We start from the raw sequence: 144179 nt of genomic DNA, 5'->3' as shown, positions 1-144179 counted from the left end.
AAGTACCTCCATATTTTTTGCACCTATTTCGACATCCAACCCGATTTATTTGATAATGAACAAATACTATACTATCTATTAATATTCGTACGTTTTTTTATCATAATTAAAATATGTGCAAATGATATAAAGCATACTCTAATGATAGCATTTTTTTTATCACGAATCTAATTACATAGTTTTCATAATTGTTTTTACGATACTTTTATGCCAAATGAAATATATAAAAATTACACTTTTATGCCAAATAGAAATTATAACCATCATTTGAATATGATATAGAAAATTATACTCCGTATCATATTATCATACTATGAAGATAATAATACAAAACTCTTAAGAGACTCTTTTTTGGTTTGATGTCAAAATTCCAAAGATGCCTCATATTTATAATCATAGGATTACCCCACCTTATGCTAATCTTTCGATGTGGGATAATTATATTATTTATACATAGTATAATCACCAGACTTTTTAATTTTTCAATGTGTGACAAATAACATACTAAGAAGTACGTCATCTTTAATATGTGCAAATCATATAAAATCTATACTCTAATGATAGCATTTTCCATCACGAATCTAATTATATTATTTTCATAATTTTTTTAACGATAATTTTTTTGCCAAATGAAATGTAAACTTTTTTATACAAAAATTGGAAACTTCACTTGAATATAACATAGGAAATATTTATTATAGCAATTAAAAGATTCTCCACTTTATTTTTTATATCAAAAATAATACTTTCCTAAATTAATTTTTGATGATGTGGACGCTCTAATATATGTAATGTCTCAACTTTGTGAGAAATGTTGAACTGATAAGTTGTTATACGATGTGTGACAAATAGTGAGTAGCGACTATATATCTGCTAATCGTTTGATTAATTAATCATGTGCTAAAACTATGCTTTAAAACATATATCAGCATGCTTTATTTAATATTTTGAAAGTTGGAATATTTTTAATCATTTTATATTAGTATAATTTTCTTTAAATAATAAATTTTAATAAAATTTCCCATCAACGGGTAGGGTTACGGGTCGGGTCGGGTCTTGACCCTAAATGTGCGGGTCATTTTCGGGTTCACATTTTTTCGGGTCGGGTTCGGACGGGTTATTTTCGGGGGGGTTTCGGTCGGTTTTTCGGGTCGGGTCATCTTTTGACAAGTCTAGTGATAGGTGAGGAGGGAGTTGCGGCAGGTTGGGGACAAGAGGGTGATCGTCGGCGAGCTGGAGTTCGAAGTATGGTTGCTGGCGAGATGGACATTGAAGGGTGGAGCTGGTGCCAGTAATGGTGCAAGTGGAGGTGGTGTTTGTCGATGTTGGTGATAGGTGGTAGTGATCGTGGTAGAGTGGTGGATGTTGGCAGTGAGGATGAGCCTGCTAAGGTAATGGGGAAAGGGTATCCCATAACTTGGGGGGGGGGGGGGGGGGTGTTGAGATTTGGAGGGTATGGGAAGGAATGAAGATGGGAAAGGAAATCAAAAAATGGTGAAACAAACTACAACTAAGGGAATGGGGGAGGGGGATTCCCTTTTGCTTTCCTGTAAACACCAAACCAAACGTCCCCTAAGTTTGTCCCATTCGGCAGTAGCAAAGCAAGAAAGCATCTGAAGGCTAATAAGAAATTTTGGCAGGCCACCTTTGTGGACACAAGATGCTGCTGCTAATAATAAACAATTTCCTACACACTTCCCTAAACTTCATATTTCACTATGAAGTCTCTTTCCGAAGCAGTGAAAAAGTATCCCGAACAAAGTCCAGCAAGTAAGAATGATCATATATTCAAATATTCAATAAAAGATTAAATTGCATTCATTCTATTAAAAACTGCAAGTATGGCTAGGGAGAGGGTATTGTGGAGAGAGAATTCATGTTGAAGACTTAGTTTGAGTTTTAGATATTTACTTATCTTTTATCATTTTAAGATTTTTTTTCTTCTTAATGACATACTCGTTTGGATTTACAAACCCAATTTGCCGCTTTAAGTTCAGTTTTCTCATTTTTCTTACTTTGCTTTATTTTATACACACACTTGTTTCATTATTATTTATCTATTTTCTTTTACTTTGTTTATTTACCTTTGACCGTATTGGTGGATTCAAACCTAAAAAGGATTCGGATGATGATTCATGTTAGCCGACCCCAAACTATTTTGGGACTAAGGCTTTTTTGTTGTTGTTGTTGTTGTTGGTTCTATTAAAAACTACAAGATAATGGAAGCTGAGGATATTCACAAGTATGGTCCGGTTTACAAGATTTCTACTTAATTTCATTCTCTTACTACATGATATGAGACATGTCATTTCAAAAAGATAAAATGACAAAGTACGATATAGCTATTCGGACATCTTGAAAAACGTCAAGGATTTAGAACAATACTATCACACCAATTCCGGTGAAAATACATAAAACTACAAAAAATCACGTGTAATAAAAAATTACTGATGGCCTATCCTACAAAAAATAATAAGATGAAAATTATTTTAAATTTCTTTAATATAGGTAGTTCGAATGGACATATCTAATAACTGTACTAGCTTTGTAAGGAAATGATTTTTGTTTTTGATAAACAAATCCATATGATGAGAACATTGATGGTTTTAAAAGTTGTCTTAGAAAACTAGAAGGGAAAAGGGAAGAACAAATAAAGAAGAGGAATCATAGATGCTTTAAGCAACTGCATATTCACATACCGTAAGAAACAGTGGCATAGGGTAGACGGACAATATGTTTCAATCTCTGGCTGAACATGTAGTAGCCCTAAAAAGACAGAATCTGTGCTTAATGATAAGTTAGATGTCAAAGTAATTGCAAAATAGTTATCACAACAACCATTCAGAAAGACAAGCAACACATACTAAACTTTTTTAACAATTCACACTGGCCAGTAAGGCAACGCAGAAAGATAAAAATGGCTTACGTTGGTAAGAAGTGCTAAGATGTCCGGAATTAAAATAACTAATTACTCAATTGCTCTAGTTCGTGATAAAATCAACTTCACGAGCTAAAAATAAGTTTACATCATGGTGTAATGCTTATGAGCAAAGAAAACTAGATTAAATCTTTAAACAAATTTACAGTATGATTTACTTTTAAAATGTATATAGATGATCCGTTGATGTACATGATGTAACTGGTCTTTTATCTTGGCACCCTTAACCTTTCCCAAATATAATTAGAATAAAATGCCAAAAATTAGGCTTACCAAAAATATAGATTAGTAATACATAATACTACCTTCATTTATTAGGCATACAAGTACATTCAAGAAAAGTATAGTTAGGAAAGATGCCTGCAGTCGAATCTTCTGTACTTGGTAGACCAGATACTGCTGAAAGATTCCTGGAGGAGATAGTAAATAAATCTGTCATACTAGAGCGATCGAAGCTGAAACATTTTCTCTGATAAATGATTAAACAAGCTCACACACAGGAACACACAAAACAGATAAATATCTAAGAAAACAGCAATTAGTTTAACCTATTTTCACAAACCAACATAAACAGACAATTTTACATTCCTACTGATATCATAAAAAAAACAGCTTGACTCGCATTAATTGAATCCTGTGCCTCAACATCCATAAAATTAGCATCTATGTATGCTTTTACTAAGCATCTTATGCAGCACCAAAAACTGGCACCTTTGCACAAAAATCAGAAATAGAAATAGTATACTTCCTTAGTTTCAGAAACTAAGGAAAAAAATTCAGAAGCCATATGACGCAACAGAACAAAACTAATACAGAAAATAGTAATAAGCATTTGATGTCATAATAAACCGACTTGGCCAAATTTTTTATATTCTGTCTCTACCTGAATCCCAAAAACACTCACTCACAATAGCATCTCACACAAAGTATCATTTCCTATGAAATGACAACACTATTTTCTATAAAACTACTTTTTTCTAGACATGTAAACATATTATTGAGAGACCAGGACGTAAGGCTAAGGCGAAAAAGAAGAAAATACAACTACATAACAAGTGATCTTTAAAATCACAATTTTGTGTTATATCAACATTCTAAGGGGAAAAAAGACTGTTTCTGATAAGTGATAAGGAAGCCTCTCCTAACTCCTAAGAATAAGACAATTTCCCACATGACTACTAGGACTTTCTTTTGGCATATTCGATTATCTAGATTAAAAATATTACTATCGTCTTCACCGGGACCAACAACAACATTGAAATGTACTAAGAATCACTGAGAGCCATCATGAATAACTTCTACGGTAAGACCCTGTTCTTTTGGACTGAAACTTTCTGCACTGAATTAAATAGAACTGAATTTAACTTATAGGACCTGAACTAAATAGAACATATAGGATCAGAACTAAACTAAACTAAACTGAACCGAAATTAAGTCCTAAAGAACAGGGCCTAACTCTTCATTTTGGCTTAATATAACAGATGAATCAACTGTGATAGAATTTACATTTCAACTAACTGGCAGACATATATCCAAACATAAGAACCTATCAGTCTACCACCCATGCGTGACAACAATCTACACTTTCCTTTTAACACAGCAGGATGTCTTCAAAACAGTTATTAGTATTTGGATTTATATAATCAAGGACAATCCCAGTTGGTGGTGTCTATGAAGGTCTAGGGTCATTAGCGAATACAATGACATAATCCCAGTGCATCACGGGATCCAGCTTAAGGTAAAGTAAAGGAGGCCGGATGTACGCAACCTTACTTCTTTTTTAAGTCTTTGTTAACAAAATAGAGGCTGTTTCCAGCAGGGTCAATTAGCAAACACTTCAAATTTTCAAACTTTTAAATTATCAATGCAAACAAAAATACAATTGGAGATACTTGTCCTTGTCACACTTTTGCTCCTTTTCATCAAGACCACTACAAAACTGAACTGGCTTCCAAACTTTAGCAAATCCAGCAAAATCGAATAACCGAACATTCTCATACAAAGGGACAGAAATCATTACAGTGTCCTAAGACAGTGCATGAATGACCAAGCTAGTTTATGTCCTTTATTGAGATCTTACATAGCAAAAGCCATTCTTTTGCACATAATTGTATATGTATTCCTCCCAACTGCTTCTGCAGAAGATAAATCTCTCTGAAGAGTAATCTTATGTAGATATCATCAGTCAACAAACAAAAATCTGCGCCCCTTAACCAGGTTTCTAAATTCAACCAATGTATAGACATGAAGACGCCTATGTCATAAGAGATTGCATGTTTTGCACATGAACTTGGAATTTAAAAGAGCTAGTACCAAAGTTGTCATATCCCAGTGCAGTCACCAGTTCTTTTCATAGCTTCATTCAAACATCAATTCCAACCTAAAGCACTTAAGAGAGATTGGATTCGTGTTTTCAATCATCGAATCAGAAATGATGCATAATGAGCAACTTTTGGCAAGAAGCCACCCCTGGATTTTGACTATCTCAACATAACTTAGAACTTTTGACTCATAAAATTCCAATCTCTTCAAGCCCTACAGGGAAATTCTATCTCATGAAATTCTGCTACGATATTTTACATCACCCAAATCACCAGATATTTTGTCCAAAATGTTCAGTTTTCTGAGAAGACTGAAGGTGCTTCATACCAGAAGCACTAGCGGTTTGACGCATTGCTGCTCTACATGAACCTACCGGTTCGTCCAAATGTACGGCAATAAGTCGCAATATTCTCTAGCTAAAGTCCAGGTAGCTGCAATGGTTGATAAATTTATCAACATAAACAAGAAAGGCTCAATAGGAATAGGTCGTTATTACATAAATTAGCCCCATGCTCTAATGCCTTTCGATAGAAGGTTTGGCATTTGACCCAGTTAGTTTTTAATCCTTCATTAATCCCATCCTAAACCAAATTTTACTTAGAAGGTGCCAAGAGAAAACCAAATGAGAAGTCGGCAAATATTTGTTCAACAAAAATTACCATTTGTCTGAATAAATATTGGTTAAATTTCTAACTTCTCATGATAATTAAAAAAATAGATTCCAAAGAAAGGAAACAATGCAGAGACAATTACCACAGTGATTGATTGTTGCTGATACAAAAGTCTCATAATAAATCCAGTTTAAGAGCGTAATGAATCCAAATTCAATACAACAAAAGAGCCCTAATCACCCAAAATGATTTGGGATCGGCTAACATGAATTGTCCTTTGAAACCGTAAATGAGCATTGAGCGGTAGCAGAAATAAATTAAAATGATAGAGACAGAACAGGGAAAAAAAGAAAGAGAAACATGATAGATAGTCAATCTAACAGTCATCAAACGAGAAAAATTCTTTTTCTTTTATTTTTAAACAGAAATCCCCATTTAGATGAACATATTCAAAGTTAATCGAATGCAACATTTTGTGTCCATGTATGAGAGGGGTATATTTGAAAGAACCTGTGATTATTAAAAGGATAACATTGCAGCTGCAAAGCAATTGTGAGATCCATGGTTGAAGAGCTTGAAAAATCCATGGAGCTGCTATCCCAACTGTGGCATAACCTGCCTACACATTGAGCATAACATTAAGATTTCACTAAATGATATCTCACAGTGAAAAGGAAAACATATACACTGTCTCCAAAAACAGAAATGCAAGTAGGCACGTAGCGCTCAATGTCTTACTCCCGTTCCCCTTTCTGGGGTTAGTTTCATAGAAGTCTATCTTGTCTACAATTACGTATTTACGTGCATAAGGATATCTTTAAATACATATTTATTTCACGCAGCTAGTTTTTACAAGAAAATCTAATTTACTTAACTCGTATACTGGATCAAAGCATTAGTTTTAGACAAGAAGCTGACGAAAATATGAATGTAAGATGCCTTAAAAAAACATTATCTTAAATCACTAGAAAATTCAAATTTTGGTTTAGTACATTCTTCCCTGTACCCGTTCGAAATTTGAATAGACGAAAATTTTCAAACACACATAAGTGGTTGGGGTTTTGATTTTACATATAAAGAGACAGTTAACTTGCCAATAGAAAGCAGTAGAATATACTCCCATATATCTTTGTGGGCTTCCGATGTGCAGCTAGTGGAGCATCGTTAAGTATATCCAGAAACCTTCACGGAAAAAGAAATCAATGTCACACAAAGAAATAAACTAGTGAGACAGCTTAGAGGACAGCAATTGCTCAGAATATGAAATATTGTGATGTGAGAACAAATCTTGCAAGACCAAGAAGATACACGTCATGTAATCCTAGATTGTTGCTCCAATTTGGACACAAGAGCATATTGGACACATCAATTTTAACCAAAAAAATGATATTGTCTTAACATAACATTTTGGTATCAAAGGCAGTGTCGTGTCAATACAAGGACGTGCAACCACAGTGAAATGGCGAATTAACATAGCGTAGAATGGTAAATAGACAAGGAGTTATGTAGCTCTTTACACTTGAAGCAATTTAAACCAATAAGAGGCACCGATTTGGAAAAGAAAAAAACAAGTAAAAAAGTTTGTGGCAAGCTACGGAACAAGTACACAAGAGAATCGGTTAAAAAGTTTCAGAAGATAAATCAAACATCATTTTCATAAGCGCGGGACACAATATTCATGTGGAAAAGATACAAAAATGTAACGCAAATTGTGTAATCAACTAATCAAGTAATCATTATTCTTTGTATTATTTATTCCATCATGTATTTATATTTATCAAGTGAGTATGTAATCATAAGAAATCCTTATTTTATTCACATGAGTTGCATAACATTCACTCGCATGAACCAACCAAATACAAGCAACAAAATGGATGATCAATCACCATGCAATACATTGCCAAACAAAATATTATGAAGAAATTAGCTTGTCTGAATGTCTAACACATAATCCCTTAAAGGAGAGTCGACTTGTTTTTTGTACTGACACTACTCCTAAGTTCAGAATTAACAAACATATCATTGATTAGCTGCAAATGAAGCTAGTTTTTACAGCATTGCTATAAACTACGGTCATCAATCATCATCTACCAATTAAAAGAAGTTGTTCACACACACATCACATTTTAGACTAACAAGTGAGTGGCGCGATCTTAACAAATAATATTATAGGCATCAACGACTCGAATCTTATACTATGAAACATGAAGTTTACAGGAGGCTGGGCTTGAATCTTATACTCGAATTACTAGGAATCTATAATAGCTAACAACGCAACCAGGAGCTAGAAGCAACCTAAGTTTCCACAAAGCGATTTGATAAGATAATTCGATTCTACCACTCAATCACATTACTCAAACTCTAGTTAATAGACTGCTTGGTCTGCTTCCATATAATCGGTAACACGAAAAATGACGTTAATATGCCGAATCATACATTCAGACAGCATTTCGTAATGAATATTAAACAATCAAAACAAAAATTATCATTAAAATCGACAATTTTATATAGTTCTAAAAGGAACGAAGCTAATCACGGTGAATCAAATGGAACAGTAGGATCAAGTAAATTGGAAATGATCAATCAAATTGACTGAAGTAGAGAGAGAGAGAGAACTACAGGTTTTCTTCGGCGATGTTAATCTGCGAGGAATTCCGCGGGTTCGCCATGATTGTTATCGGAGTTTCTGAGTTCTGCTGTTTGAATTGACGGTTTTTTGTTCTGAAATCATTCCCCGCTGAATATATTTATTTTGCAATCGACGAATATTATGCCGATGCTTTTTGTTCTTGGGTTGAGGTGAAAAATAGTGGGCCATAATCCCAAATTTTGGAGCTGAGTTTTTTTTTTTTTTTTTTTTTGTTTTTGTTTTGTTTTTTTTTTATAAGCTAAAGAAACTAGATTGATAGAAAATCAACCTATATCATCCTTACGGATAAAAGCCATAAAAGACTCTTGTTAGACAAGAAAGTCATTTTATAAAGCCCAAAAAGAATTAAAAGAATAATATAAAAAAAAACTTAATAGTCATCTTAAACTTGAATAGAGTAACCGAAAAAAATTCTATTTGGAAAACAGATCTAGGGAAGGGGTGTTCAAAAATCAAAACAGGTTCGAACTAAACCGGCTCAAGAAACCGCTTAACCGATTTAAAGGCTCGCCAGAAAAACGAACCAAGCGAAAGCGAAATCAGAAGTGAATATTTATTTCCGCGTACCCAATTGAAGCAAACCTAGAATTTCCCCCATTTTCAAGCAAATAAACTGTTTTTCCTTTAGCAATTAACAAGTGCAAACAAATGGAGCACAAATCAGCCAAATTACTGCACTATCTAACTGCAAGGAACAAACACCAAACAACAAATGATGCACAAACGCTATAATTAAATCTGCCAATTTGCTATTGTACCTTTATTTGCAAATAAAGACAACAGCCTCGCAACACTGTGTATCATCTTTGTTTATCAATCTCAAAATTTCTCCCTTTTAATAAAAAATCTGAAAACTTGCTATTAACAAATCCAACTTTTAATATCAATTTTGCGATGGGCACTTCCAAAAAAGATGTATGCAACGTAGCAAACAAAAAATCAAAGGAGGTAGCCCAGAGTAAATTGAACCAGCATACCCTTTGATTCTCGAATTGGTGTACTTATATTCTAATATCAACAATGATTTGGTACAATCAAACAAATTGAAGGTAAATTCTTGAAAAATTGCTTTTTAATTCTTGATTTAAACTTTCTTTAACTAAGACATGTGACTAAAAAGAACTCCCCTAGACTAAAATGGGGAGTAAATTAAAGTCTAGTCTTCATCCTTGGTACACATCAATCTTGAAATTCAAAGACACAGGCGAATACCCTGACAACCTCGATGCTCGGGGAAAGCGAGCATTACGGATGCTCTCAACCCAGTTCGTCGAGGCTAATGGAGGGCAACTATACAAAAAAAACCGCGCAAAGTGTCTTATTGCGATGTATTGATCAAAAGACAGCCGACAAAGTCATGAAGGAGGTTCATGACGGGGAATGTGGACCCCACATGAATGCTCACATGTTGACTCGTAAGATCATGAGACTTGGTTATTACTGGACCACAATGGAAGCAGATTGCCGACATTATGTTCGACATTGCCACAATTGCCAGATATTTGCAAATGTACAGCATGTACCACCCTCTATGCTATATACCATGACATCACCTTGGCATTTTTCAACCTGGGGGATTGACATTATCGGAAAGGTCAACCCTTCTGGGTCAGGAGGACATTGTTTTATTTTGGTCGCAATCGACTACTTCACGAAGTGGGTAGAAGACAAGTCTTATAAAGTGCTAAAAGCAAAGCAAGTAGCACAGTTCATTCAAAATGAGATCATTTGTCGATATGGGACACCCCACGAACTCATCAGTGATAACGGGACCCATTTCCAAGCTGAAACGGAGGTTATACTAGAAAAATATAAAATCAAGCACCATAAGTCATCACCATACAGGCCACAGATAAATGGGGCTGTAGAAGCTGCCAATAAACACTTACAACCATTTTGAGGAAAATGTCTGATAACTATAAAGATTGGCCATTGAAGATAGCCTTTGCCTTGTGGGGATATAGAACTTCAATCAGAACAACCACGGTGGCAACCCCGTACTACCTGGTTTATGGGATGGAGGCAGTTCAGCCCATAGAACTAGAGGTACTATCCCTAAGGATATTACTTGAGAGCCAAGTTCCTGAAGCAGATTGGGTCCAAGCTAGATATGACTCTTTGGTTTTACTGGATAAACGACGCTTGAACGCGTTGTATCAGGTTCAACTCTATCAGAAAAGGATAGAAAAGGCTTTTAATAAGAAGGTGAAACCTAGAAAAATCAAAGAAGGAGATTTGGTGTTGAAATCGGTTCGTGCACTAATGCCAGTAGACCCGAGGGGTAAATTTAAACCAAATTGGGCAGGCCCGTATTTGGTGAAAAGAATTCTGACAGGAGGAGCGGTTCGGCTAACTGATCTAGATGGAAACGACTTTTCGAATCCTACAAATCTAGACCAGTTGAAAAAATAGTATCCCTAAAGACCTCGTTCTCAAATGTTATGAAATAAAATTCGGATTCCATTTGTATTTGAGTCTAGTTTCAAAGTTTGACATTCGTTGTCTCTGTATTATGAATTATGAACTACTAACCCGGTTTGATTCTGTTGAAAAGCATATACGTAGGCAACTCTTTAAAAGAGTACAACCGAAACAATGTAATTCTAAATGCAAAATTGGGAATTTCTAATAAATAATATTTCCTTTATTTATTTCAATAATTCCGGGCGAAGCCCATAGTGTCTAAACCATCTAATAATAATAAAATATAATATAATGGCTACCTATCCCTCATATAGCCGAGTCATGTAAACCATCACGAGACTAAGTCTCACCCATCTTCACTTTAGCCCGTTTCTTTGGAGGAACTGCACTTTTTTCACGCGGGCCCAGTCTGTCTTTTGCACTTGGTCGGGGACCCAACCTCTCAGCCAGTGTCGGCCCATCATCGGCCTTTACCCCCAATCTTTTCCAAACGCTTGAGACCTTAGGATCATCTTTAGTGTAACACCCGCGAATTTTCCATTTTGACATTTATAATTTAATTAACCATTCTACTGTCTTATTTATATATTAAATTATTTAATTTCATTAATTTCATTTTTAAGCATGATTTTTATAAATATTATATTTTTAAAGCTTAGCTTATACAAAAATAAATATTTTGGTCGGATAATAATAATAATAATAATAATAATAATAATAATAATAATAATAATAATAATAATAATAATAATAATAATAATAATAATAATAATAATAATAATAATAATAATAATAATAATAATATTTTCCGTCTTGAGTTGTAGTGGGCTTGAGACGTAATTTCTAGTGTATATCAACTCAATCTTGCATTTTGGGCCTAGTATGACTATTGGGCTCACATACTACTCCTTCCTCCTCATAAGAATCATGAAGGAAACCCTAACCACTTCTTCTTCCTCAAAATTTCAGCACACCATATTCAACAACAAACACCATTGTTACAATCTCTCTTACAAATCTTCAAAACACCATAACTTGCTCAATTCTTATCCGAATCAAGTGATTTTCGCGTCTATCTCTTCCTCTCATCGCCCTCCATCTTTATAGGTAAGAAAAGAACCGACTTTCCTCCATAGATAGGGCTGTCGACCCATTTTACTCATGGTACCCTTTTTCTAGTTTCGATTCTTAGTCTTAATTTGTGTTTTCTTATGTTTAGGAGAAAGATTAGTTGACCCGGAAGTGAATTCTTGCATGTGAGACGATTCCATTAGAGATTGAGAGCTAAAAAGGTAACGGTGATGGGTTACTCGGCATTATGTCAATTTTATGTGTTTATATGTTGTAGTTTACTCTTGTGTGTGTTAAAGTATGAATCTTTACATGTTTCACATGTTCATTGTTGGATAAATTGGTGTGTGAAACCGTCTTATGGCTGTTTGAGGGATTCCTAGTCTTTTGTCACATGTTTGTTCAATTGGATTAAATGGGTTGTTTACATATGTTAATTAGAGAAAAATCCGTCTTAATCATGCTTAGTTGACATGTTTAATTATGTCATGAGATTATTTATTGGATTAATATTGTAAATGATGAAGTTGGTAGTATGGTTGTTTTGAAATATGTCTTAAATGGTGATTTAGTATGTGGGTATGTTGAGATCTAAGCTTTTGAATGAAAAAGATGGAATCTTTATGTTGAGTTTACCTTATTAAATCTTATTCATGAACATGGAGTAATTTATGAATGTTGTATGTTGTGGATTCTTGTTTTTAATTGTATAATTGATACTTGGAGGTTGATTATGTGTCCAACAATGATGTTGAAGCAACTTTGGGTAAAATTGGTGGTGTGTTGGTTGAATTTCTTCATTATAATGGTGTTATTTAAATTCTGGTGCAAATGAGCCGAAGCTCATCCTTGACAGAATTTTCGGGAAGTGACATTTTAAATGCTGTAAAGTTTGAGCTTCAGCTCATTGTGGACAACATTCATTTTAAGGTTGTTTTCTTATCAAGTGATCATCTACTTGGTTAAGTTAAGTGTTTTTATACGTTATTTTGCACGATTTACTTCATATGCTTCTTACTCTTTGTTCCAATGCTCATAAATGGTGCGGGTTTGGTCCCCACCCGGCTGGGAGTTCTCTTATGGTTTCTCTTCACTTATAACTTCTATTAATCATTTATTTAATTATGCATCCTTCTTATGATTGGTAAATGGTCAATTTAGGATTTGTTTATGTTATGATAATGCGAATTATTGTTGTTCTCTTTTGGACCCAAATGTGACGATTTACATTGTGTGACGACTTGACATTCCTTATTTATTTACCCTTGCGGACCTTGGGTCACGGTTAGGTGTCATTGTATCCGAGTTGGGTTATCCTTCCGCCTCTTCGGACCTTGGGGTACGGTTAGGTACCATGGTTCCGATTCGGGGTTACTCGACCTTGGGGCACGGTTAGGTGTCATGGATCGAGTCTTGGATGCGGATAGGTCACCGCATGTCAAATCGGGTGTCGCCCATCCCGAGAGTCTGGCCAGATTTAGACTATGACCGTATTATGATCGTCGTCCTACCAGGAGGTTGGAGTCTAGGGGTTTGTCTCGTGAGTCCATACTACGTAAATGTCTTGCTTGATTATGGTCATTGGCGTGTCCTTATATACGAGAGTTCACGTCTCCTATGATTGTTTGTGAGAGTCTTGGTCTTATCGGATACTGAAGGTGAGATGCAAGCCTCTAGTTGCGATATGATCGCCGGGATCGATGTTCCCATCCGTTCTTATGGTGAGATGCAAGCCATAAGTATGAATGCGACATTGGTAGGCACGTCCTGTGCAATGTTTGTTAAGAGATTTTCAAAGTAATGGCTATGGTTTCCATCCATGTATTTCCCTATTTAATTGATCCGTTATTTATCTTCTTCATATGATTCGATGCCTATCTCATGATGAATGCAATATGCCTATCTCACTATGATTATCGTTTATATCCCCTTGTTCATTATTATTCAAGTATGATGCATGATCAATATGTTTAATTAAGTTCTTGCTTACTTGTATTTTGACATATTGTGGGTGGGAGAACCCGAGTTACTCCCCACTTTGATCGTGGCGTTCATGTTTACATGAATGACAGGTTTGTGATGCAGATTATGGGGAAGACGTGTGAGCTAGCGAGAACGTTGACCCTTGGACCTTAGTTATCGTTTTCTTAGACTCACCTATCTTTCGACTTGTGCTTATTCGTGGGATATCTTTTTCTCAACGCACTTCGTTTCTAATTGTAAAACTTAATTACCTTACTTTTCATTTCCGTTTGAGCACTTATGGAGGTTTTCTCGCTTTAAACTTTTAAAGGTTTTAAAAATCTCGTATTTTCCGCTTAGATTTATTAGTTCTCTTTGATGCCCTATCGAGGGGTGTCACAGTTGGTATCAGAGCATATGTTGCTCCCGACGCACACACGTGTACCCCGAATTTAAATGTGAACTTCACCTTGAATAATGAATGAGAGATGGTAGAATTAAGGACCTAAGTTGGTAGTCTCTTGGTGCATGCTATTTGTTAGGTGCTAACATGATCGATTTAATTGGTGTCTTGAGAAGATGGTGCGACCAACCAAGGTGGAGAATACTATCATGGAAGCTCTCACTCAAATTCTTCGGAATCAACGGAATGCTAATGCTCAAGTTAATCCTCGCCCTAACCGCCGTGGTAACAGGCCATTTGTGCCCTCATCTTCGTCATCTTCTAGCAAGAAGAAGTTGGTGCCGAGAGTCCAAGGACAAAGAGTACAAGACCATGGAGGACAAGAGCCAATAGTGCAAGAGCCGAAAGGACAAGTCCCTACATCTACTAATAGGCTTAAGAAGAACCGCAAGTGCTTCAAGTGTAGGCAAGCTTATCACCCCGGGATTGGATGCTATGATACGCCCTTGAAGTGTTACCATTGCGAGAAGCCCGGACATCTCATCAAGGATTGCCCGAGAAGAAGACTACCCCTCCTCCTCCCCCTCTTGGAGTCATTCTTGTCGAGAATCAAGTCGGAACCGCCGTTCCCCCCGACACCGCTATGGGTGTGTTTTCCATTCTTCCTTTCCTCACTTTTATCCCGTGATGTTCACCCTTCCCTTCTAAACTCTCTTTTGCTTAACCTTGGAAACTGGTTTAGTACTCACCCGACCTATCCTTCGTTTTTGTTCTCCTTCCATAACATCTTGCTTATGGATCTCTTTCCCTTGAAGGATGTCTTTACCGTCTTGAAGATACCTCCCTCTCTTCGAGTGCCTTGTCATATTCCCTTGTCTTTGTGCTTCTATACCTTTCGCAACTCTTATGCCATATCTTGGGAGTTGTCTTTGTACATTTTCTCCTTATAAGACCTCTCATGTACACCTTCATCTTTGCCTCATGGAATGTTAACCTTGATCGAATAAGTTGGCTTTTGAGGAGATTGTTTGTGTCTGACCCTTAACCCTGGTTTTGAGAGGTTGTGATGTTGGAAAGACTTAGGTAGTATGATGAGACATACTTAGTGATTCTTATACCTAGTTCCTTGACAAGGTGAGTGTGATTGTTTAGTAAGATTTTTTTGTGTTGACAAGTGTGAGTTGCATTTGTTACTGAGGTTATAGAACTTAGCTTTGTTGCTTATGCTTGGGATTTGAAAGGCTTGGGAAGTGTAGTGAGACGTGTCTTAGGATACTAGTGTTGGAGCTTGTGTCCTCCACAAATTAGTGTGATAACATTTATAAATCTCTTATAGGTTCACAAGGGTATAATTCGTATTTTAATCAGTTGATTAACGATTACCTAATAACGGTTGGCTTGCTAGAAAGTTTGACGTTATTATCATACTGATGACGGTGATCAACTGGTCCCTAAAAGTCACACCTAAAGGATGTGTTTGAGAGATGTGGTTATGGAAATGTAATCACATTGATGCCTTATATGACTAAACAGTTAGTCAACGTGTTGATGAGACGATTATTTAATGCCGATTAAATAGTATTAGCTGAGACGAATTAACTGTCAATTCGTAAATTGAATATAATATGTTATATTTAATTAATGTATATAATGTTAGCTTAAATGAATTAAGATGTTAATTCGTAATTAAATGTAACCAGTTATATTTAATTAACAAATTATAAATATGCAATATTTATAGTTAAGTATATATTATACGATATTGTCACAGACCGGCATTAATAAATCCACTGCAAGCTGTTGTGAGTAGACTTATTAATACGGAATTAAACAAATGACAATTTATATATAATACATTTTATACATTTTGCATACTACCAAAATAAGAAGATTTAATCTCCTTATTTTTGGTAGGTAGATAAAACCGAAAAAAAGAGAGAAAATAATCTCTTATTTCGGTTAGGGTTAGCCGAAAATAGGAGAAAAATTATCTCCCCCTATTCTCACTTATTTCGGTTATAATAAGTGGGAGGAGATCATTTTTCTTTACCCTAATTTTCTAACCTAGCCTCTCATCAAAAATACAAAACGATAAACCCTAAATAATTTACAGAAATTCGGGGATCGATTATAGCAAGAAGAAAAGGGCATATCTCATACCATCTTGGGTGCAACTGATAGGTGAATATCATTGCGATATTGTTCTTAGGCCTATTTTGCTAGGACCGAAGGTTGATTTCATAATCTCTCTATTTTGTTTATGTAATTTTCATTTATGACTAGTAATCATCTTTATAAATTCGTTATAATCCTTAATAATAAGGGAAGTATACAGATTATTTCCCACAAGTGGTATCAGAGCCAGGTTACGATTTTATTTTTGATGATTTTCATAAATTGAATTAAACAAAATTGTTTGAATCGAAAAAAAAAAAAAAAACGAACGGCTGAATTTTTTTTTTTGCCGAATTGAAATTTTTTTTTCAGCCGGTTTTTGTTCTTGCTTTTGATGATTTATTTCCATTTTGATTTTTCATATTGTTGTTTTAATCAGTTAGAATGATTATATGAAGAATTGGTAGATGTTTGATTTAATGCAGATTAAGTTAAAATGTAAATGGGAATCGTCATAATGATGATATAAAAATTTGTTTTTGCTATATAGTTTTTGGAATATACGGTTAATCATGTTTCATTAATTCATATGCTAATCGTGTTCTAATAGCAACTATAAACGATTTTCTTCATCTAAATTATTTTTGCCGCAAGAACAAATTAGGGTTGTTGTTGTTTTTTTTCAACCGAGAGCATAAAATTTTTTAAAAAAAAAAAGTTTCTGTTTTTTGTTTCGTTTTTTTTTTTTTTCTGTTTTGCCGAGAAAATAAAAAAAAAACGCTGTTTTGATTCGGTTTTGCTGAAATACCGAAAAGAAAAGAAAAAAAAGGAAGCGGTTGTTTGTTCATGCCGAGAGCAATTTTTGAAGAAATTTTTTTTCTGTTTTTTTTTTCATTGTTGTTTTTGGCCAATATTGATTAATTATTGTAAAGAAGTTCACAATTTTGAGATACCTAATTATTTTAAAGAAGTTTAAAATAATGTTGGATTAAATTCATATTACAAGTTTAATGTGAATTAAGATTGAAATTAATGTGATCAATTGAGGAATTGTCACTTAATTTGATAATTTAAATAGGTGGTTTGGATAAATTAATCATCATAATTAAGGAATTATGTCTTGCATGTTTAATTTATTTAGTTGATGCATTTTTTTGTTGAATGAATCGTTGAATGGTTTAATTTACGTTTTTTTTTCAATCGGTTGTAAATAGTAATACCTAGTGTGGCCTTAGTCAATTATGTTTTCGTAATGAAGGAAACATAATTTTTATGTAATTTTGAGATCTCGAATCTCCTTTATTTTTCTTTAGTTTTTGGGTTTTGAAATTAGAATGTAAATAGGTTTCTTTTGTAATTTTATTTATTGTAATTTCAAAGAAGACTAAAGATGGAGATTGGAGCTCACTCCCGCTACATGGACCAAGATGGAACATCAAGACAAGCTTCTCGGGTCCAAGGATGGATTCCAAAATTGTATTTTATGTTCATTTTGGTAGATAGGCCACACTAGGACTTTGTTTTGTTTTACGTTTTACCGTTCTTATTGCTTTTCATTCACATGCTAGTTAGTGCATCATTTTCCGCCTAAACCAAACCATCTACTACTACTACTACTACTAAAATGCATGAAAATTGACTCATATAGGTTGTATGTTAGTTTTCATGGACATACAAATGTCACACTTTTTATTAAGCCATCACCATAGTTTATTCATTCACGCATGCTAGATATTAGTTCACTTAAAATGAATTAAAATTAAGTTGATGGGATCTTCCTCTAAAACGGAAATTGAGACTAGTTTTTATAAGGGCAAACAACTATGAATCCCTTCTTCATCGGTAGGCATAATATGACCCCTTCTACGTTGGGTAAGTAGTTTGTGTTGACTTAGTTTACCTCAACACCATAGTCCGAAGAGTTTCTCGTGATTATGATGGACTAAAGATAGAATTTACAGAAATTTATCGACCAAGAATTCTAACAGTAGAACTAGCTAAACAGTTGGCTTATCAATTTACAGAAAATTGAGTCTTGGGATCATTTATATAATTCTTGAGGGAGGTCAATTGTATAAATGCTTGAGTCTTCGCGTTATGACACTAGTTCATTAGACTTAAAATCATAACGATGCACATGCTTATTATTTTATTCTTCTTTTCGCAGTGTAGAACACGTTTATTTTGATAATACTGTTACAACAAATGGCTGGAAATAACGAAATCCCAATGCCAAGTGCCACACTTGGACGCGAGTCCTGGCTGAAAATTTTCATGGACCAAATGAATCAGTTCACACGTCTGAAAAATGATGGGTCCAATTTTGCGGACTGGGAGGCATCATTGCGGAATGCTGCCATTGCTGACGGTAAGCTCAAATACTTAACTGAGCCAATACCGGTTAGACCAGGCCCCAATGCAGGAGTAAACGAGTCACTTGCTTATAGTGACTTCGTTATGGAAGCGGGTGCGATAAAGAACGTACTCATCTTTGCAATGGAAATCAATTTGCAGAGACGCTTCATTGCCCAAGGTGCAAACAAGATTTTCACCACGCTCACTAACGAGTTCTCAAAAGCACCGAGAATCGTTACTTATGAGCATACCTGTCGCTTCTTTGATGCGAAACTCCAGAAGGGCCAACCGGTTAGCCCACACATTCTTCACATGATTGAGAATGTCGAGAAGTTGGAGGCACTTGATTGCAAAATCAGTGCTTAGTACCTGACCTAAAAATGGATGAAACTGAATGGTGGACTTGAGGATGTAGGATTGACTAAGTAAGACGAGTTTGTGATTGGCTTTCGTAGTCGCTTTGGATATGAGGGTTTGATAATGTATACGTTACCATATGAGAAATGCTAATTGTGGGATTATTAGTTAGTCTAAGTGAGTGATCTTGATTACTAATTGAGGTATGATATGAGAGTGAGACTAAGCTACATTGTGGATTGGTGATGTGATTTGATATTAGTTGGCTCTTAGAGTTCTTGAGTTGAGAAAGACTTAGTATTGAGAAGTATTTGTTAACCCTATGGTTTTATAAACTTTGAGGTTGTATTGAGTACTTGAGATGATGGGATGATGTATAGATGAGTGTAGTTTTGCTTTTGGGAATCCGTAATAAGTAAAAGGATAGAAGGACTCGAGATCTTATTGATTTTTCAAACTTGGGTGGTTATGCATCTTCCTCAAAAGAGTGTGTAGTAGAGTGAACTTTTATGAAAGGATTTTTAGGTTGACTTGTTACGACCTTACCTCATGTGAGAACCTTGTGGAATAGTTGAGAAACCTTTTCTAGGATTTTAGAGCTTGGAATAAGGATCCTTGATTGAGGATTTTACCCCTTTGAGGAACTCACAGTTGACACTAGTTGGATATGAGCATAGCTTTGTTGGAAACCTTGACCTTGATCTTGTGGAAGTTGTTTGGGGATGTTTGAGGATTTGGAGTGATGAGATCACACTTATAGTGGAGTACCATGTTTCAGGGATTAACTTAAGATGAAGTAACATAAGTGATATGAGGAAACCCTTGAGAGTGTTGTAGTCATAAGTTGGTTGTTAGGAAGTTTTCAGAACCATTTGGATGATGTTGTTATTTGAGGTTTGATTATCTGGCGTTTTCTTGTTGCCTAATTTCTCTTTCTCCTTGATCATAAGCGTTACCGTTCATACCTCTCCTTCTCGCTTCATCATGCTCCTCCTTTAAGTTTGGTACTCGTAACCTGTGGAGCTCTATGTTTGACATCCTTGTTGACCCTACTTCAATTCTTACCCCAGGGAGTTCATCATAGCCCCTTTTGTTGGTTAAGTGTGAATCCTCTACGCTCGTACTTTGTTTTTATGATATCTAAGTTCTTTTCATTTCGTACAACTTCTAAACTTTCAAGCTACCACTTGGATTCGTTGTTAAAAATTTATGTTACTCTTACAAATCTTACCTACTTTAAAAAATTGAAAATGAAATTTGATCCAGCTTCCTATTTGTTCTTTGAGTATGGACTTATTTATCATGATTTTGAATTGCTAAACCCGAGATTTCTTTAAATTTTAAACAATTTCTGTTAACCTTGATCTATTTATGATTTCTTTATCAAAGTTTGATGTTATCTTTTCGTAAACTTGACTCCTTTTTGAGTTTAAAAGTGAAACCTTTATCTCCATTTTGGCTTTTGCAAAAGAAAATTTGAGTGGATTATCTTTTTCTTTTGATTTTGACGTTGATCGGATGTTAGAACTCGTTATTAGAGACGTTTAATAACTTGTTCTATGCTTGTCGGCGAGAGATTTTTGCTTTAAATCTGTCTTTGACTTGGAAAGTTAGCGTTCTTGTGTGCACGACAAGAGCAATTTCGTTCCATGAATGAGACTTACACTTTTGAAAACTCTTCATTAATGTTTTTGAAAGCATTTTGATTTTTGATTTATACCAATGATTTACCTTTCGAACTGGTTCTGTTGGAAAATTCTATTTGAAACTTTTGAAAGAATCTTAATTCTTACGATTAGTAACCTTTCAAATGTTTTTGGTTACCGATTCCAAATTCCAGTTTTATTTTATTTAGCCTTTCGTTTCTACCTTCAAGTTTCGAGGACGAAACTTTTTAAAAGATGGGGTGATTGTAACACCCGCGAATTTTCCATTTTGACATTTATAATTTAATTAATCATTCTACTGTCTTATTTATATATTAAATTATTTAATTTTATTAATTTCATTTTTAAGCATGATTTTTATAAATATTATATTTTTAAAGCTTAGCTTATACAAAAATAAATATTTTGGTCGGATAATAATAATAATAATAATAATAATAATAATAATAATAATAATAATAATAATAATAATAATAATATTTTCCGTCTTGAGTTGTAGTGGGCTTGAGACGTAATTTCTAGTGTATATCGACTCAATCTTGCATTTTGGGCCTAGTATGACTATTGGGCTCACATACTAGTCCTTCCTCCTCATAAGAATCATGAAGGAAACCCTAACCACTTCTTCTTCCTCAAAATTTCAGCACACCATATTCAACAACAAACACCATTGTTACAATCTCTCTTACAAATCTTCAAAACACCATAACTTGCTCAATTCTTATCCGAATCAAGTGATTTTCGCGTCTATCTCTTCCTCTCATCGCCCTCCATCTTTATAGGTAAAAAAAGAACCGACTTTCCTACATATGTAGGGTTGTCGACCCATTTTACTCATGGTACCCTTTTTCTAGTTTCGATTCTTAGTCTTAATTTGTGTTTTCTTATGTTTAGGAGAAAGATTAGTTGACCCGGAAGTGGATTCTTGCATGTGAGACGATTCCATTAGAGATTGAGAGCTAAAAAGGTAACGGTGATGGGTTACTCGGCATTATGGGTAATACCCCGTATTTTATATAATATAATCAATTAAACGGATATTATTATATATTAATTATTATGTATTTTATATTACTAATTATATCGGGTTAATTGTTGAGTCGATAATTACGCTAAGCTATCGTAAGTTAATTGAGACGGGTTTTATATAGAATTCGAAATGTGAGCTAACCATTTGAGCTGGCCCAATAACTGTTCAGCCCAATTAGCCCTAAGCCCATTTAAACCCTAACCCTAATCCTAAACCCTAACCCTAACCCTAAACCTAAGAGTACCTCCCTCAACCCGCCTCCCTCTTTGCACACTCCCTCAGCCGCCTCCCTCACTTCATCAACATCAAACATCAAACCTCACGCTTAAAGAGAGAGAGAGAGAGAGCCTGGGTGGTGACGGCGCAGCAAGGAAGGCCTTAGGCCGTTTGTCGACGTCCGTGGGCAACCCTGGTGGCGGCTGTGGCGGCGGGAAAGGTAAGAGTTCAACCCTTCCTCTGTTTTCGCATTTTCGCAGTTTTTGGGTGTTGTTTCGTGGCTTAGGGAGGTGTTGCTGGTGGTTGTTAGCAGGGTAAGGGAGTAGGGTGATAAGGGTCGATTGGGGTGGTGGTTGTTGAGGTGGTTTTAGGCGGTAGTGGTGGCTGTGAAGGGCGGCATCGACAAGGGGGTAGGAACGGGTTTTAAATTGGTTTTCAGGTGGGTTTTAGATGGTTAGGTTTGGGTGGTGCCAACGTCGACTAGGGGGAGGTCGACAAGGTGGTGCCAGGGTAGTGAGAACCTCCGTGTGTCAGGCAAGGCCACGGTGGTGGTGGGGCACATGGGGAGTCGTGTCTGGGCCGTGAGTGCGGGTAAAATCAGAAGGAGTCAAGGGGGTTTTGTGGGGTTGTGGTCTGCGTCAGGTGGTGTTGGTGACCGTGGTCAGACTCACCGGCCCGAGTCGACCACGGTGGTGAGGGCCAGTGGGGTCCGGGCGGTTGGGGACCACGGTGGCGTGGCGGCGCCACCGCTTGGTGGTCGCATCCGGTCATGGGTAAGGGTATTTGGGGCCGAGTTGAAATGGGTTACAAAGCTTTGTTTTCAAGTTCGTAATTTGAGTCGGGACGATAACCATCGTGATAGTTGGTAAACGTGTTTAATATTAGTGCATAAGTCGGGTTTTGTTATTTATAAAATAAAGGGTTAATATTATTATTAGTGAAAAAATTAATTGTCGTCACGAGATTACTTTTATTAATGATTGATTCGGTTCCTTAATCGTATAATTCGTTTAATCTTTATTTATCATATTAGTTATTTAACTTAAATTCCCGAGTCTTTTAAAATAATTCAAGTCGGGTTTTGAGTCGGGTTTGTTAAAAGAGAAAAGTTACTATATCGGGAAAGTTTCCATTTTAAGAAATTCTACTTTAGTAACCTTCTATTTTGGGAAGTTGGGTCAAATACTAATCGGGTTATTTTAGTTATCAGTTGGGCATAAGTTTGGTGTCGGGATTGTATTTCGGGAAAGCTTCTATTTTGGGAGATTTCTATATTTAGTAGTTAGTAATTATAAATATTATAATTGTTTTAGGTGACGGATTCGTGAAGGATCGATAATCAAATTCGTTGCTATATGTTCAATCGCTTGAATCGCTTAATTGGATTTCTTTGGCACTTTGAGGTAGGGAAATACACTTGACCTATTATCGTTGTTGTTGAATTGTGTTGACTTGATTCGTGGTTGTTGATTTACGTCATGATTCATATACGGGAAGGTGATTGACTGAATTGATCGTGTTGAGTTTGTTATCACAACATTCGGTAGCTGGCATGTTTTCATTCATTAATATACATATTGTGTTGCATTATTACTGTTGAGCATTTCATATGCATTGGAGTTGGAGGATGGCGTAGGAGTGACGATGTTGAGATACGATGTGAGTTGCGATAAGGCCCAGGCGGGTTCTGCAGGACTTGCCCTGGTGTCCTCAGCTGCGAGCTGGCAGATCGGCTACGGTCGATATATATATAGTCTACCGGGGATCAGTATGGCTGGGTTGTCCGGGGTATGAGATATGAGATATGAGTTGAGATGGAGATGGAGGTGACGGAGGAGCATGCATATCATATTTTGTTGTTTTATTGTTTCCCTACTCAACCTCGTGGTTGACCCTGTGTATTCGTGAACACCTGTGATGACCCAAATATTGGCGAGCAGACTTGACAGGTTTAAGAGATAGGACGGGAGCTTGGTGGGCGTGAGACACTGGATCAGAAGACTTAGTAGCTAGATCATCATCTAGAAGACTTTCACTTTTATTTATGTTAGTTCTTGTAATTTGATTGAAAAGAGATTTTGTAATAATTAAGTTAAAGTAATTATATAATTTTGCCTTGGAGTTTAATTTGTTATTCACTACCTCGGGAAACCGAGATGGTAACAGTCCGGTTTATTAGGGAATGTCTTGCTAAAGGCTCCTTTATAAACCGGGGTGTTACAAAGTGGTATCAGAGCGAACGATCCTCAGGCCTAAACCAATGAGCCCAATGAACCTAGGATGTGTCTAATTAAAATGAACCCCGGGATAGAACTGTTAGGAGCACACTAAGGTAAGGTATGAGTTAGGGGCCCCCTCACACCAAACCAGCGGCCCTCTCAGTTTGACCCGGAAACCCTGAGTGTATATGAGAGAAAGGGTAGAAAAGTTGCTTGAGGTTGAACATGAAATTCAAATATCGTTGCCTAAGTATTAACTGATTGATACAATGATTATTGCATAATCGAGTTGATGTATACCTTGAGACCCATATATTCTAACCATTCTGCAGGACAACGCTACGGTAAGTATTTTGTATAAATGATGACGTGATCATATAATGTCGTGGAAATGAGAAATAAAATTTCGAGTTTAGGTTAATAATCAATGAAGTGTTGTGCTAGTCGTGAGCATGAAAATAATTGCGAGTCGATGATGGTTACCTAGGTGGATGTTGAATGATGTGCTGATAGTACTATTATGTCTAGTAATATGCGGTTATGTGATCCCAAAGCCATGCTAGTATAGTCTTGTGATAGTAATTAGAAACACTGTTGAATTGCATGTTTATAGTCATAGCAATCGTGATTTAGATGTACGGAGTAGATCGAGATTCGAAGGGATTCTATGGGATAGATGTTTACGTAAGTACAGTGTGAGATTTAAGTTAGGATGAGTTAGTATCGATAGTATGGTTGTAAGAGTTTGAAACATAGAAAATGAACGACTTAGTGCTGAAACGCGTTTTGTTTGATTTTACTCTTTAATTGACCTTACTGCCATTTCTTTTCTGTTTATTGCCTATGGATGAAAATTTTATGAGAAATCGCCTTGGGAGTTAGTGTTCATTTGGCGTTGGTTTCATGCTTATAGGATATACGGATTAGGAGTAATAAATATTTTAGTGGGCTGTGGTCAGGAAGTTTCTGTGCAGTGATGTTTGACCAACGATTTTGTAAAAATCCTCATTTAAATTGTATTAATAATTTTCGCATAATTCCAACTCCATCGATCGTAAAATTCGTATATGTTTTCAAATTGATAAGCCACGAAAAATCTTGATGTCTCTATATTAAAAAAATTAGTTTTGCAAACTGACCCAAGTTTTGGACCAATTGCTGTCACATGTTTGTTTGGACCAACTGAGTTGTAAAATCCTTTAAAAATGGAATTCTTGTACTTTAGACCTAATTCTTTTTCCCCTGTGTTTTTAACTCTCCGTATTTTTATAAAAATAATATGAATCAAGTTGTAATCGAACGGTTATTTATTCGTGGTCTTTGAAAGTTACAACGTGAATCATGACTTGTAAAATGTGTGTTCTAGGTTGAGTTTTCATACAGTTGTTTGATTAATTCATGAGCTTTAGTAATGTGAATTTATAATGTCCTTATATGATGATAGTAGCATGCATGATCGGTAGTTGTGTATCTTAACAAGTGATAAAATTAAAGTCTAGTTGATAACATTGTTGGCATGATAGTATGAGTGAAATTGAATAGCTTAAATTGATTCTTAATCGAGAGTGAAATATTTTATACGAGTCCAGTTGTTGCATATTTTATGTATGTTTGGCATGTTGTATATCTCTAGTATGTTCATCATATTTTCATAGTGGTCGGATATATATAAATATAAAACTATATTGTCATATCTTGGTAAAGTTGATGGCGTTAAATGTTAATTTAGTTGTGCTAATATACTCGCATGAATAATTATAATAATTATGTTTAAATGTTTACACATGGATGGTAGTAATGAGTATGTCTAAATGTTCACACATGTAGAATGTCATCTGAGTTCTAATGCTTTTTTTTTTGTGAGTCGGTATGGCTATAGTTATACTTATAACTTTCATTTCATTAAACTATTTCAGTTAAACCTATACCTATAACATGATAATAAACAGTGTTATTGTTTTTATTGAATATGTTCGTTATTACATTGTCATAAAATGCTAAAGTGATTCTTGCAATTGTATGGGTGTGATATAAAGGAAACTGTTTGATATAACACGACAGTTGGCATATCTATATTCTCGAGTCGTTACTATCAATTATATTATAATAAAGATTGTTATGATAACTATGTTGACAATTATAATAGGATAACCCTTTGATGATTCACATGATATGCATTGGTTTAAATGATAGTCGTCATAGTTACGTTTAATTGAGCCTACGAGTTGCCTAATTATTCAAACCGTACAAATCAGAGAAGTTGTTCAAGTTGCTAATCTTTTATCATAGCTAGTGTTCTACAAAGTATATGATGGCAAATGTATATGTCTAAGTTATTTATACGATATCTTTTGTTTTGCTGAAAATGAGTATACTAAGTTTCTAGACACAATTGAAAAATATGATTGCTAAAATGTGAAACATATGTGGGATATGAAAGTGATGTTGTTGTTGTCATAGGTCATATGTAGTTACTTTTATTGGGAAATATGTTTTCAGAATTGATATCGTGCAAACAATTTTTATAATTTGAAATATGAATTATGAGTATGTTGTTGATTTTACTCTCGCTCTTTCATGGTCTATAATTGATCATCAAATTTGTTTAGTTGTGAAACCGTGTAAACCTTGGTTCCTTCTTGTTGTTCTTTAGTTTGATGTTGTGTTTTTAAGTTAAGCATGAGCTAGTAATAAATGTTACTTGTTGACAATCAGTTAATTCCATAATAAAACCTTGTTTCAACCTTAATGTTAATGCGCAATCTTTTATCATGTGTTCTTTCCTGTCACATGTGGTTGATAATGATTTTGTTGCATATATATATGAAAATTGAAAAGAGGTTACGAGGACGTAACCATGTTTCTAGTCGGGTAGGATTGTAAAATCTTAATGTTTATATTGCACTTGTTTGTAGATGGTAGTTTTGATCAAGTAGATGTTTCGTTGTGGGGTACCTATGCAAATGAGTTCTATATGTTTTGTTCCTATGTCTGTTAGTTGGTTGATGTGTAAAAGGAGAGTGTAGTTAAACTACTGGTAATGAGTTATGAGTTAGCCTATGAGCTGAGTTATGTTTACGGTCCAGTGTGACCATGGTGATTGAGTTATTTGAGTTTGAGATCGGAATTTAGATGGAAGATTACGGTGTTCTCAGGTAATTATTTAGTGGTTATACATTTGTGTTCTCAGTTAGTTATTAGTTATAGTTAGTTGGGTTAAGTGAAGATGAGTTAAACTTCGGGACGAAGTTTATTTTTAGGAGGGCAGAATGTAACATTTCGTGTTTGTTATGTTAATTGATGTGTCAAAAGTGTGTGTTAACCGTGTAAGAAATGCGTGACGTCCGTATGTACGATATACAATACCCTTATGAGGTTTGAGTACGGGAGCGAACTTCGGGACGAAGTTCATTTTAAGGGGGGAAGACTGTAATACCCCGTATTTTATATAATATAATCAATTAAACGGATATTATTATATATTAATTATTATGTATTTTATATTACTAATTATATCGGGTTAATTGTTGAGTCGATAATTACGCTAAGCTATCGTAAGTTAATTGAGACGGGTTTTATATAGAATTCGAAATGTGAGCTAACCATTTGAGCTGGCCCAATAACTGTTCAGCCCAATTAGCCCTAAGCCCATTTAAACCCTAACCCTAATCCTAAACCCTAACCCTAACCCTAAACCTAAGAGTACCTCCCTCAACCCGCCTCCCTCTTTGCACACTCCCTCAGCCGCCTCCCTCACTTCATCAACATCAAACATCAAACCTCACGCTTAGAGAGAGAGAGAGAGATAGAGCCTGGGTGGTGACGGCGCAGCAAGGAAGGCCTTAGGCCGTTTGTCGACGTCCGTGGGCAACCCTGGTGGCGGCTGTGGCGGCGGAAAAGGTAAGAGCTCAACCCTTCCTCTGTTTTCGCATTTCTGCCGAGTTTTTGGGTGTTGTTTCGTGGCTTAGGGAGGTGTTGCTGGTGGTTGTTAGCAGGGTAAGGGAGTAGGGTGATAAGGGTCGATTGGGGTGGTGGTTGTTGAGGTGGTTTTAGGCGGTAGTGGTGGCTGTGAAGGGCGGCATCGACAAGGGGGTAGGAACGGGTTTTAAATTGGTTTTCAGGCGGGTTTTAGATGGTTAGGTTTGGGTGGTGCCAACGTCGACTAGGGGGAGGTCGACAAGGTGGTGCCAGGGTAGTGAGAACCTCCGTGTGTCAGGCAAGGCCACGGTGGTGGTGGGGCACATGGGGAGTCGTGTCTGGGCCGTGAGTGCGGGTAAAATCAGAAGGAGTCAAGGGGGTTTTGTGGGGTTGTGGTCTGCGTCAGGTGGTGTTGGTGACCGTGGTCAGACTCACCGGCCTGAGTCGACCACGGTGGTGAGGGCCAGTGGGGTCCAGGGCAGTTGGGGGACCACGGTGGCAGTGGCGGCGGCCACTGCTGGTGGCTGCATCCGGTCATGGGTAAGGGTATTTGGGGCCGAGTTGAAATGGGTTACAAAGCTTTGTTTTCAAGTTCGTAATTTGAGTCGGGACGATAACCATCGTGATAGTTGGTAAACGTGTTTAATATTAGTGCATAAGTCGGGTTTTGTTATTTATAAAATAAAGGGTTAATATTATTATTAGTGAACAAATTAATTGTCGTCACGAGATTACTTTTATTAATGATTGATTCGGTTCCTTAATCGTATAATTCGTTTAATCTTTATTTATCATATTAGTTATTTAACTTAAATTCCCGAGTCTTTTAAAATAATTCAAGTCAGGTTTTGAGTCGGGTTTGTTAAAAGAGAAAAGTTACTATATCGGGAAAGTTTCCATTTTAAGAAATTCTACTTTAGTAACCTTCTATTTTGGGAAGTTGGGTCAAGCACTAATCAGGTTATTTTAGTTATCAGTTGGGCATAAGTTTGGTGTCGGGATTGTATTTCGGGAAAGCTTCTATTTTGGGAGATTTCTATATTTAGTAGTTAGTAATTATAAATATTATAATTGTTTTAGGTGACGGATTCGTGAAGGATGGATAATCAAATTCGTTGCTATATGTTCTGGACTGCTTGAACTGCTTAATTGGATTTGTTGGCACTTTGAGGTAGGGAAATACACTTGACCTATTATCGTTGTTGTTGAATTGTGTTGACTTGATTCGTGGTTGTTGATTTACGTCATGATTCATATACGGGAAGGTGATTGACTGAATTGATCGTGTTGAGTTTTTTATCACAACATTCGGTAGCTGGCATGTTTTCATTCATTAATATACATATTGTGTTGCATTATTACTGTTGAGCATTTCATATGCATTGGAGTTGGAGGATGGCGTAGGAGTGACGATGTTGAGATACGATGTGAGTTGTGATAAGGCCCAGGCGGGTTCTGCAGGACTTGCCCTGGTGTCCTCAGCTGCGAGCTGGCAGATCGGCTACGGTTGATATATATATAGTCTACCGGGGATCGGTATGGCTGGGTTGTCTGGGGTATGAGATATGAGATATGAGTTGAGATGGAGATGGAGGTGACGGAGGAGCATGCATATCATATTTTGTTGTTTTATCGTTTCCCTACTCAACCTCGTGGTTGACCCTGTGTATTCGTGAACACCTGTGATGACCCAAATATTGGCGAGCAGACTTGACAGGTTTAAGAGATAGGACGGGAGCTTGGTGGGCGTGAGACACTGGATCAGAAGACTTAGTAGCTAGATCATCATCTAGAAGACTTTCACTTTTATTTATGTTAGTTCTTGTAATTTGATTGAAAAGAGATTTTGTAATAATTAAGTTAAAGTAATTATATAATTTTGCCTTGGAGTTTAATTTGTTATTCACTACCTCGGGAAACCGAGATGGTAGCAGTCCGGTTTATTAGGGAATGTCTTGCTAAAGGCTCCTTTATAAACCGGGGTGTTACATTATGTCAATTTTATGTGTTTATATGTTGTAGTTTACTCTTGTGTGTGTTAAAGTATGAATCTTTACATGTTTCACATGTTCATTGTTGGATAAATTGGTGTGTGAAACCGTCTTATGGCTGTTTGAGGGATTCCTAGTCTTTTGTCACATGTTTGTTCAATTGGATTAAATGGGTTGTTTACATATGTTAATTAGAGAAAACTCCGTCTTAATCATGCTTAGTTGACATGTTTAATTATGTCATGAGATTATTTATTGGATTAATATTGTAAATGATGAAGTTGGTAGTATGGTTATTTTGAAATATGTCTTAAATGGTGATTTATTATGTGGGTATGTTGAGATCTAAGCTTTTGAATGAAAAAGATGGAATCTTTATGTTGAGTTTACCTTATTAAATCTTATTCATGAACATGGAGTAATTTATGAATGTTGTATGTTGTGGATTCTTGTTTTTAATTGTATAATTGATACTTGGAGGTTGATTATGTGTCCAACAATGATGTTGAAGCAACTTTGGGTAAAATTGGTGGTGTGTTGGTTGAATTTCTTCATTATAATGGTGTTATTTAAATTCTGGTGCAAATGAGCCGAAGCTCATCCTTGACAGAATTTTCGGGAAGTGACATTTTAAATGTTGTAAAGTTTGAGCTTCAGCTCATTGTGGACAACATTCATTTTAAGGTTGTTTTCTTATCAAGTGATCATCTACTTGGTTAAGTTAAGTGTTTTTATACGTTATTTTGCACGATTTACTTCATATGCTTCTTACTCTTTGTTCCAATGCTCATAAATGGTGCGGGTTTGGTCCCCACCCGGCTAGGAGTTCTCTTATGGTTTCTCTTCACTTATAACTTCTATTAATCATTTATTTAATTATGCATCCTTCTTATGATTGGTAAATGGTCAATTTAGGATTTGTTTATGTTATGATAATGCGAATTATTGTTGTTCTCTTTTGGACCCAAATGTGACGATTTACGTTGTGTGACGACTTGACATTCCTTATTTATTTATCCTTGCGGACCTTGGGTCACGGTTAGGTGCCATTGTTTCCGAGTTGGGTTATCCTTCCGCCTCTTCGGACCTTGAGGTACGGTTAGGTACCATGGTTCCGATTCGGGGTTACTCGACCTTGGGGCACGGTTAGGTGTCATGGATCGAGTCTTGGATGCGGATAGGTCACCGCATGTCGAATCGGGTGTCGCCCATCCCGAGAGTCTGGCCAGATTTAGACTAGGACCGTATTATGATCGTCGTCCTACCAGGAGGTTGGAGTCTAGGGGTTTGTCTCGTGAGTCCATACTACGTAAATGTCTTGCTTGATTATGGTCATTGGCGTGTCCTTATATGCGAGAGTTCACGTCTCCTATGATTATTTGTGAGAGTCTTGGTCCTATCGGATACTGAAGGTGAGATGCAAGCCTCTAGTTGCGATATGATCGCTGGTTCTCCATGCCGAGGGGACTGGATGTGAGTACGCGGATTTGTCTCCCGGCTGGCTGGTTTGCCTAGCCGAGACCCAAGTGACAAGCCGACAGGCTGCGTCGGTTAGGCTGTCAGATATGTTGAATTGCTGTGGATATCTTTGACCTTGCTCAATATGTTGACTCGGTCAGCGGGTGCAGAATATGCCCCATCAATACTTTTTACCATTACAATTACACTTATTTATATAGTATTGAAATAACACTTTTGGTTGTTAGAATTACACTTTTCGTTGTTAGAATTACAGTTTTTACCATTACACTTTATTTGTTGTTAGAATTACAGTTTCTGTTATTAGAATTATACTTTTTAGCATTACAGTTACACTTATTTATATAGTACTGAAATTACACTTTTGCTTTTTAAAATTATATTTTTGTCTGCTAGAATTATACTTGTTAATATTACAGTGAACTTCTTTATATAGTCTGGTTGAAGTGACACTTTCTTTCCATAAAGTGTTTTTTTTTGTATCTAGAATTACACTTTTAAATTTACTAAGAGTCACTATTGTTCAACTGCAGTTGAAGTTAACGTGCAGGATTCGCCCGTAAAGTCACTCGAGTTTACATGCACTGTATATCCCACTGCAGAGTTAGATGAAGCTTTTCGTTGTGCTTCGGTTCAAGAGAAAGGGGAGCCTGAGACTGGCGAGGTTGCGGCAGCTGTAGGTGCAGGGGCAACGCATGTGGAGATCCCTGTCCCAGAACCGTACGTGCCCTATAGTCATCTAAGCTACCATCCATTTTTACTTCACTCGTTCGAGGTCTTACCCTGCATAGAGCACGTCATTGAGAACCTTGGTTGTTCGATAGACTGCGGTGCACCTTCTCCTGATTAGAAGATCGTCACGTTTGTATCGGAATGGAGTAACCATGCCCTTGACCCAGTGTTCAGTAGGAGGAAAATGTGATTGATTATGTGTTTAATGAATCAGATGCGTTTGACAAATTGTGAGTAATTGATGCATTTTGTTCTTATAAATGGTTATGTATATATTGAGATTGTTTTTCTAATTAAATATTGATTTTGTAGGGAACATTTGGTAACATTTAACGAGTTTTGGTTCATAACCCGGGAAGACATTGTCACTCTGAGGCCCACGCAGCAAATTATGACCAGTGTAATTGATGGTTGGTGCCTACTTCTCAACCATATCATGAAGCCTACAGCTGTATCCCGTTGTCTCTTCGGCATGAGTCACACAGTAAGTTATTCTACTGTTAATTAAATTTGTGTTGCAGGGTAATTCCTACATTATGGTTGGGAACAATTTTGTGTTAGAATATAATTACACTTTTCTCTACAAAAATTACACTTTTGTGTGTGATGAAATGACAGTCTTTCTGTGTTACAGTTACATTCTCTTTACATATTGCTGAAATTACACATTTTCGTTATTAAAATTACACTTTTTGTTGTTTTTTTTCGATAAAATGTAAGAATTATATTAAGGATCGGGTAACCAATACATCGGTTTTGGATCGAAATGGGCCTAGCCCATCTAGCAATCCTTACACAACCTCATCAGACAAACAAAACCAAAACAACACGGCCTCAACAAAAACCTAATAGCAACAAAATCAGACGCCGTCTCCTCTACTTTCCCCCTTTCATCAACCTTCAGATTCTTACACCCAAATCAACTTTCAATCTTTCAAATCCTTTGATCTCAGAACCGTTTAATGAAAACCAATTGCTCTAATCCATCGCCCATCTCCATCTGATGTTTGAGGACGAAGACCAGAAAATCTTGTTCTTAATTCCTTAATCATCAGCTGTATCACTCTCTCCGGTCTCAAAATCCTTGCCTCAAATTTGCAGGAGTTCCTCTGATGCCAAACCTGATAGATGCATGCATTCACAACCGAGTTAATGAGACTTTTTGTTGTTAGAATTACAGTTTTTATCATTACATTTATATATTGTTGAAATTACACTTTTGGTTATTAAAATTACACTTTTTGTTGTTAGAATTACACTTTTCATCATTACAGTTGTATATTTCTGAAATTACACTTTTGGTTGTTAGAATTACACTTTTTGTGCTTAGAATTACACTTTTTATCATTACAGTTATATAGCTACTAATGTCATTAAAATTGCACTTTTGGTTGTTAGAATTACACTTTTGGTATTTATCAACCTTTTCTGACAACATCATCTTTCTTATCGCAACATTAGGACTGGGCGCGGTATATTTGGAAGGACAAGAAGAAAGGAAAAGTGTTGAATAAAGATGAAGATGTTTTCGGTTTTGGGACAGTTGGTGATATGGTGAGTTCTTCACCATTTCAAACTTGACTCGAATATGGTGAGTTCTTCATATTTCAAGATAGGGCATGTGTAGCATTATTCTGTACAATGTTTGGCTAAACATTACATATATATGTTGAGATCTTTCTCCTGTATTATCCGGTGATGGTGATCATTAATTTGTGTGTGCATTAACTTCTTAACCGAGCAAATTGAGTACCTTGACAACCGTAAGTATGATGAAGACTTTGAAAAGCTGCCTTATGGTGGGATTGCACTTATTACGGTAATTTTGCTATAAAGTACTCAATTTTGAGAAATCATTTTTTTCTAAAGAACTGTCTACCTAACACACACACACACACACACATGTATATGCATATATCAGGTTGCGTTAAAGGGGAAGTATTTGGTGAGTAAAGGTCTGTCTAAAGGCTCAAAGGTCGCTGATTTTAAGCTCATTAACATTCAATTCAGTTGGCAAAAAGTTGGTTATTCGAGAAATGACTGTGGTGTTTATATGATGCTTACAATGATGTTTTATTTTGGGAACCTGTTTGAATGTGGCCTTGGGAAGCCCGTGAATATGAACCTGTTTCGTGCTGAGATTGCGGCAACCCTTGTCCTATGTGACATTAACAAGGAAAGGGAAGATGTATTACGCCGTGTTGATGCTTTCAAAGAGGTTGCTTCTCATCCACTGACTATCAACTTGGATGCCAACAAGAGAAAAACAGTTGCTGATATCGGGGCTAGCAAAGCAGCAAGCATGTCGTGCTTGAGATCAAGAGCCCGCCGGTAGTTACGCTTTGTTAGTATGCGGCCACCTTCTGGCCAAAAACTATCTGCCGTAAAGAGCCACCCTCGTGGGAAGGGGGATGGGTTGGGTTGTTCACTTGATTGGCGTAGTGGTGGTGCCAAGACTCAAGTGGTGTCCAAGCTGCTCCGGAACAACCAAAGTTTGATAAAGGATATTAAAACGTTCGAAAGCACGTTGTCGACTCATCGCTTGGTGGATGACCAAAATTTCGATGATGGGTCGGTTTTCATGAATTTCACCTAGTTTTGATTTAATTGTTAAAATTACACTTTTGATTTTTAAAATTACACTTTCTGTTGTTAGAATTACGATTTTTGTTAATAGAATTACACTTTTTACCATTACGAGTTACACTTATTTATATAGTCGAAATTACACATTTGATTGTTAAAATTATACTTTTGTGTAATAGAATTATACTTTTTAATATTACTGTTATACTTATTTATATAGTGTGGTTGAAGTTACAACCAAAGTTTGATAAAGGATATTTTGTGGGCCAGTTTGGTGGATGTCCAAAATTTCGATGATGGGTCTGTTTTCATGAATTTCACCTCGTAAATGACGCTATCTGAAAATGTCAATTTTTCACTCAGTTTTGTTTTATGTTATTACGTTCGCAGTGAGCAATTAGTTTGGTACACTAGGCACGCTCAACTACAGCTGAAGGACCTAATGTCTATGGCCCCTGATAGACCAATGTCGTGGAATGTGATCGAGTGTTGGTCGATATTGCTGAACCAGTTAGAGAAGGAGGAATACGGTAAAGAGGCAAGGATGGCATTTCTCGGTATCAGGCACATGGTAATTAAAGTTACTCTTATATAGTTTTATTTATACGTGCTTTAGTCATTCAACTTTTGTGATACAGTTACGCTTTATAAAGTTACCCTGTAGTTACACATTTCTGGAGTTAAAGTTATACTTTTTTGTGATACAGTTACACTTTATAAGCAGTCAGTTTTTCTTATTAGAGTTATACTTTCACTTAAAGTTGTTATTTATAGTTCATGGTCACTGTTTGCTTGTTTAGGAGATGTTGCTTGTATTGTTGGGTACTTTTGAGCAGCAGGGCACAGGCACACAGCAGGAGAACCTGGTTGATAAACTGTTCAACGTGTGGGACACCTTCATCGTCGACAGTAATCGAACTGCTGACATGAATACATATTTACTCTTTGTCCCATTCAACATCAGCGACCATTGGGCATGTGTATGTATCAACTCCAGAGCACGGACCATTGACTTGCTTGACCACCAGCGGCATGCAGATTTGGACAGATCACTCATGGGAAAGGCGACTCGTTTAATTGTACGTTGTCCTCCAAATCTTGCCATCTAAAACCTGTTAATATAATACTCTTTTTAATGTACGTTCAAATATTTTAGGGAAGTTTAATGAGCGACTACTTGGACTCAAGAAAATTTGACAAAGGAAAAGAGATTGTCAATTTTACAGTCCGCCAGATACCGTTTAGTGGTGTCTCAAATGTTCTCAACATACCAGAGTCTCGTCTGTTCACCATGATGGCGATGCTATTGTACGAGGGTGTTTCATTTGAGCATCCGGACATGGAAAGGAAGGTTGCAAGGCGTTATTTGGTGATACAGCTAGTCGCAACACTTGTACTAGCTGACATGAACATCATACGACCTGCTGTTCAGAAGAAGGTGGAGACCTTTATTGTTAGCAAAGACAAATTATTCCAAGACGTGCAAAGCAAGCGTAGGATTAACAAGGCTGGAAAAAAAAATAACAAGTGTTAGTTTGACAATCTAATTTTGAATGATGCTCTGTATGAAATTATCTTGTTGATAGCTAGCATCATGTGACAGTTAATTAGGTGTAACAATGTAAGTAGGATCATTTTCTGACTTTGAACTTTGTACTTATTTTGGCGTTTTCTGCCTTTAATGAAGATAAGATGTTACTTCAAATTAATTGTCATTCTGATCTGATAAAGTGTATTTCTAATCAAAGAAACTGTAATTTTCCAACCAAAAGCAATTCCAGTTGAATTACAATATAAGTCACCAAAATTAGGACTTTAACAAAGATAAAATGGTACTTCAAATTAATTGTTATTCTGATCAGATAAAGTGTAATTCTAATACAAAAAGTGTAATTCTGATCACACAAAGTGTAATTCTAATCAAATAAACTTTAAGTGTGAACACACAGTGTAACTTTAACAAGTGAATGTTATAACTTGTGCGTAATTATCCAACCAAAAGCAATTCCAGTTGAATTATAATATAAGTCACCAAAATTATGACTTTAACAAAGATAAAATGGTACTTCATAATAATTGTTATTCTGACCAGATAAAGTGTAATTCTAATCAAAAAAAGTGTAACTCTGATCACACAAAGTGTAACTTTAAGTACGAAATGTTATAACTGGTGAATAATTATACAACCAAAAGCTTGTCCAGGGGAATTACAAAATAAATTAGCCAAAAGGACCTCATGGTTGCTCAATTATACATCAGAATTACAATTCTTCTTCTTCTTCTTCTTCTTCTTCTTCTTCTTCTTCTTCTACCTCTTCTTCTTCTACCTCTTCTTCTTCTTCTTCTTCTTCTTCTTCTTCTTCTTCTTCTTCTTCTTCTTCTTCTTCTTCTTCTTCTTCTTCTTCTTCTTCTTCTTCTTCTTCTTCTTCTTCTTCTTCTTCTTCTTCTTCTGCTTCTGATTCTTCCCCAAATGATGCCCCGGATCTGGTGGAGTAGGTGGGTCTTGTGTGCAAAAGGGTTAGGACAATTCCTCTTGTCGTGATTCGCTAATTGCTTGCAATTTTTACACATGCGCTTCGGCTTCATCGCCAAGGCTATTGCTTTAGTCTTACTCGACAAGAGTCTCTTTCCACTTCCCTTATTTTTCGATTTCTTTGGTGGAAATATAGTTACTTCCTGAGTAGTAGAACACCCAATAAGCGCAATCATTTGCTGTTCTTTACTCATATGTGAACCTAAAGTGCCAGTTTGTCCTTAAAATCTTTTATGAGAGACGAAAAGCTGTCAACTACTTCCTTGCTTCTTCCCATCAGTATCCCAACTGTCTGGTGTACTTCGGACCACATTTTTGACATGGAAATCTGCTTGGCATCTATTATATCAATCTCTTCGGCTGGATCACCATTACAATTGAAGGATTTTGACCGGAGTGCATCTTTACACCATCTGTTCACAACATACTCATCCGGTATAGTCTTCACTCCGTTAGATGAGTAAATCCATATTATATGCCTGCACAGAATTCCCTTCCTTTCAAGCATTCTGCAGCTGCAACTTGCTTTATACGTAACTAGTTCACCAATATATAGTAAATTGTTAGATAGTCACAGCTATATATTTCGTAATTACAATAGGAAAATGTGTAATTTCAAGTAAGAGTTAGTGTAACACTTTTCATTTCTAAAATTACACTTTTTGTTGTTAGAATTACAGTTTTTGTTATTAGAATTATACTTTTTACCATTACAGTTACACTTATTTATATAGTACTGAAATTACACTTTTGATTGTTAAAATTATACTTTTGTCTGCTAGAATTACACTTTTTAATATTACAGTTTCACTTATTTACATAGTCTCGTTGAAGTTATACTTTCTTTCCATAAGGTGTTTATTTTTTTATCTAGAATTACACTTTTAAACTTACTAAGTGTCACTATAATGTAACTTCAACCAGGAAAAAGATCAGAACTTCAGTATTCAAGGCTTTTACCTGGGCAGTACGTAACATCGTAATTCCTGTCCCTGCTTGCATCTCTTACAGTAGTCACCTCTAAAGAGTCGATTTCGGCAAAACCTCTACTCTTACATGTATCAATCGAATACTTGGCCTCCTCTTGGAACTCCTTAAAAACTTTATGAGTGTACACCTTTGCACCGTCAGCCTCAAGAGCCAAATGCGTCTCCATTTTAGGAGAAGTGTGCTTGTCTTCGTTGTCAAGCTTCTTATGCGTATGCCGTTGTTGGTCCATAGCACTCTTAAAACGCAGAAAAAACTCAAGCAATGTACCTGATTTGCCCTCAAATCTTTTAAAAAAACTATTTTCACTCTTTGATCTTTGGGTCGTCCTCATAACAGCTCCCATCTCTAGGTCCCTACAATGTGCCATTACCCACTGGTTCCTTTTCGAGAACATTTCTTTAAACCAGTCAATGTTATTGAGTCCATGTTCTTCGCCTATCTCTTCCCATCTGGCATCGAATTCTGCCGCTTCAATGTCCTCATCCCATATAATGGTATTTAGTTTCCTTATAAATACAATATAATCTTCTCTTGTCACCCCATACTTAGTAGGTACTTTGTTCATGATATGCCACATGCAAAATCGGTGCCTCGCTTTCTTGAACACAAGTGGCACCGCTTTCAAAATGCCTGGATCCTGATCGGTAATAATATAATTAGACTCCTTTCCACCCAGTGCCACCAGGAAACGTTTCAAAACCCACTGAAAGGAATCAACATCCTCATGTGCGACAAGGGCTGCACAGAATGTGACAGACCGCTTATGGTTATCCACCCCGGTGAACGGTGTGAAAGCCATATCGTACTTGTTGGTTGTATACGTTGGATCGAACGACACACAATCCCCAAAAGCAGAGTAATTCCTTCTTGCAGCACTGTCAGCCCAAATAGCTCTACTCAAGCTACCGTCAGTGTAATACTCCGTATTTTAATAATAAATTGTGAAGATAATTTATGTAATTTAATAATTAATTATAAGACATTTCTAATAGTAATTATAATAAGATGTTAATTACATAATAAATTAATAATGCAAGTCGGGAATTGAGTTTAGCTAATATTTAGCATTGGGCCGTGTGCCATTGTTGTTTGGACCGAAATCTATTTAGTTGGTACGAGGGTAATCGGGAATTAATAAATAAATAATATGGGAATAATATTATATAAAGGTAATTATAATTATGATAATAATAATAAAATAGTAAATATTATATGAGGAAATTATAGTTGTGATAGGATTAATAGTATATAATAAATAATAATGATTTAATTATAATGACAATTCCTACTACTAATTAGAATAAGGAAAGTTACATGGTTTCCTAATTGGCCTCCTATTCTCTAAATCTTACACTATAAATACCACCTCAAATCTGAGAAATAATTCACAAATTAAAAAGAACAAGCTTTAGGAGACGGAAGAGGAAGGAATTAACATAAACCAATTAATCAGCTCGAGGTAATTATCCGTCTTAAATCAATTTATATTCGTTTCATGTGAGCATCTTTAAGACAACCGTATGACTTGTATAGACCGCCATAGGACACGAGATTTGAACCTAGAGCGACCTTGCACTGCAAATTTTCTGACTTGACCATATTTGACCGTCGTTGACCTTGTTACGGTGGCTTTTGGGGCGGTTGAAAGACGGCTGGCAGAGGGGTTATACGGGTTGGTTGTGGGTATTTGGGATGGTTATTTGACCCACTAATTGGACACGCCTTGACCTGGGGTTTGGGTGGTTGATGTTGGCGGCAGGGGGCGGTTGTGCTGGTGGTGTTTGGGTGGTCAGGTATGGTGGTTTGTGCGGTGGTGACGGAAAACAGGGGAAGTGACTCGTGTTTGGGCAGGTGTTTCGAGGGGTTTTTAATGGTTGTAGGAGGTCCTGGGTAGGGTGGTTTTTGGGTGGTATTTGTCGAGGAGGATAGGGAGTTGATTGGTGGTTGTAGGTGGCGGTGAAGGTGGCGTTAGGTGGTGGTTACGAGCGTGTTTTGTGGGGGTGTCAGGTGAGTGTTGCGGTTGGTGTCGTGTGATAGGGCGTGGGATTGTGGGTTGTTGGTGGTGGTGTAGCTGGCGGTTAAGGGTGAGTTGGGTGCGTGGGGTTGCAGGCTAGGGGTGTCGAGGCTGGGTGGTGGATGTGGTGGCTTGTGGTGTCGGGTTTGGTGGGTTTTGTGAGGGGTGTTGGTCACGGTTTATAAACCGTGTATGGGGTGATGTGTGGTTGTTTTGTGACGGGTTTTTATTTAATTATTTTGGGTAACTCGGGTTATAATTGAATCGGGTTTTTAAGTACCGTAGACCTTTAATCATAATAATAAATAATATATTCGAATAATAAATATAAATTTATAAATAGTAATTTGAAGTAATAAATAATTAAATTGAATTATAATATGTTGATTAGGTGACGGTTGTGAAGAACTATAATCGAATCGGATTGCTTTATTTATTGGATTGATTGAGCTGCGTAATTGGAATTACTTGCCAGGTAGGATAACTACTCAACTTGTCTTGCTATTTATTTGATAAGAGGAATTGTGGAACTGTGTGGTTAATTGTCGTTGGATGAATTATCAGATGTGAATTATATGTCGTTGGTTTATATTGTGGTTATTGGTTTATTCATATCGTAATTATTGGATACCTCAGACTCGTTCTGGGATGATTACTACTATTATATTTGAGCATGGCATTTGTGTTGGATACCTCAACTTCGGTTGGGATGGTGAATACCTCAACTTCGGTTGGGATGGTGAATACTTCAACTTCGGTTGGAATGATGAATACCCCGGGCCAGGGATTGGCGGGATGAACGGGTGTTTCGGGTGATGAGCTCGGTTGTATTTGCATTATATATCATATCATTTCACTTTGACTTGTTGTTGGTTATTCCTACTCAACCATTGGTTGACGTGTTTGCTTTTGTGTCAAAAATAAAATTGGTGCCTGCTTTAATTGATGGCATCCTGTGGTGAACCATTTAATATTTTTGGTTAAATGGGGAGCGATTTAAATAGCAGGTTTTGAGTTAGCTGACTTGGGAGCATTGGGAAGAGAGCTCGACTTGGAACCTTAGAAGAAGTCTAGATCACATATATAGTTATATCACTTTATTTATTTCCGCTGCGAGATGTATTTATTTTTATAATAAATTTTAGTTGATTAAAGTTGTAAAACATATGTAATCATTAAAGTTTTATTTAAAGTACTTTGGTATTGTTGTACTTTGTTATTCACTACCTCGGGAAACCGAGATGGTAACAGTCCTATTTATTTGGGAATGTCTAGCTAAAGGCTCCTGAATAAATGGGGGTGTTACAAAGTGGTATCAGAGCAAAACGATCCTCAGGCCTAACCAATGAATAATAATGAATTTAGGATGTGTCTAAATAAAATGAACCCCGGGTAGAAACTGTTAGGAGCCCCTCTTAGTGCGGTTAAGAAGCGCGCCTTAATTCGTACCTTGGCCCTCTCAGCTTTGAATCGGGAACCTTGAGAGACATTTTAGAGTGGGGTAATTTAAAATGAAAATAGTATATTTCCTTTAGAAATTTGTTTGTCTTGTTTGAATGACTGTTTCCGTTAATGATTGCGGATGATTTCTTTTAAGTATTGATATGAGCATGTTGATATGGGGAAGGTATGTTGGCATGTATGTGGGAGGTGTGAGTATGATTAATATGTGAAGTGTTGAAAGAATTACATGAAATTGTGAAGAATGCGATTTTGGTTGATTTCTCGAAATTTTACCCTTGATTGTTTTGGCTGCCATTTACTACTTGTTTAAAATTCTCGTATGCAAAATTTATGAGTAATATCTTTATGAGTTAGCTTTCATATGTCATTGGTCTCATATTTAAATAATATACGGTTTAGGAGAAATAAATATTTTAGTGGACAGTAGTCGATATATTCCTGTACAGTGATGTTTTCGCGCCATGTTTTTGTAAAATTTCCCATTTAAAAACTACTTAATTATTTGTTATAATTCCAAAGCCACTGGTTAGTAGACTCATGTATGTTTCTAAATTGATAAGCCACGTTTTAAGAAAATATATTGACAATTTATGGTGATTTTTACAAGTTGACCTAAGTTTCTGACAAGTTGCTGTAAAATTTCTGTTTCGACCAAGTAACTTGTAAAATGCATTATAAATTAGTCATTTGGAGTTTTGATCTGATTCTTTTCACAATGGTTCATATACTTTCTATATTTTGATGTTATCAACTATGTGGAGTAGAATAATATGCCTAGTGATATGCGGAACGTGTTGCCCTAAGCCAATTATGCCTCTATGTTTAAGTTAGATGATGTTAGTAGAAATTAAAATGAATGATAGAAACTAAAATGAACAAATAATAAATCAATGGTGAAGGAAAGGTGGGTAGTACCTCAATAGATTAGGTGTCCGTCATACCAAACCAGTAGTTAACATATTTATAGCATCTCCATGCATACCAAGCAAGCATCTAGTACCCATATGCATTCCATATAGCACAACACTAGCATATGAATTCCGTAACCTAACTTGATTCCCTTATATTTCTTAGGATGGATCCTTATTTGCACCCAGAGAACATATTCATGTACCCAAACTCAGATTTGAACGAGCATTGCAAAGCCTTGGAATCTCAAATGGATGTTTTTGGAGCTTTAGTGGATTCGAAGTACCTAAATGACCCTCATCTTAGAGCCTACACTTTGGTTAACACTTTACCTTTCTCTGGACCTTTAGGGAAAGTAAGAGAAGATTACATGACTGAGTATGATAACTACAGGATGCATGAGAATTATAGTCATTATTATGGATCTATCTATCCTTCACATCTCACCTATAATGTCGTTTTAGCCAGATTAAGATACCTAGTATATGTATGTTGGGCTGGTAACCATAGTCTCAACCGTGGACCTGAACAATTTGATCGTGCCATTGGGAGTAGTGATGAAGAGGGGGAGTCCTGTATGTTCCTTGGGGAAAAGGAGAGTGACACTTGTGAGGTGATAGAGATTAGCGATGATGATGATGAGGAGGAGGAGGAAGAGGTAGATATTATGTGGACTGGACCTTATGATGATGATAATGATAGACTTCAACCTCGACAGCAGAGAGCCTCAGACTATGAGATGGAAGATGATGTGATTTTTGTTAAACAAAAGTATACACTTGATCCTAAACCTAGGAAGCACAAATGGGCTCGTCTTGGGAATAGACTTAGAAGGGTCATTTGAATTAAGAAAAGTAACTAAACACTTATGCTTAGCTTTTGTGATAGTGTATTATTTATTTGGCAATGTATTCGCCAGGAGTTTAAAAAAAGTTAGTTTAAGTTGTGGTTTTGCTACTTGGAAGTAAATCAAATATTTTGTTTTGTAATCAGTTAACCATTAATTAGTGTTGGAAATAAAAGTTGTTTTATATTTCAATGTGTGTTTCATGTTTTATATTATAATAATGATTTGGTTGTTCCATTTGTTTGATATTTCGAACTTCGAGGACGAAGTTAAATTTTAGGGGGAAGGAATGTAATACTACGAATGTTTTGAGTTGTTGTTGTGATACATTGTGATGCGATTGGTATGGATGATAATCGTAAAAGGATGATGGTGTTGAATGATAATGTTGGATGATGGGAGTTGTGGGCTAACTTCGGGGACGAAGTTCATTTTAAGGGGGAAGACCGTAATACTCCGTATTTTAATAATAAATTGTGAAGATAATTTATGTAATTTAATAATTAATTATAAGACATTTCTAATAGTAATTATAATAAGATGTTAATTACATAATAAATTAATAATGCAAGTCGGGAATTGAGTTTAGCTAATATTTAGCATTGGGCCGTGTGCCATTGTTGTTTGGACCGAAATCTATTTAGTTGGTACGAGGGTAATCGGGAATTAATAAATAAATAATATGGGAATAATATTATATAAAGGTAATTATAATTATGATAATAATAATAAAATAGTAAATATTATATGAGAAAATTATAGTTGTGATAGGATTAATAGTATATAATAAATAATAATGATTTAATTATAATGACAATTCCTACTACTAATTAGAATAAGGAAAGTTACATGGTTTCCTAATTGGCCTCCTATTCTCTAAATCTTACACTATAAATACCACCTCAAATATGAGAAATAATTCACAAATTAAAAAGAACAAGCTTTAGGAGACGGAAGAGGAAGGAATTAACATAAACCAATTAATCAGCTCGAGGTAATTATCCGTCTTAAATCAATTTATATTCGTTTCATGTGAGCATCTTTAAGACAACCGTATGACTTGTATAGACCGCCATAGGACACGAGATTTGAACCTAGAGCGACCTTGCACTGCAAATTTTCTGACTTGACCATATTTGACCGTCGTTGACCTTGTTACGGTGGCTTTTGGGGCGGTTGAAAGACGGGCGAGGGGTTATACGGGTTGGTTGTGGGTATTTGGGATGGTTATTTGACCCACTAATTGGACACGCCTTGACCTGGGGTTTGGGTGGTTGATGTTGGCAGGGGGGGCGGTTGTCTTTGGTGGTGTTTGGGTGGTCGGTATGGTGGTTTGTGCGGTGGTGACGGAAAAAGGGGAAGTGACTCGTGTTTGGGCAGGCTGTTTCGAGGGGGTTTTTAATGGTTGTAGGAGGTCTGGGTAGGGTGGTTTTCGGGTGTTATTTGTCGAGGGAGGATAGGGGAGTTGATTGGTGGTTGTAGGTGGCGGTGAAGGTGGCGTTAGGTGGTGGTTACGAGCGTGTTTTGTGGGGGTGTCATGTGAGTGTTGCGGTTGGTGTCGTGTGATAGGGCGTGGGATTGTGGGTTGTTGGTGGTGGTGTAGCTGGCGGTTAAGGGTGAGTTGGGTGCGTGGGGTTGCAGGCTAGGGGTGTCGAGGTGGGTGGTGGTGTGGTGGCTTGTGGTGTCGGGTTTGGTGGGTTTTGTGAGGGGTGTTGGTCACGGTTTATAAACCGTGTATGGGGTGATGTGTGGTTGTTTTGTGACGGGTTTTTATTTAATTATTTTGGGTAACTCGGGTTATAATTGAATCGGGTTTTTAAGTACCGTAGACCTTTAATCATAATAATAAATAATATATTCGAATAATAAATATAAATTTATAAATAGTAATTTGAAGTAATAAATAATTAAATTGAATTATAATATGTTGATTAGGTGACGGTTGTGAAGAACTATAATCGAATCGGATTGCTTTATTTATTGGATTGATTGAGCTGCGTAATTGGAATTACTTGCCAGGTAGGATAACTACTCAACTTGTCTTGCTATTTATTTGATAAGAGGAATTGTGGAACTGTGTGGTTAATTGTCGTTGGATGAATTATCAGATGTGAATTATATGTCGTTGGTTTATATTGTGGTTATTGGTTTATTCATATCGTAATTATTGGATACCTCAGACTCGTTCTGGGATGATTACTACTATTATATTTGAGCATGGCATTTGTGTTGGATACCTCAACTTCGGTTGGGATGGTGAATACCTCAACTTCGGTTGGGATGGTGAATACTTCAACTTCGGTTGGAATGATGAATACCCCGGGCCAGGGATTGGCGGGATGAATGGGTGTTTCGGGTGATGAGCTCAGTTGTATTTGTATTATATATCGTATCATTTCACTTTGACTTGTTGTTGGTTATTCCTACTCAACCATTGGTTGACGTGTTTGCTTTTGTGTCAAAAATAAAATTGGTGCCTGCTTTAATTGATGGCATCCTGTGGTGAACCATTTAATATTTCCGGTTAAATGGGGAGCAGATTTAAATAGCAGGTTTTGAGTTAGCTGACTTGGGAGCATTGGGAAGAGAGCTCGACTTGGAACCTTAGAAGAAGTCTAGATCACATATATAGTTATATCACTTTATTTATTTCCGCTGCGAGATGTATTTATTTTTATAATAAATTTTAGTTGATTAAAGTTGTAAAACATATGTAATCATTAAAGTTTTATTTAAAGTACTTTGGTATTGTTGTACTTTGTTATTCACTACCTCGGGAAACCGAGATGGTAACAGTCCTATTTATTTGGGAATGTCTAGCTAAAGGCTCCTGAATAAATGGGGGTGTTACAAAGTGGTATCGAGCAAAACGATCCTCGTGCCTAACCAATGAATAATAATGAATTTAGGATGTGTCTAAATAAAATGAACCCGGGTAGAAGCGTTAGGAGCCCCTCTTAGTGCGGTTAAGAAGCGCGCCTTAATTAGTACCTTGGCCCTCTCGGCTTTGAATCGGGAACCTTGAGAGACATTTTAGAGTGGGGTAATTTAAAATGAAAATAGTATATTTCCTTTAGAAATTTGTTTGTCTTGTTTGAATGACTGTTTCCGTTAATGATTGCGGATGATTTCTTTTAAGTATTGATATGAGCATGTTGATATGGGGAAGGTATGTTGGCATGTATGTGGGAGGTGTGAGTATGATTAATATGTGAAGTGTTGAAAGAATTACATGAAATTGTGAAGAATGCGATTTTGGTTGATTTCTCGAAATTTTACCCTTGATTGTTTTGGCTGCCATTTACTACTTGTTTAAAATTCTCGTATGCAAAATTTATGAGTAATATCTTTATGAGTTAGCTTTCATATGTCATTGGTCTCATATTTAAATAATATACGGTTTAGGAGAAATAAATATTTTAGTGGACAGTAGTCGAAATATTCCTGTACAGTGATGTTTTCGCGCCATGTTTTTGTAAAATTTGCCATTTAAAAACTACTTAATTATTTGTTATAATTCCAAAGCCACTGGTTAGTAGACTCATGTATGTTTCTAAATTGGTAAGCCACGTTTTAAGAAAATATATTGACAATTTATGGTGATTTTTACAAGTTGACCTAAGTTTCTGACAAGTTGCTGTAAAATTTCTGTTTCGACCAAGTAACTTGTAAAATGCATTATAAATTAGTCATTTGGAGTTTTGATCTGATTCTTTTCACAATGGTTCATATACTTTCTATATTTTGATGTTATCAACTATGTGGAGTAGAATAATATGCCTAGTGATATGCGGAACGTGTTGCCCTAAGCCAATTATGCCTCTATGTTTAAGTTAGATGATGTTAGTAGAAATTAAAATGAATGATAGAAACTAAAATGAACAAATAATAAATCAATGGTGAAGGAAAGGTGGGTAGTACCTCAATAGATTAGGTGTCCGTCATACCAAACCAGTAGTTAACATATTTATAGCATCTCCATGCATACCAAGCAAGCATCTAGTACCCATATGCATTCCATATAGCACAACACTAGCATATGAATTCCGTAACCTAACTTGATTCCCTTATATTTCTTAGGATGGATCCTTATTTGCACCCAGAGAACATATTCATGTACCCAAACTCAGATTTGAACGAGCATTGCAAAGCCTTGGAATCTCAAATGGATGTTTTAGGAGCTTTAGTGGATTCGAAGTACCTAAATGACCCTCATCTTAGAGCCTACACTTTGGTTAACACTTTACCTTTCTCTGGACCTTTAGGGAAAGTAAGAGAAGATTACATGACTGAGTATGATAACTACAGGATGCATGAGAATTATAGTCATTATTATGGATCTATCTATCCTTCACATCTCACCTATAATGTCGTTTTAGCCAGATTAAGATACCTAGTATATGTATGTTGGGCTGGTAACCATAGTCTCAACCGTGGACCTGAACAATTTGATCGTGCCATTGGGAGTAGTGATGAAGAGGGGGAGTCCTGTATGTTCCTTGGGGAAAAGGAGAGTGACACTTGTGAGGTGATAGAGATTAGCGATGATGATGATGAGGAGGAGGAGGAAGAGGTAGATATTATGTGGACTGGACCTTATGATGATGATAATGATAGACTTCAACCTCGACAAACAGAGAGCCTCGGACTATGAGATGGAAGATGATGTGATTTTTGTTAAACAAAAGTATACACTTGATCCTAAACCTAGGAAGCACAAATGGGCTCGTCTTGGGAATAGACTTAGAAGGGTCATTTGAATTAAGAAAAGTAACTAAACACTTATGCTTAGCTTTTGTGATAGTGTATTATTTATTTGGCAATGTATTCGCCAGAGTTTAAAAAAGTTAGTTTAAGTTGTGGTTTTGCTACTTGGAAGTAAATCAAATATTTTGTTTTGTAATCGATTAACCATTAATTAGTGTTGGAAATAAAAGTTGTTTTATATTTCAATGTGTGTTTCATGTTTTATATTATAATAATGATTTGGTTGTTCCATTTGTTTGATATTTCGAACTTCGAGGACGAAGTTAAATTTTAGGGGGAAGGAATGTAATACTACGAATGTTTTGAGTTGTTGTTGTGATACATTGTGATGCGATTGGTATGGATGATAATCGTAAAAGGATGATGGTGTTGAATGATAATGTTGGATGATGGGAGTTGTGGGCGAACTTCGGGACGAAGTTCATTTTAAGGGGGGAAGACTGTAATACTCCGTATTTTAATAATAAATTGTGAAGATAATTTATGTAATTTAATAATTAATTATAAGACATTTCTAATAGTAATTATAATAAGATGTTAATTACATAATAAATTAATAATGCAAGTCGGGAATTGAGTTTAGCTAATATTTAGCATTGGGTCGTGTGCCATTGTTGTTTGGACCGAAATCTATTTAGTTGGTACGAGGGTAATCGGGAATTAATAAATAAATAATATGGGAATAATATTATATAAAGGTAATTATAATTATGATAATAATAATAAAATAGTAAATATTATATGAGGAAATTATAGTTGTGATAGGATTAATAGTATATAATAAATAATAATGATTTAATTATAATGACAATTCCTACTACTAATTAGAATAAGGAAAGTTACATGGTTTCCTAATTGGCCTCCTATTCTCTAAATCTTACACTATAAATACCACCTCAAATCTGAGAAATAATTCACAAATTAAAAAGAACAAGCTTTAGGAGACGGAAGAGGAAGGAATTAACATAAACCAATTAATCAGCTCGAGGTAATTATCCGTCTTAAATCAATTTATATTCGTTTCATGTGAGCATCTTTAAGACAACCGTATGACTTGTATAGACCGCCATAGGACACGAGATTTGAACCTAGAGCGACCTTGCACTGCAAATTTTCTGACTTGACCATATTTGACCGTCGTTGACCTTGTTACGGTGGCTTTTGGGGCGGTTGAAAGACGGCTGGCAGAGGGGTTATACGGGTTGGTTGTGGGTATTTGGGATGGTTATTTGACCCACTAATTGGACACGCCTTGACCTGGGGTTTGGGTGGTTGATGTTGGCGGCAGGGGGCGGTTGTGCTGGTGGTGTTTGGGTGGTCAGGTATGGTGGTTTGTGCGGTGGTGACGGAAAACAGGGGAAGTGACTCGTGTTTGGGCAGGCTGTTTCGAGGGGGTTTTTAATGGTTGTAGGAGGTCTGGGTAGGGTGGTTTCTGGGTGGTATTTGTCGAGGGAGGATAGGGGAGTTGATTGGTGGTTGTAGGTGGCGGTGAAGGTGGCGTTAGGTGGTGGTTACGAGCGTGTTTTGTGGGGGTGTCAGGTGAGTGTTGCGGTTGGTGTCGTGTGATAGGGCGTGGGATTGTGGGTTGTTGGTGGTGGTGTAGCTGGCGGTTAAGGGTGAGTTGGGTGCGTGGGGTTGCAGGCTAGGGGTGTCGAGGCTGGGTGGTGGCTGTGGTGGCTTGTGGTGTCGGGTTTGGTGGGTTTTGTGAGGGGTGTTGGTCACGGTTTATAAACCGTGTATGGGGTGATGTGTGGTTGTTTTGTGACGGGTTTTTATTTAATTATTTTGGGTAACTCGGGTTATAATTGAATCGGGTTTTTAAGTACCGTAGACCTTTAATCATAATAATAAATAATATATTCGAATAATAAATATAAATTTATAAATAGTAATTTGAAGTAATAAATAATTAAATTGAATTATAATATGTTGATTAGGTGACGGTTGTGAAGAACTATAATCGAATCGGATTGCTTTATTTATTGGATTGATTGAGCTGCGTAATTGGAATTACTTGCCAGGTAGGATAACTACTCAACTTGTCTTGCTATTTATTTGATAAGAGGAATTGTGGAACTGTGTGGTTAATTGTCGTTGGATGAATTATCAGATGTGAATTATATGTCGTTGGTTTATATTGTGGTTATTGGTTTATTCATATCGTAATTATTGGATACCTCGGACTCGCTCGGGATGATTACTACTATTATATTTGAGCATGGCATTTGTGTTGGATACCTCAACTTCGGTTGGGATGGTGAATACCTCAACTTCGGTTGGGATGGTGAATACTTCAACTTCGGTTGGAATGATGAATACCCCGGGCCAGGGATTGGCGGGATGAACGGGTGTTTCGGGTGATGAGCTCGGTTGTATTTGCATTATATATCATATCATTTCACTTTGACTTGTTGTTGGTTATTCCTACTCAACCATTGGTTGACGTGTTTGCTTCTGTGTCAAAAATAAAATTGGTGCCTGCTTTAATTGATGGCATCCTGTGGTGAACCATTTAATATTTCCGGTTAAATGGGGAGCAGATTTAAATAGCAGGTTTTGAGTTAGCTGACTTGGGAGCATTGGGAAGAGAGCTCGACTTGGAACCTTAGAAGAAGTCTAGATCACATATATAGTTATATCACTTTATTTATTTCATTGCGAGATGTATTTATTTTTATAATAAATTTTAGTTGATTAAAGTTGTAAAACATATGTAATCATTAAAGTTTTATTTAAAGTACTTTGGTATTGTTGTACTTTGTTATTCACTACCTCGGGAAACCGAGATGGTAACAGTCCTATTTATTTGGGAATGTCTAGCTAAAGGCTCTGAATAAATGGGGTGTTACAAAGTGGTATCGAGCAAAACGATCCTCGGCCTAACCAATGAATAATAATGAATTTAGGATGTGTCTAAATAAAATGAACCCCGGGTAGAAACTGTTAGGAGCCCCTCTTAGTGCGGTTAAGAAGCGCGCCTTAATTCGTACCTTGGCCCTCTCAGCTTTGAATCGGGAACCTTGAGAGACATTTTAGAGTGGGGTAATTTAAAATGAAAATAGTATATTTCCTTTAGAAATTTGTTTGTCTTGTTTGAATGACTGTTTCCGTTAATGATTGCGGATGATTTCTTTTAAGTATTGATATGAGCATGTTGATATGGGGAAGGTATGTTGGCATGTATGTGGGAGGTGTGAGTATGATTAATATGTGAAGTGTTGAAAGAATTACATGAAATTGTGAAGAATGCGATTTTGGTTGATTTCTCGAAATTTTACCCTTGATTGTTTTGGCTGCCATTTACTACTTGTTTAAAATTCTCGTATGCAAAATTTATGAGTAATATCTTTATGAGTTAGCTTTCATATGTCATTGGTCTCATATTTAAATAATATACGGTTTAGGAGAAATAAATATTTTAGTGGACAGTAGTCGAAATATTCCTGTACAGTGATGTTTTCGCGCCATGTTTTTGTAAAATTTGCCATTTAAAAACTACTTAATTATTTGTTATAATTCCAAAGCCACTGGTTAGTAGACTCATGTATGTTTCTAAATTGGTAAGCCACGTTTTAAGAAAATATATTGACAATTTATGGTGATTTTTACAAGTTGACCTAAGTTTCTGACAAGTTGCTGTAAAATTTCTGTTTCGACCAAGTAACTTGTAAAATGCATTATAAATTAGTCATTTGGAGTTTTGATCTGATTCTTTTCACAATGGTTCATATACTTTCTATATTTTGATGTTATCAACTATGTGGAGTAGAATAATATGCCTAGTGATATGCGGAACGTGTTGCCCTAAGCCAATTATGCCTCTATGTTTAAGTTAGATGATGTTAGTAGAAATTAAAATGAATGATAGAAACTAAAATGAACAAATAATAAATCAATGGTGAAGGAAAGGTGGGTAGTACCTCAATAGATTAGGTGTCCGTCATACCAAACCAGTAGTTAACATATTTATAGCATCTCCATGCATACCAAGCAAGCATCTAGTACCCATATGCATTCCATATAGCACAACACTAGCATATGAATTCCGTAACCTAACTTGATTCCCTTATATTTCTTAGGATGGATCCTTATTTGCACCCAGAGAACATATTCATGTACCCAAACTCAGATTTGAACGAGCATTGCAAAGCCTTGGAATCTCAAATGGATGTTTTTGGAGCTTTAGTGGATTCGAAGTACCTAAATGACCCTCATCTTAGAGCCTACACTTTGGTTAACACTTTACCTTTCTCTGGACCTTTAGGGAAAGTAAGAGAAGATTACATGACTGAGTATGATAACTACAGGATGCATGAGAATTATAGTCATTATTATGGATCTATCTATCCTTCACATCTCACCTATAATGTCGTTTTAGCCTTGATTAAGATACCTAGTATATGTATGTTGGGCTGGTAACCATAGTCTCAACCGTGGACCTGAACAATTTGATCGTGCCATTGGGAGTAGTGATGAAGAGGGGGAGTCCTGTATGTTCCTTGGGGAAAAGGAGAGTGACACTTGTGAGGTGATAGAGATTAGCGATGATGATGATGAGGAGGAGGAGGAAGAGGTAGATATTATGTGGACTGGACCTTATGATGATGATAATGATAGACTTCAACCTCGACAGCAGAGAGCCTCAGACTATGAGATGGAAGATGATGTGATTTTTGTTAAACAAAAGTATACACTTGATCCTAAACCTAGGAAGCACAAATGGGCTCGTCTTGGGAATAGACTTAGAAGGGTCATTTGAATTAAGAAAAGTAACTAAACACTTATGCTTAGCTTTTGTGATAGTGTATTATTTATTTGGCAATGTATTCGCCAGAGTTTAAAAAAGTTAGTTTAAGTTGTGGTTTTGCTACTTGAAGTAAATCAAATATTTTGTTTTGTAATCGAGTTAACCATTAATTAGTGTTGGAAATAAAAGTTGTTTTATATTTCAATGTGTGTTTCATGTTTTATATTATAATAATGATTTGGTTGTTCCATTTGTTTGATATTTCGAACTTCGAGGACGAAGTTAAATTTTAGGGGGAAGGAATGTAATACTACGAATGTTTTGAGTTGTTGTTGTGATACATTGTGATGCGATTGGTATGGATGATAATCGTAAAAGGATGATGGTGTTGAATGATAATGTTGGATGATGGGAGTTGTGGGCGAACTTCGGGACGAAGTTCATTTTAAGGGGGGAAGACTGTAATACTCCGTATTTTAATAATAAATTGTGAAGATAATTTATGTAATTTAATAATTAATTATAAGACATTTCTAATAGTAATTATAATAAGATGTTAATTACATAATAAATTAATAATGCAAGTCGGGAATTGAGTTTAGCTAATATTTAGCATTGGGCCGTGTGCCATTGTTGTTTGGACCGAAATCTATTTAGTTGGTACGAGGGTAATCGGGAATTAATAAATAAATAATATGGGAATAATATTATATAAAGGTAATTATAATTATGATAATAATAATAAAATAGTAAATATTATATGAGGAAATTATAGTTGTGATAGGATTAATAGTATATAATAAATAATAATGATTTAATTATAATGACAATTCCTACTACTAATTAGAATAAGGAAAGTTACATGGTTTCCTAATTGGCCTCCTATTCTCTAAATCTTACACTATAAATACCACCTCAAATCTGAGAAATAATTCACAAATTAAAAAGAACAAGCTTTAGGAGACGGAAGAGGAAGGAATTAACATAAACCAATTAATCGACTCGAGGTAATTATCCGTCTTAAATCAATTTATATTCGTTTCATGTGAGCATCTTTAAGACAACCGTATGACTTGTATAGACCGCCATAGGACACGAGATTTGAACCTAGAGCGACCTTGCACTGCAAATTTTCTGACTTGACCATATTTGACCGTCGTTGACCTTGTTACGGTGGCTTTTGGGGCGGTTGAAAGACGGCTGGCAGAGGGGTTATACGGGTTGGTTGTGGGTATTTGGGATGGTTATTTGACCCACTAATTGGACACGCCTTGACCTGGGGTTTGGGTGGTTGATGTTGGCGGCAGGGGCGGTTGTCTTTGGTGGTGTTTGGGTGGTCAGGTATGGTGGTTTGTGCGGTGGTGACGGAAAACAGGGGAAGTGACTCGTGTTTGGGCAGGCTGTTTCGAGGGGGTTTTTAATGGTTGTAGGAGGTCTGGGTAGGGTGGTTTCTGGGTGTTATTTGTCGAGGGAGGATAGGGGAGTTGATTGGTGGTTGTAGGTGGCGGTGAAGGTGGCGTTAGGTGGTGGTTACGAGCGTGTTTTGTGGGGGTGTCATGTGAGTGTTGCGGTTGGTGTCGTGTGATAGGGCGTGGGATTGTGGGTTGTTGGTGGTGGTGTAGCTGGCGGTTAAGGGTGAGTTGGGTGCGTGGGGTTGCAGGCTAGGGGTGTCGAGGTGGGTGGTGGTGTGGTGGCTTGTGGTGTCGGGTTTGGTGGGTTTTGTGAGGGGTGTTGGTCACGGTTTATAAACCGTGTATGGGGTGATGTGTGGTTGTTTTGTGACGGGTTTTTATTTAATTATTTTGGGTAACTCGGGTTATAATTGAATCGGGTTTTTAAGTACCGTAGACCTTTAATCATAATAATAAATAATATATTCGAATAATAAATATAAATTTATAAATAGTAATTTGAAGTAATAAATAATTAAATTGAATTATAATATGTTGATTAGGTGACGGTTGTGAAGAACTATAATCGAATCGGATTGCTTTATTTATTGGATTGATTGAGCTGCGTAATTGGAATTACTTGCCAGGTAGGATAACTACTCAACTTGTCTTGCTATTTATTTGATAAGAGGAATTGTGGAAATGTGTGGTTAATTGTCGTTGGATGAATTATCAGATGTGAATTATATGTCGTTGGTTTATATTGTGGTTATTGGTTTATTCATATCGTAATTATTGGATACCTCAGACTCGTTCTGGGATGATTACTACTATTATATTTGAGCATGGCATTTGTGTTGGATACCTCAACTTCGGTTGGGATGGTGAATACCTCAACTTCGGTTGGGATGGTGAATACTTCAACTTCGGTTGGAATGATGAATACCCCGGGCCAGGGATTGGCGGGATGAATGGGTGTTTCGGGTGATGAGCTCAGTTGTATTTGTATTATATATCGTATCATTTCACTTTGACTTGTTGTTGGTTATTCCTACTCAACCATTGGTTGACGTGTTTTTCGTGTCAAAAATAAAATTGGTGCCTGCTTTAATTGATGGCATCCGGTGGTGAACCATTTAATATTTCCGGTTAAATGGGGAGCGATTTAAAAAAGCGAGTTTTGAGTTAGCTGACTTGGGAGCATTGGGAAGAGAGCTCGACTTGGAACCTTAGAAGAAGTCTAGATCACATATATAGTTATATCACTTTATTTATTTCATTTGCGAGATGTATTTATTTTTATAATAAATTTTAGTTGATTAAAGTTGTAAAACATATGTAATCATTAAAGTTTTATTTAAAGTACTTTGGTATTGTTGTACTTTGTTATTCACTACCTCGGGAAACCGAGATGGTAACAGTCCTATTTATTTGGGAATGTCTAGCTAAAGGCTCTGAATAAATGGGGTGTTACAAAGTGGTATCGAGCAAAACGATCCTCGGCCTAACCAATGAATAATAATGAATTTAGGATGTGTCTAAATAAAATGAACCGGGTAGAAAGCGTTAGGAGCCCCTCTTAGTGCGGTTAAGAAGCGCGCCTTAATTCGTACCTTGGCCCTCTCAGCTTTGAATCGGGAACCTTGAGAGACATTTTAGAGTGGGGTAATTTAAAATGAAAATAGTATATTTCCTTTAGAAATTTGTTTGTCTTGTTTGAATGACTGTTTCCGTTAATGATTGCGGATGATTTCTTTTAAGTATTGATATGAGCATGTTGATATGGGGAAGGTATGTTGGCATGTATGTGGGAGGTGTGAGTATGATTAATATGTGAAGTGTTGAAAGAATTACATGAAATTGTGAAGAATGCGATTTTGGTTGATTTCTCGAAATTTTACCCTTGATTGTTTTGGCTGCCATTTACTACTTGTTTAAAATTCTCGTATGCAAAATTTATGAGTAATATCTTTATGAGTTAGCTTTCATATGTCATTGGTCTCATATTTAAATAATATACGGTTTAGGAGAAATAAATATTTTAGTGGACAGTAGTCGAAATATTCCTGTACAGTGATGTTTTCGCGCCATGTTTTTGTAAAATTTGCCATTTAAAAACTACTTAATTATTTGTTATAATTCCAAAGCCACTGGTTAGTAGACTCATGTATGTTTCTAAATTGGTAAGCCACGTTTTAAGAAAATATATTGACAATTTATGGTGATTTTTACAAGTTGACCTAAGTTTCTGACAAGTTGCTGTAAAATTTCTGTTTCGACCAAGTAACTTGTAAAATGCATTATAAATTAGTCATTTGGAGTTTTGATCTGATTCTTTTCACAATGGTTCATATACTTTCTATATTTTGATGTTATCAACTATGTGGAGTAGAATAATATGCCTAGTGATATGCGGAACGTGTTGCCCTAAGCCAATTATGCCTCTATGTTTAAGTTAGATGATGTTAGTAGAAATTAAAATGAATGATAGAAACTAAAATGAACAAATAATAAATCAATGGTGAAGGAAAGGTGGGTAGTACCTCAATAGATTAGGTGTCCGTCATACCAAACCAGTAGTTAACATATTTATAGCATCTCCATGCATACCAAGCAAGCATCTAGTACCCATATGCATTCCATATAGCACAACACTAGCATATGAATTCCGTAACCTAACTTGATTCCCTTATATTTCTTAGGATGGATCCTTATTTGCACCCAGAGAACATATTCATGTACCCAAACTCAGATTTGAACGAGCATTGCAAAGCCTTGGAATCTCAAATGGATGTTTTTGGAGCTTTAGTGGATTCGAAGTACCTAAATGACCCTCATCTTAGAGCCTACACTTTGGTTAACACTTTACCTTTCTCTGGACCTTTAGGGAAAGTAAGAGAAGATTACATGACTGAGTATGATAACTACAGGATGCATGAGAATTATAGTCATTATTATGGATCTATCTATCCTTCACATCTCACCTATAATGTCGTTTTAGCCTTGATTAAGATACCTAGTATATGTATGTTGGGTGGTAACCATAGTCTCAACCGTGGACCGAACAATTTGATCGTGCCATTGGGAGTAGTGATGAAGAGGGGGAGTCCTGTATGTTCCTTGGGGAAAAGGAGAGTGACACTTGTGAGGTGATAGAGATTAGCGATGATGATGATGAGGAGGAGGAGGAAGAGGTAGATATTATGTGGACTGGACCTTATGATGATGATAATGATAGACTTCAACCTCGACAAAGCAGAGAGCCTCGGACTATGAGATGGAAGATGATGTGATTTTTGTTAAACAAAAGTATACACTTGATCCTAAACCTAGGAAGCACAAATGGGCTCGTCTTGGGAATAGACTTAGAAGGGTCATTTGAATTAAGAAAAGTAACTAAACACTTATGCTTAGCTTTTGTGATAGTGTATTATTTATTTGGCAATGTATTCGCCAGGAGTTTAAAAAAAGTTAGTTTAAGTTGTGGTTTTGCTACTTGGAAGTAAATCAAATATTTTGTTTTGTAATCAGTTAACCATTAATTAGTGTTGGAAATAAAAGTTGTTTTATATTTCAATGTGTGTTTCATGTTTTATATTATAATAATGATTTGGTTGTTCCATTTGTTTGATATTTCGAACTTCGAGGACGAAGTTAAATTTTAGGGGGAAGGAATGTAATACTACGAATGTTTTGAGTTGTTGTTGTGATACATTGTGATGCGATTGGTATGGATGATAATCGTAAAAGGATGATGGTGTTGAATGATAATGTTGGATGATGGGAGTTGTGGGCGAACTTCGGGACGAAGTTCATTTTAAGGGGGGAAGACTGTAATACTCCGTATTTTAATAATAAATTGTGAAGATAATTTATGTAATTTAATAATTAATTATAAGACATTTCTAATAGTAATTATAATAAGATGTTAATTACATAATAAATTAATAATGCAAGTCGGGAATTGAGTTTAGCTAATATTTAGCATTGGGCCGTGTGCCATTGTTGTTTGGACCGAAATCTATTTAGTTGGTACGAGGGTAATCGGGAATTAATAAATAAATAATATGGGAATAATATTATATAAAGGTAATTATAATTATGATAATAATAATAAAATAGTAAATATTATATGAGGAAATTATAGTTGTGATAGGATTAATAGTATATAATAAATAATAATGATTTAATTATAATGACAATTCCTACTACTAATTAGAATAAGGAAAGTTACATGGTTTCCTAATTGGCCTCCTATTCTCTAAATCTTACACTATAAATACCACCTCAAATCTGAGAAATAATTCACAAATTAAAAAGAACAAGCTTTAGGAGACGGAAGAGGAAGGAATTAACATAAACCAATTAATCGACTCGAGGTAATTATCCGTCTTAAATCAATTTATATTCGTTTCATGTGAGCATCTTTAAGACAACCGTATGACTTGTATAGACCGCCATAGGACACGAGATTTGAACCTAGAGCGACCTTGCACTTGCAAATTTTTCGACTTGACCATATTTGACCGTCGTTGACCTTGTTACGGTGGCTTTTGGGGCGGTTGAAAGACGGTGGCGAGGGGTTATACGGGTTGGTTGTGGGTATTTGGGATGGTTATTTGACCCACTAATTGGACACGCCTTGACCTGGGGTTTGGGTGGTTGATGTTGGCGGCAGGGGGCGGTTGTCTTTGGTGGTGTTTGGGTGGTCGGGTATGGTGGTTTGTGCGGTGGTGACGGAAAACGGGGAAGTGACTCGTGTTTGGGCAAAAAGGGTTTGTTTCGAGGGGGTTTTTAATGGTTGTAGGAGGTGGGTAGGGTGGTTTCTGGGTGTTATTTGTCGAGGAGGATAGGGGAGTTGATTGGTGGTTGTAGGTGGCGGTGAAGGTGGCGTTAGGTGGTGGTTACGAGCGTGTTTTGTGGGGGTGTCAGGTGAGTGTTGCGGTTGGTGTCGTGTGATAGGGCGTGGGATTGTGGGTTGTTGGTGGTGGTGTAGCTGGCGGTTAAGGGTGAGTTGGGTGCGTGGGGTTGCAGGCTAGGGGTGTCGAGGTGGGTGGTGGTGTGGTGGCTTGTGGTGTCGGGTTTGGTGGGTTTTGTGAGGGGTGTTGGTCACGGTTTATAAACCGTGTATGGGGTGATGTGTGGTTGTTTTGTGACGGGTTTTTATTTAATTATTTTGGGTAACTCGGGTTATAATTGAATCGGGTTTTTAAGTACCGTAGACCTTTAATCATAATAATAAATAATATATTCGAATAATAAATATAAATTTATAAATAGTAATTTGAAGTAATAAATAATTAAATTGAATTATAATATGTTGATTAGGTGACGGTTGTGAAGAACTATAATCGAATCGGATTGCTTTATTTATTGGATTGATTGAGCTGCGTAATTGGAATTACTTGCCAGGTAGGATAACTACTCAACTTGTCTTGCTATTTATTTGATAAGAGGAATTGTGGAACTGTGTGGTTAATTGTCGTTGGATGAATTATCAGATGTGAATTATATGTCGTTGGTTTATATTGTGGTTATTGGTTTATTCATATCGTAATTATTGGATACCTCAGACTCGTTCTGGGATGATTACTACTATTATATTTGAGCATGGCATTTGTGTTGGATACCTCAACTTCGGTTGGGATGGTGAATACCTCAACTTCGGTTGGGATGGTGAATACTTCAACTTCGGTTGGAATGATGAATACCCCGGGCCAGGGATTGGCGGGATGAATGGGTGTTTCGGGTGATGAGCTCAGTTGTATTTGTATTATATATCGTATCATTTCACTTTGACTTGTTGTTGGTTATTCCTACTCAACCATTGGTTGACGTGTTTGCTTTTGTGTCAAAAATAAAATTGGTGCCTGCTTTAATTGATGGCATCCTGTGGTGAACCATTTAATATTTCCGGTTAAATGGGGAGCGATTTAAATAGCGAGGTTTTGAGTTAGTGACTTGGGAGCATTGGGAAGAGAGCTCGACTTGGAACCTTAGAAGAAGTCTAGATCACATATATAGTTATATCACTTTATTTATTTCATTGCATGAGATGTATTTATTTTTATAATAAATTTTAGTTGATTAAAGTTGTAAAACATATGTAATCATTAAAATTTTATTTAAAGTACTTTGGTATTGTTGTACTTTGTTATTCACTACCTCGGAAAACCGAGATGGTAACAGTCCTATTTATTTGGGAATGTCTAGCTAAAGGCTCCTAAATAAATGGGGGTGTTACAGTCAGAGTCAACATCATAGTCAAAGAAGAACCCTTCCTTATTTACAGCCATTTCCTTAAAGTGATATATGAACAATTGGTCATCCCGTTCATGAATGTAACATTTCACATTTCTGTGAAAGTTCTTAAAATCATTTAGGCTAGCTCCAATGTTCTCAAAACCATTTACGTGTTCTTTCAACATTTTGTATGTCTTCGTTGCTCCTATCTTGTTTGTAAAAGAATGATATACTTTAAGGCATCAAAGATAGGAAACATCTTTATGATGCCCCAAATAAGTGTAATTTTAAAAAGTGTAATATAAAAAAGCGTAATTCTAACAAATCAAAGGTGTAATTCTAAAAATCAAAAGTGTAATTTCAAAGACAATATAAATAAGTGTAATTTTAATAGAACAAAGTGTAATTCTAACAGGAAAAAGTGTAATTCCAAATAAGTGTAATTGTAATAAAAGGCTAACTAGATGACACACCCTACAATTATAAAGGATAATGATTTTTCGATAATCGGTTGATTGCATTTGAGCTGTAAATGAATGATATACGTAAGTGTAATCGTAACATAAAACTGAAATTTCAAAGACTATATAAATATGTGCGATCGCAATATAAAAAAGTGTAATTCTAACAATCAAAATTGTAATTTTAACAATCAAAAGTGTAATTTCAGCACAATATAAATAAGTGTAATTTTAATAGAACAAAGTGTAATTCTAACAGGCAAAAGTGTAATTCCAAATAAGTGTAATTGTAATAAAAGGCTAACTAGATGACACACCCTACAATTATAAAGGATAATGATTTTTCGATAATCAGTTCGATTGCATTTGAGTTGTAAATGAATGATATACGTAAGTGTAATCGTAATATAAAATCGAAATTTCAAAGACTATATAAATATGTGTGACGCAATATAAAAAAGTGTAATTCTAACAATAAAACGTAATTTCAAAGACAATATAAATAAGTGTAATTTTAATAGAACAAAGTGTAATTCTAACAGACAAAAGCGTAATTCCAAATAAGTATAACTGTAATTAACAAAAGTGTAATGTTAGATAATAAAAGTGTAATTCCATAGATTGGTGTCATAAATAGAGAGCCAAAGACTACCTCAAGCACTCACCCTATAATTATAAAGGATAATCATTTTGTGATAATCTGTTAAGTTGCATGACATGACTTTCAAACTCTTTGTCCCCGGGTCGATATGAGCTCATGGTTGTGTCCTGCATGAAAGCGATCAATGAATAACCCCCCATTCTTCATAAATAGTCGAATCCTCGCTTTGCATCCCACGCGCTTGACTTTGTGCTTTCGCACCTCATCCTGACGCCCACTTCTCTCTATTTCTTTTTTATATTTGAACCCTTCTCGGTTGCAAACCAACAACTTTGACTTGATTTTCCCGTCACGCCATCTTTTGGTCGTGTATTTCCGTACATCGAAACCGCAAGCAATTGCATAGATCTTATAGAATGTCACTGCTTCCTCGATTTCCAAAAATTCCTGCCCAATATAAGGTGTAAACTTTTCTTCTACTACCCTGCAAAATTCCTCCTCATTTGGCTTTCTTTTGCTATTGTCCTGAGCAGTATCTGTCAATGGTTGAAACAATATTCTCCACAAGCTTCATCTTAGACAACAAATATGTAATTTTAATAAAGAAAATTGTAATTTAAACAGAAGACAACAAAAAGTACAACTGTCATCCAGACCTAAAGTGTAAGTTAAACATTAGGGGTAACTTTAACAAACAAAATAGTAACTTCAGTGAATAAGAGTGTAATTCTAGTCGACAATGTTGTAATTCCAAATATTAGTGTAATTTTAACAATAATAAGTGTAATTTCAGCGAATACAAGTGTAATTTCAACAAAGCATAATTTTAGTGCAAAGAAATGTAACTCTAGTCGACAATGGCTTAATTGCAAAGATTTGTGGCAAATTTAAAGGAATCAGCATATCAAACATTTATCTGATGACCCAAATAAGTGTAACTTTAATCAAGAAAATTGTAACTTCAGTAAATTCAAGTGTAACTTATCCATTTCAGCAATAGAATAGTTTTATCTTTTCAATGATGTAACTCTAATTTCAGAAACTGTAATTTTAACTGAAATATGTTTAATTTCAAGTAACAAAAAGCGTATTTTCAAACACACGTGTTGATATGTAAATTCCAGCGGGAAAAAATGTAATATTTGAACCTAAAGTCAAACTTAAACCTATTACCAAAATACAAACAATTCACTCTTTTTAACTACATACTCATTGATGGCAAGAATTTTACACTGTACATGAATTAGGTTACAGCCCAAAACTTGCTCTACAAAACTTGTTCATATGTATGTTCATTGTTTTCAAGTATTTCATTTTTAATATAGAGAGTTCAGATTTATAAAACATAAACAGATAAAAGAATTATTAGATGTAAATAATTACCATCCATCACTGTTACAATTTACATGTCAGCCATTGTTGATGTTGGAGTACGCACTTTATCAGGCTTGTTGTTGTTGTTGACTCAGGATCTTTGTGTACCTTTGATATGCTAAAAATGGTAGGATCAAAACAAATTACTTTATTTGCTACAAATTATGACCATGTAAGATTACCGCGAGATATCAAATTGTTGTTCATGTTGGCAAATTGTTGTTCTTGTTGAAACGGGATTTTAAATATTGCTGAAGGGCGGTTTTTGGGATGTTATCGCCATGAAAGAGAGGAAGAAATTTGATGTTTTTTTGTGTGTGTATTTTAAATTTGGTGGTTGTTGCTGATATTGTGTTGAGGAAGTGTTATAGAAAGTACATGCATGTTGACAATAAACAGTGGGTAATAGCTTTGTCCCCTGACACAACTCCCTCTCTCATGCTAACCCTATTTTCCTTTTTTTTTCCAACGCCTAATGACCCTATATTACTCCCTTCATCCAGACGGTTGATTTAGGAGATCCTATGGCTCTAATAAAGACTTAGGGACTCAAATATTATGAAGGACTTATTAGAACTTGACACTATATATATATATATATATATATATATATATATATATATATATATATATAGAGAGAGAGAGAGAGAGAGAGAGAGAGATTGGATTTGGTGATTTTGGTTCTTATGGTGAGTTGTGAGTTTGGAAAATCTCAGCCACTAGATTATATTAGAGATGAATGGCCAAGATCTAATCTTACATGTCATATAAAATCACTGTCATTTACTTATTTTCTCTTTTTTCCTAGTGTTACTCTTTTTTTTTTTTTTTTTAATTTTTTTTATCTCCTTTTGTACCTCGTGTTATTATGCTTTTTTTTTACAACTTTGATTTTTTTTTCTCTTATGTTTTTCTCTAATTTTCTCATTATGTTACCTTTTTTTCTTTTTCTTTTTGTACCAAATTTTTTTTTCCTTGAATTTTTTTTACTCTTATTTTTTTACCTCGTGTTATTATGCTGTTATTGTGCTTTTTTTACTTTGATTTTTTTATGACTTTGATTTTTTTTCTCTTTTTTTTTTACCACATGTTATTGTTATTCCGCTGTTATTGTGATGTTATTCTGCTGTTACTTTGATTTTTTTTTTACGACTTTGATTTTTTTTCTTTTTTTTTACCACGTGTTATTGTGCTGTTACTCTACTGTTTATCTCGTGTTATTATGCTGTTATTGTGTGTTTTTTTTTACGGATAATGCACGCGGTGCCCTTAAGGTTTGAGATTTTGCCCGAAATACCCAATTTTTTTATCCGGCAAACTTTAAGAGGCCATAACTCGTGTGTACAAGCTCTGAAAGTGACGGTTTTTTTTTTCAAATTGATCATCTTTTTGAGATCTACGACTTGAAAAAAAAAATTGTCGAGTTTGGAATTCGTGACCAAGAGATATGGTCACTCAAAGTTTGTTCGGTCAAAAAAACTTTGACATAAAAAAACTCATAGCCAGAGTATCCAAATACGACAATTTTTTTTTTTCAAATCGTAGTTCTCGGAAATTTGATCGATTTGAAAAAAAAAATTATCACTTTCAGAACTCATAAACACGAGTTATGGCCTCTTAAAGTTTTCCGGATTAAAAAATTGGGTATATCGGGCAAAATCTCAAACCTCAAGGGTACCGCGTGCATTTTCCCTTTTTTTACTTTGATTTTTTTTACGACTTTGATTTTTTTTACCACATGTTATTGTGCTGTTATTGTTATTCCGCTGTTATTGTGATGTTATTCTGCTGTTACTTTGATTTTTTTTACGACTTTGATTTTTTCCCCCTTTTTTTACCACGTGTTGTTGTGCTGTTATTCTGCTGTTAATGTGATGTTATTCCGGTGTCACTTTGATTTATTTACTACTTTGATTTTTTTTTACTACTTTGATTTTTTTACTCTTTTTTTTACCGCATGTTATTGTGCTGTTATTCTGGTGTTATTGTCATTCTGGTGTTATTGTGATGTTATTCTGGTGTCACTTTGATTTTTTTTACTACTTTGATTTTTTTACTCTTTTTTTTACCACGTGTTATTGCGCTATTATTCTGATGGTATTGTTATTCTGGTGTTATTGTGATGTTATTCCAGTGTTACTTTGATTTTTTTTACTACGCGTTATTGTGCTGTTATTCTGGTGGTATTGTTATTCTGGTGTTATTGTGATGTTATTCCGGTGTCACTTTGATTTTTTTTACTACTTTGATTTTTTTACTCTTTTTTTTACCACGTGTTATCGTGCTGTTATTCTGGTGTTATTGTGATGTTATTCCGGTGTCACTTTAGTTTTTTTACTCTTTTTTTCCCGTGTTATTGTGCTGTTATTATAGTGTTATTGTGGTGGTATTGTAGTTTTAGCCGTGTGTTATTATAGTACTCCCTCCACTTTCCTATTTTCACCCCATTTCCCTTTTTTGGCAAATTATCTATTTTCACCCCATTTCTCTTCTTTCCTTATTTGGACTACCTTTTTCATTCTTTAATCATTCTTTTCACCCAACTTACATCTCTATTATTACTTTTTCATTCTTTAATCATTCTTTTCACCCCACTTACAACTCTTTTATTACTTTTTCATTCTTTAATAATTTTTCTTAGTATGCGTGTAGAAAGAAATGGGGTGAACAAAAAAAAGTGGAGGGAGTATTATTCTAGTGTTATTGTTGTGTCATTGTCATTATTATTCAAGTGTTATTGTTGTGTTGTTGTGTTATTATCTCATGATATTGTGTAGAGAATTATTTTAACTTGAAGATCAAAGTTTTGATCCATTGCTTTGTAACTTTAAATATTTGGAATTTAAACTTCCAACTACAAGACACTTTTGCGAATCGGAGTTTCATATGTCATTTTCATTATTTCTCTAGCTATCGATGATAAAATATAACATGACCATTAACCATACATTTCAATCCATTACCATTCATCGATAACTTAAAAACTACTTTTCCGAAAATTCTACGATGTAATTTAAATTAATCGGTTTGTACGTTGTAAATACCCTACATTTCAATACCGTTTACCCCTTATATGTAAAAATGACTAATTCCATTGAACTACTGGAGACTGTGTTGACTACAACAAGCTTAACAAAGGGACTGTCAAAGATGTTTCCCATACTAGTCATTGAAGAGCCAGTAGATGGGCTACATTGCTCAACTTTTTTTTTCAAGAGTTGGTGGACACCAAATAATGACCATGCTGGTATCCCATTAGCACACTGATTTACTGAACTTATTAAGAAAAGTTGGGAAGCAGATCATGAATTGCAAGTACTAATTCAACAACTGAAGGATGGTACAGTCCAAAGCAAATGTAGAGTCAAATGATGAATTAAGAAGGAAGGACGCATTAGTTGTAGGGGCCGATGGCAATTTGAGGAAGAAAGCTATTGCATTGCTACATGATTCTCCTTTAGGATGACATTTTGGAACCATTGTCAACAATGAAACAACCCACATCGACACAATTGCAGACCATCACACTCTCTCCTGCTCCGTCTCGTGCACCAATTCCGGAATTGATCACCATTGCCGAGAGCTGCTGCAAACAATCAGCATCTACCGTGTTTCGATTCGCCCATCAGTAGCCTTGAATTGGCTACACCATCAGCATCTCTTACCGCCTGCAATTCACCTCAATTTCGATCAAATTTGTACCTGACCAAACCTGCTTCATCGTTACCCGGACACAAGCAGCAACTATTGCAACAACCAGCATGCTCACTTGCTCACAGATCGACAAAAACCACCATGAATCACCATATCAATAGACAATAATCCCCGCATCACTTCGCGATGAACTCAGGCGAAACCGTTGTCGTTAATGTTTTTTCTAGTAGCCCAGAATTGCACCTTCATACACCAGCTACAACGCCGACTAAATTCGCCTAGATGCCACCAATTCAACCACCACTCACGCAACATAAAAATTTATCAAATCATAACCATACATTCATACCTGAGGATTGAACATATATTGGGGGCGATCGAGATCGACCAGGAGATTCCGGCGGAAAATTCGCAATTGAATCCCACGAAGCAACATGACCAAGAGTGGGTACGCACCGAGCAACCCAGAAATCAGCCGCTAAACCATATCAAGTCGAAATCCGACGCAATTTCAAGAACCGAAATTGGTGAAATTGAGATGATATCAATATTATGGCACCGAAATAAAGCCATCAACAAAAGTGGGAAATTCACTGATCAGTTGTATCAGTGAGAATTTTTTTTTTTTTTTTAATTCTTCTGATTGAAAGAATAAATAATGCGGGTCTTGGATTTTCTTGAAGAAAATAATCATGGGACCCTGGAGGTAGATGCTATCAGCCTATCAACAAAAGTGGCTTAACAGCATTAGATCTGTTGTTAATTTTCCCAATTTTATATTAGAGATGGCTGATTTCGCACTCGGTTTCGATTCCGAGTTAAGTGCTGATGCAGGACGGCTGGCCACGGTGTTTTGAGTGAAGTGGGATCGACGGTGATTGAACGGCGATGGTGGCTGCTCGTGAAGGATGTAGATTGAAGAGATCGAGGAGCGGCTGCTGCTGGTGTGTCGATTGAGATGCAGGGAATGAATTATGGTGGCGTGCGGGTATGGAGCACGGAGGTCTCGAATTGGCAGAGGATGGGAATTATTAGATTTTAATCTCAGCCATCTGTTTTCCTTTCATCTAAGGGCTGAGATTTGTGAGCACACAAACTCACAACTCACCATAAGAACCAAACTCACGAGATCCCGCCCCTCTCTCTCTCTATATATATATATATATATTTGGGGTCAGGTGCGAACTAAAGTACGGTGCGAACCGTACGAACTAACCCAAATCAATAAAATACGCGCTGACATTTCAATTTTAAACTATTCTTCCACTCCACCTCATATTTGCTCCGTGACATTCAATTATTCATATCCTCTTCCTCTCTCACCCCAACACACAGGCCACGACCTCCGATCGCTGACGCCGGACCACCAATCACAGCCGAAAAACGCAGACAACCCCACAACGACCACCTAATCTACTAGCTGAAACAATTAGACACCCTCCCATCACAAACACTGAACTTTGATCGCCTCCCACCACTTCCACCGCTAGCCGTCACTTCCATCGCTAGCCATCACTTCCACCTCCGGCCGTCACTACCACCATTGGTCGGCACTTCCACCACCACTCTTACCATCTATATTTTCGTCGATGACCCTTCCTAAGAACGGATTTTAGTCTATTATAGCAAAAAGGTTAGATTCAATTCTTATTTTAATCTTTGTTGTTTAGTATTTTGAATCTATTCAATTGTAAAGATTTAAGAATTAGTTTATGCGAAAAGATGAGATTACAATAAAAAAACAATTTATTTTTAGGTGTGAATTTTAATTAAGAAATTGGGTTTATAAAAATTGGGGTGAGAGAGGAATAGAGAATTAATCGGACACATGGTGTTCCAGGCATTGAATCTCTGACACTGTGGACTCGAGGAATAGAGAATTAATCGGACTGATTCATGAGTATGTAATATTGCTGCAGAATGTTGATTGCCTCAAATTGACAACTTTGGAGACTGACAGTCGGCTTTGTTTTAGGAGTCTTCTGAGCTTGCGATGTACCTGGGGGAAAACATGACATTCACACCAACACAAGTCTTGGGTATGTTGCTCTCTAGCTTGAAGGGCATAGCAGAGAAGAATCTGAATGCTTCTGTCGTGGATTGTTGCATTGGAATACCAGTCTACTTCACTGATCGTCAGAGAAGAGCTATCCTAGATGCAGCAATAATTGTCGGCTTAAATCCTCTGCGTTTAATCCATGAAACGACGGCTACTGCATCTGCCTATGGATTTTACAAGACTGACTTACCTGAAAATGACCCTATAAATGTTGCATTTGTAGATGTCGGGCATTCGAGTTTACAAGTGTGTATTGGTGCCTTTAGGAAATGCCAAGTTAAGATCTTGTCTCATTCATTTGACCGTGATTTTGATGAGATACTTTTCCAACATTTTGTTACTAAGTTCAAGGATGAATATAATATTGATGTGCATCAGAACGAGAGGGCTTGCGTCAGACTTAGGGCAGCCTGTAAGAAACTGAAAAAGTTATTAAGTGCCAATCGTGAGGCTTCATTGACCATTGAATGTCTAATGGAGGGGAAGAGAATTCCAAGAATTGGCGAATCATGCTGTTAGGATTGGGAAGAGAATCTAAAGCAAGGCGATGAGTATTATGAATAATTTTATGAATCATGCTGTTAGGATTGGTGTGAACATTCCTCCTACTAGAGTTGCAGAATAATGGTGGAGGAGAAGAAGATTTACATGGACTGAAAAAGTTGTTGATTACTGCTTGTGTTCAAGCCCTTTTTTTTAATCATATATGGGATGCAAGGACAAATGTATGCTATTTAGTGTGTTCCTAGACATCAATGGCTCATCAGTCAGATTAAGACTGAAGTTACAGTTCGTTTTCAACTATTATGCAAAGGGGGTGATTGGATTAGGGTGAAAGAGTGGCTACATTAATGTAATTGACTGCTTTTTTTTATATACATACATGTTGCACCACTCCCAGATACATGAATTTGCACTCTCAGATACATGTGTCACATGTGTATCTCGCAATACCAAAATGTGTATCTAGAGGCAATAGTGTGTGTATCTACAACCCACAACCTATCACAACCCATAACTACCACCGACTACCTCCACATTAGCACCACCACCAACAATACCACTAGTAACACCACATCAACACCACTGTGCGACCACCACTAACACATCAGCACTCAAGTCATAAACCACCACCATTCACCGTCGCCGTCCAACTACTAGCACTTCCTACCATGACTTTTGAAATTTAGAGAAGGTTAGAGTTTATTTGAACGAACTCTTCGCCGTACAACTACTGGCACTTCCTTGACTAAAAGCTACGAAATTTTAACCTAGCTTTGTTTCTCAATCACTTTGTTTGATTATAGTAATGGTGGTGATTTTTCTTAAGATTATTTTCTCTAATCTCTCATAATCGTGCTCTTGTTATGCTAACTCCTACTTGAGAATATTATGTGGTCAGAAACAATATGCTATGTAATGGTTACGTTGTATCGTTGATTACAAATTTGGTCAACAATGTTCCCAAAAACATTTTTAGAAGGTTATCAGATTACCTGAAACTGTAAACTAATATGTACTCCCTCGGTCCCGTTCATTTGTTGTCCTTGGTGTCTCAGTGAGTTGTTGTCCGAGTTGTTATCCTTTCTATTTTAAGAATGAACTTGATGAACAATTTGATCATTCACACTCAATTTGTTCCACTTGTCATTTAGTAATTGGTCCCTTCCTTTTTCCTTGGTCTTTGTGCCAAAACCAAAGGACAACAATTGACCGGGACAGAGAGAGTAGTATTCTACGCAGTATATAAGTGGCATTGAACTGATGAATGATTTTGATATAAAAAGTTAGAATTTCAAAGGTAATCAGAATCGGAGAATGTAAACTGTTCTTATTGAGATACTACTTAATCTAAAGGAGTGCATTGTCAAACTAAAGGAGTGTATTTAGCAATGTAAATGAGTGTATGGTAAAATAGTGTATCTAGCAAGGTAAGTGAGTGTATCTAGCATGTTATAGATGTGTATCTAGGAAGGTAAAAAAGTGTATCTAGTTGTCTAGAGATGTGTATCTACAGAATTGTTATGTTAATTAGACATTGCACAAACATAGTGATTTGGGATTAATGTATACTATGGATTTTAAGGAACCTGAGCCAGTTGCTGCTGGAAATCCAATGGACAACTCAGGTATGAACCCACTCTTTTGTTTTGAACTTGTATTTACCTTATATTGTATTGATGTTTGTTGTAATTGGAATTTGTGTTGGTATCTTATGCAAGATATGGTTATTAGATGAGTAGCTCAGAGAAAAGAGGGAGAGGGCTTAAGGAGGACATATAGATGTTTTGTAAATTGATTTAATGTAGACTGTAGACTATTAAAAATGCGAATTATTGAGTTTGACGAGTGGATTCTATGGATCTGCAATTCATTTGCAACCTTGCGGGAATTTTGAGAAGTTTTGGTATTCGAATAAATGTATACGCCTTGTTTTTGTTTTACTTTCTGTGTTGCAGTTCACTTGTCTTTTGAAGTGTGAATTTGTGCCCTTCTGATGCACTGAACAAGGAAGCTGAAGCTCTCCTCAAATGTGCTGAAATATGGATCGTATGCGTGGGAGTATAAAACAAAGCTATAATGAGCGTAGTATAAGACGAACCTACTCATATAATGAAAGGGTTTGACCCTCAGATGCATCTAGTTGAGCGTAATATGGAACTAGTATAGATCCCGCGCATTTAATGCGTGGTATTTATAGAGTTTGTACTTTTTTTAGCGTGTATTACTTAATTATCTTCCAAATTTATACCTTAATATTTTCATATTTCACGGATTGCATTTTGATATGAGAAAATACTTTAACTGCAAAACTAATAAATAATTGAGTATGTCATGAAATCTGTATTTTAAAGAATACTTTTATTACAAAGTTAATGATTTAATTTTATAATTTCTCTTAAATATCATAATGAATTTTTTTCACAAAGATAATAATATTAGTTTATAATATTTTTGTTTTATACAGTGTAATTAGGTATCAAGTCATTCTCTAAGAAACATTAGCAAATTGTATTTTATAATTTTATACCACTTTTATTTTATTTGATTAAAACACTATAATTTAGAATTTAATGATAAAATTATACATTAAATAAAAGATATTAGTTTAATGAAAAAAATCTCATTTCTTTCCATATATAAGTAGATGGAGTTTGGAGGGGAAACTTTTGAAAACTTTTCTTCTCTTAGTATATAGGTGATGAGATAATTTAATTATAGCAATGATTGTCTTATGAGCTTGCAGATTTGACCTTGTTAAAAATATCTTTAATTAATGAGATAATTATAGCAATGATTGACATTATTTTTTACGTTAGATTTGGCCCATAGTAGAATGCAAAATTAAAAGCCCAATTAGAAGTTAATATAGTTAGGCGGGAAAAAACGTAGAGTCACCTATTCATTTAGTAAATAGAGGATTGAGTTTACATATTAACCAAAGTGAGTACAAGTAGAATAAAATCCATAGTATACATTAATTCACATTTTGATTATGCTGCCGATTGTACCTACATACAGTTAAGAATCTTATCCAGCACGTAAAACCCTGGTGTGATCACCACTTTTACATTGCTCGGTTTCTCCCATTTCTGCTTATCATAACAGAATTGTTATGTTCAGACATTGCACCAACGCTGCCCACACAACCACTCTAGATACACATGTTAGTATCTCAGATACACATATCAATACTCCCGAATACACAAACCATTATGTATCTAGTAATTTAAAGAAGCGTATCTAGCTAGCTAAAGATATGTATCTAGTAACTTAAAGAAATGTATCTAACAAGCTAAATGTATGTATCTAGTAATTTAAATAAGTGTATCTACCTAATGTATGTATCTAGTAACTTAAAGAAATATATCAAGTTAGCTAAATGTATGTATTTAATAACTTAAAAAATATATATATATCAATAAATAGAAGTTGCTTATGGCGGTATGGATATGAACTTTAAAAAGCATATATATTAATGAAAGCACGTGACAACAATGCGAATGAGCAAAGATACTAAGACGGTGATCAAGCGAAGAGAAACGGGATTAAGACGGTCCTAGAAAAGCGAAAGGGGGGAAAGTTAATTAAAATGACGAAGTAAAGATCAAAACAAATTCCACTCAAAAGATTTTAGTCAATGTCAAATTGACCTTGTCTGACTCCATCTTCAATTCAACCCCCTGCCATTAACACATCACCCCTCATTATACCTCCATTTTTCCATCTAGCATCATCCACACTCATTCCTCCATTTAGATCTCAACGGCAACGATCTGGTGCCATCAATATCTTGGCGACGAACTAATTCCTAACCCCGTCTGTCTTCATACCACCTCAATATCCTGCCTTTGACCGCGCAAATATGGTGATCAAATCGCTGCCCCGACCACTAGTGGACAATATTTGACCGTCAACGACATTTTACGAGTTGAAATGTTCCGATTTAGGACATTATTACAATTATTTACTTGCAATTCTACCCCAGATGCACATGTTATTATTACTAGATACACATGCTATTACTACTAGATACGCAAATCGGTTTGTGTATCTAGCAGTAATACCATGTGTATCTAGGATGGTATTTTATGTATCTATCATTCCACCATGCCCACCACCACCGGTCGTCACCGCAACCACTGCCGCCTACCACTACACCCATCCATTAACCACCGATAATACCAAGTGAATAGGTATGAAAACAAATGTATGATAAAATTTCAGTTTTGAAACACATAATAACAAGCAATTTCGAAAATTAAATTAGATAGGTGAACTCGTTGAACATTTTCGTACATAGCAATGTTAACTTTGCCGGGAAATCCATCGTTGGAGCCGACAACTGATGCTGCAAGGTCGGTGCTTCGCCGGCGTTGTCTGATGGCGCCTGAGTTGTAACAGTCTTGGTGAATTATGGTGTTCTTCAGCAGATCAACCGAGTCACATATCACTCTCTTCGCAACCGCCAAGTGAGTCATCACGGGAAATCTAAGCCTCTCACTGTCACCGTCGCAAGAGACCATTCGCCGACGGCCTTCCTCTCCAACTCACCTCAACCTTCGTAAATTATGGCCGATGATAGAATAATTCCGAATCAGAAAAACTTGTTGTTCTTTACCTGAACACCATCGCCAGATCCGACACTCTCCTTAACCAACCTGGGATTGCTACCACTGTGTTCTGCACCAAGCATAAGGACTCATATACATTAGCTTATTCACTATCACTACCGCAATAGGTTCCATCAGTACATAACTTTGTTACTCTTTTATGTGTTTAATTATCCAGTCTTTACAGACAACGAATATACACTGCTGTCAATCAGACACGATGCTATTATCCACGACCACCAGTACTACATCAACGTTACCCCAGTTCAATACTCTAATGGCCCTCGCCTGTGACTAAGACAGGATGGATTTCCTCATCTACGATATAAAAGTATTTGAAAATGGATTTGAAATGGGAGGTAGCTAAGCAAGAAATACCTGAAATGTAATCTCAGAAGCACAAAAATATTCGGAGAAAATAGTGATAGTGGTGGATCCGAAAATTCCGAGCTCTTCACCATTGCTAGTCCTGTCAGAGGCTTTGCTGTTCCAGGTGATTACAGTATTAGCTGACTGATTTGCCATCCCTATGAAGGAAATGTATGGCTTAGAACTTGGTACAACCACTCTTTCCCTGCACATTCCAAACTTACACTTTAATATAATTTCATTTCCAAAACTTGACTTATATAGTCAATCAAAAATCTTGACTTAATTCACTTATATAGTCAACCAAAAATCTTGATTACAGTATTAGCTGACTGATTTTAATCTTGCTAGATAACGATTAATTTTAATCTGGAATGAGATTTGTGAAGTACCCCTGTATGCAGCAAGTGTCTCGTCTTAAAGAACCACCCTAATGTTAAATCAAAGTTGCTCATAAATGTAACATTCCTAATTTCAGGCCTGATTTTAAAAATATTTCAATTAGTTCCGTCATTATTCGAAAAATTAGCCAAATTTGAGCACAACCAAGTTATAAAATCCCAGAAACAAAAATCAATCCATCCATCCACTGTAAAACGATTCTGAATTGATCACTTGAAATACTAAATAAATCAAGTACCCAGCAAATTAAACTCAAAAATTAGAAGAGATTGAGAAAATTAGGAACCTTAGAAGGGGGAATCAAGAGGACATCACAGCGATCAGAAGCCTGAGAAAATAAAGAATTGGGAAAAGCATCATGAACTCCAGTATAAATAACACAATCAATGTTTAGTAATTCATCTTGAATGGCCTTGACGGTGCACCATAACACTCTCCCACCACCACCGCCACATGTTGCCGAAAAGATGGGGAGGGGAGAAGATGCGTCGAAGAATAGAGAAGTAGCCGCCGACATTTTTAATCTGCGTTGACTAGTGATGAAGGATCTGGGCATACGACGAGGAAATAAAGATGATGGATCGGGTGGGACTAGGGATGACCGACTGTGAATGGGATGACCAAAGCTCTTGACGGGATTGCCGTGGAATATAATCGACGAACGGAGCTCCGTTCACTACGCAGGGGTGAAAAAGAAAAGAGAAATAGGGGAGGAGAGAAGGATATCACGATTGCCGACAAAGAGAAATGGGGCCATTTAGGTGATTGGCGCATTGCCGTCGCTGGGGTGGTTGGAAGAGCCGATGACGGTGGCAACTCGGCGGGTTGTGAGCATGGTCTACAATGATGTTAGTAGACGGGGGAGGACAGGGTGTGGGGTTAGTCTTTTTGTTGGTTTGTGTGAGTAGACTGCAACACGTGAGTCTTTAATCAATATCTATCTATCTATCTATATTAATAAATGAAACTTTTTTCGAGCGATTACAGAGAGTCCAAGTTTCTCGAAGCACTTAATAATAATTAAAAATAATAGAATAATACTTAGTGTACGTAGTATGGTGAATAAGATACAAAATTGATTTGCTTTTGTATTTGTATTAACTCAAACTTCTCCCTGTACGTGGTTACTGGTTAGTATATTTGATATAAAGATCAAATTTTCAATTATATTAACCTCTATAGAATTATAGAGAATTCTATTTGGGATTTAACACTTTTTAATGCATATATATACACGCATGAATATAACATCCATGCATGCATTTGTGTTAAATATGGTTTTGGTTAAGTTTGAACCTACCTATAAGCATATGGCTGACTGGTTGTTCCTTATTACCATGCATAATTTATAGTGTCTGTCTTTTAGTGATTAATTTTTGTGTTATATATATTTTGACATGTTATTTTTGTGTTTCTTAGGTATCGCTTTGCATGATATGTGGAGGTTAATGATCACGGTTTTCATGAATTTCTTTGATCTCAAAAACGAATCGCTTGCTCATTATAGTAGGTAACTTTATAAGTAACTTTAATTTTATTTTAAGTCGAGTTTTATTTTAACTTTCTATTCCTTAGAGTTTATCAACTATATATTGTACCATGTCTAATTGTATACATGTCTTTTAGCCAAGTACCATTTAACTTCTCTTCTTTTTATGAAACACACAAAAGAATTTTTGATTCGTGATATTTCTAGTTTTCTAAGCGCGTCTATATGTATCACTAACTAAGATAATTTGTCTTAATTTGACAGTTTTGGAGCGCGTCTATAAAAGAGGCTTTTTTCAGGCAATTCTAAAGACTCCTTGCTTTCTTAAACACTCGAACCAAAATAATAATTATATAAAAATACTTTTATCACGTTAAAGATTTCAAAAAAAAAATATCACGTTGAAAATATTTTTGAAAATTATATCACGTTGAAAAAAAATATCACGTTGAAAAAAAAATATCACGTTGATAATATGTTTTCTCAACTCTCCTTTTCCACATTCTACCACAAAACAAATACTATTTAAAAATTCTATCTACACAAGACTATTATCTTATCAAATACTACATTAAGAAATACCTTCTCTTATGGAATATACACAAATATAATAAAATACCTACTAAAAAATCTTTTTAAAAATTATTATTATCCCTATGTACACAAATATATGGAAAAATATCTTCTCTTATGGAATATACACTGAAAAAAATACGTTCCCCATTCTACCACAAATCAAATACTACATTAAAAATTTGTTAAATGCCTGCTGTCTTCGATGCCATCCTCCTGCACTTTTATTCCAATTGACGCTTTTTTCGAGCGATTACAGAGAGTCCAAGTTTCTCGAAGCACATAATAATAATTAAAAATAATAGAATAATACTTAGTGTACGTAGTATGGTGAATAAGATACAAAATTGATTTGCTTTTGTATTTGTATTAACTCCAACTTCTTCCTGTACGTGGTTACTGGTTAGCATATTTGATATAAAGATCAAATTTTCAATTATATTAACCTCTATAGAATTATAGAATTAGAATTCTATTTGGGATTTAACACTTTTTAATGCATATATATACACGCATGAATATAACATCCATGCATGCATTTGTGTTAAATATGGTTTTGGTTAAGTTTGAACCTACCTATAAGCATATGGCTGACTGGCTGTTCCTTATTACCATGCATAATTTATAGTGTCTGTCTTTTAGTGATTAATTTTTGTGTTATATATATTTTGACATGTTATTTTTGTGTTTCTTAGGTATCGCTTTGCATGATATGTGGAGGTTAATGATCACGGTTTTCATGAATTTGCTGATCTCAAAAACAGTAAACTGCTCATTATTGTAGGTAACTTTATATGTAACTTTAATTTTATTTTAAGTCGAGTTTTATTTTAACTTTCTATTCCTTAGAGTTTATCAACTATATATTGTACCATGTCTAATTGTATACATGTCTTTTAGCCAAGTACCATTTAACTTCTCTTCTTTTTATGAAACACACAAAAGAATTTTTGATTCGTGATATTTCTAATTTTCTAAGCGCGTCTATATGTATCACTAACTAAGATAATTTGTCTTCTATTTGACAGTTTTGGAGCGCGTCTATAAAAGAGGCTTTTTTCAGGCAATTCTAAAGACTCCATGCTTTCTTAAACACTCGAACCAAAATAATAATTATATAAAAATACTTTTATCACGTTGAAGATTTCAAAAAAAAAAAAAAATATCACGTTGAAAATATTTTTGAAAATTATATCACGTTGAAAAAAAAATATCACGTTGAAAAAAAAAATATCACGTTGATAATATGTTTTCTCAACTCTCCTTTTCCACATTCTACCACAAAACAAATACTATTTAAAAATTCTATCTACACAAGACTATTATCTTATCAAATACTACATTAAGAAATACCTTCTCTTATGGAATATACACAAATATAATAAAATACCTACTAAAAAATCTTTTTAAAAATTATTATTATCCCTATGTACACAAATATATGGAAAAATATCTTCTCTTATGGAATATACACTGAAAAAAATACGTTCCCCATTCTACCACAAATCAAATACTACATTAAAAATTTGTTAAATGCCTGCTGTCTTCAATGCCATCCTCCTGCACGTTTATTCCAATTGACGTTCATGTTAAACACTATTTGTGAACTCTTTATCTCTTAGCTCATAAATTCCTAATCCTAGAGAAATAGATAAATTTTACAAACACTATATAAATAAACTAATGCCAACGTTAAACTTACCTGCAAAAAAAACTTTCCTGCAAACTCTTTAGGCAGCCATGGCACCGAGGTATGTTCTCATGTTCTCCATCTATACTTTTAGTACCTGCACCCAAACATATCTAACTTAACTCATATTAACTTGAATTTTTCTATGCACAGATCTTATTCGCTCATCAATGAACTAAGACCAACACCTCCTGACAACGAAGACTCCGGCAGTAACAATTGGAAAATCAGGGTTCGTGTGACAAGATTATGCAAAGTTTATCGTCCAACCAACAAATCTGAGCTTCTTTATGTTTCTACGGTCCTCATAGATGAAGAGGTAACGAACTATTCTATTTTCTCTGGCCATATATTTTACGTTTTCAACCCAGGGCAACGAACTGACGTCAAACTATATTTTTGTAAACCATTTACAGGGAGGGTACGTGGAGGCAACCATCCCAGGTTATTTCTGGAAACGCTTCGAACCACAAATTTGTGATAGAAAAATCCATATCCTCAAAAACTTTGAGTTTATCCCAAATAGGACCGCTTATCGTGTTGTAAGCGATAACAAGATTATGCTGAAATTCTTTTACTCTACTTTTGCCAAGGCCATGGCATTAGAAGATAGTACTATTCCTATTCATAGATTCGACTTTGTTCCATTCGACAATCTAGACCATCGGCGTGATAACCACTATATACTTACTGGTATGTGAACTAACCTTAATCAATATTCCGTAATTAATATCTTCCTTTCTAACAGTACTCCGAATTTACAGATCTATACGGAGTTGTTATCGACGAGAAACCCGGAAACAATTGTTTTGCAATAGAGATTGAAAATGAAGTGTATGTACCCAACTCTTGTATTATAATCTATATGCTATACTTTACTCCCTGCCTCCAATACTTTATAACCTCCTTTATTTTTCAAACAGGGGTGATCGCGTAAGAATTACTCTATGGGATCAATGCCTTGCCAACTACCATCTACAAAAAGAAAAACTTACTGGTTCTAACGTACCCACCGTAGCTGTCGTTACATCTCTCACAGTAAAGAACTATAATGGTAAGTATGAAATTTATTCATCATTACTATGCTATTTCTAAAATTTAAAGCATGTCCCTAAATTTTTTGTTCTTAAAAAAATTACAGGATACAACAGTATATCAACTTCCTCATCAAGTAGTCTATACCTCAATCTAGACTTCCCTGAAGTGAATACACTGACTACAATTTATAGTGAAAAGAGTGGGGATTTCAAACACAAAGCAGCTATAGACGAAATCACCCAGAAAGATATATCAACCCTCTTAGAGTATGCAGAAACTGAGTACAAAAAGGTATGAAGTTATTAACTGTCCTTCTTTTTTCTCTCCTTTAGTTCACTAAGCCCTTTTTTATTATTTTTTCTGGACATTCAGGATCTTATATGTTATTGTACCGCTAAAGTAAAATGTATCCCAAGAGAAAAACCTTGGAATTACCAATCATGCTTTGGGTGCACCAGTAAGCCACGTCATAAGGCATCTGGCCTATGGTGTGATACTTGCAAGAAGCCAAGTGAAACTCAGACAATCAGGTATCACTTTTTCAGAAAATAATCTGATTGTTAATAGATGTAATTGTGACACTGTCAAAATTATTAACTAACTATATGACTGTTCTTCGGGTTAGGTATCGTATCGAGTTAAAAGTGCAAGATGATACCTCTACTACATCTTTCGTCATATTTGACAAAGAAGCTAAAAAACTTATTGGTCAAGATGCTCTTACCTTATTTGATTCCCAACCAATTGAGGACGAGGATGATGAAGACTACAATCATGTTCCGGATCTGCTTTTCAACACCTTCGTTGGAAAAGAATTATGTTTCAAAATAAAGGTTGCTGATTATAATCATGGTCTTAAAAGAAGAAAGAGCTTCAACGTCATTGACATATCAGAGAAGTGCTTCAATGAGGTAAATAACTAAATATTACTAAATGTATCATGGCTTCAGTTTAACCAAGCGTGTATATTAACAATTCTACTACTAAATACAGACTGTCAACGGAGAACATACACAACCAAAACGCTCAAGACAAGTTCATATTGTGGACGAATCAGATGACGAGGGGTCGAGCAGCACTTCAAAAAACAAGAAGACAAGACACGAGGAGGTTGACTTAATAGATCTCAAGGAAGACTGAATAGCTCTAGACTACTACTTAATAGCTTATAGAATAAAAAACATAATATTAGTTGTTATTTAATAATGGCTGTGATGTCTATGGCACAGCTACAAACCCTTAGTTGTTACTTTCAATTCCTAGATACTTCCTCAAGTTTGCTGTATGTAGCACAACTACATATTATTAGTTACTACTTTTATTTACTTAGACAATAATTGATGTATTATCATTAGATATTACATACTTTTCATATTGAGTAATAAAGAATAAATACCAGTTTGTGCCAACCTGAAATCGCATAACCAATCTCCAGAAGCGCAAAAACCCAGAAAAAGAAAGCAAACTTCTTCAGCAGCTGCAATTAAAATTCCCCGAAATAAAATCAAACTCTCAATCACAGAACCGTACCCATCTCACACAAGACCAAACTCAGAAGAATGCCTCATTTTCAGTCATGAACTCCTGGAGATGCATGGATTTCCTGAATAATTCGCCCAATTAAAAAAAGATAGACAAATGTCAGAGCTTAGTTCTTCAAAGTTAGCTAACGGGTTTGTGAAATCTGAGGGTATCTTGAAGAAAGTTAGTGTCTTGAATGGTTTTAGTGAATACTATCCTTTCAGAGACGCTACTGATGTTAATTCCCAGGGGTTTTGTTTTTCTTAAAGCTGACTGTGCCAATTCATGTTCGATTACAGAAATGAGCAAGCCGAATTTAAAATACCCAGGTTCGTATGACAAGTATTAAATATAATTTGATTGTTGACACTGATAATCCGGAAAATACACAGCCAAAATTTCATCACAGACATATACCATGATTCATTGTAATATCAAATTGTTCAACTGCCCCCTTATGTATCCCACCAGGAGTTGCACAAACCTGCATAACATAACTGAAATTATAACAATATGATAAAGAAGTAGGGTTAGATATTGCAACTATAGTATCCCAACACTGAAAAACTATCAGTAGATAAAATTTAAAAAAGAAACTATATATAAAAACCAATTGGAAAGGAGACCATATTATATATTGTTTATGTTTACTATAAGAAGTCTGCCACTCTTTAATAAAATTTATATGTAAAACCTAATTGGAGACGAAAACGTCTTCTACTCCTCCAACAGAGTTTTTGCAACCCAAGTAAAGAACAATAATGGAAGGGGTAGATAAGAGGAACAAACGTAGGAGGATCATCTCAGAAGGCAGGAGGAAGAGGCAAAGAGTAGGTAACAATCCTGAAGAACAGATAGACAATGACGAAAAAGGGCAACCAGGTAAATTACTAAACTTATCTTCTGTACCAATCAAGAAAGTATTAGGCTGTTGTTAAACAGCCAGACAATATTTAATTTTTTTTTTCAATTTTTATACTGATTAGATTAATAATGGTATATTTGTCGTAGAGAACAAAGAAAAAGAGTATCGCTACCTAGGCGATGCTGAGTACAACTGCCCTTCATGTGGTGCCATTATGTGGTTCGATGAGAGAATAAAAAACACAAGCACACGGAACAACATAAGGTTCAACATGTGTTGTAGAGATGGTAAGGTTCGTTTGAAGGGACTAAAGGATGCACCCGATATCTTAAGAAGGCTACTAACCCATGAAGATAAGGACTCAAAAGACTTCAGACAGTTAATTAGAGTATACAATTCCTGTTACGTATTCACTTCTATGGGTGCAAAGATTGACAACTCGGTTAACCAGAGGCCAGGTAGCTACGTCTTCCGGGTAAGCGGCCAGGTCCTCCACCGTATGGGAACGCTGCTTCCAGAAGATGGGGCCCAGCCATCATATGCACAACTATATGTCTACGATACCGCCTCAGAGATATCGCTAAGAGAAAAGGCCGTGGCCAGAAGACAGGACAGCCCTACCTTAGATCATGACATCCTAACAAAACTAAAGGACATGTTAGACGAATTTAACCCACTGGCAAAGACATTTCGTATGGCAAAAGAGAGAATAAAGGGAGACGAAAACATACGATTGTCAGTCAAATTGTTAGGTACAAGAAAGCCTAATGACAGAATATATAATTCTCCAACAGCGTCAGAGATCGCCGCACTCATTGTACACGATAATAGTACCGAGTCCAGAGGGAAGGACATAGTTGTACATCATAGATCGAGAGGGTTACAAGCAATTAGCGAGCTACATCCTTCCTATATGGCTCTCCAGTATCCGCTATTATTTCCCTATGGCGAAGATAGTTACCATACTGGAATAACATATTACGTACCAGATGGGACACGAAAAAAGGGCAAGAGGGAATACGTCACTATGAGAGAATACTATGCGTATCGGATACAACAGAGGGAGGTAGGAGGCGGTCTATTACTATATTGCGGTAGATTGTTCCAGCAATTTTTAGTAGATTGTTGTTGTGCGATCGAGTCAGAAAGACTCTGGTTTATTAGGAATAATCAAGACAAGTTCAGATGTGATGTTTTAAATAACGTATATGACGCCATTACACAAGGAGATACAATGGGGATAACTATTGGCCAGAGAATATATCTGCCTCCCTCATTTACTGGAAGCCCGAGATACATGCAACAAAACTACCAAGATGCAATGGCCATCTGTCGGTGGTACGGAAATCCTCACTTATTTCTAACATTCACTGCAAATCCAAGATGGCCAGAGGTCGAGGCAGCTCTGACCCTCATGGGTGGATAAAAAGCTGAGGACCGTCCAGATATCGTGGCCAGAGTTTTCAAGATGAAGCTCCGGCAACTTATGCACCTTTTGAAAAAGGAAGACTATTTTGGACCTACCGTTGCAGGTAAGCCTTGATAAAATAAATATTACTATTTTTAAATGTCAAAAGTTAACATATGTTCCCCATCAATGCAGCAGTGATCTGTAAAGACCACCCATAGAATGAAATAATAAACCAGACTAAACCTTCCTACAAAAAGAACAAAACTTTGATGAACAAACAAGATCAGATCCATGGCTCTGTCTGAACTCATTACAACTGAACCGCAATGTCAAATACTATTCTTAAATGTAAATAGCTAACATATGTTCCCCGCCCCTGCAGATATTTATACTATAGAGTTTCAGAAGAGAGGTTTACCTCATGCTCATATATTATTGTGGCTAAGGAGAGGGAGTGAAGAGGTGTCAACCGACTTCATCGACACCATAATCCATGCGGAGATACCTGACAAAAACAAGGAGCCACGGTTATATGAAATTGTGTCAGGCTCTATGGTCCATGGACCATGCGGCAAAGATGGTCCTAATTGCCCATGTATGATGAATGATGTTTGCACAAAGAAATATCCAAAGGAACATAACGAGAGCACAACATTGGATCGCAATGGGTATCCAATGTACAGAAGAAGGAAGGACAGTAGGTAAGTACATATTCTAAAGTTGCCCACTTTCTAACCTAATGACAAGAGTGTCACTAACGGGAACTAACAGTTAAATTTCTACGTGCAGGACCATTAAAAAGGGTATCCATGAGATGGACAATAGATCTATTGTACCATATAACCCAGGGTTGCTTTTAATGTTTGATGCACACATCAATGTCGAGTGGTGCAACACAGCAAAAGCCATAAAGTATTTGTTTAAATATATATCAAAGGGACCAGATAAAGCGACTTTAGTCATACAAGAGGACACACAAGACGAGATAAAGGCTTACATGGACTGTCGACATCTATCTGCATCAGAGGCGGCCTGGAGAATCTTTGAGTTTGATATCCAGGAGAGATATCCGTCAGTGATGCGCCTCCCCGTGCACCTGGAAGGAGAACAATCAGTGGTGATTAAGGACAGTGATGTGCTAGAAGAAATAATTGAGGAGAAAAACAGCACAAACACAATGATGACAGCGTGGATAGCAACAAATGCAAATCAGCCAGATGCAAGAACGTTATCCTATGCGGAATTTCCAACAAAATACGTGTGGAAGGAAGGGGGATGGCACAAAAGGAAGCAAGGGAAGTGCATTGGCAGGATGGTTTACGTTCACCCAACAGCCGGAGAAAGGTATTACCTGAAAGTGCTCCTTAACATAGTCAAGGGTGCGCAAAGTTATCAAGACATTAGAACATTGGGAGACGTTGTGTACCCTACATTCAAGGAAGCTTGTTATGCACATGGCCTTTTAAATAATGATAAAGAGTGGCATGAAGCCATGTCAGAGGCAAATAAATGGGTAATGCCGTCGCAGCTCAGGGAGCTATTCGTCATGATGATTCTGTTTTGTGAAGTAACAGATATAACGAAGCTGTGGGAGGAGACCTATGGGATGCTATCAGAGGACATTGAGCGCAAGAAAAGAAGGTTGTTTGGAGACCCTAATTTAGAACTTAGTGATGCCGCCAAACGGTCATACACCCTACTTGAAATAGACAAAGTTCTAATGAGATACGGCAAGAGACTATCGGACATAGAAAGTATGCCACAACCAGTGGAATCAGATGTACATGGCATGGAGAACAGACTGATTAGGGATGAGAGGAAGTACGATCGCAAGCAGCTCAGAGACGAGTGGGAGGGGAAGGTCAAATTACTGAACAGAGAGCAAAAAGGTATGTCATAAACTAGAAAATAAGCATCGTAAAGTACATGACAAAGTATTAACAAATTTCTACAAATGTAGATGTCTATGATGCGGTTATCAATGCTGTCAGTAGCAAATTACAGGAGTTGTTTTTCGTTTACGGTCATGGAGGAACAGGAAAGACATTCTTATACGGGGCAATCTCAGCGAAACTACGGTCGGAGGGCAAGATTGTACTCAATGTGGCATCGTCCGGTTAGATCTCTATATTAACTAAGTGTTTAACAATAAATGTAAAAACTGCAAACAAGAGAAAGAAAAAGATATAATGATAATGGCAATTTAAATACTGACGATACAGTTACAGGTATCGCGGCGTTACTACTACCAGGGGGAAGGACAACGCATAGTAGGTTTGATATACCTATTGAGCTATTCGACGACTCAACGTGTAATGTGAAACAGAATAGCCAGCTGGCTGAACTACTACGGGAGACGTCGTTGATTATATGGGATGAAGCCCCAATGGACCACAGGAATGCTTTTGAAGCACTAGATAGTACAATGAGGGATATAGTCAGCTACACTGATCCGGACGCATCTTCAAAGATGTTCGGGGGAAAGGTGGTGTTACTTGGAGGCGATTTCAGACAAGTGCTCTCCATCGTATCGAAGGGGAAGAGACAGGATATCGTACAAGCCTCAATAAGCAGATCACATATATGGAGATCATGCACGGTGTTTCTTCTACGGAAGAGCATGAGGGTTACAGATTCAGATGGTGAAAGACAGAGATTTAATAAGTGGTTCTTGGCTATGGGTGAAGGGAGGTTAGAAGCGAAAGCGGAAGAGCATGAGGATGAAGGGACGTGGATAAAGATACCAGAAGAGTACACATCAGTGTGTGGGAAGCTTGATATTAAACAAGTAGTCGATGAAATTTACCCGAGTTTCGTAGAGGGGAGTAAGGATGATGAATACTTGCGTGAACGCGCGATACTGACTCCTTTGAACGAAACAGCAGATACAGTAAACGACTATATGACCGGCCAGATCCCTGGAAACTATAAAATATATAAAAGTTGCGATGAAGTATGCGCGGCTTCTATAGACAGCGATGACCAGTTCTCGGCTTACCCAATCGAGTACCTAAATACGCTAAATCTACAAGGCCTGCCAAGGCACGAACTCAAGCTTAAGGTAGGCATGCCAGTAATGCTTTTACGGAATATTAACCCCTCACAAGGATTGTGTAATGGAACTCGATTGATTGTAACACGAACAGGAGAATATATAGTGGAGGCGAGGATTATCACCAGATCAAACGTGGGTAAGCATGTGCTAATCCCAAGGATAGTGTTAACATCGACGGATCCTAAGGTACCATTCATTCTCAAGAGAAGGCAATATCCACTGAAACCATGCTATGCAATGACCATAAACAAGAGTCAAGGTCAGTCCCTTACACACGTCGGGGTATACTTACCGAAGCGCTTGATTTTAGTCACGGACAGTTATACGTTGCGGCATCGAGGACGACGACACCGCAAGGGCTGAGGTTTTTCATAGATGATACTGACCAGAATTTCAAGGGATATACACGAAATATAGTATACAAAGAGGTGTTTTCGAATTTGTCTGTTATTGAATAATAGGGGGAATAACTCGATTATGAAAATTATGAATCAAGCCTAAGTTCATGAAGTTTCGTATTAAAGTATTTAGTGCTCATTTATTCAGTTTCGAATTTAACTGATATTACGTAGTTGGAACATTAACTGGATTTTGAAAATTATAGTTAAACCCAAGGTTGATAAAGTATCGTCTTAAAGTGTTTTGTGCTCATTTAGTCAGTTTCATAAAAATTACATTTGATCAATCAGTGCATAGACAAGGCAAAAAAAAAAAAAACATCATCGGAAACAGCAACATCTCAACAGAATGAGATAGATCAAGGAGCAAGATGACCTTCATTCAAATGAGTACATAACACAAAACACACGAGGACAAAATCAGTCAACTTAAAATCTTGTGATCCTCATAAATCCTTTGATTGAAACGGTGCAAATCAAAGATATAAGGAACGGGTAAATCAGATGAGGCAACTGACTGGTACCTGAAGATGAATGCCGTCGAAATTGATCAATAACCAGCAGCAAACAATGGCCGATGATGAACACCTCACCACCAGCAATTAACCCCGACCAGGAGCAGACCTGAGAAAGGGTACGTCGACTGGACTTATTCAGGAGTAGCAACGATAACGACCCCGGACGTAGCAGTATATATAGTTTATCAAAGAAAGACTATCCTGCCATCTCTTTAGCTGACCGTGGCACCAGGGTATGTTCTCCATGTATGGTTTTGGTACCTGCATCCAAATACTATTAAGTTAGTTTATATTAAATTTATTTATCCTTAAAACAAACACCGTCTGACAATACTCCTCACAACAATTATTAAAGGTGAACAGGTGCCCGAGACGAAAAGAGTAATATATAAGCAATTATTAAGACACTGTCTCAGGACAGAATTTGTGAGCCTCACACTCTGCCAATCAATGCAAATCAATGGTTGTAATACATAAAAGTTTTTGACATATTCTCACCCTCTAAGGGAAGACACGCAGTGAACAAAAATTGAATGATACTATCATCAAATTCAGCAAGCTCCACACATGTTACCTACAACATCATTTAATTGATTATGTATGTTAATCACCCGAATGAAATTACAGTATTTAATATGCTATGTATTATGTTCGAATAATTCGATGGAGTATGACAGAAGTAAACATTAGTTGGTTTATCATCAAATTAGCCTATGACAGAACTATAGCAATGCGACTGAAAAAAGCCGAACGTCAAAGTGCAAAAGCAGCTACAATAAACCGGACCCGAATAATCGAGACTAAACGTGAGTACGTGACTACAAATGATGTAATTGAAATGAGAACCATCATAAGTTGGACTCGACAACCCAACCAAAAATGACCCGGACTACAACGACCTTGTCCAGGTCTGATATACATGTTTCAATTGACAGGTCTGCATGAGACTTGTGTACCAATGACTTGATTTTAATGGCATTTTATTCCATTTGATTATTTTATTATCTTCCAATTTAACTAATATGAACGGAAAAAAACGCCCACAACGTAATGATTAAAGGACTAATTAATAAAGTTTGGTTCTAAACTATTTAGAATACCTTCTCTTCTGGAATATACACAGGTAAAATACAATTTAAAAAATCTTATTAAAAAATATTATTATCCCTATGTACACAAATATATGAAAAAATATCTACTCTTATGGAATATACACAAATAAAATACCTTCCCCATTCTACCATAACTCAAATACTACATCATCAACGTCCACCACGTTTGTCACAATTGATTTTTAAATCATAAAGTCCTAATCCTAGAGAAATAGAAAGGTTCTAAATACACTATATAAAGAACTAATTTCAATGTTAAACTTACCTCTAGAAAAGAATATCCTGCAATCTCTTTAAGCAAACATGGCACCAAGGTATGTTCTCCGAGTGTAGTCTTCGCTCCTGCATCAAAGCTGTAATAAGTTAATTTATATTAACTTGAATTTTTCTTTGCAACAGATCTGTCACACACGTCAATGACCTAAGTCCCACACCGCCTGACAACGAAGACTACGGAATTAACGACTGGAAGACTAAGACAGCCATCATTACACAAGGAGACGATATAGGGATAGCGACCGGCCGGAGGGTATATTTGTCTCCAACATTCACCGGGAGCCCAAGATACATGCAACAGATGCAACAGAACTGAAGTGTTATCAAATCTACCTAGAATTCAATAATTTCAGTAATATCCCTATTAATATACAGAAAGAGGTTAGATAGTATTTGGCCGTTATGCATCAATGAATAATTTAATAAGACTATGTTTTCCTTTGTCCATGACCATATGAACGATCGATTGATTCAGTAACACCATTGAAACTTCATTTAGAGACTAAGACTTCGACGACTGTTTCAAGAACACAGCAATAGTACTACCCTCTTCAATCTAACAAATGCCAAGTTCAACAAACACCACCCCACATCATTTGCATACAAAAATCATTAAGTCTATCTTAAAACAGTGGGAATGTTGCCATGAAATGGTATTAGTCCTGTCATATGCTGATTAAAAAAAAAAAAACAATTGACTGCTAAACAAAATGAGAAAGCCCGGACCTTTGAGGGATAGTACGAAACCAGCGGATCAGGAACAATAGTAGATTGCAACAATTTCATCTCATCACCGTTTCATAGTTGTTGATGTCGTTATTAGGCAACGAATCCGGCAGAGAATATATACTGCAACCTCATCAGATGAATTGAAGGTTCATGATTTGGGATTATGCATGTCAATCCACGGATTAGATGAATAAATAGACCGCAAGTAACAAGTGGAGATCAATCACTCATGATGATGAGTCATAATTTCAGTTTAAGATAAATGCGGAGTTAATAGAAATCGGGTACGAGTGAATATCATATGGGTAAACAGATCTGAGGTTGGGGAAGCGATTGGTGGTGGTTGATCTGGAAGTTATGGTGTTCGATTGGTAGTGGTTCGATTGCGCGGTTCGGTAGGAGGGTGGCGATGGAAAGTTCTGGAGGTGATGGGTGACTAGAAAATAAAACGATTAAGATAATTTAATTTATGTAGGCTGTAATTTTATGGAAAAGAACAAGTGTTTATCCATCAAACACAGTTATTTAAATTAAAAATTAATTATAGTTAAGACTAAAATGTAGCTTAGTTATTTGATTTAAAATATAATAAAGGTTAGTACTAACAATGAGAGTTTTAAACACCGAAAATAAGGGAAAACGGTAAAAAGTACCTTCTTTGAGTAATTGATACACAACTATAAGATATCAATTAAAAAGAAATGATAAGGTCCATAAAATTAGAGGAAAAACAAATTTAAAATCCGTGCAACGCACGGGCAAAAAATCTAGTTTTCTTAATTTGACAATTTTTGCTTTAGTTTGTAGGTTCGCACCGAACTTTCAGTTCGCATGAGATCCTATATATATATATATATATATAGAGGCCGAATCCGGTGAGACCGTTAATTATGGCGAGGCGGCCGACCTCACCAAATTCCTTCATTAATCCTTCATTTATGGACTAACTTCCTATTATTCATTGGGCTGAAAATTGAGGGGTCATTCCAAATTTTTTCATTTAGCCCAAAATACTTTCTCTCACTAAAATATTAAATCATACAATAGCCCAATTACACACTCTCTCTCTAAAATATACAAACAAAATTATTTTCCTGAAAATTCTTCAACAAGCAAGCTCTCGTTCGTTCAACGGAAATTCTTCAGCAAAGCTCATCAATTTGTTCATCGATTGTTCGTGGATTTCATCAAAACAACATTCAACAACGTTGATTCAAGTAATTTCAGAAGAAAAATTGATTAATTTCCAGGTAATTTCATAATTTTGATCAAAATTGAGTATATTCATACAATTCTGTCAATTCACTCATAAATTCATGATATCAGGTTCGAATTTGATCAAATTGAACAATTTTGTAAATAGAACGTTCGAATTTGACCAATATTTTGAGCGATTTCCTTTTTCTCGCGATTTCGTACTACTTACTAAATTGTTTTTGACGATTTTGCAGCTCTAATTGCTATGGAGATTGTAGATATCACAATGACTGATGATAATAGTGTTATTGAATCAGGTATATCGTTTTTTATGTAATTTTTGTAAAATCTCATGTTTTCTGATTCAATTTGCATTTGTCAAAATTTCTGCTCGATTATTATGGAATATATGGATCGATATTGTATTTCAGTTTTTTTGCAAGGTTTAGTTTATGAATTGAGTTGAATTTGTGAATCCTACGACCTAATTGAGTGACTGTAAGAGTTGGTTGAATTGTTACTGTAAGAGTTTATGAATTGAGTGGATTTTGCTGTTTGGTGAATCTCAGACCTTATTTTGTGAATCTCAGACCTAGTTTAGTGAATCTTAGAGCTTGTTTTATGAAACTTGGTCATCATAAGTTGTTAGAATCACCTTTGCTGCTCTTTTGCTTATTTTGTGAATCTTATACCTTATCTTGTGAATCTCAGACCTTACTCAGTGAATCTTAGCAAATGATGATAGTGTGATAATTAAATAAAACTTAAAAATCTTCACCAAATTTTTTTTAAATTTTTTGAACTAATAATCTGATACTTTATTTAGTGAATCTCGGACTTTATTTGGTGAATCTCAGCCTTTATTTAGTGAATCTTGGGCCTTATTTTGTGAATCTCGTTGTTAAACGTCATCGATGCAATTTATTTATTTCTTTTTGTGTGAAGCGAGAGACCGTAGTTTGTGAAACTAGAAGGTTATTTTGTGAAACTTAACTAATATATACAACCTGGGTAAGATTAAAAACTGAACTAATAATCTGAACCAAAAAGTGAACTTGTGAATCTCAGTCCTTGTATTTGTGAATCCTAGAGCTCTTTTTGTGAACCCTTTAGGAATGACCTATTCTGCTCTCTTCCTTGCTCAGATAATATCCTCAGACTTTATTTGTGAATCACAGACCTTATTTAGTGAATCTTAAACCTTGTTTTGTGAATGTGAGATGTGACTTTGTGAACCTTTTATCTTCTTAGGTATTGATTCAAATGTCAACAACTCACAGTGTAGTGTGACGCCTCGTGTCGGTTGTGGTGAGGTTCCTTGCTCTAATGTTGGTTCTCGTCAGGATGGTGAGGGTTCTACTGCTGTCTTAACAACCCCTACAATGCCAACTATTTCCACACCTACTACTTTGGTAACTTACACACCGGGTGACACTGAGCAATGGATAAGTAGGATTGAAGAGAAGTTTACACCCGTGCTTGGCAAAACATTTGTGGACTTAGAGTCAACAATGTTGTTCTATAAAATTTATGCTATTGCTTGTGGGTTTGAAGCAAGGAAGTCTTCAACTAAAAGGTTTAAAGATGGTATTATTCGAACAAAATGCATGGTTTGTCATCGTCAAGGTTTTAATAACAGGAAAAATCGTCCTCCCAAAGCTGATGCAAAAACAACAACTGTTGAAACTGGTGACAAAACAAAAGCTGGTGCAATAAGTGCAAATAGAAAAACAAAAACTGCTAAAACCAGTACGAAAAAGGGTGGAGTTGCAGGTGCAGGTGAAGCTGAGAGTTCCAATAAGCAAAGTGGTACAAGAATAACTAAAATTAAAAGGTGGGGTTGTGAAGCAATGATAAAATTCATGTTCCATGAAAAGATGTACAAGATTGAACAATTCCGTGAGGGTCACAATCACCCAGTGGCCTTTTGTCAAAAATAGGGAATTTGAGAAACTTGCTCTTAATATAAATCAACTGAACGAATATTATAAGCAATTGATTATCCAAAATTCGAGATTGAATGTCGGGGCTAGTTTAACATACAAATTATGCAAGGAACAAGCAGAGGGTTTCGAAAATGTTGGAGCTACCCTTACGCAGTTCAAGAATTTCCAAAGGGAAGTAATGTGTCTACTTAATGGCAAGGATGGACATATGTTCATCTCTCGTTTAGAAACCCTCCGAGAAACAAAAGGGTTGGTATTTTCATATGAAACAGATGCTGACAGTGCTTTGACAAGAATTTTTTGGACAAATGCGGATTCCATTAGATGTTACGCATTGTTTGGTGATGCTATTTCATTCGATCCAACCTATGGAACGAACAAATGTAACATGAAATTTGCACCTTTCACTGGCATTGACAATCACAAAAAGTCAATAACATTTGGATGCGTGCTTTTAGACCATGAAGATGATGACTCATTTATTTGGGCATTTTTGAGTTCTGAAAGCAATGGGTGGCAAAGAACCCAATTACATCATCCGTGACCAAGATGCCGGAATAATAAATGCGAGTTCGGTGTGTTTGGAATATCTTACTTTTGTGAAACTGGTTATTTATTTGGTGAATCTAGGAACATTATTCGTGAATCTTGAAGTTTATTTTGTGAATCATAGAGCGTGTTTTGTGAAAGTTAGATCTTGATTTGTAAAACACAAAGCTAATATTCTTAAACTTGGTCATAAGTTGTTGAAATTGCCTATTTTGTTATTTCTCTTATCTTGTGAATCTGAGACCTTGTTTTGTGAATCTCAGACCTTATCTTGAGAATCTCAAACCTTATCTTGTGAATCTCAGACCTTGTTCAGTGAATCTTTGGGCTTGTTATGTGAAACTTGGTCGTGGTTTAAAATCATCTATCAGTCTCTTAATTTTGTGAATCTCAGGCCTTATCTTGTGAATGTCAGACCTTGTTCAGTGAATCTTAGGGCTTGTTATGTGAAACTTGGCCGTGGTTTAAAATCATCTATTTTGCTCTTAATTTTGTGAATCTCAGACGTTATCTTGTGAATCTCAGACCTTGTTCAGTGAATCTCAGGGCTTGTTATGTAAAACTTGGTCGTGGTTTAAAATCATCTATTTTGCTCTTAATTTTGTGAATCTCAGACCTTATCTTGTGAATCTCAGACCTTGTTCAGTGAATCTTTGGGCTTGTTATATGACACACAAAGCTAATATTCTTAAACTTGGTCATAAGTTGTTGAAATTGCCTATATTGTTATTTCTCTTATCTTGTGAATCTGAGATCTTGTTTAGTGAATCTTAGAGCTTGATTTGTGACCAAAGATCTCTGACAATAGATAATGTGGATTTTGTGACTTGCAGCCGTGTTCAAAAAAGCAAGACATCGCTTTTGCATGTGGCACATTATGAAGAAAGTAACAGACAAGGTTGGGAGCACAATTTGCAAAGAGACTGATTTCTTAAGTCGTCTGAACAATGTTGTCTGGAGCGAGGACTTGGAGCCTGAGGAATTTGAAGAGAATTGGGCTAAGATCATTAGCGAGTTTTCGTTAGAAGAAAATAAATGGTTGACTGACAAGTTTGCGGAACGAGATCAGTGGATACCACTTATTTCGGGAATGTGCTTAGATGGGCAACATTTTAAAAACCACACAAAGATCAGAGAGTTCGAATAGCTTCTTCAAGAGATTTGAAAATAAATATGGGACTCTTGTAGAATTTTGGATGAGATTTGAGAGTGCCATGGACCAACAAAGGCACAATCTAAAGCTTCTTGAAGCACAGAGCCACAACTCAATGCCTGAAACCCTATTCGGGTCAAACTGGGAGGCCAATGCAGTGAAGGTCTATACACATGCAGTGTTCTTTGACTTCCAAGAGGAGGTTAAATTTTCGGTAAATGCGTGTATTGTTTGTGGATACACCCCACCAGATCCAGTAACTAACTTTGAAGTTTCAATTGTTGAGGACGCGAACAAGCGAAAGAGATATGCAGTTGAGTACAATAGGAGAACAATGGATGTCCGTTGTGCATGTAAATTATTTGAAAGGAAAGGTATCTTATGCAACCACATCATTTGGATTTGCTCGGGAAAGTTTAAGGAAATTCCCGAGAAATACATTTTGCGTAGGTGGAGTAAGAATGCACTCAGAAACCCGGTTTATGATTTGAATGGAAATCTCTTTGGAAAACAATGATCTTCTTGGTAATAGTAAATTTGGAATGTCTCGGGTGTGGTCTGAGATTTACGCAACTGTTGGTATGCTCAAAATAAAAGAAGAAGAGTCAGATATGAGAGAGTTTGCCAAGCTAATAAAAGAATTTCGAGAGAAGTTGGAGCCAAACCCAAAGCCTTTGACCAAAGAACAAGAATTGGAGGCCCTTCTCAACTGCAAGGCTCCAAAAGAAATCAAGATCTTACCACCTAAAGTCTCTAGAAACAAAGGTAGTGGTAAAAGGATGGTGAGCAGCAAAAATAAGGCAATTATGAAGGCAAAAAAACCGAAAAGGTTGTGTGCTAAGTGTAAACGCATGTCACACCACGATAAAAGAAATTGTCCAAATGAGTTTGCAGAGCATCCTCCTGAGAATCAAGTATGTATAATTCTACTCTTGTCTTTCCATTTTAGTATTGCTTGAAAACGCAACTACTATTGTCTACTAATTCTTTTTTTTTTCTAAAAAAAAGTATCTAATAAAGGTTTGATTCTTCACATAGGGAGACACATCGGAAGAAGAGGAAGAAGAGGAAGAGGTCGAGAATGAAGAATGATGTAATGGAGTATTCTTAAGCAACGAGAATAGAGATGACGATTGAAGAAGACAAGTTTTAAGCTCGTTTTATTTTTGTCAATGTTGTGAATCCTGTGAATCCTGGACCTTATTTTGTGAAACTCGAACGTAGAATTGTGAAACTTGGTTCTGAATCTAGCATCAAGCGTTTTTATCATTTCAGACCTTGTTCAGTGAAACTTGTGAATCTCAGACCTTGTTCAGTAAATCTTAGGGCTTGTTCTGTGAAACTTGGTCGTGGTTTAAAATCATCTATTTTGCTCTTAATTTTGTGAATCTCAGACCTTATCTTGTGAATCTCAGACCTTGTTCAGTGAATCTTAGGGCTGGTTCTGTGAAACTTGGTCGTGGTTTAAAATCATCTATTTTGCTCTTAATTTTGTGAATCTCAGACCTTATCTTGTGAATCTCAGACCTTGTTCAGTGAATCTTAGGGCTTGTTCTGTGAAACTTGGTCTCAGACCTTATCTTGTGAATCTCAGACCTTGTTCAGTGAATCTTAGGGCTTGTTCTGTGAAACTTGGTCGTGGTTTAAAATCATCTATTTTGCTCTTAATTTTGTGAATCTCAGACCTTATCTTGTGAATCTCAGACCTTTTGCTCAACTCATTGACAATGTCAATGTAAAACTTGGTCGTGGTTTAAAATCGTCTACTTTACAACTATCAAATATCTTTACAAGAGTTGATGAAGGCAACAATCTTTACAAGAGCCTCGACCCACTTTTGTTCAACTCAATGTCAATGTCAAATTAGCTCAAATTGCTCAACTCAATGTCAAATTAGCTACATAAGTCACATAAGTGACCCTGAAAAATTATTACGACTTTACAACTATCAAATATCTTTACAAGAGTTGATGAAGGCAACTATCTTTACAGGAGCCTCGATCCACTTTTGCATATTATGACTTCACGGACAATTGTCTTCTTTAATTAAACACCTATACAACCAAAAACAAGTATAATCGACTTATTTACGAAATATTCGCCAAAGTTATGAAGAAATGAACTTCACATCATTTTTAAAACAATGAAGTGTACCTTTTTAGTATTTTTATCCCATCTAAGTAGTTCCAATATGATCGATTTTCGATATTGTGTCAATTTCTGCCAAGAGCGACATATATTAATGAAGTATATAGACAACCAACCTATCTTTATTTGGTGAATATCAAACCTTGTTTTGTGATTCTCAAACCTTGTTGATGAATCTCGAGCTTGTTCGGTGAATCTCGGACCTTGTTGATTTTAAACCACTTATAATGACCAAGTTTCACAAAAAAAGCTCGAGATTCACCGAACAATGTCCGAGATTCACAAGATAAGCCTTTATTTTCGTATACTAATGAACTTACCTCAAAATATTCACTTTTGGTCCATAAACTATCATCGTCCAAGGCACTCAACCACTTTAACTGAAAAACTCCACAATCATAACTAGACAAAAAAAAAAAAACAGTAAATGGTTTAAAATCAACAAGCTCAAAATAATAACTATTGATCTGTTAACAAAAGGAAAAAGATACATGCTTACATACCTTGTTGTTTGTTGAGGGACTTCGAGATTGACAAATTCGTTCGTGTGCATGAACTCCAAAGATTTATATGACTCTCCCAAAATAGCTGAAACATGATGTACCTGAAAAAGAAAAGGCAATAACAAGATCAAAATATATTTTGGAGTATACTTTTAAAAGAAAAGGCAATAACAATATTTTGGAAAAAAAAAATCATACAATCTCTTTGGCATGCTTATTGTCAGGATCCACATTAACAGCCACGCATGAGTCACGGATGAAATTTTTTCCCTGCTTTATATCACAGACACAAGCCCACCAATGCAGCGGCATCGTGTTACTATGGAAAGGGATGAAAACCTGAGATAGTAAATGTACAAGACAAACCAAGAGATTAATGCTATAATAAGGAAAATAAGGTCCAGGATTCACAAAATAAGGTCAAGGATTCACAAAACAAGTTCACAAACTAAGGTCAAGGAGTTCACAAAATAAGGTCCAGGATTCACAAAACAAGGTCCAGGATTCACGAATTAAGTTCCAGGATTCACAAATAAGTTCACAAAATAATCTCCAAGATTCACAAAATAAGGTCCAGGATTCACAAAATAAGGTCCAGGATTCACAAAATAAGTTCACAAAATAAGGTCCAGGATTCACAAAACAAGTTCCAGGATTCACGAAATAAGGTCCAGGATTCATAAATAAGTTCACAAAATAAGTTCCAAGATTCACAAAATAAGCTCCAAGATTCACAAAACAAGTTAAAAAAATAAGCTCCAAGATTCACAAAATAAAGTCCAGGATTCACAAAATAAGGTCCAGGATTCACAAAATAAGTTCACAAAATAAGGTCCAGGATTCACAAAATAAGTTCACAAAATAAGGTCTAGGATTCACAAAACAAGTTCCAGGATTCACGAAATAAGGTCGAGAATTCACAAATAAGGTCCAGGATTCACAAATATCTGACCTTGTCGATATGGCTACCAGCAAGTGGAGTGTAACTGTCCTTTATGTGTGCACCCTAAATTTCGGGGTTGTTTTCTCGATGAAGACCCTACAAGTCACAAGAAGGCAATTTTAGAAACAAAGCAACTTTAAGAACGCAAAATACTTGAATATCAACATATAAAGGATTTGAGACTGACAAATATTTTTGTTGGCAAGTAGAGTAAATTTCTTCTACTGAGTGTGCACTTAATTCCAAATATATCAATGACCTACAAAATTAAATTTGTTAGGAAACATACACATCGAGTGACGTGAACAAAATGAAAACATGGGGAGGAAAAGGAAAATAATACTCAGGGGTTACTTACCTCATCCATAATAAGGCCTTTCGGTCCAAGGCTATGCAAAGCTTCTCTTGTGACTTCCATCCACGAAGTGGACACCATAACTTCACTTCATTATTGATAAAATTCAATTAGTAGATATATTTATTACAATAAAAAAAATCAAAGCAAAAATATGACATTACTGTTTAGTTTTCTTTGATTTCTTTCGAACAAAATTCAGCAATTCATTGTCAGTGTATCGAGGCCATTCTAGTGCATCATTTTGTACTATTTCTCTGGATAGGTTCTCTTGATTTCACGCCCTCAACTCCTTACTGGCAGATGGTTTATCGAGGCCGGAAACAATTGGTGTAGAAGGAGGATCATTGTTCCCTAGCACAGGAGGAGGAGTAGAAGTCGCAGGAGTAGCTAGAACAGTAACAGTGGGGTGAGTGGGCTCACTGTTCTCAGAACATGTAATAATTTGATCGCACGCCCTCAACTCCTTACTGGCAGATGGTGTAGAAGGAGGATCACTGTTCCCTACCACAGGAGGAGGAGGAGGAGTAGGAGTAGAAGGAGTAGCTAGAACAGTCACAGTGGGGTGAGTGGGCTCATTGACGGAAGGGACATCATCAATAGCACTGGAACTTGTTTGCATATCTCTTTCACTTGTTCTCCTCCTATTGTACTCAATCCACCGTTCTTGATTATTGTGATCATCCGCTACCACTGTGGGCTCAGAATGGTCAGGTTGTTCATCATTGACGGGAGGGGCATCATCACTGATGGGAGGGAAATCATCAGTAGCAGTATTATGAGAGGGAGATAAAAGATGATCAGGTTGTTCATCAACTTGAATACAAGATGTTGAGGGTTCACCAAGTGGTATGATTTGGCATTCTGGTTTTGGTGGTGAACGACGTGACTGTATTGGTTGCAAAGCTTCACCCATCACGTCCAATGCCTCCAACAATTCAGCTAGATTATCCCCACTATTACCCTCCACACTCTCCTGTACATTACCCTCCTCATTATTGTCTTCTTGAGATAACCTAAAACCATCTGCCATACCATCTACAGCTGCAACTAGTTTAGAAACTGTTGCTGAGGAAGGTAGTTTGCTCAGAGCTTGGCTAGCAAGAGATTTGTACTCCATGAAAGCTTGAGCCATGACCTTTGCGGAAACCGCAAGTTTATTAACAAACTCAGTAGTACTACCTGAATTATTAGGTAGAAGAGGATCAACATTTGCGGAAAGCGCAAGTTTACACTACTACAAATCCAGGCAACTACAACGCCCCTTTAACAACGATTATTCACGAAAATCACAATAGACGTTGTAGAATGTATGGCGCGAATTTTACTAAAATCAATTACAATGGGTATGGTTATAAAAACCGTTGTTATTCGTTTTAACAACGGGTCACACATGAACAACCGTTGTTAATAATTTGGCGCAAAATTGGCGCAAAGTTAGTGAAAAGTAATCACAACGGTTATTTTTGAAACCCGTTGTTAAAACTTATTTAACAACGAGTGTTTTTTACAACCGTTGTTAAAACATATTTCACAACGGTTGTTGTTTAATAACCGTTGTCAATACCTTCCATACTATAAACCACACAAACACAAGTCTGTTGCAGCCACAAAACACAAACCTTAATACACAAACACAAACCCAAAGAAAGACCAAACACAAACACAAAACACACACTTTCTCATTATCTCTTTCTCTCTTTCTCATCGTCGCTTTATCTTCTCGCCGTCACTGTTGACTTCATCGTCTCTTTACGTACGTTCTGTAATTATCAGGTTTGTTTCATCGTCATTATTTTATTTTTCTAATTATTTCATTTCCATGTATGTGTTTTTATCGACCATTAGGTTCCGTTCAAAGATCGCTATATCGTCATATAGCTCGCATTTCTTCTTGCCGCTCCGTCAAGCCATCTTCTTTGGCGTCCTTGACGGATCGAGCATAGTAAGAGTCTTAAGGATGATATCATTCATTTTGTTGGAGTTTGGAGTTTGTTTTGAAAGATTAAGGAGAGGGTTAATTTATTTGGAGTTTGTTTTAGCAGTTAGGGTTTGGAGAATATATTGAGATAATGGAAATGCATGTTAGTTGAGATAATGCAATGTATTTATACTAAGCAATGTGTGGGTTGAGTTGTTTTTTAATTAATATATATGTTAGGAAGTTGTGCCATAATCAGATCAGCATCATCATATCTCTCAATGCTGCTTCAAATCTTATTACTAACCCTTCTCATTCCATATTGTCCGTTCATATGCAAAGTGATGGCAGTAATAATCTGGATCTTGATGATGACTTATCTATGGAGTTCAAAAAATGGAAGCAAATCAAACAAGCATAACTCAACACTTTCAAAATGATCATTTCATTTAATTTTAAACCAAATACATTACAAAGCAATTATCGAAATCAAAAGATGTATAATAATTTTAACAACCCGGTTAAGCGTAAAAAGCGCTTCTCAACCTGCCACCAATCACGCCACTCTGGTACACCGCTAACTTCCGGGTCATTGGCTTCATATTTTGCAATAACAGATTGAATATATGCAAGGACATGACTTGCATGTGGAGATAAGGTTGGAAGAGTACAACTCAACATATCTCTCTTTGCAGACCAAGTTGCGAGTAACAGCCGACGAGGGTATGAAGATGATGATGATGATGAGGCTTTGTTGACAAGCCGGACTGCTTCACGCCTCTTAATCCAATAATTCCGTTGATGTTCAAGGGATGCTTTGATTAATGGGTGTTGATCGGCGGGAAGCCCGGCGAGAACCTTCCCATCATCTTCAATCGTTTGTGTAAGCCATTCTTTGTTGTTGATAAAATTAGGGTTCATTGCCATGTTGTTTCAATTAATGAATGTTAGTAAAGGATGCTTTAATATTTATAGCTAGTCACATTTATAAGTTTTTTCAAAACCGTTGGTAATTAATTTAAGGGATATTCTGCATGCATCGGAATTCTAACGGGCCGTAATTATACATGCATCTAGTAATATTTCATTTAATTTTTTTTTTATTTTTTAAGAACAAACAACAACGGTTATTTACAAACAACCCGTTGTCTTTAGTTATAACAACGGTTTTGTATATTCAAACCCGTTGTTATAACTTTCCCCCCAAAATTGAGTCACACTTTCCACAACGGGTTTTTATACTTAAAACCGTTGTTAATATTTTTCACAACGGTTTCCTTAAGAAAACCAACCGTTGTTAAAACCTTTTACAACGGACGCTTTAACAACGTCCGCTTTTTTATATAACAACGGTTTTTGACCGTTGTTATAGCCTGTATCTGTAGTAGTGTTATTAATAAACTCAGTAGGAGGATCAGAAGGTTCTTCATCTTCAGAATGTTGTTGTTCACTTGTTCGCTTTGAAGACTGCCTAAACTTAATAGTAGGCAAAGGTGCACTCAGTGGCTTTGAAGGCTGCCTAAACTCAATAGTAGGCAAAAGTGCATGTGCCTTATGCTGAGTGATGACCAGTGGAGGCTCAATAGAACCCTTGCCAAAAGTTTTATTGCCCGAATTTTTGTCATTCACTTCCTCCTTAATTCTCTGGGATATAGCTTCTTTAGTCCAAGTTGAGAGCGTTGAAAACTGCCGAGTAACTAGGCGTGCTTTGAAGACACATCGGTCTAGATAAATAAAAACCTAGACCATAATAGGTCCACCAAACCAATTTTCTTTCAGCTTTTTGGTCTTCCACTCCTCCTTTTGCCAAGACTCAACTTGGGCAGCCAATTTACGTTTGATAAAATTGCACCAGTTGAATTCGGGGATCAACTCAGTGTTTACCAAACTTTTAAGAAGTCTCAAAATTGCCCGATTGCCTACAACACCGCCTAAAAGAGCATTGAAGATATAAATGATGAAAGTGCGTTTGAAATCATCTCCACCATCTCTTTGTGTAGAGAGATTTTCCATAATGTGTTTGAGCTCAATTGAACTACCTTTGTATTGACTTCTGAACTCCTCCAAAAGAGACACATAAGAAGGGCACTTATCTCCAATTTTGCTTCTTCGACAATGTTTTGACCCATTGGCAATCCCAGGCACAGATGGATATCTTCCTCTAAAACAAGGAGTTTCCCATCACACAACGATCCTGTACAGGGGTCATAATTTGAAACTAGCCAGTACGCCAAGTGACCCGGAACAACATCTGTTTTAAGATGCAATAGAGAACCAAATCCCATTTCTTGTATAACTTCAATCTGCTTATCTGATGGTGGATTCTCCTTATTGTTGAGAAAGTGGTAAAGCCCAGCAGGAGACATATGAGTCCTCAACACAGGCAGTCTGTCTTTGTAAATTCTTGTCTTTTTTGTAGGTGGCTCAGAGAGTGGTTCAGTAGCTTCAGTAGGTGCTTCAGTAGAATCAGCAGCTGGTTCAACAGGTCGCTTCAGTTTAGCTTGCTTCCTATTATGCACCAAGTAAGGCAAAATAACATCAGAACTAAAATCCAAAATGTAAACATTTTAAGTAAGTTTGACAACAGAGAAGGTGATTTCATGCACTTATTAACAAGTATAACAATATTATCTTCCGTTTCACAAAAAGCAGTCCGAGATTCACACAATTAGGTCCTAGATTCACACAACTAGGTCCTAGATTCTTGAAATGCAAATGAGATGTAGCTACTGAAAAATTAACCAACAATACATTTAAAAACTGGCAATATAGAAGGATAAGATAATGAAAACAGATAAGGTGATTTCATGCACTTATTAACAAGTATAACAATATTATCTTCCAGTTTCACAAAACAGGGTCTGAGATTCACACAATTAGGTCTTAGATTCACACAACTAGGTCCTAGATTCACGAAATGCAAATGAGATGTAGCTAACAAAAACTTGCAAAAACCCTAAACCCTAAACCCTCACTAACAAAAACATTTAAAAACTGGCAAAGAACATGCTGTAGATACCCAGTATCTGCACCTTCCAAAAACCACCCGATGATCGGACTATAACGTGTTTTTGATATGCGTTCGTGGATTGGCTATATATGAGACGGTTTAATGCAGTACTCGGATATGAAAAATGATTTCAAAAGTTTTCTAACTTCATTTGCATTAAAATAACACTATTTAGAGTTAAAACCGTCTTCGGACCTAAAACCGACTCAGAAACCCACAACTCGAGTCAACCTGAGTCAACCCAAATCTCGAATGTCAAAAATAATGCCATGAATGTTTTCATCATGTCATTTCCATTAAAATGACCCTATTTAGAGTCAAAACCGACACCGAGCCAAAAACCGACTCGAAATTCAAATCCCGACTCACACGGGTCAAACTCGAGTCAAAGACACAAAATACCTACCCCAAATATCACCTAAGAGGAAGCTTACACGGCTAAGCAAAACTCAAAGACCACAAATCACAACCAACAAAACATTGGTTAGAACAAATGCAAAATCCAAATTTGCGAAAGGGACAGTACAGCCCATTGAGTCACGGGTTAGCTCGCGCCTCAATGGGGTGTCTGCTTAGTCTCTAAGCAAACACAACCGACCTACCATCCCACATTTCTCTATAAATACCCACCATCACACAACACAATCTTCACGCGAGAGTCCGCCCCCTCAAATCTCCCTTAAACTTCTATACTCGACTTCCTAAGTCACAAAATCGACACGTGTTTACGACCTACCGATCGTAAACACAAGCCTTACACATATTTTTTGGTACCGTCGCCGTGCATTCGACCGACCCATTCGACCAACTCAACTCATTAATCAACATGTTTTAATTAACATATTTTCAATCATTTTCAAAACCAAATCCTTTTTTAAGGCACCTTTTTATTAAACTTCTTTGATCGTGAGTAGTCGCAACGAGAAAACCGTCTTTAAAGTCGTCTACGTCGCAAACATCAATACACGTAAGTTTGAGGGTGTAAACAACTCACTTTATTTCATGTATTTACTGTTTTTATGAGTCTATAAGCATGAACAATGCATAACACGATTCAAATATAGGTTAGACGAGCCAAAACCGAGTTTTGGCCTGAGACAGAAGCTCCTTGCTATGCAAGGGAGCTCGCGCCTCTTGTGGGTCTCGGGTCAGACTCATCCGTGTTTGAGTTCGTCTTTCCTTCAACACTTTCTTTTATTCTTATTTCTTTCCTTTTACGGTTTTTACCATTTTAATTCATTTTTATGATAAACATATTTTGACCATTACAAAAATCATCCTTGGTTCCTTATACCATGACGGTTCATTCCGTGACCCGATGATATTGTTGGTTAATCACATTTTAATGGGTATTTTAACACCCTTTTCTTTTATTACCATTTTTCTCATTTATTTACATTTGTAAATATATTAGTCATAGTTCATAATCATCCTTGGTTCTTTATACCATGTCGGTTTAATCCGAGTACGATGACAAACTTGACTAATTACAAATAATTGAACTTAACATAATTAGTTCAAATCAAACATTTTCCTTTTACCATTTTATTATGCTTTTCAAAACATGCAAATCCGACAATGAATATTACTAACATAATAGTAATTATTCCGAGTCATGCAAATCATATTTGCAATTCTTTTATCATAAATACGGTTTTAAATAACCTTTTCAAAAACCAGGAGACGCCCCCTTGGGTCGGCTCATGGCTCGCGCCCTAAGGGACCGCCTGTTTTCACATTTCAAAACCAGGGCAGAGCCCCTTCCATCGCCAATAGGCTAGCACCCCAAGGGGGCTGCCTGGCACTGTTCTGCCTCATTTTTGGTACTTGTCTAGGACGATCCCGATTACGGTTAATCCGAATACATGACGGATCAGATTGACAAATTTGCGTTTTTACACTTTGTCATTTGACACCCTTTTTCAATAAATGGATCGTGTTAAGCATCATAACCCGAATTTGGTAAATGGATGTTTAATTTCCGTTCTCACATGCAAATAAACCATAAATCCAACTTGACATCTTATGCTTGATATTTGGATTAACAAACCGACTTAGAAAGCTCACATGTTAGGTTAACACTTTTGGATGTGCATTCATGCATTTACACCGTTTTATCAACTCTTGCACTTAACAACCACGATCGATCAGTAGAGGCCGCTAACGCGGGCGGGATTGGGTGTTCGATTAAAGGGCTTCTCAATACGTACCCTCACCCCTTACTCAGAACCTTTGGATAGTGGATGGCCTTATCCAGGGCGCACGAGAGTCATTTTAGGCATAGAATGCTAAAAGGGGGACGATTCCCTATCTTTAGTATCTATGTCAAACACCGCTTTTTGCCTTGGTTGACCTAGGTATAAAGTGGATTCGAACGGGTTCCAAGCATCCCACAAATGCTTAGTGGCGACTCCGAACATCTCTAATCGTTTCGCGGCCCTTGCCGAGACGAAACCGACCGATCTAAAGCGATCCGGTCGAAAGCATTTTACGCCGCCGAGCGTGGCTTTCAATAGACCTCTGCATGTCCACAGATTGGCCTGGCGTGCAGGTGGCCCGCGACCGCGGACCGGTAGGCGGCCCAAATCCGCAGACCGAGACGTGACCCATGTCCACAGTTTGGCGACTCCGCTGGGGAAAACTAGGACACTTGTGTCTTTGTGATCCTTAGAGGTGAAACTCGAACGAGGTCGTGGTTAAAGTGCATTAATTGATATTACGGTCATAAGTCGGGTTCCTTGTCCGGGCCCACAACCTAACCCTTTATCGACCAATTGGCTCGTCTCGTCGGCGTTAGTTTTCTCATCCCCGCGTTTTGAATCCCGATTGAGTCAAGCATACCATTGACGTTACACATTTCTGTTTCGTCAAAGAGCTTTAATCACTTTCGAGCACGAGGCTAGGGCACCCTCCTTACACATTTTGTTTGGATTGGTATCCCTCTCGCAAATCGAGGTTTGATTGCTTGGTGTGTAACCCACCCTTCTAAGCCAAAACCCGTGTCAGCATAATGCATAATATAATGAAACTGTGAGTGCTTATGTGCTAATTGATCATAAGTCCTTCCGTGTTATTTTCAAACTTTCAAAAACACCTTTTTGCGCCGTTATAATGGCCATTTCAAAACCTCGGTCTTTCGCCGACCGTTGCACGCCTTCTTAGGCCGTCATAATGACGATTTTCAAACCCGGTTTTTACAACCGTTCAAAACACCTTTTTGCGTCGTTATAATGGCCATTTCAAACCTCGGTCTTTCGCCGACCATTGCACACCTTTCTAGGCCGTCGTAATGACGATTTTTAAACCCGGTTTTTATAACCATTTCAACACGCCTTTCTAGGCCGTCATAATGATGATTTTTTTAAAACCCAGTTTTTAAAACCATTTCAACACGCATTTCTAGGCCGTCATAATGACGATTTTCAAACCCGGTGTTTATAACCATTTCAACACACCTTTTATGCCGTCGTAATGACGATTTTCAAAGCCGGTTTTTACAACCGTTTCAAAACACCTTTTTGCGCCGTTATAATGGTCGTTTCAAACCTCGGTCTTTCGCCGACCGTTGCACGCCTTCTTAGGCCGTCATAATGACGATTTTCAAAACCCGGTTTTTATAACCCTTTAAACACACCTTTCTAGGCCGTCGTAATGACGATTTTTAAAATCCGGTTTTTATAACCATTTCAACACGCCTTTCTAGGCCGTCGTAATGACGATTTTCAAATCCGGTTTTCTACAATCATTTCAACACGCCTTTCTAGGCCGTCGTAATGACGATTTTCAAAACCCGGTTTTTACAACCGTTTCTAATCACCTTTTTATGCCGTTATAATGGCCATTTCAAAACCCGGTTTTTATAACCAATTTCAAATGCACCTTTCACGTCGTTGTAATGACGATTTCAAACCTTGGTTTCACAAACCATTTCAAAATACCCATTTCCGTCGTCGTAATGGCCATTTCAAACCTCGGTCTATCGCCGACCGTTACATTCTTAAATTGCCTTTTTACGCCGTCGTAATGACGAATTCTATCCACGAATTTTCAAAATTCGAAATCAAGTTTCAAACAGAAACGTTTTTCAAACCGTCGTAATGACAATTTTAACCCGTGCAACTTTCCAAAATTTCAAATGTCGTTTTCGAAATCAAATTTGGCTTTTCTAAGCCGTCGTAATGACGTATTCAATCCTCATGATTTCCAATTTCAAATCTTGAAAACGAATTTAACCGTTTTCAAATTCCATTCAAAATCAAATCATTTGAAAACGAATTTAACCGTTTTCAAATTCCAATTCAAAAGCAAATATTTGAAAGCCAATTTAACCGCTTTCAAATTCCAATCAAAAATCAAATCATTGAAAACAAATTTAACTGTTTTCAAATCTCAGATCAAAAATAAAATCATTTGAAAGCCAATTTAAACGTTTTCAAATTTCAATTCAAAATCAAATCTTTGAAAACAAATTTAACCGTTTTCAAGTTTCAATCCAATTTCAAATCTTTGAAAACAAATTTAACCGTTTTCAAATTTCAAATTCAAATTTCAAATCTTTGAAAACGAATTTAACTTTTTTCAAGTTTCAAATCCAATTTCGAATCATTGAAAACAAAGTTAACCGTTTTCAAATTTCAATTCAAAATCAAACCATTTGAAAACAAATCTAACCGTTTCCAAATTTCAAATTCAAAATCAAATCTTTGAAAACAAATTTAACCGTTTTCAAATTTCAACCCGATTCCAAATTGTTTGAAAACAAATCTAACCGTTTTCAAATTTTTAACCCAATTTCAAAATCCTTTGAAAACAAACTTAACCGTTTTCATGGCCATTGTGATGACGATTCCAAATTATTCGATTCTCGATTTTCTAATCCGTGATTCGGAATTTCAAAAACCGTCTTTGGAAACAACACTTTGTTTTCAGAGCCGCCGCAATATCAACTCAAACTGTCTTTTGAAAACAAACTAAGACAACTCTTCAACTGATCGGCTTTCAGAGATCTCTACTCTTTGGAAGCTTGTCCATAAAACGACAAATGAATCTTTTTGAAAATTTCTAGTTTCGAAAATTTCAGTCCACCTTTCCGATTCAGCCTCGAGTCGATTAGAGTCCAGTCGATTTCAAGTCAAGTCGTCTAGATAACATCGAGTCTCCGCCGAAGTTAGTACCTACCTTCTGGTCTAGGTCGTGTCGCCCGATTGTCGAGACATCTTCAATGGCGTTAGCTGAGTCAAAACCCCTCGGGTATTAAACCCGTCCTTCCCCTACATTACGGGTCAGAGGTCAAGTTTGTGTACATGTCTTGTGTAACGGCGTCACGCCATCAACACACATCCAAACTGAGTCAGAAGTCGTCTGTCTAGGCATCACTATGCCAAAGTCGACACTTGAGTCTAAGTTCAATGTCATGCACCAAGAGTTCAAAGACAAGAGGTCATTCACGATCTTAATGAACTCATAACCTAGTCACACGGTCGCGTCTTCATGACATAACTGCCTTTTATACATATGTATCACACTTGTCTTTGTTTGTGCAATACCTTGCCAAGACAAGTTATAACGCCTATCGTTATGTCAAATAGGAATCCCTTGGGTGCCATCAATCGCTGACCAAAAACTCAAGAAGCTGATCAATCTGCATCCGCCATGACTTCTGCTGAAACCAACAATGTGGTCCTTCGACTCCTAGCTACCGTGGAAAACTTGAGCACTCGTCTCTCCCAGGTTGAGGACAAAATGGCAACTGAGAAATTTCTCTCTTCTGATATTGAGCAAAGGGTTAAGCTCCTTGAAAGCCGGCTACTGGCCAACGACCAAACCAAAACCAGACGACCTCATCGGTCCTTCCCTGATTTGGGTATGCCTTATGCCACAGCCTTGGAAAGGCTAATCTCCCAAGGAAAGCTTAAACCGATTGGTCCAACTCCAGACCCTCTTCCAAACAAGCGAGGACGTAGGTGGGACGGAAAACTGTTTTGTCAATATCACCAAGGTCGCGGACACGATACTGAAATGTGTCTCCCCCTAAAGGGTGCCATCCTTGATATGATCGAAAAGGGCGAGTTACCACAACCTCCCTCAACAAACAACAAAATCAACCCTCCAGAAAACCCTATTGGACACAGTGAGGAATCTTCCCTAGACTTCTCTCACCTCAGCCCTCCTGACGATGAGGAAATTCATGTAATTGATGAGGATGGCATACAAAGCGGTATAATGATGCTCTCTGTCTCTATCAACAACATATTCTCAAAGCTGCAAGTGGCTATCGATGATTTGAACACTCGGGTAGCTAATTTGGAGAAGAGGTTTGGTAGTGCAGAAAATGAACCTGACCACCATGGAGAAAACCAACCCTCCCTTCACCAACCAACAGCTGTTGAAAATGAGGAGTCATCCGATGGTTCCCACGTCCATGAACCCATCAACAAAGAACATGAAATTGCCTCACCAAAATACCCTTCAAAATACCAAGCAACATCCCAAAAACTTCCCATTGACAACAACCAAATACTGTTTCCGCCCAGGATTGACAAAAACAAAACTCACAAAAACTTCCCAAAAAACACCAATATGGGAACCATGGGAAAACATCAAAGGGAATTCACCGATCTGGGAATATATGGCACCGCTCTGGAGATACTTGCTTCAGAAGGAATGCTCCAACCCATTGGTCCGACTACGGACAAACCTGAACACAAAAGAACCCGATTCTGGGATGGTAATGCTTATTGCCAATATCATCAAGGCAAGGGCCATGACACCGAAACCTGTTTCAAACTTAAGCATGCCATTTAAGATATGATCGAGGTTGGCAAAATCATAATTGCACCTCTCAGTCAAGACAATCCTTCTGGATGTCTCAAGTCAAACAGCAAGGTTGAACGTTCTCAAAGGACATTCACTAGACTCAACACAACCTATGTCGCAGCTCTTCAAATGCTTATGACTGAAGGGAAACTACAACCAATCGGGCCCACTCCGGACCCGTCTGAATGCAAAAAAAGTCGTTTCTGGGACGGCAGTGCCTATTGCCAATATCATCAAGGGAATGGTCATGACACTGAAACATGCTTCAAACTGAAACATGCTATTCAAAATATGATCGACAATCATGAACTGACAATTTTATCCCTATGCCAACCAAGTAATGAAGACAACCCTGATGAACATCTCTTTCTGCAAGGAGATAAAAGCCTCATCGACTATTGTCCTCATATAATCCCCAACAACGAGGGTGAAGTGCTCAAGTGGGTCAATGCTCAAAACCAGACATTCAAGCCGCTGGATGCTGCGAACGAAACCTTCGAGGGGGAAAGTGATGATTAGGAGTCCGTATCTACGATTGAGTCTGAGTCCGAATCCGAGTCTTAGGCTTTCTCATATCTATCCTAGTGTCTGTCCTTTTATTCCTAATTGACAACTGGGGGCTGTCCCCATGATTCACATGTATTCATCGAGTCTGTGCTAACATCTTATTTATCTAAATAAAAGCACAATTTCCATCTATCATATATTCTCCTCTTTACCATTTCCCGTTGAAAACGAGAATTGATTTGAGAATTGATTTAAAACAAACAACATGTTCCAATACAATGTGAGTACACTCGAGTGACGTTCCGTACCGAGTAAGCAAAGGACCCGAAACTCCGTGTCCGTTCTCATTACCTATTCCATGTCTGGATATAGAAACCTTTCATTAGCACCCAATTTAGGACGAGCTTTTATCAAAGGGATTCTACGATGAACCTAGATAACAAACAAGAACATCTCCTTGTTTATGATCAATGACGGAAGGCAAGCCCATTCCCCACAAAAAATATCCCATCACCAAGTATCAACCTTTCATCAACGGGTACATCCCCATCCGCACCTTTACCTGCCTCGAACGAAGGACGGCAAAGAACCAATGCATCCAAGCCAAAGCTCAAGGCCAAAATCAAAGGCCCAAGCCAATATCCATTTACCCGAAGCCAAAGCGAAAGGCCAAAATCAAAGGCCCAAGCTAATATCCATTCACCCGAAGCCAAAGCGAAAGGCCAAAATCAAAGGCCCAAGCCAATAGCCGTTCAACCGAAAGCCAAAGCTCAAGGCCAAAATCAAAGACCCAAGCCAATATCCATTCACCCGAAGCCAAAGCGAAAGGCCAAAGTCAAAGGCCCAAGCCAATATCCATTCACCCAAAGCCAAAGTTCAAGGCCAAAGCAAAAACCAAAGCCGAAATCAATTCGCTCAAAGCAAAAAAACAAAGCGAAAGGCTACTCACCCAACATCAAGGCCAAGACCCAAGCCAAAATCAAAACAAAACAAGATTGAAACCCTTTTCTCAAAAAGGCCAAAATCCAAAGAAAGCATCCAACACACAAAATCCTGGACAAGTGAGTCCAAAATACCAAGTCCAGGACAAACAAGTCCAAAGCCCAGGACCCATGAGTCCAAAACACCAAGTCCAGGACCAACAACTCCAAAGACCAGGACCCATGAGTCCAAAATACCAAACCCAGGACCAACAAGTCCAAAGCCTGGACCAACGAGTCCAACACATCAAACCCCGGACCCACAAGTCCAAAACACCAAACACTAAAACCTCGACAAAAACTCCTTCACCTCTAAGTCCTTCTACAGTCTGTTATAGGGAGACCTATCTAGGATCCTAGGGATTTCCCTCAAGATCAAAACCAACTTCGCTTCACCCCTAAGTCCTTCTAGAGACTGTTACAGGGAGACCTATCTAGGCTTCTGAGGATTCCCCTCAAGCTCGTAATTTCACACCTTAACCTTTAAGGTCCAAACATGGAAATATGATCCCATGTTATTTACCAACCATTTCGTGCTCAGGCCACATCAAGCCGGAGACCCCATTCCGCACCACACTACAAGCCGTTACCCTTCGGCCTAAACACCACAAAATTCTTGCTCCAGATTTTTATCTGTCAAACAAACCCATTATTACCAAGCTCCACATTCCCTAATGTTGAAGCCATTTCTCACCACAATCCCCACGGAGTCCTCGAATGCTTTGCTATCGAGAACGGGACATACCTAATCTACCCTTAGAGTCCACTTTTTAGTGTGCTCAAATGATAAGGAACATTTTCACAAATTACACCTCTTCGATTCATGATCAAGAGGTATTTATCTCCAATCAACCTTCGAGTCACCAAACGGAATTTTTCGTTGTGACGCTCAACTCCAGATTTTTTATCTATCAAACAAACCATTATTACCAAGCTCCACATTCCATAATGTCGAAGCCATTTTCACCCTGACCCAGATACGGAGTCCTCGAATGCTTTGCTACCGAGAAACGGGACATACCCAATCTACCCTTAGGGTCCACTTTTTAGTGTGCTCACATGATAAGGAACATTTTTACAAATTAGACCTCTTCGATTCATGATCGAGGGGAATTCTCTCAAATCAATTTTTCGAGTCACCAAACGGAATTTACCATCGTGACCCTCTCACTTTAAGGTCCTAACAACTCGCTTAGGCACACGTTCAGAACTACGATCTGGTTTGATTTCACATCACGTGAATACGTAGGCAGTCCTACAAGGACACAACCATACCCCTCAAAATCACTTCAAGGTCCTAACATCTCGCTTAGGCACACACACATTCAGAACTACGATCTGGTTTGATTTCACACCACGTGAATACGTAGGCAGTCCTATTACGAGGACACAACCACACCCCCACACACATTCAATTTTCACACCTTCAATTTGCAACCCATTGCACACACTAGTTCAGAACTACGATCTGGTTTGATTTCGCAAACACGCGAATAAGTAGGCAGTCCTATTACAAGGGCACAACCGCATGCTCCTTTCACAACATTTCCAATTTTCAATCCTCAATAACCGGCCCTGAACTACGATCTGGTTTGATTTCGTAAACACGCGAATACGTAGGCAGTCCTATCACAAGGGCACAACCGCATATCCATTTCAATCTCAACCATCAGCATCAATCCTCAAAAGCAGCCCACCAAGCCGCAAAAATTAATCTTATACCTCTTTACTGGGGGCTTCTTCCTTAAGACGTCACCCATTCCTTATTTTGTCAAATTCCCACCTTCTCACTCTGGGGGCTTCTCTTTCAAGGCGCCACCCGTCCTTTATCCACAAACATCTTTTGAGTCTCAACTACAGTCCAAAATAAAACCGCCCATAGTCTAGTGCTCGGTTTGGACGATGACAAAGTCTTGGTTCCGCTCTCCGAATCATCATGCCTCAGAGAAGGATCTCAAACAAGCAAACGGTGGCAAAGATGTCTGGAGAAGATAATCAATTCGCGTTCCCCAGCCGATCGGACCTTCTACCCCAAGAATCTGATGCGCGTTGTCACCCTCTTTTGGCCAAGGAGTTGCACTTACATTGGCAAAGTCTGTCAAAGTAACCACCGTGTCGTGTCGATACTAAGTTGGCATCACGTTCACGACTGCCCATTTGTCAGTCTGTCAGTATGCGTCTGTGTGAGTCAGTGTCCCAACAGTCATGTGTCTCCAATCTATCAAATCACAGATCTACGAGTAACAAGACTCGCCTTTAAGCTTCACAACATTCAAAATTTCTATCTCCCCTCGCGTGAGATATTACGTGCTAGTTGCTTATATGCTAACTGCTCACATGCTTATGTGCTTACGTGCTTATATGCTTACATGCTAGTTGCTTTTATGCTAATTGCTCACATGCTTATGTGCGTACGTGCTTATATGCTTGCATTCAACGTGCTTGTCTATGGGACAACGGATTTGTGTGGTCACTAACCATGCAGATAATCTTGAGAAGACAAACTCACTCCAATTGAGTACTGGGTTCTTCCCAACAAACGGCGACCAATCAAGTCCAAGGGCTTTAACCCCGTCGATTACATGGCATACGCTACCTCCCAGCGAGCAGCAACTGATATCCCCGGCGAGTCCTGAGAAGTTTCTAACTCCCCAACGAGTGCCGATTTTCAAATGGATGTCACACATGCTTTTTCCCACAGTCGATCTTTCGACCACCATGGCTGGCGAGCCTTTGTCCGCAAACAAGATACAACTCAAGGACGTATCCCGAAGATGCCTCGGGTACGACTCCTCATCACAGCTGGCGAGTCTTTGCACGCACACAAGATACGACTCAAGGACATATCCCGAAGATGCCTCAGGTATGACTCCTTCCTATGGCTGGCGAGCCTCAAAACGCACCACCTTTCAGCACTGGCTGGCGAGCCTTTGCACGCAAATGATTGAAGGACGTATCCCGAAGATGCCTCAGGTATGATTCCTTCTTATGGCTGGCGAGCCTTTATACGTAGTCTAATGGAGTTTAAACGACCCGAATCGAAAGTCGACAGACTCTAAAATGTTCCCGACGGCAGGTCCTTGACTCGAATCCCCGAGTCGCCTCGACGTCGCCCTTCTCGACGGCAGGTCCTTGGCTCAAATCCTTTTGAGTCGCCTCGACATCGCAATGGTCTTCAGGTTGTAATCTTCGATTGACCTGGAGATCATACTTTGACTTTCGCCTTGTCCAAGCCACAGTCAAAGTGGGGGCTCTGTAGATACCCAGTATCTGCACCTTCCATAAAACACCCGATGATGATCGGACTATAACGTGTTTTTGATATGCGTTCGTGCATTGGCTATATATGAGACGGTTTAATGCACTACTCGGATATGAAAAATGATTTCAAAAGTTTTCTAACTTCATTTGCATTAAAATAACACTATTTAGAGTTAAAACCGTCTTCGGACCTAAAACCGACTCACAAACCCACAACTCGAGTCAACCTGAGTCAACCCGAGTCAACTCAAATCTCGAATGTCAAAAATAATGCCATGAATGTTTTCATCGTGTCATTTCCATTAAAATGACCCTATTTAGAGTCAAAACCGACACCGAGCCAAAAACCGACTCGAAATTCAAATCCCGACTCACACGGGTCAAACCCGAGTCATAGACACAAAATACCTACCCCAAATATCACCTAAGAGGAAGCTTACACGGCTAAGCAAACCTCAAAGACCACAAATCACAACCAACAAAACATTGGTTAGAACAAATGCAAAATCCAAATTTGCGAAAGGGACAGTACAGCCCATTGAGTCACGGGTTAGCTCGCGCCTCAATGGGGTGTCTGCTTAGTCTCTAAGCAAACACAACCGACCTACCATCCCACATTTCTCTATAAATACCCACCATCACACAACACAATCTTCACGCGAGAGTCCGCCCCCTCACATCTCCCTTAAACTTCTATACTCGACTTCCTAAGTCACAAAATCGACACGTGTTTACGACCTACCGATCGTAAACACAAGCCTTACATATATTGTTTGGTACCGTCACCGTGCATTCGACCGACCCATTCGACCAACTCAACTCATTAATCAACATGTTTTAATTAACATATTTTCAACTCATTTTCAAAACCAAATCCTTTTTTAAGGCACATTTTTATTAAACTTCTTTGATTGTGAGTAGTCGCAACGAGAAAACCGTCTCTAAAGTCGTCTACGTTGCAAACATCAATACACGTAAGTTTGAGGGTGTAAACAACTCACTTTATTTCATGTATTTACTGTTTTTATGAGTCTATAAGCATGAACAATGCATAACACGATTCAAATATAGGTTAGACGAGCCAAAACCGAGTTTTGGCCTGAGACAGAAGCTCCTTGCTATGCAAGGGAGCTCGCGCCTCTTGTGGGTCTCGGGTCAGACTCATCCGTGTTTGAGTTCGTCTTTCCTTCAACACTTTCTTTTATTCTTATTTCTTTCCTTTTACGGTTTTTACCATTTTAATTCATTTTTATGATAAACATATTTTGACCATTACAAAAATCATCCTTGGTTCCTTATACCATGACGGTTCATTCCGTGACCCGATGATATTGTTGGTTAATCACATTTTAATGGGTATTTTAACACCCTTTTCTTTTATTACTATTTTTCTCATTTATTTACATTTGTAAATATATTAGTCATAGTTCATAATCATCCTTGGTTCTTTATACCATGTCGGTTTAATCCGAGTACGATGACAAACTTGACTAATTACAAATAATTGAACTTAACATAATTAGTTCAAATCAAACATTTTCCTTTTACCATTTTATTATGCTTTTCAAAACATGCAAATACGACAACGAATATTACTAACACAATAGTAATTATTCCGAGTCATGCAAATCATATTTGCAAATCTTTCATCATAAATACGGTTTTAAATAACCTTTTCAAAAACCAGGAGACGCCCCCTTGGGTCGGCTCATGGCTCGCGCCCCAAGGGACCGCCTGTTTTCACATTTCAAAACCAGGGCAGAGCCCCTTCCATCGCCAATAGGCTCGCGCCCCAAGGGGGCTGCCTGGCACTGTTCTGCCTCATTTTTGGTACTTGTCTAGGACGATCCCGATTACGGTTAATCCGAATACATGACGGATCAGATTGACAAATTTGCGTTTTTACACTTTGTCATTTGACACCCTTTTTCAATAAATGGATCGTGTTAAGCATCATAACCCGAATTTGGTAAATGGATGTTTAATTTCCGTTCTCACATGCAAATAAACCATAAATCCAACTTGACATATTATGCTTGATATTTGGATTAACAAACCGACTTAGAAAGCTCACATGTTAGGTTAACACTTTTGGATGTGCATTCATGCATTTACACCGTTTTATCAACTCTTACACTTAAACAACCACTATCGATCAGTAGAGGCCGCTAACGCGGGCGGGATTGGGTGTCCGATTAAAGGGCTTCCCAATACGTACCCTCACCCCTTACTCAGAACCTTTGGATAGTGGATGGCCTTATCCAGGGCACACGAGAGTCATTTTAGGCATAGAATGCTAAAAGGGGGACGATTCCTTATCTTTAGTATCTATGTCAAACACCGCTTTTTGCCTTGGTTGACCTAGGTATAAAGTGGATTCGAACGGGTTCCAAGCATCCCACAAATGCTTGGTGGCGACTCCGAACATCTCTAATCGTTTCGCGGCCCTTGCCGAGACGAAACCGACCGATCTAAAGCAATCCGGTCGAAAGCATTTTACGCCGCCGAGCGTGGCTTTCAAAGAGACCGCTGTACGCCCACAAATTGGCCTGGCGTGCAGGTGGCCCGTGACCGCGGACCGGTAGGCGGCCCAAATCCGCAGACCGAGACATGGCCCATGTCCACACATGCATCCAAAGAACATGCATCCAAAGAACGATAAATTAATCACAAAACCATACGCAAGAGAATCGAAATATACTAAAAAAACCCTAAACCCTCACTAACAAAAACTGGCAAAAACCCTAAACCCTCAATAACAAAAACCTGCATAATAAAAACAATAATTTGACGAATTAAAGAAGTTGATTGAAAATTATGGTGAAAAATACGAAACAAAAGGAGGATGAATCGAAACTTGAGAAAGTAGATAGAAAATATCTAATTTGCGGATGATAGCGATAGTAGAAACGGTAATGCTAATGGCAGACGATAAGCTCAATGATAATGGCGGATAATGGCGAAGACGGATGTGAAATTGGAGCACTGAATATGGAAGTTGAAAAGAGAAGCAGTTAGTGAATATGGAAGTTGAAGAGAGAGCACTGAATATGGAAGTTGAAGTGAAATTTGAAATTGCGAAATTTTGTGAAACTGGACCACGTGGATCTTTACTTAAGAATACATGACTCCTAATTTTGAGAATATTGGAACTAATTACGTGAAACTGGAGCATGAAATTGTGAAACTAAGTCTTGAATAGTTGATCTTCACTTAAGATGTTTCTTTTACTCAATGTTGTGAATCCTGAAACTTATCTTGTAAAACTGGAACATAAAATTATGAAACCTAGACCTGAATCCAGCATTAAGTATTTTTGTGATTTTGATCAAAATTTAGTCTTTAGTCGATGTCATCGTTTCCCAATTTAGCCTGAATCCAGCATCGTTTCCCAATGAAGTAAAGCCTTTAGTTGATGACATTTAACATGTAATTGTACATAATACAGAAAAAGATGCGAATCAAATGAGAAGGCGAATTGCATTAAACATCTTTGTCTCTCAATAAAAGACCGTCATACGAAGTACACCCGTCTCATCTTATGGTCAAATCCAAGTTTCACAATTTCTTGTAGCATTACATTCTCGACTACTAAATACATTCTCGACTACTCAAATACAAGACTACAGACTAATCAATTCATGGTACCATTACAAACAAACAAGGTCATATGGCCGAATTTCACCATTTTGAATACTGAGTACATCAACACAAGATAGATATAGCAGCTCTTTCAAGCAAGGATGTCGCGGTGAACACATATCCATCGGAGAAAGATCATTTGCTTGTAAAAAGACTGTCATGTCATCAATGAAACACCTATACCATAAAAAACAAGTAACAATTAATAGATGTTCACCAAAGTTATGACCAAATGGACTTTGCATTAATTTTAAGTCAAGCAAGTGTACCGTTTTTGTATTTTTATCCCATTTAAGAAGTTCCAATATTATCTTCTTTCGATAGTCATGCAATTTCTGCAAAAGATATTTTCATACAGTATAGTATATATTTAATATGTAGCAATGGCAAGGTAGGAGGCAAAACCCGTAAATCTATACCTCAAAATATTCACTGTTGGTCCATAAACTTTCATTGTCCAACGCATCCAACCATTTCAGCACAAACACTCCACAATCAAAACTACAAATAAATAAACATTTATGAGTAAAAGAAACATCTCAAGTGAAGATCAACTATTCAACCATTCATTTCAGCAATATGGGATTGGGTACATGGTTTTGGTCAGAGAGGGACCATTCAAACTTGTACGATAAAAACACAAATATAGCCTAAAAAACGAAGATACATGGTTACATACCATGTTTTTTGTTGAGGGACTTCAAGGTTGACAATTGGGTTCATGTACATCAACCGCAAAGGTTCAAATGCAGATGAACCACCACAAAGAACAGATGAAACTTGGTACAACTGGAACATGAAAAAGCCAATAGAACATAAAAATATAACAAGGTTATATTTTTAAGAAACTAAAGATAAATACTCCAAAATATTTTGGGAAAAAATCATACAATCTCGTGGGCTGTGTGGTTATCAGGATCCGCATGTAAATTGGTGCTCGAGTCGAGGATGAAATTTACTTTTTGCTTTAAATCGCAAACGCAAGCCCACCAATGATGACACTTATCGTTAAGCATAGGGATAAAAACCTGCAATAGACAAACCAATTAACAATACACATGAACGAAAATAAATAAAAAAGAACATAAATAGTAGAAGAAGGATCTTTCACCTTTTGGATATTGCTCCCATCAAATGGAATGTAATCGGACTTGAGTGTATTGACCCCAAATAGTGGGTTGCGTTCTTCATGAACGGTCTGCATGTGACAAAAGTAGGACCATTTTAATAAACCAGAGAGGAGCAACATTAAGAAAGCAAATACTTGAATATCAACATCTAAAGGATTTGAAGCTCACATATACTGTGGTTGGCAAGTATAGGAGATGTTATCTACCGAGTGTGGACTTAACTCCAAACATATCAATCACCTACAAAATCAAATTTAACAAAACATAGGTAAAGGATTCACAAAATAAGTTCCAGCATTCACAAAATAAGGTCCAGGATTCACAAAATAAGGTCCAAGATTCACAAAACAAGTTCCAGGATTCACAAAATAAGTTCACAAAATAAGTTCCAAGATTCACAAAACAAGTTCCAGGATTCACAAAATAAGTTCTAGGATTCACAAAACAAGTTCTAGGATTCACAAAAAAAGTAAAATGAAACATGAAAAGAAAAAGGAAAGGAAAATGATACTTACCTGATCCATAACAAAGCCACGTGGTCCAAGGGTCTGCAAAGCATGTCTTGTGACTTCCATCCACGGAGTGGACACCATAGCGTCACTTAAATATTGAGGAAATGCAATTCGTCAATATCTCTCATAATATAACTTTTATATTGTAAAATCAAAGCAAAATCATATAACTTTTATATTGTAAAATCAAAGCAAAATCATTACAATTTAGTTTGTGCTGATTTTGATCTGCAAACATAATCCAACAATTGCTGGTCACTGTAAGGAAGTGTTCGAGAGCCACTGCCACAATACGAACATATAACATTATTTAATCAACTAAAGTACTAAAGGTTTTGCAAGAAAAATTTGATAATATTAAAAGAAGAAGGTTCTTACAGCGGTACACGACTCCATTCTAGTGCATCTTTTTTCACTCTATCTCTTAATATGTTCTTATCACATGTAATACTGTGATAGCACACCTTCAATGCAAAACGCTTCACCTGAGCTTCCTATAAATGGAAAAAGGGGAATAATAATGTGTTGCAAACTTATAAAAATTTATATTTATCAATGTATCAATAGAGTTGAAAAAGTAATCTTACAGTATATATAGTTATTGGACAATCACTTTTGTTTCCTTTGTAATTCTCCAATATGTTCAATAAATAGATGCCATTATCTATTTCATCAGAAGGTAGGTTTGATTTTGGGATAAACACTTCGGGCGTCCACAAAATACTTGTAAGTGCTGGCAACTTTAGTTTAAGAAGCCGGATGAGCTTTTCTTTCTGTATGAACAAAAGAGAAATCAGTCTTTCTTAGCACAGGTATAAACAAAACTTATTTTGTGAGGTACAACACACTATCTAGGAATCATGTAAGGTACTATACTGTCAAAACAAACACTAGCTACGAAATTGCACCAGTTGAACCATACATCTTAGTTTGTAAAACTTGGAGTGAAATGGTAAAGGACCATAGGTTCACAAAATAAGATCTAGGATTCACAAAATAAAGGCCTACTTTCACAAAGTCCCCTATTTTGCCCTTTTCTTTTTTTGGTGAACCTCAGACCTTGTTTTGTGAATCTCAGACCTTGTTCAGTGAATCTTAGGGCTTGTTTTGTGAAACTTGGTCAACATAAGTGGTTTAAAATTATCTATTTTGCTCTTAATTTTGTGAATCTCAGACCTTATCTTGTGAATCTCAGACCTTGTTCAGTGAATCATAGGGCTTGTTTTTGTGAAACTTGGGCAACATAAGTAGTTAAAGTGATAAGATTCACAAACCTTAAGTGTAGGCTTCACAAAATAAAGTCATACATTCACAAAGTCATTTCCTAGTAGAATCACAATAACACACATTTTCCTAAGCAAAATGGAAACAATAGACGTACCACAGGTTGTATAAAACAAGAATAATCAACAGATCTGCCTTTCATAGGATGGATGATTTGCACTTTGCTACTTTTAGTTCTGAGGTCGATACAAATCAAGAAAGGTGGACATGAGGCGGAGACTATTGGAGCGCAAACCTGAAAAAGGACAAAAAGTAAACTGAATTAAAAAGACAAAAATGCAGTGAATAAAAAAGACAAAAATGAACTTAAGTTGAAATATAAGCAGACCAAAATCAAAGACTTACTAGTTGAACTGCAGAAACATCAACATTGGAGAGACACTGGGAACAAAAAATAAGATCAGTATGAGTAACGATAAGAAGTCAACATCATGTAAAATAGACTTGGAGAATTGGATAAAGTAGAGGGTAATAAGACTAACACTTTCATTTCTATACGGCACAAATAAACGAGAAGGGGAAGTCCGGGATTTGAATATCTCAATACTATTTAATATCTCACAATACACATCTATGACATGAGATGATATCCGATCGCCTTCAGCCACACTCTTCAACTGGCTCCTTGTCAAAGTCTGACATTGACTTTGGAAAAGAATCTCCGTTTCATCATATGATTCGCCAAGTATAAAATCTAATACTTGTTTCTCAGCTTGATTCAAATCCCTAAAAATATTAAGATTTCTTTGCAAATAGGGCGATCGGAAAACTTCAGCTGGAACTACAACCCTCCTCTTACCACGACCCGGAACATCCTCTTCAATTGGTAATGGAGATAAGGGAAATGGGATTGCAGCAGTAGTTGTGGTTTTGCAAGGAACACTGGCAATCGACTTTGCCAAATGACGTGGCGATCGACGAATATAGACATTACTGACAGATCGTTTACTGACAGATGGGTTATCGATTGTTGAAACAAGTGGAGTATCTGGTAGGCAAATAACATCAAGAGTTGTCTTCCGTACCACAGTAGTAGGAGGAGTAGCTGTTATCTCAATAATTCTAGGCTCAGTAATGTCCTTGTCAGGAAGAACATCATCTAGAGCAGCGTGAGAGGATGTGTTCCCTACCAAAGGAGGGATGACATCCATAAGTAGGGATGACACAGCAGCATATGTGTCAGGCTCAGGCTCATGTTGAGACAACAAATGGTCATCAGTTGCTAGGAGTCTAAAGGATGGGTATTCTGCATTTGGTGGTGGTGAATGATGTGGCGCTATTGGTTGCAAAGCTTCACCCATCGCATCCAATCCTGCCAACAAATCAGCCTCAGTCCACCCATACAAATTATCCACATTCTCCCCAGCTTTCTCCACATTCTCCCCACCTTTCTCCACATTCTCCCCACCTTTCTCCACATTCTCATGAATATCGTCAACCACTTTCTCAACGATATTCTCATCCACAATGTCCGACACCTTTTCCTCATTCTTCAAATCCTTCACATTTTCAGCATCATCCTCTTGTTGAGATAACTTAAAACCTTCTGCTATGCCGTCTACAGCTGCAACTAGTTTCTTCACTGTTGTTGTTGAAGTCAGTTTGGAGGGAGCTTGACTAGCAAGTGATTTGTAGTCCGCAAAAGCTTGAGCCATTGCCTTTGCGAAAAGCGCAAGTTTATGGACAAACTCACCAGTGCCTTCATTCCCAGGTAGAGGTAATTTTTCAGCTTCAGCTTCAGATGCTTTATCTTGAATTGTTGACTTGGAAGACTGGCCGAGCTCAATCTTTGGAGAAGGAGGACACAATTGTGGAATATGGTGGTTGATGACCATTGGAGGCTCAATAGAACCCCTGCTGAAAGTTTTCTTGTCCGAATTTTTATCATTCACTTCCTCCTTAACTCTCTTGGATATAGCTTCTTTAGTCCAAGTTGAGAGCGTTGGAAACTGCCGAGTAACAAGGCGTGCTCTGAAGACACATCGGTCAAGATAAATGAAAACCAAGACCATAATAGGTCCACCAAACCAATTTTCTTTCAGCTTTTTGGTATGCCACTCCTCCTTTTGCCAAGACTCAACTTGGGCAGCCAATTTGCATTTGATGAAATTGCACCAGTTGAATTTGGAGATCAACTCAGTGTTTACCAAACTTTTAAGAAGTCTCAAACTTGCCCGATTGCCTACAACACCGCCTAAAAGAGCATTGAAGATATAAATGATGAAAGTGCGTTTGAAATCATCTCCACCATCTCTTTGTGTAGAGAGTTTTTCCATAATGTGTTTGACCTCAATAGAACTACCTTTGTATTGACTTCTGAACTCCTCCAAAAGAGACACATAAGAAGGGCACTTATCTCCAATTTTTGCTTCTTCGACAATGTTTGGACCCATTGGCAATCCCAGGCACAAATGGATATCTTCCTCTAAAACAAGGAGTTTCCCATCACACAACGATCCTGTACAGGGGTCATAATTTGAAACTAGCCAGTACGCCAAGTGACCGGAACAACATCTGTTTTAAGATGCAATAGAGAACCAAATCCCATTTCTTGTATAGCTTCAATCTGCTTATCTGATGGTGGATTCTCCTTATTGTTGAGAAAGTGGTAAAGCCCAGCATGAGACATCCGAGTCCTCAACACAGGCAGTCTGTCTTTGTAAATTCTTGTCTTTTTTGTAGGTGGCTTAGAGAGTGGTTCAGTAGCTTCAGTAGGTGCTTCAGTAGAGTGGTTCAGTAGCTTCAGTACGTCCTCAACACGTTGCTTCATCCTGGCTTGGCTTGCTTCCTACAACCCAGTAAAGCCTATTATTCACAAAGCAAGGGAAATAAGTTCACAAAATAAAGAAACTTGGTCAGTAAGGTTTAGATTCTCAGACCTTGTTTTGTGAATCTCAGACCTTGTTTAGTGAATGTAAGGGCTTGTTTTGTGAAACTTGGTCATTATAAGTGGTTTAAATCATCTATTTTGCTTATACCTTTATTTGGTGAATTCACAGACCTTGTTTTGTGAATCTCAGACCTTATTCAGTGAATGTAAGGGCTTGTTTTGTGAAACTTGGTCATTATAAGTGGTTAAAATCATCTATTTTGCTCATACCTTTATTTGGTGAATTCACAGACCTTGTTTTGTGGATCTCAGACCTTATTCAGTGAATGTAAGGGCTTGTTTTGTGAAACTTGGTCATTATAAGTGGTTAAAATCATCTATTTTGCTCATACCTTTATTTGGTGAATTCACAGACCTTGTTTTGTGAATCTCAGACCTTATTCAGTGAATCTAAGGGCTTGTTTTGTGAAACTTGGTCATTATAAGTGGTTAAAATCATCTATTTTGCTCATACCTTTATTTGGTGAATTCACAGACCTTGTTTTGTGAATCTCAGACCTTATTCAGTGAATCTAAGTGCTTATTTTGTGAAACTTGGTCATTATAAGTTGTTAAAGAACATTACATTATAACAATAAGCTATGGTCAATTAACTGAATTTAAGTGATAATAGGTAAGAAAAGGGAAAACCGTACGAAGAAGCAGGAAAATTCACTAAACAAAGTCTCAGATTCACTAAACAAGGTCTAAGATTCACAAAATAAGTTCACAAAATAAGTTCCAGGATTCACGTAATAAGTTCCAGGATTCACAAAAGAAGTTCCACAATTCACAAAATAAGGTCACAAAATAAGTTGGTCATTATAAGTGCATGGAAGAATATGTAAGAAAACAAATACAAAATTAAATAGAAAATCAGAAGTAAAGAACATTGCATTATACATAGAAAAGTGATCCATGCAAATATTTAAAACAAAGTACAACATTACATGATAATTTATGTTATCCAAAATGTTAAACTAAGACGTACATAATTATACAGAAGGTTGACACTACTACGAAATTATACAAAATAACAAAAGGAAAAAGTTAAAACCTTAAAGTGCAAAGCCCTAGTTACACAGATAGTACATTACAAACAAGGGACAACTCTAGGGCCTAGGCTATATATACATCATTAAAGGTAAGTCAAGAAAAGATATATCTCTACGAGTGACTAGTAAGTCAGCAGCAATGCCAATAGCTATATCTCGTTCTTCACTCGCCGTAGCTAAAACATGCAATGACTCATTAACTGCACTGCGTGCAGCATCATCAAGAGCATTGAGATGAGTACTCTGAGATGGAATTTTTGCTTGGTGATAATGCAGTAAGAATTTGGCAATCATATCCTCCGTCATGAAACATTTGCATGTTTGAAAGACTATTCTAGTACCCCTACGAATAGTCCGAACACCATTCATATCATTTATGTCTATAGAAAGCCAATATGCCAAGATGACCCCAGGTGCAGTTTTGTGTATCAGAAATAGTTGAGCCCAATTTCGACATACGAGCGCCATATGTGCTTTATCTTCGTAATGATTAATTTTAGAGAAGATTTTTTCCATAAGATCTTGATTATTAAAAACAGAATGACATGCTTGATAGTGACGGCCAGGCACTATAACTTCCTTTAACGGCGAAAAAGAGAATCCATAGCTGTTTGTTTTTCAGTGACATAAAGTGCGCGAAATGACACTTGATCTTCATCAAGAAGATTAACAACACAACCATTGCACCAAGGTGTCATACTTGTCTGTGAAACAAGTGAAATACAAATATTAGTTAAACAAAAGAAATGTGAAAATACAAAACACAAATTCCTAGGTAGTTGGACTAACAAGCTGGGAAAATAAACAAAGGTGAAGGAGGGTCACAAAATTAGATCTAGGAAGCACAAAAGCCGGGAAAATAAAAAGGTTTAGATTCTCAGACCTTGTTTGGTGAATCTCAGACCTTGTTCAGTGAATCTAAAGGCTTGTTTTGTGAAACTTGGTCATTATAAGTGGTTAAAATCATCTGTTTTGCTCATTTCTTTATTTGGTGAATTTACAGACCCTGATTCACAAAATAAGTTCTAGGTTTCACAAAAGCAGGTAAACGAAATCTTAACAAGCAGATGACAAACATTAAGTCCAAGTTTGAAGATAATATAACAATAAGCTATTGGTTTCACAAATTTACCTCCTAGATTCACAAAATAAGCTACTGGTTTCACAAGTTTGAAATAGAAAGGAACATACGAAAAAGCAGAGAAATCGACTGCAATTGATTTTATGCGTTCCTACTGTGTTCGATTATGCTCACAAAGCGATCAAAACCTGCATAATAACAACAATAATTTAGTAAAGAAACGGAAAATAGAAAAATAAGAGAAAGTTTCAATCAAATTGAGAGCATAATCGAGCAGAAACGAAATGCATAAAAATCAAACGAAGTCGAGTGAAGGAAAATAGAAAAATAAGAGAAAACTGAGTAATCGACTTCAATGGCGGAAAGGAACATACGAAGAAAAGGAGAAATCGACTTCAATGGCGAAAGACGGAGTTCAGCGAATGGCGAAGACGGAGTGAATGGCGAATGGCGAAGACGGAGTGAATGGCGAAGACGGAGTAATAGTGATAATGGCGGAATAGATGAGCTTGTAATGGTGATAATGGCGGAAAAGTAGCTGTGAAGGAAGAGAGAGAAATAAATGGTGAGTAAATGGTGAGGAAGTGAGATTGTAAATGAAGGAAGTGCGTTAGTTGGGAGTATATATGGGGGACACGTGTCAACATCTGGTGCATTTGTAATAATTAGATCCAATGGTGAGTAAATGGTTCAGCCGCCTCACCCTAAGGAGGGTGCCTCACATGATTCAATTTAATATATATATATATATATATATATATATATATATATATATATATATATATATATATATATATATATATATATATATATATATATACATAGAGAGAGAGAGAGAGAAAGGGGTTCAAATAAGTCCCTCACATTCATTGAGTTCCTAAGTCCTTATATGGACCTTTCGATGGAGGAGATGAAGGGGTGAAATTCAATCAAAATGGATGGCCACAAACTAATCTTCTCTAATTGTCTCCTTAACATAATCTTCCCCTTCACTAATCATTCATCCACCTCTCATTCTAACATAATCCTTCTCCCTCTCTATCTTACTTCTCTCATCTTATTCTTCACAAAATTAAAACAAAAAAACCTCTCCTCACTCACCACCACCACTACATCTCCCCCATAAAAAAAACCTAGATCTACAAAAACCTACCCACACACCTTCACCGACAACAACCACCACAAACACCTACTTATCCATCGAAAACAGTCACATATACCACAACAACCACCACCTTCAGCCGCCACGCACCACCACCTTATCCTTTCCCTTTTTTTTTTCAGATCTGGCCCGACCGCCTTATTCTCTTTTTTTTTTTTCAGATCTACCACCTACCCACCACGTTCTGCCGACCACAACACCACCAACCACCTTTATCGGGTCCTCCAACACCGCCATCAACAACCACAAGAACAACTAAACTCGGCAACAACACCGCCATATTTTTTTTGGTGAGATTCGTTTCAAATCTCGTTTTTTGGGGCGTGGTGGTTGTTTTTGGATGGTTGTAGGGTGAGTTGGTGGTTGAGGACGAGGTGTTTGTGGTGGTGTCGGGCAGGAGGCAAGAGAAAGCAGTGTATGGTGGTCGGGTAGTGGGGGTGGCTGTTTCTCCTCATTTCTATTTTTTTTTCGTTTGAATTTTTTTTCTTCAGATCTGTTTTTTTTTCTTTTTTCTTTTTTTTTTAGAAGTTTATGTTTGTTTTTATTTTATTTTTAAATTAGGGGTGGTTGCAGGTGTTGGTGGTGATATTGTGTGCGGTTTTTAAAATTAGCGAATATGGGTTATTGTTTGTGGTTTAAAACCTGTTTTTTTTTGTATTATGGTTTTTTTTTTGCAATTTTTTTTTTCAATTTTAGATCTAGTTTTTTTTTTTTTTTTTTTTTTTTTTTTTTTTTTTTTTAAAAAAAATTTTAGATCTTGGTTGGATTAAAGTTACTAAGTTACACACTTTGTCTATTAAAGTTATACACCGCATTTGGTAAAGTTACACACACGATATATATTAAAGTTATTATGCTTAGTCTTTTTTATATAAAAATGACTTAAAATGAGTAAAGTTATACCGTCATGGACTAAAGTTACACTATATGAAAGCTTACATTTCCCCCCAAAAAAAAAAAGTTACACTGTCATGGATTAAAGTTACCCTAGGAATAAAATTATATAAACATGTCTTAAATTCAAATAAACTCTTAAAATTTTAATATATAAAATGACTTTAAAAGTCTAAAGTTATAACATATTTATGACTAAAGTTATATTATTTAGTACTAAATTTATACTTTTAACGAGTAAAGTTACACCCTTGAAACATTAAAGTTACATAAAACTTTATATTAAAAATACATAAATTTGGACTAAAGTTACCTAAACTTTAACTAAGTTAAATAAACTTGAAATATTAAAGTTAATGTTATATAAACTTGGACTAAAGTTACAGTCGTAAAACTTTAAAGTTACATCAAATTGACTTTTTTTTGTAACTTTGAGACAAATTTAAATTATTAACAGTGTAACTTTAGTCCATGACAGTATAACTTTAGTTCATAACGGTGTAACTTTAGTCATTTTAATCATTTTTATATAAAAATTTGAATTATAATAATTTTTCAAAAATCTATTTTTTATGTAACTTTAATGCTTAAAGGGTGTAACTTTACTTATGATGTGACTCATATTTGAGCACATTTAGTGCCCAAATTAACCTCGTTCCTATGCTTTATAGTGCATAATTGGGTCATTTACTATCTTTAGTTTCCCATTTTGCATATTCTTTGAGGTTTTGTCCCTTTGGTAGGAAAAGAGTGCTAACCTTGCATTTACATGGCAAAATGGAGCTAAATTAATCGCATCCAATGACCAAGCATCAAAGAGGAGACAATACTTGAAGGCCTAAGTAGATATTAAAGTGAATTGGGCAATGATGAAAGGATCCTTGCATCCTCAACACGATCCTTGCGGATTGTTGAGGAGTAAAAAGAAGAGAAGCTGTCTGTCCCAGAATCCGAGCGGATTGCCCACAATCCGGGCGTCTATGAGCAGCACAACCCGAGCGTCTTGTGCCTAGGACGAGCGTCCCACAGCAGCTCAGGCCGAGCGTCTCATCCGTGATCCGCTCGGATCACAAGTCAGAACCAATCGTGCAACAACTCAAGACGCGCGGGACGAGCATATTGACGAGGGACTAGCAAGACGGATATGCTTATTTCCTTCGAGAGGAGCATTTCCTCAACTTTTCTTAAGGACTTAATAGTCATTTAAGCTCTTAGTAACCCTAATCCTTGTGCCTAATCTTTAGTATAAATACCCCTTTGTACTACCTAGATTAAAAAAAAAAGTCTTATGATTCCTTAATGCTCTCTTAATTAAGTTGTAATCCATTCTTAATCTAGTAATCAACTCTTAATCTAGTCTTAATACAAATCTCAATATTAATCTTTCCTTAATTTCTCTATTGTTCTTCATTTAGTTTGGGTAATTAGAAGATTATTTGGGTTTATTTGGAGAATTGACAACCTTCCATCAATCATCAAGTACTTCTATTATTCTTTGCTTTATTATTTGGAATCATCTTCATAGGTATAATTCTATCTTAACCTTGTTTAATTATTGTTAATCACTTTCATCATGTTTTGCTTTGCTAGTATGATTGACAACCTTGTTAGCATGTTAAACTTGATAATGAGTGAGAAGTTTCCTTATCTAGGGTTAATGGGGAGTTAGGGGAAACCAACATGGGGATTGATTCATGCTTAATCTAATATGTTTTCATAATTAATTTGCTTACTTGTTGTGATTTCAACTTATGCACATGTTATGTTTGATGAAATGCGAGCCTATGAATCCTTGCATTTTTTACCCATCACCTATCTTTTCATTGAGACTTGTAAGCTTATACACCAACTCGAGTCTCATTAGACCATGCATATAGTTGAATAGGAAGGACTAAGTCGACTTGCAGGTGTTGTACAATCTAATCGATTCGGCTCTGGAACCCAAACCTTCTTAGGGATTGTAAGCTTATACACCAACTCGATCCCATCACAACAATAAGTGCTTGCATCTAGTAGAGAACATGTTTGTGTGATCAACTCCCATGAATCCCCTATGAACCCATGATACCCTAGTGCTTTTAATCAATTGTTTACATCTCACTTTAATCATCTTGCTTGTTTTCATTACTTTACTTTTATATTGTTGATTAGTTTAGTTGATCTCCTATCTTAACCCAAATTATGACACCCTAAGACACAACCATTTGCAATTGAAAATCCTACATCAATATCCGTCCCTTGGGATCCGACCTTTACTTGCCTCTTTGCTAAGAGTAGTTGTGAAGTTATAAATATTGTTTTGGTTAGGTAGCTTTTGACGAAGAGTTCTATACCGCACCAAAAATGGCGCCGTTGCCGGGGACGGTGTTAACTTGATTTGATTTTCGTTTATTGTTTTTAGTTGTGTCTTTCTTTAACTTGGGGAAGTCAATCTCCTCAAGGTTGTTCTAATTGTTTTCAAGTTGTTTGATATTTTGCATGTCTAGGAGATCACAAGGTAACTTGTTACCCATTGATCTTGAAATTAAAAGAACCTTAACCAAGAATAGAAGACTTGCTAGAGGTATCGGAGAAATTGTGGACATTCAACCAAATAACATTGAGTTTACCAACTCTTTTGCAAGAGAAGGAGAGGATAACCCAATACAAAACCCACCACAAAATCAACCCACAATGCCTAAATTCTCATCACATTCCGTACCAACCGAGGAGAACCTACCAAATGGTACTCCTACACCACAACATTTAACCGGTAATTTCATTGCCAAATCCGCATTCATACAACTAGTTGAGAGAAGTCAATTTGGGGGGATGCCTAGTGAAGACCCTCACTCACATATGGAGACTTTTTGTGACTATTGTGATGCGATTTCTCAAACCGGAGTTACTCAAGACCAAATCCGATGGGTCTTATTTCCTTTTTCTTTGATTGGTACCGCGAAACAATGGTTGAAAAGCCTAGACAAGGCTACCCTTGGTATTGACTCATGGAAGAAGTTGGCACTTACTTTCTAAAATAAATTCTATCCTCCGGAGAAGACTAATATGTTGAGAGCCCAAATCACCGGGTTCAAACAAAGGGATGAAGAATCATTGTATAAAGCATGGGAGAGATTTAAGGACACTTGTCGTTCTTGTCCACACCATGGACTTAGCGAGTGGTTCCTTGTGCAACAATTTTGGAATGGTCTATATGAAGACTCCCGAAACATTCTCAATATGGGATCCAATGGTATGTTTACCGAAGTTGATGACAATCAAACATGGGCCAAGATTGAAGAAATGGCGGTTCATAACTCGCAATATAGTAGGCCTCGGAAGGCTACTAGAGGAGGAAAGCATGAGGTAGATTCCATCGCTGAATTGGGTGCTCAACTAAGTGCTCATATTGACAACATCAATTTGAAGTTTGAGAAGGCTATGGCTAAACTTGAAGAGGCCTCCAAATCACCCAAACAACATGTTAATGCTATGGTGGCATCATCCTCAATTCCAAGTGGAGTATGTGAGAGTTGTGGAACTTTGGGATATGACCAAAGTGAATGTAGGGGAACAAGTGAACAAGTGAATGCTTTCCAAGCATACAAAAGTGGCACCCCTTATTCCAACTATTACAATGAGAATACCAAATTCCACCCAAATCTTTCATACAAAAGCCAAAATGTTCAAAACCCTCAACCAACATACACCCCACCTCCAATGAGAAATCAAGCTCAAAGACCCTTTTACAACCAAAGCCAAGGTTATCAAAATCAACCTTCATACAATCAATCCAATGACCAAGGCTTTGATGTTCAAAAAGCGGTCCTCCAAATGCAAAAGAACCAACAAGAATTTTTCACTCAAATGCAAAAAGATAGCCAAGCAAAAGACATCACCATCAACAACATACTAACTCACACAAAGATGTTGGAAACCCAAATGACTCAATTAGCATCTTCTAGCTCTCAAAGACAAAAGGGGCAATTACCACCTCAAAGTAATCCCCCAAGACATGAGTCGGTGAGTGCCATCCATTTGAGGAGTGGTACAAGGTATGAAGGGCCGAAGAAGCCAATTGATGAAGAAGTTGTGGAGGCTAGTGACAAGAAAAGAGTTGAGAACTCTAAGGAAGAAGAAGAACCCACCATTCACGAAGTTTCAAAGAAAAAGAATGAAGAGAAGGCTAAACAAAAAGAGCCTATTGTGATTAGACTTCCATTCCCAAGTCGTCAAGCTAAGCCTAAGTTTGATGAACAACTTGGAAAGTTCATGGAAATTGTGAAGAACTTAGAAGTCTCAATCCCATTCACGAAATTGATCAATCATGTTCCGGCCTATGCAAAGTACATGAAAGATATTCTTACCAAGATGAAATCCATCCGAAAGCTAGAGACTATTGTATTCATGAAAGTGAGTAGTGCATTCTTCAAGGAAGTTCACCTCCAAAGCTCAAAGATCCGGGAAGCTTCTCTATTCCTTGCACCATTGGCGACACTACAATCAACAAAGCTTTATGTGACCTTGGAGCAAGTGTAAGTGTCATGCCATACTCGGTATGCAAGAGGCTAGGAATGGGAGAACTCAAGTGTACTAATATTACCCTTCAAATGGCGGATCGATCAACAAAGATACCTCTAGGGATATGGGAGGATGTGCCCGTGAGAATTGGCAAATTCTTTATCCCGGTAGATTTTGTCAGTGTAGACATGGAGGAGGATTCCAACATTCCTATAATTTTAGGAAGACCTTTATTGCATACCGCGGGAGCGGTGATAGATGTGAAACATGGAGAGCTCACACTTGAAGTGGAAGATGAGGCAATTACTTTTAATCTTGACAAGACAATGAGAGCTCCCTGACTACATGAGCCATGTTTCAAGATTGATCATTATAGCCGAGAAAGTGATAGGAAGAATTGGCATATCAATGCAAAGATCAAGCTATGGGTAAAGAATCACTACCCACATGGAAGAAGAAAGTGTATAATCCTCAAAATGCTCTATCCGGAGAGCAAGAAAATTTCAACAAGAATGAGAGCTTGAATAGCTCACCATCAATCATGACAAGTAATGAATAAGGCCTCATTGGCCATGACAATAAGAAATAGGAGTTGCTCTTGTCAACTCATGATAACATTATTGGGAAACAAGTAGATGAAGTTTGTGGTCTTTGGGATGATGAATTTGAAGAGTTAGTCAATCCTTATATTGGTAATGCTATGACCCTAGACCAAGGCTTTGGTGGTCATTGTGACTCAAGTCACCACAATGAAGAACACAATGTGCAAAGCTCTATTGAAGATCTTTATACTGAAAATGAACAAACCTTTGATTACTTCTACAAGGTGTTGAGCAACATCAGCAACACCTTGGCTATGCCCCCTTGACATCTCATACACGAATGAGAGTTTGGTGGAGTCCTCCCTAAACCACCATTTGTAAATATTCTAACCCCTTAACTTGCATTTTACTTCTTGTATTGCATTTTTGTCAATTTTGGATTTATATTTTTATGTTTTGATCAAGATGTTCATTATGAGAGAAAGTGAGGGAGTTACTTTAATGTTTCTTAATGTGTAGTGTTTGGACTAGTGGGGGGATAGCAATTGACTAGGCTATCCGAGACTTTGTAGTGCACCCGCAATGAAGACCAAAGGAACGAAGAAGAAATGACATGGGATATGAAGATCCTCACGGGTAGAACTGAACCCGTGAGGTGCAGGAGTGATCCGAGCGTCCTGACAGTAAGACGCTTGTCTTGACAGAGCTGAAAAGGAAAATTTTATACTGACTATGGATCCGAGCGTTCCATAGAGAAGACGCTCGTCTCAGTCAAGAAGACGCTCGTCTGATTAAAAATCCGCGCGACCTGGCTACTTCAAAAATTGGGATTTCACTATGACTATGAATCCGAGCGTCTCCACCAGAATCCGCTCGTCTCCAGAGAAAGACGCTCGTCTCCTCCAGAAGACGCTCGTCTCAACACGGGTTTGGTATGTCAATTCTGACTGACCTACAATCCGAGCGTCTCCACCAGAATCCGCTCGTCTCCTGCTGCTGAGATGCTATAACACGGGATTTTAAACCCTCTTCCCCAATTCATTTCATTCTATTCAAACACAAACACACATTCAAAACCCTCAAAACCCCCAATCCCTTCATCCATAAAACACATTTTCCTCAACCAAATTCACCCAAATCAAATCCAAACTTCCTCAAAACACAATCAAATTACTCCTTTATCAATAAAAAGCCATTCAAACATCAAAATCCTCAAAAATTGAATCGATTTTCTAGGGTTACAAGGCAAATTCGAAAACCCCAAATCGATTAGGGATTCATTGAAGCTTGAGGATACTAGAAGCATTCAAGAAAATCATTGGTTGTTGGTACATTCTTAATAAAGAGAAGAACAATGGCAAGGACTAAAGGTGGAAACAAGGCACCCTCAAAATCAAATCTTTCAAAGAGGCAACAAGCTCTTCAAGCTTCCAAAGCTTTGGTGGTATAACAAGCAAGAGTAGAAACTCAAGAGGTACCTACTCCTATGGTGGAAGCTACTACTCCTATTCCAGTTATTGAGCAATTACAATAATATTCGGAGGTAACTTTCACATCCGATTCTCATAGGAAAGCTTTTATATCTCTTGCTAAGAAAACAATTTTGCCCACCAAGTTTATTTGTCAAGATGCTTGAGCCAAATTGGGTGTTCTTGAGAGGACCAAGAACTTCTTCGAGTCTATGGGGTTGCTCACATTATTTGACATGAAAGAATTAACTTACCCCTCCCTCACCATGGAATTTATAAGTTCATTGAAAAACACTAAGGTAGAGGCTCGAAGGAATGTTGAATTCCGCCTTGAAAATGTAGATAGAAATATGTCTTTGGAAGAGTTTGGCAAGGTGTTTGGTCTTGAGGACCATTCTCCTTATGTGAAGAAGCCTTCAAAATATGACCCCGCCCCTTTATGGAAAGCAATCACCGGAAGAAAATTTGAATCCTTCCATGAGTGACGTGCCCTTTATGTCACCATCCGGGTATAAGGGTATGGCATAAGGTTGTGGTAAATACTCTAATTGCAAGAAAGGGCACAAATCATTTCACCGAACTCGATTTTATCTACCTTGAGTCAACCATGAATGTTGACAAGAAGTTCACCAAGAAATACAATGTACTTCAACTTCTACTTGAAAGGTGGCTTACAATTGACCATGGTAAGGAAGAAGCGGCCTTTATTGTGAATGGGGGATTGATAACATGGTTAGCCAAACACTTTAACCGGGATTTCAACAAGGATAAGACTTACAAGCCGGTTAGGGGAGGCAACCTTATTGATCTAGCCACTATGACTAACAAATTTCATTGGGTCAAGAATGATAACCTTGACAACAAATTTGAGTGGCTCACAAAAGATACTAAGTCCTTCATTCTACCAAACAAGATTTGCCGACTCAATGTCCGAAGCCCAAACTATCTTCTTCCACTCTCTGATGAAGCCGAGTTGATAATGCAACAACATAGGGAAACCATTGTTGAGCCCTCCTCCTCCTCTATTGTGACTCCACCCTACTCGTTTACCTACCAAGAATTCCGACCCAAAGATGTTGAGGCAGGTAATGATTACTTGACTCAATTAATGCAACACATGCATAAGCAAGCCTATGAAGACCGAGTCAATGCCCATAGAGCTCAATATCCGCCCCTCCTACACCTAGCTAGGCAAGGACTTCTTGACCCATCATGTCCTTTGCCTAGTTGGGCGGATAGGAAAATATTCTTTCCTAATGCTCCTAACATGGGTGGTGAGGAGATTATTGGTGAGAGTGATGAAGAAGAGGAAGATGATGAAGAAGAGGTTCAAAGCTCAAGTGATGATGGTGAAACCTCCGAGTCCATGGAGGTAGATGATGATGATAGTGAGGAAATAGATGATGATGATGATGATGATGGAAGTGACAAGGATGTCGCCATGAGCGACAATTGAGGATTAGCAAGCTTCTTGGAGGATGCCACAATCCATTGTGAGTTTCCTACACCTCCTTTAGCTTTGTTCATTTCTCTTGTCTTCAAATATTTTTATCTTGATCAATTGTTTGAGTCTTAGCAACACTCAAAGGACTCCCACCTCGGTCTCATTGAGGTGTCTTTTATTGTTCCCACCTTGAAAAATCCAAAATGACAAAATTAAATTCATGCATTGCATACTTGTGCATGAACTTTCCCATTTTTGACACTAGAAATGGTGTCTCATTTGGTTTGGGTAAGTTCAAGCACAAGCATTGGGAGTTAATCTAAATTATGCTCTCCAACCAAACAAAAATTCATGCATCATATAGTATAGTGTAGTTTGCATTCACTTGTTTATATTCCATATAGTTTGCATTTAGTGTAAAAATCATGCATTCACGTATAGCTTGCATAATTTCCTATCGTATTGGTCATTGAGGACAATGCCCATACTAGTGTGGGGATGAGAAATTCTAACTTGACTCTTAAATCAAAAACCATAAAAATTGAAATTTTTTGAAAAATACAAAAATATGTTCATTCCTTTATAGTATAGACTTGTATATATTTTGTATATATTGTGTTTGTTTGTCCTCTTATCACATTGATCAACTACGCCACATCCGAGACATGAGGATCATGAAGACCGCATGGTATGATCTTTCCAATCTCCTTTTTCCTCTTTATGTTAATGACTATGTGGCTTTATTTTGGTTGATGCGGTATAAACAATGTGAGTATAGGATTGCATTTAGATTATATGGCATACTAGTTGGTAGAAACATATGCATTAGGATATATAAATGTTAGTTGCATCATGGCATATAGTTGCATTTAGGAAAATTTTTGTGAAAACATCTATTTGGGAAGCTTGACAAGTGTATATAAGGCCCTTGTAGATACTTTTTCTTCTTAAGACTTTGCTCATTAGAATTCTTGTAAAACACCCTAGGATGTGTCATGCTTGTATCCTTTGACCCATGGATTAAGGCCTAGTCAAGAGTACCTTGTGGTGTGATAACTCATTGGCTACCGTTTATTCAAAGGTGACCCTTGAAACCATGCAACCATATTCCATATTCTACCACATTTTGTCATAAAAAAGGGAATGGGCACAAAAAATAATCCAAATTTGAGTTCAAAAAACGAAAAGAAAAGAAAAAGTTTGCAATTTGCATCAAAAGAAAAGAGGAGTAACAAAAATAAAAACTCATATACTTCAAATATAAGCACTCTCACTACAAATGGGGTGACTTTGAAAATGTTCAAAAGAAAATGCAAAAAGTTGAAAGTTGTCAAGTATTGAAATGCCAAACATTAAAAGAAATGGCAAAAAGAAAATGTTCTCAATTATCAAATACCACAAGAAATTGGAGGGAATAACAACAACAAAAGCAAACTCCCACATGAAACTCAAAATCTATTGATCCCTTTTCCATCGAATCCACTTTTGTGCATGGTAGAGAGGGGACGACCCTTCTTCTTGTCTAGGCAAGGAGGGGAATTCCGTGATCCTCCAGTGTTTCTAACACCATAGGGAGTCTACTCTTGACGAAAGCATTTAACAATTGAGGACAAAGGTACCCTAGCTTGACACAACTTGAAGGTGATTTATTGGTATCCTTTTAGGCTTAGTAGTTTGAAGAAACCATATCTATAATGGAGTGTGTACCCTTAGATTACTTCCCTTGTAGATAATTTCCGCCACTTAGATGAGGAAAGTGGCTATTCATGTTTGTAGATGCATCCATTACTTGTTTTGTGTGCTTCAATGCTTGGATGTGTCGCCATTTTGGAAAGCCCCACCTTGCCTTGCAAGAAGGCTGTAATACCCGTCCTTTTAGAGACCCGTTGACCAGCGTTGACCGACCTTGGGAGCAATAATAGTCCTTAGAAGTGCGTACCAAAGTTACCCTGTGTTTTGAGTTATGGGTGGTACTCGATAGAGTAGAGGCTAATCGATCGAGTAGCTAGGATACTCGATCGAGTAGGGGACACTCGATCAAGTAAGTGGGTTACTCGATCGAGTAGCGTCTTTTCAGCGAGGGTTTATAATCGTGTTTTGTTAAAACCGCAAATCATTTCCGCCTCATTTCTTCAGATATTTAGGTCGCCTCCTTCCCTTCCCTTCACCATATACCTTCCATGGGAGCCTTTGAAGGTCCTTGTACCTTAGGAGTGCATAGCTTGAGTCGGGTAGCGGTTCTTTGCCAGGTTTCCTCATGTAGGTATGTCGTCGTCATCGTCCGTATCCTTGTCTTTGCAGTTAGGGTTAGCTTGGTAGTGATAGATGTTTGTATTGTGTATATAGGTGTTGCTTGATTGCTGGGTATTGCGTGTACGGGCATGGAATCATTGCAATCGCTTAAAGGTAGGTTCGCCTACTTAGTTTCTGTGGATGGTCTAGTGTGTCGGTTGTTGTGTCGTGGTTGTTGTGTTGTTGTTGTGTTTGTGTGGCAGAGTACAGGCGGTAGTCGATTGGTGTATACAGTTTGTTGGTTGTAGTTGTATTGCAGCTGTCTGTGATTGATTGTCTCTGGTTCTCGAGGTGCGTCCTCGGCTGAGTGGAGTCACTTGCGGGAGTGGCTTCACGCCCTAGTTTCGCCCTCCGTGGAACCCGCCACGGGATGGGATGTGAACATTAATGGGACAGGGTTATCGCTCGGTATGATGAGCGGGGCTTAGGTGGGAACGGCTGCGGTCCCCCACTGGGAGGGCTGGTCCAGTGGACAGTCGGTGACGGAGAATGATTGGAGTGGGTGTGATTGTGTATGACTAGTTGTGCTGTACTGTGTTGACAAATGTTGTTGGTTTATGTTGAGTCTTACCTCAGTTACTGACCTTGTGTGGTTGTCTTGTTTGTTTATGTGTCTGCCGTGATCCCTTATGGTGAGCAGGCAGTCTTAGCAGGTGTTGATGTGGTTGATAGCTGGAGTCCTGGCGGGGATGAGTCGTCACGAGTTCTGATAGTGATAGCGCGTAGCTGACGAGTTGTATCTTTACTTTGTTAGTTGGTTGTAACACTTGTAATATAACTATAATTGTTCTTTTATCGACTTTTGATGATTACTTACCTCGGGCAACCGAGATGGTAACGCCTTTATATGATAAGGAAGGTCTAGTTAAGGCTCCTCGGTATATGGGGGTGTTACAAAGGCATCTTACCTCACGGTTATCTTGTTGTGAGTTGAAGGGGCGGAGTGAGACCCGTTAATTGTCTCACGTCGGCTACATTAGTAGGTTAGTTTAAATAAAGGTCCTAGTTTTGGTCACCTCTTTACTCCGGACGAGCAAAGGTTCGGTTTGGGGATGTTTGATGTGACTCATATTTGAGCACATTTAGTCCCCGAATTAACCTCGTTCCTATGCTTTATAGTGCATAATTGGGTCATTTACTATCTTTAGTTTCCCATTTTGCATATTCTTTGAGGTTTTGTCCCCTTGGTAGGAAAAGAGTGCTAACCTTGCATTTACATGGCGAAATGGAGCTAAATTGATCGCATCCAATGACCAAGCATCAAAGAGGAAACAATACTAGAAGGCCTAAGTAGATAATAAAGTGAATTGGGCAATGATGAAAGGATCCTTGCATCCTCAACACGATCCTTGCGGATTGTTGAGGAGTAAAAAGAAGAGAAGCTGTCTGTCCCAGGATCCAAGCGGATTGCCCACAATCCGGGCGTCTCTGAGTAGCACAACCCGAGCGTCTTGTGCCCAGGACGAGCGTCCCACAGCAGCTCAGGCCGAGCGTCTCATCTGTGATCCGCTCGGATCACAAGTCAGAACCAACCGTGCAACAACTCAAGACGCGCGGGACGAGCATATTGACGCGGGACTAGCAAGGCGGATATGCTCATTTCCTGCGAGAGGAGCATTTCCTCAACTTTTCTTAAGGACTTAATAGTCATTTAAGCCCTTAGTAACCCTAATCCTTGTACCTAATCTTTAGTATAAATACCCCTTTGTACTACCTAGATTAAAAAAAAAAGTCTTATGATTCCTTAATGCTCTCTTAATTAAGTTGTAATCCATTCTTAATCTTGTAATCAACTCTTAATCTAGTATTAATATAAATCTCAATATTAATCTTTCCTTAATTTCTCTATTGTTCTTCATTTATTTTGGGTAATTAGAAGATTATTTGGGTTTATTTGGAGGATTGACAACCTTCCATCAATCATCAAGTACTTCTATTATTCTTTGCTTTATTATTTGGAATCATCTTCATAGGTATAATTCTCTCTTAACCTTGTTTAATTATTGTTAATCACTTTCATCATGTTTTGCTTTGCTAGTATGATTGACAACCTTGTTAGCATGTTAAACTTGATAATGAGTGAGTAGTTTCCTTAGCTAGGGTTAATGGGGAGTTAGGGGAAACCAACATGGGGATTGATTCATGCTTAATCTAATATGTTTTCATAATTAATTTGCTTGCTTATTGTGATTTCAACTTATGCACATGTTATGTTTGATGAAATGCGAGCCTATGAATCCTTGCATTTTTTACCTATCACCTATCTTTTCAATGAGACTTGTAAGCTTATACACCAACTCGAGTCTCATTAGACCATGCATATAGTTGAATAGGAAGGACTAAGTCGACTTGTAGGTGTTGTGCAATCTAATCGATTGGGCTCCGGAACCCAAACCTTCTTAGGGATTGTAAGCTTATACACCAACTTGATCCCATCATAACAATAAGTGCTTGCATCTAGTAGAGAACATTTTTGTGTGATCAACTCCCATGAATCCACTATGAACCCATGATACCCTAGTGCTTTTAATCAATTGTTTACATCTCACTTTAATCATCTTGCTTGTTTTCATTACTTTACTTTTATATTGTTGGTTAGTTTAGTTGATCTCCTATCTTAACCCAAATGGTGACACCCTAAGACACAACCATTTGCAATTGAAAATCCTACATCAATACTCATCCCTTGGGATCCGACCTTTACTTGCCTCTTTGCTAAGAGTAGTTGTGAAGTTATAAATATTGTTTTGGTTAGGTAGCTTTTGACGACGAGTTCTATACCGCACCAACTTATTAACAATATAACTTCAGTCGTATTGTCCATTTTATACATTATTTTGAGTTTATGTAACTCTAGTTTTTCTGATTGTAACTTTAGTTCGTGACGGTGTAACTTTAGTCCATAATAGTGTAACTTTAGTCCTTTTGAGTCAAGTTTATATAATTTTAGTCTTAGTATAACTTTAGTCCATAACAGTATAACTTTAGTACATGACGGTGTAATTTCAGTCATTTTAACTCATTTTTATATAAAAATTTGAATTATAGTAACTTTTCAAACATCTATTTTTGATTTAGTAGATTTAGGATTAAAAGCAACACATTATATGAGATCTATTTTAGTAGATCTAGAATCAAAATAAAAGGATCTTACAAAAAAAAAAAGATTTCAAAAACCCGAAATCTGAAATAAAAAATGTATTAATAGACGGGATTTGAGAAAATAAATAACAAACCGAAAAAAATAACAAGACGAAAAAAATAACATATAGGAATAAAATAAAGACCAACAAAAATAACAAATAGAAAAACGACCCCAATCATAAAAAATAAACATCAAATTTGAAAAAAAAAAACGAAAACGAAAAAATACACCGTGGTGGTTGGGTAGGCGGCGACGGCGGTGATAGTGGTGGTGGGTATTGTGTGGTGGTGTTGGGTAGAGTGGTGGTGAATGAGGAAGAGAGGAGTGTGACATTTATTTGGGTTTATTGGGTTTTTGATTTATTTGGGTTTTTGGGTTTGAGAGAGATGAGAGGATTATTTGGGTTTTTGAGTCAGATGAGATAAATGAAATGTGTGAGATGAGAGAGAAGTGGATGAAAGGAAACTTATATATAGTAAATTAGTGAATAATTAGGGTGAGTATGATAGAGAGTGTTTAATTATCCCCTTAATGACTTTTTTTTTGTTTTAATCTCAACCACCCATCCATAAGATCCAATGGTTAGGATTGGGACTTAGGGACTCAAGTCATCTAAAAGGACTTTGATGATCCTTACTATATCGATGTATGTGTGGGTTAATATCCGTATACTACCCTTTAATTGCAGGACTATAACGTAAATTTAAACATGCAATTTATAGTCATAAAACGAAAAACATAATGAAATGATTAATGTATAGAAATCAACCTCGGGTCCTTTGATGCACGGCGTAAAGAACAGAAATCAAACCAGATTCCCTCCTAATTGTTGCACCCAAGACCTTGTCCGAGATATGCCCTTGTGCTAGATGGTGTTCTCCGATTGCTTTGCAATATTGGGAGAACTGATGTGTGTTTTTTTCGAGATGAGAGATCTCAGGTTTTTCAGAGGAGAATACTCTTCAAAACCCTAATTTTTGTTTCAAATGATTATTTTTTTCAGAAGGGAGGAGAAGCTCTCCCTTTTGATCCCTCTCACTCGGCAAAACCGAGACCCACACAAGGGAAGTGGGCTTCCACTTCCTCTTGGTTTTAACTCGTGGTCCGGTTCATTAAATTCCAAATGTATATGACGCGGTTTGATTATAAACTGTTATCGGTTATCGGAAATTAAGGCATCAGCTAATAATACGGGTTAGCTGAATTATTAATTCGTGTCCGACAAAAACAGTATTGTATAATTATATTCAATATACATTTAATTAAATATAAATCGTTTTATATTTAATTTTACGAATTAACTGGTTAATTCGCCTTAGCCCATGATATTTAATCCGTATTAAATATAATATCTCAACATCACATATTTGACTAATTACTAGTCAAATAACTCGGACTAACTGGTTAGTCAATCTTGGCATCTACATGACAGTATTTTCATACCGTCACATCTCTCGAACGTATCCTATAGGTGTGACTTTTAGGGACCAGATGATCACCGCCATCTGTATGACAATAACGTCAAACTTATCTAGCAAGCCAACCGTTATTGATAAACGTGGATCAACCGATAATAATACCAAAAGTATGCCCTTTGATCCTTTTAGAGGTTTATGAGTCCTTGCACTAATTGTTAAGGACACCAACCCCAACAAGCTCCCACTTGTCCGTACAAGTGCATGTGCAATGACGTTATCCGCACTAACCGGAGGACACAAGCTCCAACAAACTCCCACTTGTCCGTACAAGTGTATGTGCGATAACCGATTCTCATATTCATTTAAAATCTCTCCCACTCAATGTAAAACAATTTGCAGATCCGGATCCGCAAAGGTCGTATTTTACAATCGATCTGTATCAAGAGTGGTTTCCCCGACTAGAGAGTAACTTAACTGATAAAACGAATCCGTATTCGAGCATGGCCATGCATTTCGATTCTGACTCCTCGAGTGGCCCCGAGAAATATCGAGTACCTGATAAAGGCTGAATATTTCCTTCAACTCGACTCCTTCCGATCTAAGCACGCATGAAATGACCGGAAAAAATCTACTTGGCCCCCGTTACGGATGACCGTGAGAAAGAAACCAAAGTCACCCAAAATGCCTTAGTCTCAAGAGACAGTCGATAGTCAAAAGAATCGACTCTTAGGATCACTATGGAGGTCCTATCCACGACCGGGCACGGAATGTTATAAAACATTTAGGACTCC

General features: G+C 37.0%; 6 protein-coding genes, 2 long non-coding RNA genes and 1 other non-coding gene across 16 annotated transcripts in view; 5 read left to right on the top strand and 4 right to left on the bottom strand.

Annotated features, from left to right (window-relative positions):
- Window positions 1-8672, bottom strand: part of LOC141605766 (protein FIP1-like) — a 14670-nt gene extending 5998 nt beyond the window's left edge. For 2 of the 8 annotated variants that reach the window (XM_074424655.1, XM_074424650.1), the window contains exons 1-5: window positions 8491-8649; window positions 6962-7053; window positions 6382-6486; window positions 3299-3348; window positions 2700-2766 (exon numbers count right to left, since the gene is read on the bottom strand). In XM_074424655.1, coding sequence (XP_074280756.1) covers window positions 2700-2766; window positions 3299-3348; window positions 6382-6458 — 194 coding nt within the window. In that variant the 5' untranslated portion in view covers window positions 6459-6486; window positions 6962-7053; window positions 8491-8649. Of the gene's footprint in view, window positions 1-2699; window positions 2782-3298; window positions 3349-6381; window positions 6491-6961; window positions 7054-8490 lie in introns of all 8 variants that reach the window. The other 6 variants (XM_074424652.1, XM_074424657.1, XM_074424653.1 and 3 more) reach the window with 4 other exon arrangements.
- A 1754-nt stretch (window positions 8673-10426) lies between these two features.
- On the top strand, window positions 10427-10933 carry LOC141607927 (uncharacterized). The gene has a single exon (XM_074427277.1). It carries the CDS (start codon window positions 10427-10429, stop codon window positions 10931-10933), a length of 507 nt encoding a protein of 168 aa, XP_074283378.1.
- Window positions 10934-37781: 26848 nt separating this feature from the next.
- LOC141607926 (protein FAR-RED IMPAIRED RESPONSE 1-like) lies at window positions 37782-39368 on the bottom strand. The gene is made up of 2 exons (XM_074427276.1): window positions 38540-39368; window positions 37782-38116 (listed from the first exon to the last, which is right to left on the bottom strand). Exons 1-2 carry the CDS (start codon window positions 39366-39368, stop codon window positions 37782-37784), a joined length of 1164 nt encoding a protein of 387 aa, XP_074283377.1.
- Window positions 39369-66462: 27094 nt separating this feature from the next.
- LOC141605765 (uncharacterized) lies at window positions 66463-71867 on the top strand. The gene is made up of 3 exons (XR_012526462.1): window positions 66463-68674; window positions 68961-71229; window positions 71560-71867. It is a non-coding gene; the product is annotated as an uncharacterized LOC141605765 (long non-coding RNA).
- A 1929-nt stretch (window positions 71868-73796) lies between these two features.
- Window positions 73797-75905, bottom strand: LOC141605764 (uncharacterized). Its single transcript, XR_012526461.1, has 3 exons — window positions 75272-75905; window positions 74593-74788; window positions 73797-74284 (listed from the first exon to the last, which is right to left on the bottom strand). It is a non-coding gene; the product is annotated as an uncharacterized LOC141605764 (long non-coding RNA).
- Window positions 75906-78787: 2882 nt separating this feature from the next.
- On the top strand, window positions 78788-80915 carry LOC141607925 (replication protein A 70 kDa DNA-binding subunit A-like). The gene is made up of 9 exons (XM_074427275.1): window positions 78788-78798; window positions 78891-79056; window positions 79154-79430; window positions 79502-79571; window positions 79661-79791; window positions 79879-80066; window positions 80148-80305; window positions 80401-80686; window positions 80769-80915. The coding sequence occupies exons 1-9, from the start codon at window positions 78788-78790 to the stop codon at window positions 80913-80915; spliced, it is 1434 nt and encodes a 477-aa protein (XP_074283376.1).
- A 1142-nt stretch (window positions 80916-82057) lies between these two features.
- LOC141607924 (uncharacterized) lies at window positions 82058-83587 on the top strand. The gene is made up of 2 exons (XM_074427273.1): window positions 82058-82178; window positions 82308-83587. Exons 1-2 carry the CDS (start codon window positions 82058-82060, stop codon window positions 83585-83587), a joined length of 1401 nt encoding a protein of 466 aa, XP_074283374.1.
- A 42-nt stretch (window positions 83588-83629) lies between these two features.
- Window positions 83630-94499, top strand: LOC141607923 (uncharacterized). The gene is made up of 7 exons (XM_074427272.1): window positions 83630-83693; window positions 83955-84273; window positions 84362-85461; window positions 85533-85688; window positions 85795-86763; window positions 92412-92666; window positions 94186-94499. Exons 1-7 carry the CDS (start codon window positions 83630-83632, stop codon window positions 94497-94499), a joined length of 3177 nt encoding a protein of 1058 aa, XP_074283373.1.
- A 37124-nt stretch (window positions 94500-131623) lies between these two features.
- On the bottom strand, window positions 131624-131730 carry LOC141609781 (small nucleolar RNA R71). Its single transcript, XR_012527692.1, has one exon. It is a non-coding gene; the product is annotated as a small nucleolar RNA R71 (small nucleolar RNA).
- Window positions 131731-144179: the final 12449 nt, after the last annotated feature.

This window comes from Silene latifolia, chromosome 10 (assembly GCF_048544455.1).
Source record: "Silene latifolia isolate original U9 population chromosome 10, ASM4854445v1, whole genome shotgun sequence".
NCBI lineage: Eukaryota > Viridiplantae > Streptophyta > Magnoliopsida > Caryophyllales > Caryophyllaceae > Silene > Silene latifolia.
Note: the sequence above shows the minus strand (reverse complement) of the source record. Positions and strands in the feature narration are given on the sequence as shown.

Excerpts from the sequence above, each read along its gene's own strand:
- LOC141607927 (XM_074427277.1), top strand. The coding sequence starts at position 10,427 with ATGTCTGATAACTATAAAGATTGGCCATTGAAGATAGCCTTTGCCTTG.
- LOC141607926 (XM_074427276.1), bottom strand. The coding sequence starts at position 39,368 with ATGGCTTTCACACCGTTCACCGGGGTGGATAACCATAAGCGGTCTGTC. Across the intron at positions 38,117-38,539 it reads CGATGTTACGTACTGCCCAG|TTACGTATAAAGCAAGTTGC; the intron begins GTAAAAGCCTTG and ends TTGGTGAACTAG.
- LOC141607925 (XM_074427275.1), top strand. Across the intron at positions 80,067-80,147 it reads CAGAAACTGAGTACAAAAAG|GATCTTATATGTTATTGTAC; the intron begins GTATGAAGTTAT and ends CTGGACATTCAG. Across the intron at positions 80,687-80,768 it reads CAGAGAAGTGCTTCAATGAG|ACTGTCAACGGAGAACATAC; the intron begins GTAAATAACTAA and ends TACTAAATACAG.
- LOC141607924 (XM_074427273.1), top strand. The coding sequence starts at position 82,058 with ATGGAAGGGGTAGATAAGAGGAACAAACGTAGGAGGATCATCTCAGAA. Across the intron at positions 82,179-82,307 it reads TGACGAAAAAGGGCAACCAG|AGAACAAAGAAAAAGAGTAT; the intron begins GTAAATTACTAA and ends TATTTGTCGTAG.
- LOC141607923 (XM_074427272.1), top strand. The coding sequence starts at position 83,630 with ATGAAGCTCCGGCAACTTATGCACCTTTTGAAAAAGGAAGACTATTTT. Across the intron at positions 83,694-83,954 it reads TTTTGGACCTACCGTTGCAG|ATATTTATACTATAGAGTTT; the intron begins GTAAGCCTTGAT and ends CCGCCCCTGCAG. Across the intron at positions 85,462-85,532 it reads ACTGAACAGAGAGCAAAAAG|ATGTCTATGATGCGGTTATC; the intron begins GTATGTCATAAA and ends CTACAAATGTAG.